The sequence below is a fragment of the Crocodylus siamensis genome, chromosome 3 (genome assembly GCF_052110815.1).
Source record: "Crocodylus siamensis isolate JL-2025a chromosome 3, ASM5211081v1, whole genome shotgun sequence".
NCBI classification, from domain to species: Eukaryota; Metazoa; Chordata; order Crocodylia; family Crocodylidae; genus Crocodylus; species Crocodylus siamensis.
The window spans coordinates 119,432,137-119,560,876 of NC_143397.1; the positions used below are offsets into that span (position 1 = coordinate 119,432,137).

Below are 128,740 nucleotides of genomic sequence, written 5' to 3' on the forward strand. Positions count from 1 at the left end.
GGACAATACAATATACCAGCATTGCAATCCAAAAACTCACTGGTAACAGATATCCATTATCCAATGAATGAGACACAGCATACAGAAAGGGTTCTGGGAGCAGGGGCAGAAGTTCAGGACTCCCCTGATCCCCATATAACACAGAGGCAAGCTTTCTGTCTCTGGCCTGATGAATCTGGAAATCCTTTCTGCTCAGTGATGGAGTGTACCACCACACCCTGGTGATCATGGCACTCTTTCTGGAAGTGGGAGGTAGGTATTTGAACCCCCTCAGGCTAGATAACACCTAGAACTGAGATCTCCCACTTCCTAGGAGAGTGCTCCAACAACTCAAATGTTGTACAAAAAGTGGGCTTTCTCTTCCTGCTCCAGGTATCCCATTTGAAAGAAAAAGTGTGCATTCACTCAATTCTTTCAAAGCATGGCTGTAGCCCCCTCTATTCTGAAGAGAATTATGAGCTCTGTGTACAAATGCCCCCTTCAGCCCTGAGTGGGGTGCCTAAGCTCTAGAAAGGAGTGACATACCCCTTTCTTTGACCCTCTCTTTGGTTTCTTATATTAGTGAGATGTAGGTGGCTCCTTGCTAAGCATGCTGGCCATCTTGGTACCCAAGCTGAGGTGTCTTTATTTTCCCATGGCCTGTATAACACAAAGTCTGGATTCGATGCTAGGGGGTCATGTGCCTCAGAAGAGATTACTAAGTGTGTACTCCATTTTCAGGACAGCCAAATTTTCATGGCTGATTAGTAGACGTGCTGCATAGCCAGAAATGTAATTGAAATCAATGAGGGAATGTGCTTGAGTATGCTGAAAAACCAGTTGCAGGCATTTCAAATTAGGCACCCAGAACTGGCAAACATTTGATCTTAATCTCTGGGCTTACTCTCCTTCTGTGAAATGGTGAAAAATGCCTCTTTCTTCTCGTGGTTTTGAAGCACTCAGATATTGTAGTGCTGAGCATTATGGAAAATCCCATGAAGATAGGAATAATACTTTCTTCAAAGTAGGATTTCAGCGATGCAAAGTAAATAAAGTATAGAGCAGCAGATTGAAAAATGAAAGTTAAATAATGTATTGAATAACCTCTCAAATCTTAAACACAATCCATCTTTTACAGTAAGGGCAAAATTCTATTTCACTTTTCAGTGTCTAAGTTGACTTAGGTGCCTAAGTGTGATTCTCCTTCACCTTCTACAAGTCCTGAAAATCCATTAATTGATCTGCTTCTGTAACACATGACCCCTAAGATTCAGTCAGAGAAAAGCAGTGAGGTGCAGGAGGACTCTGATTAATAGTTTTCAAGGACTTGAGTGGAGTGGGATAAGATCACACTCAGGCAGCTCTTCTACTTAGATGCTTAATAATGAGGGAAGGGTCCTGTGAAAAAAGTAGTGTGGAATTAAGCATTGTATCATATGCAAATACAAAAGGGAGGGGATGAATGTAGCCTATATAGAAAGCCTTAACTTCGGCATTTCTAATTTTAGAGTGCTTGTATTGCAATTTTAGCAATAGTCTTCTACTGCATTTTTGAGGACAGTATAGGCAAATATACATAAGCTTAAAATCTCTGCCTGAGAAGGGGATCCATCAGCAATGTAGACAGGTATGAAATTTTTTCATCTGCCTGTGTAAATGTGCATGTGCATGTGTGTGCACATGTGTGTATACATATATGCATAGAATAGAAGGGACCTTGAAAGATCATCAGATTCAGCCTCTCCTGCTCTGGGCAGGAATACTCCTGGGATCATTTGAGGATCCCAAGGTGTCTGTCCAGTCTCCTCTTGAAGACTTCCAAGGTTAGGGACAGCACCACCTCCTTGAGAAGTCTATTCCAGATTCTGGTCACCCGTACCATAACGAAATTCTTCCTTATGTCCAAACTGAAACCATCCTCTAACAGTTTATGGCCATTACTCCTTGTCCTCTCCTGGGGCACCCTAGCAAAGTTTTTCTCCCAGCTCCCAATATTCACACCTTACATATATATAGACAGCCGCCAAGTCTTCTCTTCCCCAGGCTGAATAGTCCCAGATCCCTTAGTCTTTCCTCATAAGGTTTGTCCTCCTGGCCCTTAATCATTCTCGTGGCCCTTCTTAGGACCCTTTCAAGATTCTCCACATCTTTTTTGAAGTGTGGTGCCCAGAGCTGGACACAGTACTCCAGCTTGGTTCTCACTAGCACCAAGTACAGAGGAAGTATCGCTCCTTTAGACCTGCTTGCGATGCATCTGCTAGTGTGCTTTTAGCTCTGTTGACTGTAGTGCCATACTGGCAGCTCATGTTTACCCTGTGATCAACCATAATGCCGAGGTCCCTTTCAGCCATTGTGCTAGATAGGACATCTTCTCCTAACTTATATTCATGTTGCTGGTTACTTCCCAGGTGATGCACTCTGCATTTATCCTTATTGAACTGCATCCGGTTCCACTCCACCCATCTTTCCAGCTTGTCCAGGCCCATTTGGATCCATATCCTATCCCCTAGCATGACCACTTTTCCCCATAACTTAGTATCATCCAAAAACTTGGCCAGTGTGCTTTCCACATTCTCATCTAAATTGATAAAGATGTCGAACAGCACAGGGTCAAGAACCAAACCCTGCAGGACACCACTGCCCACCTCCCACCAAGATGGTGCAGACCTGTCTATTAACACTCTCTGGGTTTGACCCCTTAGCTAGTTCCCAGCCCACCTAACTATCCCCCAGTTTCTGCCAGCCCACCACCCCCATTTTTTTAAATAAAAACATTAGCCAATTGCCCATCAAGAATGACAGGGGGGTGGGGAGCAAGCAGGAATGGAGCCCTGTGACACCCCCCCCCACACACACACACATCTGGGCCCACTCCCTCCTTTCCTCCTGCTGCTTGGGGTCCAGGCCTGCTCCCCCCTTCCCTACTGCAGCAAAATATACTATATTTTGTATATAATAGAGGTAATAAATGCTTAACCATGATAGGGAATGACTTAGTTTTAGTTCAGTGATCCATAGCTTTCATAGGTTTTTAGGGTTGGAAGGGACCTTGGAAGTTCATTAAGTCTGACCCCCTGCCCCTGGGCAGGAAAGGGTGCTGGGGTCAGATGACCCCAGCCAGGTGGTTGTCCAGTCTCCTCTTAAAAACCTCCAAGGTGGGGGAGAGCACCACCTCCCTTGGAAACCCATTCCAGATTCTGGATCCATTCATTTGTATGCGGCAGAAAGGAGGTCTAGTCTTGAATTACCCTAAGTTAGATTTAATTTGCCTTAAAACAATATAGGTAATTAAACTGCAAGAAAGCTTTACTAGTCACAGCGAGAGACTTGCAATGTATGTCCTTCAGACAAAAATCCCCTAGGATCACACACATCCTCTTTTTACACACAGACACTTAATTAGCTTCTCATATTGCTCTGTATTCTAATTTGGTGGCCTAAAGCAGACCTCTATTAGTACCCATTTGTGGCAAGAATTTAATTTCATAAGGAAGACAACCCCTGCATGTGTGAGTTGTCAATAACTTTAAGGGATGTTTGAGGGAATATTGCTTCTCTTCTACTGGTGCCTGTTCTCCCTCCTCCTAATGTGGTGATGCAGTGAAATTTACTATTCCAGTTATGTGAATCCTTTCATATATCAATGATATCTATTATGCTACAAGTCTACTCGTACATGATAATTTCCAATGTCTCTCACTTATTACTTGACTTCTGGCACTGTCTGCAGACAATTAAGGGATGTATAGAGAAGGAATCCTTTGACACCATCATTCATTACATTCCTGGCACCTAAAGCATGAGTTACCTGTCAGAACATTTGTGCTGCATTTATCCTCCACTATCTCTTTTGTTGTAGGATTAATGTACTCCTACCCTTTCCAGGCAAAAGATTGCTCCTCCTATTACTAAGATAAACCACCCAGACAAAATGTACATCCACATCATGGCAACAGTGTGTCCTGGCGCACATGCATCCATGCTTGACTTGCCTATTTGTGCCAAATAGGGCAGTGCAAAGATTTGGTCACTGATTCGATTTTGAGGGGATTCAGCCCGATTCGGCATCTGAATCTCCTAATCTGAATAGAATCAGGAGACCTATTAATCTCTCTGATTTGAATCAGAAGCCTCAAATTGGATTCGATTTGGAGAGATTTGACAATTCAGCCACAGATACAGCTTTATGTTTTTTCGATGTACCTCGAGGTTGAGGTACGTGGAAAAAAACATATAAACTGTGTCTATGGCCAAATCACTGATTCTCTGAATCAGCACCGAATCTTCAGATTCAGCCAAATTGAATCAGGTCAGTGATCTGAATCAGCAAATCGCTGTCCCCTGAACTGGGCTGAATCCAAATCAAATACTGCGTGCTTTGCACACCCTTAGTACCAAATCCAGAAGCATGTTACTGACACTGCTTTCAAGACCTCAGTCTCTGAGTGCCTGTTGGGGAAAACTGGGAGCAGCCTCTTTAGCATGTTCCTGGATTTGGAGAAGGTGAGCCATAAATGCTCAAGAGCCTCTGTGCCAGGACACACTGTCACTGTGGTGCAGACACAGATCACGCAGACTCCACACAACTACAGTACTCCAGCACCCAGATGCTATTATGCACACCATGACCATCTGCATCTCCTTGTGTGTTCCAAACTCAGCAACATCAGAGACACTGTCCCAAGGTCTTCCTCAGCAGTCAGTCACTCTCAAGCAGGCTGAAAAACAAATTATAGGGAGGGACTAGAGCAATGCATGTCAGAACTTCATTACTGATGCACTTCTGGGCTTGGTGGGGTTGCTGGGCTGACTTCAGGGCAGCTGTGCTGGGACATTCTAGTACCGCAGTATAAGCACATCCTGAACAATCCTTCTTCACCACAGAAGAGCCTGATGTTATGTCAAACTAATTCTTGTATTATGCCATTTTTCTAGCCACTGATTTATTTCCTGCATCTTGTGCTTTCTGCCTTCTCTTGGGTTAGGATGGATCCTATCCTTGCAAAGACCACCTGTTCCTTCCCCTTCAGTTCCCTTTTGAGATCTTTGAAGCTTTTGAACCATGAAGCATCATCTAAATCAGTGGCATAGCTGAGAGGGAGGAAGGGTGACTGGGGCAGTAGCCCCAGGTGTTGCTTTTTTGGAAGGTGGAGGCACAAAAATAAGCCTGATCAGTGTTATCTGATCCTGTCACTGCAATTAGCATGGCAACAGCTGGTGCTGCCCCTGGCACAGAGCTGCCCAGATATGCCTGATCTAAACTCCACATCAGTTGAACCAATTTGTTTTATAACCAGCCTAAGGTAACACATTTTGTAGAAATGTTAGCTATTTCTAAGCATGTGCATATGATTGCAGTCCTAATTTCTCAAAAAAAAACAAAACGCTAAATATTTCAGTAATGTGTCTTTATTTCACTTCATTCTAAATGGCATGCCACAATTGTGTATGTAGCTCCAGTTTATGTAGCTTCAGCTTTTCCCACATGAGAATTTGCTGTGTGAGAAAGAACAACTTTTTAACGATAGGCCTAAATTTCACTGTTTTTCTTAATACATAGTGCAAGCACATTGGACAACAGGTAGATGTCTCTGTGCAGCTTTATGGTAAACTGCATTCCCTCATCTTATCTGCATACCACTTCTTGCCATTGAAATCCACTCAGATGTCAATGGGGACCATTCATGTGAACAGGAATATCTGCCCTTTTATTAAAATGGCTGATGTAATTTAATTTAAAGTAAGTTGGGGGGAAGCATGAATAAACAAAAAAAAACACCCCTTTGCTGCATGACTTTAGTTTTAACAGCTCTTTTGTGATGACACTGGCTTTAATTTGTGGCTCCACCAAAATGGCTATTCTTAGAGCTGAACACAGTTGCCACTGTGAGATGAATAAAATCACTATGAAGTTGAGGAAAACTAACTAAAAGGAGTAAATTACTAACAGTTCCATTTCTCCATGTGCTGAAAAGATTGAAAGATCAGAGCTGAGAAGATAAAGGGAATTTTTTTTAAAGCTCCATTAACACATACAATAGAGAACATGTATAAAGAAAGAGCTACCACGCTATAAATTCACAAAATATTTTATTAGCTCTAACAAGAGTTTCATCTACCCAACCCAACCCAACCCATGGAGGCAGAATTGTAAAGGTGCTTACAAAACCATTCAAATATACATGATTTTGTAATGATCTTGGAAGAACCTACAAGCATATGCCCTCTGGGTATACTTCCCCAAATCATATAAATAAATATGCAAAGATGACATGAGTTTGACGGGACTCAAAAAAGGATTGTGCATTTTATATGGATAACGAGGACATCCATAATCATAACAGTAAAGATAGGAAAATGAAATCAAGAGTTTTGGGGAAAAAACATAAACCTTCATGCTTCAGCACATTAGCACACCTTTAACTGCCAGATATCATAGAAAGACACTTTCCCTATAGCTCACATATTACTGAGCACTATCAAAGACAAAATACAGGGCTAGACAGACTAAACTGCCTGATGGCAATGCATATACTCCTTAAAAGACAGAATCTTATATGGATGCTGATTAAAACCCAAGTTTTCAGTAGGAATGTATATATTGACCTGAGCAGAAAAGGAATTCTTAGAAAAAATCTTATTATAAGCACAAAGACAACCTTTCAGATTAGAATTAAGTTTAAATTTTTCATTTTAGTTATAAAAATTTGTCTTAAATAGTCATTGTCAGTGAAAATGAGAGGTATGAATTTTTAATCTAATTTCATAAAAACTTAAGTTCAACCTACATTGGCAAAGTAATTACTACCAAGTCTGATCTTGCAGGCTCTGTGCACACATATTTTCCTTTTAAAGTTAACAGCTTTGTAGGCAAGAACATCTGCAGGAACACAGCCTGTATCAGTTTCTTACAAAGCCATTTCTAAATATCATTACCTTATTTCTAAATGATGAAAGATGGGTAAACAGTTACTACAAAGCTGTCCTAATGAAGCCCTACCGGGAACTCAAGTACTGTGAACATTTAAAATGCTAACAACAGTCAATGCACATTAATATCAATGTCAAACACATGAATCTTACATGCAACTAGATTCTTATCTGTGCACAAATATCAGGTTCTGATCTGCCTTCAGATATGTATGTGCAACCCCACATCGAACTGCCATGTGAACTCTGCTGCAGTCAGTCACCTCAGGGCATAATTTAGCCTAAATTTTAGTTTTTGGAATTTAAACATGGAGAAGAATTCTCAGCTAATATCTGTTAAATGGCACAACTATAAAAATGTTTTAGTAGAAAAATAAACACTTTCAAGTTATTGGAAGATCACATTAGCGTGATTATTTTAATTTCTTTACTTGCACACAGTAGATTAAAAAAATATATTTTCAATTATGAAAAAGAACATAAGGCATTTTAGAAACACTCATATAGCTGCCCAATAAAGAGAATGGGGGTGGGGGGAGTAGATTGCGGCAGTACAGTACATGCACTGTGCCTAGTGTTTGATGCTTTTAAGCACTTCAGAAAACAGTTTAAAACTTGTAAACGAGTTACATCTTTCTTCATACAAAAATAGCAGTTATATAATTTTTTTCAAAGTTTGCCTAAATGTTGACTCAGTTAACATTTTCCTATTCAGCCAGACAGTGTAGATGACTGTAAAGATGACATCCTACTCTGGATCAATTTCTTTCTTTAAAGAACCATTTCTGGTGTTCTGAATTGGCACATGGTCGTAACAGTGGCGCTGGACTTCCATTGTAAGAGTCAGGCTCAGCCTGTACACACTTTTGGGTTTGTACATGAAACAGAGAACCATCCTGCAAAAAAAAAAAAAAGAAAAGAAAAGAAAAGAAAAGAAAATGATGTACAACAGTCTTAAAATGGCAGCTACAGATATTTAGATATTACCATATTTAAGCTATAACAGAAAGCTTTTATAAAGATGTACTACTTGTATGTATTTCGCATATGCATGTGTGTATCCTCTGCATGCAATCTAAGTCGCTTAAACTGAGAATTTCTAGAACCTTCTCAAAAACTATTTTTTTGGGGCCTGTATTAATGTTGCTTTACAGCAATGGAGTTTGGGGCCCAATTTTATTTAAAAAAAATGCATACTTCAAACTCTTTAATTCCTTTCATGCTGCCTAGACAGAGGACCCCAGAGTATGACTTTTTCCAACGACAAACTTCAGCTTTTTGCTAAAATTACCTAAAAATAAATTTTAAAAGATACCAAAAGTATAATTATTAAGAAAACCTACCCCTCCTTTTCAGGAGAAAAGGTACACACTATTCCTGGTGTGCTCCTTGCCCCAAATATTTGAAGTTAGACTTAAATATTTGAAGTTAGACCTATTCTGCTTAAGAGCACTGCAACCCCCAGGAGAATGCAAGGTCTGGCACGCCTTCACAGCCAGTCAGCAAGGAACGTCCACTGAAACTTTAGACTGGGGCAGGCAAAGCGGGCCGGATTTGGCCCACCAGGCACTTACATCCAGCCTGTGGTGACCCCCCCAGCGAATTGTGCCCTGCCTAGCTCTTCTGCCCCGAGGGTGGGAGCAAGGCACCTACACATGCCTCCAACATATCCTATTATGCCTTGCTCCCCCCTCATGGGCAGAAAGGTCAGCCCCACCAGCACAGGCCAGGGCTGCTGCTGCAGGCTTCCCCAGAGTCCAGCTCCCTCTGAGCAGCAGGCAGAGAAGCCGGAGCACGGAGCGTGGGGCTGGGTACAGCGCGGAGCCCACACCCTGAGCAGCAGCAGCATGGAGCTTTGATGGGCAGGATGTGTATGTGTGTGTGTGGAGGGGGGAGGACACCACACACACACTCCAGCCCATGGCGCACACCCCTGGCAGGCAGTGGGAGCAGCAGCAGCAAGGGAGGGCGCTCTGATTGGCACTGCTGCTTGGCTCTGGCCAGCGCTGCAAGGAGTGCAGCCCCCGCCAGGCTGTTTGTTTCCCCAGGGCTCCCGGCACTCGTGGGTCACACGAAGGAAGCCCCAGGCACTGGAGCTGGCTGGGGCGGGGAAAGCAGCCAGCTCTAGCACCTGGGGCTTTCCTCCAGCGCCCAGCGAGTGCAGGGAGTACCAGGGAAGCAAATGGCCTGGCAGGGCCTGCAGTCTTTGCTGTGATGTGCAGTGTTGCCCAGAGCCAGGCACCAGCACCCCCACCTGCTCCTGTGCCATGGGGGGAGCATGTGGAGGGGTCCCCACACCCCTTCCACCCTACCTCACACCCCATAGACACCCCCCTGCCCCGCAGTGCTGCCTGTCCTAACTGCAGGAGGACAGGGTGTTCAAGAGACACCCACCCACACCCCACAACTGCCACACAACTGCCACACAACCCCCCAACATACCCTATGCTCCCCATATGGCCATACCCCCTCAAACTTCCACATGCACTCACCATACACCCCTCCACCGTAAACACACACACCTGCACCACATATACCCCCACACACCCCACAATATAAAATACTAAAAAAAATTAATTTTGCATTATTATGCAATCACCTCTATATACAGTACACAAACACAAATCATGACAAAAATATTTTTTGTAATAAAATTAAAATATGTTATAGTAGGTGTTTGACTACTAGTGTACAATTTGTTGTTTTCTGGTTCTAAGATGGCAACCCCTCTCCCAAAAGGAGTATTTCGGGGAGAGGGGGAAGGGGAGGGACTTCGGGTGGCAAAGATCAGGGGTGAAGAGTGGGACTTCCAGTCCCAAGACGGTGGGGCACCTGTCAAGGGGGTGGGGCTACCCATGCGGCTCTCAACAGCTCAACCTCATTCACTGACCTGTTGGGGACTGTTGTTCAGTCCACCTGAAATAATTGCCTGCCCCTGATTCGACCTTCTCATTGCATGGATTCTCCAAGAGCCAACTATTTCCAGTTTAAGCCAACCTCCATTGCACAAGCACTGCTTACTAAGAAGTCAAATTCCAAAAAAAAGTATCATGCCCAACGACAAAGAAATCAGACCTCTCCCCAGAATAAGACTCCAAGACCCAGCTGTTCTGAGTTGCTGCCAAACCTCACTTGGCTCCAACAAGGTTGTAAAATACCGGAGTCATCGGTGCTAATGTCTAGTTTCTAAGAACAAAGCAGGTTTTCCTGGAACTTTGTTCCATTTCCACTAGTCGTGGGCTACTTGTTATATATCTATGCATCTCTTCTTCTCTCTCACATCTATTCATGTGCATCTCTGCTGATGCAGGAAAATTCATAATGCTCATGTATTTAGGAAGTCAAGCCTTTTTCCACTGTGACACTATGTTGAATACAGGTTTATTACCTCTTTATTTAACTGAGAACTATTCTGCTCATCCTTTAACTCAAGGGTGATTAACCTGTGCCACAAACGGCACAGGAAGCTGCTGTGATGCATGTGAGCCCCATTCCAGCACCCTAAGGCACCATCTCTATTGGGTATATCTCAGGACAGGGGCAGGGAATCAGTGTAGCACTAGAGGAGGGTCAGGGCTCACTTGTGGTATGCCAGCTAAAAAAGTTGGCTACCACTGCTTTAGCTGCACTCCTAGCTAGTCTCACATGAGTGGGAATGTGCAGAATTCTTCAGAGAAGAGAACTTACACTTAAGTGTAAATGGTTCTTTAAAGGACAGCTTCTGCATATGGGTACTCTCTCTCATTACACAAAGATGTTACACATCTTTAGATGTCCTGGTTGTGAAGAAATAAACTCCCTACTCTAGATCTAAATTCCCATTCACTTTGTGCCCTACCAGCCTGTTTGTGCCAGCCCAATCAGTTTGGAAGACTGAAGGTGCTTTTGATTCACAGAAGTTTAGGGCTGGATGGGACCTCATGAGGTCATCGGGTCCAGCCCCCTTGCTGGGTTCAAATAACCCCAGAAAGGTCCAGCCTCCTTTTGAAGATCTCCAGGTGGGGTGTCTGTGCCACCCCCGCTGGGAGTCTGTTCCAGAGTCTGGTCTCACGAAATTGTGAAGAAGTTTTTCCTTATATCCAGTCTGAAACCTTCTTCTAGGAGTTTATGACCATTGCTCCTGGTTTTCCCCTGGGGTGCTTTGGTGAACAGTTGTTTGCCTAGCCCCTGCTGCTCTCCCTTGTTATATCTGTAAGCTGCCACCAAATCCCCCCGACCTCTTCTCTTTTATAGGCTGAACAGTCCCATATCTGTCAGCCTTTCCTTGTATGGTTTGCTTTCCAGGCCTCTAATGCCACGAGTGGTTTGTGATCATGAGTTCAGCAATGCAGGATCACCCCAAATTACTAGTAAATGCTCTTTCTAAGGTAAATTAGTTCTATCAAAATACATTTTATGCTCTCTTCTTATTGATAAATGTGTACATGATCCAAAAGCATGATTTTGCACCTTCTCCCCCCTGCTCTCCCTCCTCCTCCTGCCCCCACCAAGGAAAGATGCATTGCAACAGACATAAATGTAGTTTTAGGTAAGTGCTATAAAAGACACAGAACTAAGTACTGATTATGAATGGTCAGGACATTTTTAACAAACATTATTTCTCAGAAAAAACTGATTTGTCAACATCAAAACTTTTTGTGGGAAAGATGTCAGAGGTTTAAGTTCAAGCCCCCAGTGCACTGCTTTAAATTATTTATATCAATTAAAACAGTTTCAACAGGAAAGAGAGCAAAAGAATGGCTATTTTGGGTTTTCTTGTGGAAAGCTCAGATAGGTCTCCATTTTGTTCTGACACAGAAAGGAAAATTTCTGAAATCACAAAACAGTTCTTCAGGACAAGCAAAACTGTCTCCTACTCAGCAATAACAATAACACTTTAACACCTCATCATGAACAGCAAAGGATATATTCAAATTTTCATCAATTCTCTAATAATGTACACACAGAGAGATGTAATATTACTGGGCTGCCATTGGTTTAATGAACTCACAGCATTTTCATTTCTTAGGTGTCTAGTTTCTATATGCTAGAATTTAGGCCAACTTTCCTCATTAGAGGTGATCCACCTGAAACTTGGAGATTGAAAAGGGAGAGTGTTTTGCTACCTAGAATATGGAATTTTCCCAGTAATCTCATCTTTAGATGCTGATTGTCTCTTATATCAAAGAGAATGTCATTTAAAAAAAATATAAAAATATTACAGCAAACGATGCAAATTAAAGTGCTCCTGAACAGATCTCCTTGGTAAGGGAAAGAAAGGAAAAATATACTGTTTAACTACAGTTTCCTCTTATAAAAGGTCTGTTCCTGCAAGCCCTGTGTTTGGTATTCCCACTGGTTTAGCTATGAGCTCTCTCAAGCCCCCTCTGTATGCAGATTCTAAGGGGAATTTTTAATGTATATAAGAAATTATGTTTAGCCTCTTAGACCTAAAATTAAGCTGCCGATTGCAAAATGCAAAAATTCTCTGAATTAGAAAATAAGCCACCATGTACAATTTAATGGAAGACAAATATTTGCCATACTACATCATAACATTTGTGTGTGTTTGAGAGTCTCTTTCCTTCATTTTAGTCCTTATTCACTTAGGGCCAGATTCAAAGCGCATTGGAGTCTATGAAAAGTCTCTCACTGACTTCAGTGGCTCTGCACATCCTGAGTTTAAATTAAGCACTGGTTTCAGTAGAAGTCTGCCTTTGACTCCGAAGGGACTTTCCCAGTTGTCCCCAAGCAGGAATGACAGATCAGAATATTAACACAAACATTACTTTGTGTCACAAAAAAGATGAACAGCCAATGCCCAAATGTAAAATACCTAGAAAAATCAACACACAACTCAACAGGAAAATGCAACAATTATGCCCCAACAGTTTGTAAAACTTTGCCTTTAATCTTGTCACATCACGCACAAGCAACAAGCAAACAGAAATGCAACAGCCGATCCCCATTTTGCCCTGGTAGTGACTGTAAGCTCTTCTCTCCTCCATTTTATTTCTTCATTTTTTTGGCTAAAGATGGTCTCTCCACAGGATCTTACCAATCTCTTTGAAAGGAAAATTAGCCAAACATGACCTTCTGCTCCTCCTGGTTTATCTTCCCTCCCTCTATTCCTACACCCTAGTCACAGAACCAAGCTTCTTCCTGTTTGCTGTCTCTAAATATTTTGGTTTTCCCAGTAACCTCTCCCCTGATCTCTCTTGTACTCCCTCTCAGCTCCTCCCTATATCTTTCTTAGTCTGTCTCTATCCTCAGACCAACAAATAAGCATTAGCATCCCCATCTTAAAAAAACCCACACCTCACCTATAATGTCACCTTAAAAGAACTCACTTACCCCTCCAACTACCTTCTCATCTCCCTTCCATCTCTACTCTCTTTAAAAGAGCTATTTAAAATCATTGTTTGGAGTTCCTCCTTCAATTGTCACAGACTCTTTTCAATTTAGCTTCTGCACCTTACACAGAAACTGCTCTCCTCAAAAGTCTCCACTATTTTCTAGCCAAAGCTCAGAATCAGCACCTTGTCCTTATCCCTTCTGACTTTCTAATCTGCCTTTGAACTCCTCTTCTTGAACTCATGTTCTCTCTTCACTAGTGTGCCTCTGTCCTCTCTAGCATCATCTTCTAGCTCTCTCAGGATCCTTCTTATTCCTCTCCAGCTTTCTGTGGCAATTCCACAAGGCTCTGTCCTTGTTCACTTTCTCTTCTTTTTATCTCATCTCTGGATAATCTCATTGACCAGCACAATTTCCACTATCATCACTACCTGGATGGCTCACAGCTCTCTCTCCCCACTCCAGGTCTGCATCCTTCAGTCCAACCCAGAATAACCATCCACTCACTCACTACAGATAAAGCAGATCTCGAAGTTTTTCTTCCAAGGCATTCCTGTTACCCTTCTTCTCCACCACTGTGGACCATAAGTCCATCCTGCCTGTCACTCAGCACCATAACCTAAGTATCATTTTTACTCAGATCTCTTTCTGTGTCCTCACGTCACAGCTGAAAAAGTGTTACTGATTCTTTCTTCACAACATTCCCAAGCCATATCATTCTATATCTGTCCATGCAACTGTAACTTCTGCCCAGGCTCTCACATCATGTCATTTATATTACCTTGCTTTCCCGTCCCTTTGACAAATGCAATTGTGCCTGCTCACATCCATTCAAGACAATGCTACAAAGATAATGTCCAGACCACATCATGCCTTATATGCATCAAACAAAAAATACTGGTCTTGATAATCGTGACCTTGCTGGCCTGCCCGTACCCTCTTATTCAACTCTCATTCACCACTGAGGCTGACACCAACCTCAACAGACCCACAGCATCAGTCTTTGTCACCCACTTGTTAAATCTGTAAATGAGTAACTGTGCTTTATCCTAGGCTGGTCCTCATGTAGAGATCCTCCATAAGCATTCATAAAACTAACTTGTTATTTATTTTTTAAGTCTTTCTTAGAAGTCAAGATTTTTATTGTTGCCAAGGAGAGGAGAGCGCTGTCAGGTAACTGTGCAATTGTTTCACTGTACACTTCCTTATCTGTCTGCTCATATCTATTACTGCTCCACCCCCTTTGATATAAGAAACAATCAGCATCTAAAGATGAGATTACTGGGAAAATTCCATTTTCTAGGTATCAAAACACTTCTTTTAACTTCATTTTAAGTTATTTGAGGCAAGTTCTTTTTGTTCTGTAGTTGTGCTAGGCTATAGGATCACAGTCTTCCTCAATGATATTACATTATCCAGTTGGCTAAACTTTTTGATGAAGCACCCTCCAGTAAAAACTTATTACTACTACTGCATGTTTGTGGGAGGAAGTTGCATCAAAAAAGAATATTAAACAGGAAGGGGCAGATCTGCAGAAAGCCTTGAAATTAGTGACCAGGAATTTAATGCAAGAAAAGCTGGAGAACCAGCATAAAGCTGCAAAGAGAAGTAACAATATGATAAATTCAACAGATTTGCTGAGGATTTTATATGTTGAAACTCAATTAAGTTGTTTTTTTAAATTAAGACTTATGAATGGTACTAGGCAGACTTATTTCACATAATGACAAATCAAATCTTTCTACCCTAAAGTGTTTGGGATATATTCAATATGTGTCCTCTTGGGACCAGCACACTCATGACCTTGAAAGAAATAGATGAAAAAAGCATTAAAAAAATGAAGAATATACATTTAAAAAAGCCAGTATTTTAAATTTTACTTTCTTATCCTATAATAGGATCATGGCCTTTAAGTGCACATTAGCTCTATTACTGAAACTATTAATTTCACTACTATTAGTGAATTACAGTTTGCTTATTTTTCTTAGGGCTTTTCACTGCTATCCAACACTTACAGTCTCAGCACCTTCAACATCAAATCAAATTGATAGCAATAAAGCAATCCCTAGACTTTTTTTCTGTTTCACTTGCACACATTATAGAATATTTTTCTTTATTCCAGTAAAGACACTCAAGAACTCTATCCACCCAGTTGTTTTCTGCTTAATCAGTTTTCACTCATAGAACAGATTCAGGTCACTTAGGCAGTATGGTTTGTGTGATTAATGACTCTTAAATATGTCTTCCAAGACCAAGCGCTACATTTATGCTTGTGCTCCATACCTCTGAACACTTCCCCTGATTAGGTGAAAGTATAAACATGAGTGTCGGGGGAAGTACATTTTATAGAATCTTCACACTCATCAAAATGCTCCTTCCCCAGGCCTGGGGGTGAAAAGTGGGGTTGAGGGCTCCTTTTCAATGGGCTGGGCAACAATACTTTGCCAGAGGTTAAGGTGGCAAAGTACAGGTAATTTTCAATGCAAGCCACATTGTGATGTTGTTTGGGAAGAGGCCATCCGTGATTTTTTGGGGGAAAGGAAGTAGCTATCTGTACTTTAGATAGCCTTTTAAATCTCCATTCCATCCTCTATGGTGAACACCATGACAGCAACCTTGGGATATGGAAAAATGCAGGTAGAATGGGCAGAGATGGGAGCAGTTTGGTAATGGAAGTTCAGGTTTTGCAATATGGGATGCAAAACTGAGATGGAAGGAGTGGCACAGTATGAGGAAGAAGAGGAGACAAGGGGAATGAGAAGGTAGGGATGTGTATGTACAGAGGGAAGATCTATAAAGGCATGAATTTGACAGTCTTTACGAAGTTGCCTTCCCACGCAGTCATCCCCTCCTGGTGGACTATACCAAAGAGCTTGTCACCTTCTGTGGCTGTTTAAACTTTAATTTGTTCCACATCTCAAATTCCTCGCTGCTCCTAGGAGGAAGGGCAGTCACATGCAGGGTGAAGAAAGTTGAATTTTAATTGCTTTAAGAGTTATTGGGCAAGAATACAAGCACCTATGACTATCATCAGACTGAGGTATCAGAAAGAGACTATAACTAAATAATCCAAAAAGGATCATTAGCAACAGGTTAGAGAGGTATCCACAATAATTTCCTTGAGGCTTGAAGAAGGGTGGCTTAAGCCACTGGCAATTCCTTTCAAGGCTAGGAAGACAGATAACAATATTCCCTGTGTGCTGCTACTACATAGCTGTTCAAGGAACAAACAAGGTAATATTTAAAGCCAAGGAACTAAACACATACTAAAAACTAAGCCTTTTTGACATAAAATCTCCCTCCAAATACTGAATTACTTACGGTATGCGCTGACATGAACAAATAGCAAAAGTCAAAACAGGCATGCTTACCTCTTTGAAAACAAATTTCTGGTTTTCAGGAATGTTTTGTGTGTTGTCTTGACACAAGTGCATTGTCAAATAGTCTGTTCCTGACTCAACTGCAGCACAGGTTTCAGGCTGCCGGGTATTATAACGTATTTCATTATGAGATGTGTATTCAAAAAACTGTAAACCCAAGAGAAGAAATAATGGACAACAATTTTACTTGTGAAGTATATAAACCAAAAAGCATTTTATTAGGATAAAGTACATGGTGAAAATAGGTTTCCACCTATCAACATACAAATAAAGTTCACTCAGAGTTGCTGCTGTAGAGAGAAATTCTGATGACAGTTTTTGTTACAGGAGCCTTAACTGTTACCAACTGCCTAATTTTTAAGGAAAAAAAAATCAGTCCTACAGTAGCACTGTCAGCATACAATATGTGTTTCTAGCAGCATGCACAATATGCCAAGTGCTCTATAACCATGCAGGAAAATATGGTTCCTTAAAGTGAAGAACTTAAAATCACTTCAGATTGTAAAAATCATTGCATTTTAATCAAAGTCACACAGACTGTTGCTTTCATTTTAGAATGTATCTACTGAAAAGTGCAAATGTTGAGCCCAATCAAAAACATACATCTAATTCAAATTTATAAAACATGCTTCTCAATATATGAACTTCTAAGATATTGTTCTCAGCAAAGTAGGTAAACTGCTTTTCAATATGTTCAAGCCTTTAGTAAAAGCAGTTTAATGGGTTGGCTTATCATACAATATTCTCCAATGGAGTTTTGAGTGGGTTCTTGAGCATCTCAGATTCTGTGCCAACTAACACTGAAAACAGTGTAATGATAATGACAGGGGTACCAGAAATCTGCCAGGATACTAGACCTTCCCTAGAATTACTGTGATATTTATCATGGATTTTTGCCCAACTCTGGAATTCAGCAAGGAGGACAGAGGAAGTTTAAAGATTTATCTGTATCTATGACGTTTGTAAATCATTTTAGAAAACTAAAATGTATGCTTAAACCATTTTAGATTACATTTGGTAGATAGGGTAAGACAAGAGTTTTACTCACAACAACAGAATAGAAATATTTGTCTACATTAACAGTAGTATAGTTGTTCCAGTGTTAAAAAAACAGGTTGAATGTCAGTTCAGAACAAACAAAGAACTGTTTGTAACAACAGTTTTAAAAAGTAAGAGGGGGACTTTATGGAGGCAAATCTACCTGAAACAGAATTGCAAAGTGGATCCAAAAGTTAACATTTACAACATTTTCTGAAGTAGAAAAGGGCAAGGTATGTCATTCAAAGGTATGGAAAAAGTACTAAACTGAATGCTGAAGGACCAAATGTTCTAGGTACCCATAAGCTTCCAGAAATGCTACTGCACTTTGCAGTTGTTAACTGGAACTGGTTAGAAAATGGCATTTTCATTTTGTGGGAAATTCTAACTTAAAAAAAATCAGGGTGAATCAGAACAAAAGTTTAAAATTTCTGCAGAATGAAAATTCCAAAATAAGTTGATTCCAAATAATAAAATTACGGCATTTTGCTAAAAGGTCAAACAATAAATAAAATTTGTATTATAATGTTATCAAATATTCTAATATGGAAATAGAACTAATACTGTTTCAAAAGATAGTAATTTTTTTGATGCTGCTGAACTAAGGAATTACCAAGTGTCAATTTCTTGTCAAATTAAGGTTTAGATTTTGACAAAAGTAGACATTCCAAATAGAAAAGCGTTCCACACTTGTTGTAAAGATCTGACAACAGGTTAAGGACACTTTTACCATAAATTTAAGATAGCTGCACATTATTTCAATTATATGACTAACAGAGAAACTAAATAGCTGTAATTGTTAATTTATGGTAAGCACATTGCATTCCCGCACAAAAAGACCCAAATTATATTTTCTGTTTTTTCGGGAACATCTTGCTTTGTTAAGAATATCTACCTCACTGAGGCCTGTGCTAACCTTTGTAGCAAAGAAAGGAGCTAGGTTCTATCCATTTCAGAGGAAGCTTGACAGCCAAGGAGAGGGCTGTGCGAGAGATTGTGCATTATAATATACAACACATTAGCATGTAACATAGCATTAGTGGGAGCTACAGTGAAAGACAAACCTTACCTGGTTTTGTCCCATTCCGTGACATGGGTACAATATGATTCTGTGTCCTGTAACTTCACGGTCATTCGGAGGGTTGTAATCAAAACAATGATTTGCCATTCCTCTATTCTTCAGCTAAGTATGACAAAAAAGATTCTTTAAACCATCAGTGTCAAATACAGTAGATACGCCTGTGTTGCTTCATATCCTTCAGCATGCCCAAGGGGGAAGGAAGAAGCATCCTGTCCTGAGCTGGCTTTACTAAATCAGCGGCCAGCAGCAGAGCCCTGACTAACTTTCCTGAACCACAACCTCACTCCTGGCATTGACTTCAGCAGACTGGACTGGGACTAACTTCACTGGGCAGGTCCAGCCCTGACAGACAAGGATAGCAGGCATTTACTTGGATTGCCAGTATCCAGCTGGATTCACAAGTGAGATTTAGCAGGGTGCATCTGAACAAGAATTTGGGCCTACAGCCAACTTAGTCATTAACGCAACCAAGTAAGAGAATTTGCCACATCAGTCATACATTTTTTTCTGAATTTGTTCATTTTGCTATCTGAAAATTAAAATAGGTGTTTATTGCATTCTCTAAGCAAAAAGCACATTCTTCATATTCTTAAAGATTTTCATCTCTCTCAAGAATGGGGAAGAAACCCCTCCATGGGAACCATAATTCAGGTTTCAGTTCTTAAAACCTTCAAGTGGACAAGATTTTAGACTGTAACTCGAAATACTTTTTATAACAAGAACCCTACACCTCATATTGAACCTGGTCCTTCTTAATGTGATGAAACCGGGCATCACAGTTACAATATAAGATTGAACAATATAATATTTACTTGATTCTAAGATGAGGTTGCCCCCTCCCATTTAATGGGGGAAGGCAACTCCCCATCTGAGAACTGAGTACAATTGTGGAGGGAGGCAGGTGGCTGCTGGGGCTTGGGCTCCAGTCTCTACCTGGGTCATGGCCACAGCTGCAGCTGTCCCTCCTCCTCATCCCTCGCCACCCCCCATGCCTGCTGCTCCCCAGCCTGCCCCGCTCTCTCTCCCCTTACTCTTGCTCTGCACTGGCAGGCTCTGGGCATGCTGCAGCCTGAAGCACTGAGCACAGCCCCCGTCCAGCTGTTTAGCAGTGGTGCACAGCTGGCACAGCTGCTTTGGGAGCTGAGCTGTATAGAACAGGGATAGAGCCTGCCAATACAGAGCAAGCAGGGGGAGGAGGGAGCAAAGCCTGGGAGAGCAAGTGGGGAGCACAGCCTACGGGATGAGTGACAGGACATGGAGCAGAGGCAGAGTGGGAAGTAGGGGGCCCACAGCTGCAGGGGGACAGGCAGGGGGCAGGCCCAAGCAGGGGGCAAGATGCTTGACCTCACCACACCACCTGACCCCCCACTGCCTGTCCCCATGCAGCCACAGGGGGTGATGAATTAAAGATTTAATAATCAGATTCTATACATGGAAAATTATAACAAATTTATAAATTTTCTATATATATAGAATCTAACTGGGGGGCATCTTAAATTCAGGTCCATTTTACAACTGAATAATTACAATATTTTTAAAAAACTGACAACAAACCACTAAGATAAATCAATAAAAGCTTGCAATTTTTTAATTATTCAAGATAAAACTGGACTTGGAAATATATACTGAGGCAGGAAGTCATGATCATTTAAGAGTTACAAGTGTTTTGCAAGGTGCTTCTTCAGCCTGACGAAGGGCATTTGTGCCAGAAATGTTGCCAAGAAGAATTTTGAACTATTTGAGTCGGTCTAATAAAAGATATCGGATTTACCCAAAGAACCTTGTCTTGCATAGCTCTAACCATTCAAAAATGTAAATTTACATGAAACTAAACAAGGTCTATAAACCAACAAAAGCTTAATGCCTACATTACGTTCATATTACCATGTCCCATATTTACAAAGAAGCAATGATTTTGTAAGGTGATATTTATTAGACCTACTGTATACATTTGGAATAGAGTATGACAAGCTTTTGAATGCAAGTCATTCTTTTTTGGGTCATAACATTAAAGATATCAAAATCCATTGCGTACAATGGAAAATACTATCATAATATATTTTAAAATATATCCTTCACTCTTCTGTCAGGCTATATGGTACCATGTAAACAAGTTCAGCCTGTTCCATGGTTGAGTTGCCGGAAACTAACCCAGCACCCCCACCTGGGCTAGCCTGGGTGAGGAGGGTTTGTGGACACCCAGCAGAACTAAAAGCAAGACATGTCAAAGGGAGGATGAGCTCACTGTGAGCTAATGGCCATCCATACTGGGAGAGGAGATGGGCCCACCAGGTCACTCTGCCCGAAGAATCACCAATGATGCAAAGCAACTCAAGTAACCTAGGAGAGTTGTTATAGCATCTAAGATGCCCCAATGGTCCCAGAGGCCTCGGTACTGACATGACTTGATCCTTCATTTGCAACAAAATAGTTCTAGCCTCATATATGGCTCAAACTCTTCTCCAGAAATGCTTGTTATCTGTTTTCATAAGTGCATTAACACAGTTAATTAAGTTAAGACAAACCAAACCAAACAAAAAAAAGTGAATTTTTGATTTCTGTTTCCTATTTGATCAGGTGTCACCCTCATGTTATATTTAAGAGAGATCTGCTTGGTGTGAAGGCAGTTACATTGGACTAATTTCAGCCCTTCTATAAATTACTGTAGTTCAATCAAAGATAAAATAGAAAATTCCATTTATAACACTGGGAAAGAACCATACAAAAAACAGGAGAGTAAAGTGAAGCAAGCTTGAAATGCCATGGACATACAAAAAAGAATGAACATTTCTGCACAATGTTCATACCCTACATAAGCAATTATCAAATTAAAGTTATTCGGACTTATAAAAGTTAATCACCCCTCTGAAATAATACACTGTTAATCCTACTTTTAGTCTTGTCTTCAGAACTGATGGCACTATTCATTATCATGTTTAGCATTCAAATTGTGTTGCCAGGAATTGAATCTAAGTGGAAGAGATCACCTTAGTCAGGTACTCGTCCCTGCCATCACTCACTCAGACAGTCTGAGGTCTTCACTTCCATTCCAAGCAAAGCAATCCCTAAGGGCATGTTGATGTGGCCACCTTCACAGACTTGGGACTGACACTGAAAAAAGAGTCACACCCCCTCACTCTTATTGGTGGGCTCTGATACACTCAAGTAAGACAAATGGACTTCCAGGGGTAGTGCTCAAGCTTGTGAATGGGCAGCTGCTCCAGAGCTCTTGATCTGCCTACTTGCTGATCTCTGGTATGCCACAGCAGGAGTGGACAGGGAATATTTTATTGGCAACCATCTCATCATTGAGTGACATTCCCCTAAGAATCCCCTAAGACACTTGATATGTGTAATATCTATTCTGTACACATGCTCTATGAAACATTGCAATGACGGTCTTCCCATCTAAGTTAACACGTGCATTCGAACCCTTCAGCCTGCTAGGTGACACATTATGTTGTGTCTGCGTGAAACTGCAAATTGAAACTTAATAAACTTAATATTTTACAAGGAACTGGATTCATGTTCTAACTTTAAAGAGATGAGTTAACATATTATCCTACCCAGGGTGTATGAGGAAATTCCTTATAATAAACAAGTGTTTATGAACCCGTGAACAACGAGACATGAAATAAAGGCACCCTTCAGAATGTGGGTTCTCTGAACAGCATAATTTTAAATAACCTTTTATCTTAGAAGAGAGGCAAGAATTTCTTATGATGATATCTTTTATTGGACCAATTGTACAGCTGGGATAGAGTTAGACAAGCTTTTGAATACAAGACATTCTTCTTTCATTTTAAAGTAACAATAACACCACTGCTGCATACACACATAAGACTGTATGTACTTGTATGCTATACAATATTAACTGAAAGGGCTGGGCCAGATGGTCCTCAAGATTTCTTCCAACCCTATAATTCTACTCAAACTTCAGTTCAGATTAATATATATCACACTGCGCCTGTTCCTATGATGCATCACAAAACATTCTCTGATGTGTGTGTCCCATGCGCAGGTGCCTCTGCTGTGCAGACATACTTCTAAACGTGTAGAGCCAATATTTCAGTCTGGCTCTAAGTTGGCCTCTTATTTTGTGAATTTAGACATAAACCAATTTCACTTGATATCCCCAATGTAGGCCTTTTAAAGGCTAAAGAACCTGATTCTGGGATACAAAAGGGGACCAAACATCTCAAAGAACTGATCTGTACCTGCATCCTTACATTGCAGACAAAATGAATGATGTGAAAATCTAGTCCTGAGATCATTCATGCGTAAAATTACCAGTGCCCTGTCCAAAACTGGAACAGATGTGAAAAGGGTTGTGAAAACTCCATTTCCTTGCATTAAATTAACATGAGACAAATTTGCTTAGCTCAAGTTCTCTTTGGCTGACAAAAGCAATGTCATAATGTTCACTGAGTTAATATTTTAGGACCAGATCCAACAAGATACCAAGAGCCCCAAATTCTTTTCTTTGATCTGACACTTATTTTTCCCCAAAATATATAAAGTTAAACCATGCAAAACAAACAGTTTAACAGACACCGAGCACAGAATTTTAAGTACTTTTCAACTTACCTTAACATTTTAGTAGAATGCTGCATTAGAAAAATAAAAAGAAAATGTTTGTTCTACTCATGAAGAATTTAGTGCAAACCACAAAAAATACCCATAATCCTATCCATGCAGAATTTCTCACTGTTTCTTTCTCTACATAAACTTTTGTCTCTCTTGCTGCAAATTTGCTAATAACAATTAGTCACCATTCTTTTGAAGGCTGGCACCAGTGATAAACTACAATTGTTGCAATGTCCAGAAATATTCAAGACCATTTCAAACCAGAAGGACAATTAGGGTGGGATTTTCAAAAACTGTTCATCATTGGCTCACTGACACCAATGACATCAGAGTTGGACAATCAACAATTAGTGCTTTTGAAATTTTCCCTTCTAAATAATGACAGGCTTGCCTGGGCTATTATAAATGATTTTGCTGTCACCTTCAGCCATTTGAGATTTGACTTGGGCTGAGCATTTCAAAGCAGACATCTAAGTTTGTCCCTCTGTGCCAGTGGTTTTCACGTGGGCGTCTGCTCGCAAGCTTCAGAAGGTTCACCAGCACACAAGTATCCGGGTGAGCTGCCCGAAGCCCTACAGCCAGGAAGGACTAGCCTATTCCCAGCTGGGGTGTCACGGGGCAGGGTGGGGCAAGGCTCAGGACACACAGCACTGTATGTCCAGCGGGAAGGGGGCACTTGGGGGATTGGCTGTGTATGTGGATTTGTTGGCCCACAGCTGCTGGCAGCGCAGGCTAGGGCCAGGGGTAGGGGGAACGCTTCCTCAAGGCTGTGAGCAGCTTCAAGTTCAAAGCCAGGGCAGGAGAGGAGGGTGCTGCTCCCTAACCAGCATCCTGCTTTGGCCGGAAGCTCCCTGTGCCACTCGCCCCCTCAGGCCAGGCCCCCACCTCTTGCTGGATCCTTGACAGCTGCCTGAGGCCGGCTGGGCTGTCTCTATGCCCGGCCCTGGCCTCAAGATAGAGATGGAAGGAGGCCGCACACAGGGCTCCCGGGGAGGGCACTCACTGTACAGGTCTTGTGGTGCAGCACCGCAAGCCACTGCTCCAGTGCTGTGAGGCCTGGGCCAAGCCCGAGCTTGTCCTTGCGAGCGCTGCCACCGCTGACTTGGGTCCAGCACAGAGCCCAGCCTCTCAGCTGCTCCAGGAGCCAGGTGCTGGTAAGCAGTGGGGCCCTTCACCAGCAGGCAGCTGCTGCCATGAGTCTGGGGCTCGGGGCAGCAGGTACGAAGCCTCTAGTGCCCCTCACCACAATGCCACCTGCTCCAGCTGGACTAGGAGGCAGCCCTGGGATGCTACAAAGCTGCCTGGCTCTCTGGTGCCCAGGACACCAGCAAGCAGCAGGGGAAGAGTGGGGAAACAAAGCCACAGCCCCTGTACCTGCCTGCAGCCCTGCTCTTCTCATCCCAGGGATGTGGTAATTGTAGCTGAGAGCAGCTTTGCCTAGGAGTGGCAGGGATAAGTGGGATTAACACACCCATGTGGCATGAAGCTGTACATGCCTCGGCAGTTTGTGGGTGGCTTAGGGAAACCATTTCACTGCATCAGGTAACCCAGCAGTTGTTGGCCTGCTGCATACCTGTGGCTGCCTTGGGGATGAGGGCTTTAAAAGGAAAACAGTACTAAATATATCCACTTTTCCTCCTAGACTGGGTGTGTTTTTAATCACCGAATCCTCGGCTGTACAGAGAGGCCTGTGTACAGATGAAGAGGTTGGACAAGCAAAGTAAACCTCTGCCTAAGATCTGTTAGGGGAAAGCATGCGTATCTCCCACTGGTTTGTATGCATGTATCAATCTCCACCAGTGTAAGCACAGAATGAACCATTTCAGATGGTCTTAGCTTTGCTAAAGGCTTAGCTTACTTTTTTTGCAACCCTAGTGGACACATGCCAGGTATCACTTTGCATAATTTAGTCCTTTTGGCATCCTTGGTTTTAGCAGCATTGATTTTAATTTTCCTTTTGCACTTTTATTGAAAAGAACAGATGTTGCACACGTGCATGGCTGTATTTGCACAGTGATATTCAGCTTGCAAATTCAAAACACTCAAAAGTTAGGAGACGCCAAAGCTATGTTTGCCAGTACAACGTTAATACACAGCTGTTGTGTGCCTGTGAATTAGGTTGCACTCTGTAACTACACAAATACATACTTTTTTTCCCCAAAGAACACCTAGCCCTTATTAAAGGACTCCTTGTCTCAGTTGATTGTCAGTTTTTGTATCTATATTAGCCTTTTCTTTTTATAATATGCACTGTATGTGTAACTATCAATTTAATCTACGCGGTATGCAGAAAAACAGTTGCTGTGGCACAGGTGGGTCATGGAGTTTTTATAGCAGGCTCTGGGGGGCAGAAGGAAAAGGTTGAGAACCCCTGCTCTATGCAACACTGTACTCCAGGGCCTGCTAGTTGAAGGCTCAGGCACATAAAACAAAATACCATGATGTAAATAATGGTGAGGATTAACCACACAATAGCTACTCCACGGGAACTGTCCATGTGCTGCAGGCAGTGAATGAAAGCTTCCTCACGGGACATGCTCTCGCAGACTCACCGTTAACCACTGGGTGACAGCATGTACATGGGCAACCACCAAGGAACAGCTGATGCACTGTAAATCCCTACTCTTGTTTGCCTGACAGGAATTTGCTTAGGTACCTATACTCAAAGTTTCAAAGCCAAGTGCATAACATCTTGGCATTTCTATTTGTATATTTTTTCTTTCCAGAGAAACTTGCTGTTTCTGAACTTCGGAATACTTGACCAAGTAACATATATAGCATTCCATTTTCCACCTCTTCCTCCTCCAAAAAAAGAAGGAAATCAATTCTATTTTGTATAACTGCAACCTATGCAACAGCAAAGGACTTGAACCATAAAACTCAACTAACTGCAAGCAGGAACATTAACCTTGCTAACATTTCAGTCAATGCACAAGCCTGAGCAGAATTCTGCTTACTCCTCCTACGTCAGCTCTGCAGGGCTAAAGACAAGTAAAAACCCTTTTTTCTCTCTGAAGTAAACAGATATAAATCTGAATATACACAGGTAGCCAATCTATTGGATAAGTGTATGCCACTTTTACATGGGCTCTTCTCAAAAGATGTGACCAACATCCTCACTTACATTACTGTAACTTTGAAACAGCAACATTAAAATAAAGATTAATTGCCCAACAGTGCTGCTTACCTGCAGCTCAAGTCCCTGCAATAAATCACTGGTACCAGCCACACTCTTGGGAAATTCCTGCACTTTTCAACAAGGCCGGGACCCTCTAGAAAGGCAAAAGCCACTGGATGCTCCATCCCAGATTACACAGACATGCAATACTACAGACTTCAGTCCCTTCTGTTTCTTTTAAAACTGATACTAGGTTTTGCAAGCAGTGAGGGAGAGGTGACAGCTATAAAGAAAGTAGAAGAGGGGATGCTCTGCTAATGACTTGACTGGAGTTCTGCATTCTTGAATTGGACAACAGACCTCAAAGTCTAATAACCAATAAAGCTATGTAAAGTAGGGCCTGAGTGCCAAATTGCCACTGTGCAAGTTCCTCTGATAGAGGAACTGTGGTCAGCGTGCACCTTTGGAAGAAGCCTCAGAGCTAATAAAATGTACCTTGGCAGTTTCAAGGACTTGTAATAATTTTTAGTACTGTATTTCTCAACTCATTTAGCTTTGGGCTGGAAGATCATCTCTCCTTAAGGCCAGTCACTACAAACTGCAAGTTATCTGGATAATTTAAAATTATACATGCGTGCCCCCCCACCAACACACACACATTCCTAAGGCATGTACCTTGGATTTTCCTGGCAAGGCACATGGTTTGAAAAAGGGCATCAAGTAACATGTGACCCAATTCAAATTTACAGTGAGAATGATACCTAAACATTGTGGAAGACTGAAAAGAGAACTGGGCATTAGAGGGGTCCCAATGACAACTAGTGGCAATCTGATGGATGCTTTTGCTGCAACCAAAGCAGTCTTTAAGAATACACAACAAAGAACAGAGTCAGTCTAATGACCATAATGGGCTTGTGTCAACGTAACTGGTTTATATGCTAGTGTGAATGTTGGAGGGACTAGTTAAGCCTTGCATTGGATCAAAATACGCTGCAATTTCTAAGCAAGATAGCAAGCAAAGTGGTAAGGACTTTTTTAGATGCAATGATTCCTCTGAGACAATCTAAAGAGAATCTGATATAAATAATATGTTTTTCTGTGCTCTTGTACAGAAACATTTCATTTCATTTGAGATTTTCTGCTCAAAGTCTGTAGACTCTTCAGTATCTCTCAAGAAAAGGCCAGTCAGTGCCTTTGCTCCAAATGAGCATGGCACCCTGAAGTGCAGGGTCTCCAGCAGGGAGCTGAACTTGATAGCACTTTCAAGGCAGGAATTGAAAAGCTGCAGAGATCTTAGGCAGGCCCCAAACCATGCAGCCCTCTGGGAACCATAAGCACAGGGCTACATCCCCCCCTACTGCCCTCTGGAAAGCATGATGGTCTGGGTACTCTACCACCCACTAGTGGCATTGCAGCATCAGTGTGATCCCAAAAAGGTGACCGTTTTATTTGGAATTGGTCCAAGTATACTGCAGATGCTTCTGTCTAGGGACATTTGTAAACTGGTTTCTGGTTTTCTCTCCAGGCTGCAGCTCTGCTCCTCTAGCTGTGCTGCTCTGCCTCTACTTTTCCCAAGTGTTTCCCATAACACCTGCCTCCCCCAGGGGGGAACAGAACCGGAAAACAAGACACAGAGGGTTTGGCAGGGTTTGGGATCCAAAGAACGAGAATCCTAGTTACAGCAGGGAAGCATGGGTAAATCCTGGCTCTGGCAATGGATGTAGGGGTCTCCTAGCTCAGGCAGTGGCAGCAAGTGTGTGTCTCCAGTCTCCCATAGGGCAGGGTCCCCTGGTCCCAGCAGGAGGGACATTCCAGAGGAGGGAGGCAGGAGAGCACACACTGATAGTCTGCCCTGCTCTCTCTCCCCCTGGGGCATGGGGGGGGGGTGTCAGGGCAATGGCATCAGTACGATGCTGAAGGACTCCGTTGTGCTCTGTATGGCATACAAATGCTAGAAGCAAAGCAACACAGTGTTGCATAGAGCAGGCACTTCTAAACAGCACCTCATTCTAACACACACTGTTTTGGATGGCTTCCAAGAGTATGTCCATCTGTCCTGCTTGGCTTTCGAAGAACCGAAAGGCTTCTGAAAGCTTTGTATGTGACATTCGGCCCCACCCTGGGGGAGGCACATCTGACTATGATGTTATAATGGAAAATTTGGAACTGGCAGCTTTGCTAGCCGCACTCCCTGTAAACCATTCAGGAGTGTCAGTAGACTATGAGGCCTGTCCCTTATGGAACCAGAGGTAATGATCACCGCAGTCCAGAGATGTGGTGGTATACCATATACTTCACAGTCTTCTGGACTCCCTCTCATTGCTCTGTATACTCGTAAATCAATCATGTGTGAACAGCTTTCTAGTGGCAAAGCCCTTGCCCCTCTCTAGGCCCATCTCATGTTGTCATGCTCTGTATGATCAACATCAAACTTTGGCAGCTTCGTAATCATCACGAGTGTGGAGATCTCCTTTTTTACTCCATTTAGTGTACTTTCATCCTCCTACCATCATCAGACATGGACATGACAGTAATCATTGCTATGGACACTTTCCTCACTCTTGGCTCCATTACTCCTAACCGCTTTGAAGAACTGCGTGCTGATCATGCTTACAACCCTGAGACCATCTAGTTTTTGATGCCTGTGATATTTTTTGGAAGTGCAGGGGTGTTTCGTGTCAATTTTCCTTTGTTTCCAGTTTCCAAGGTCTTATGTGAAGATTTTCTACTTTGTATTTCTTTGGGAAGATTTTGCTGATGACCAGAAAAATGGAGTAAAATGCAGATTTACCCATTTGCCAGAAGAAAACACAGATTTATCATTTTAGCAGAGAAACCCACAGATAGTGCAAATTTTCACTGAGCACAGGCTTGCAAAGTTCTAGCCTACAGGGGGCTGAGGGGAGTTGGAGGAGGATGGTCAGGCAGGGAGTACCAAGTGCATGTACATGCACATAGCCCCAGGCACCCTGGAGAGTAGCTCCTGCAGGTAAGTGGGAGAGAAGAGATTGAGGCCCTCATAGGGAGGGAGGGAGCTGGGCAGACCTTGGGCTGCTGCCTAGCTGGGCAGTGCATGAGGCCTGGGGCAGAAATGTGTGGCCACAGGGCCCCAACAGGAAGCAGGACAGGGCCACAGGCAGCTCGTCCAGGGGTCAGGCAGGGTGAAGCTGGATCCTCATTGCTGCATGTGCCCCGGACCGCAGGGGGGGCCTGCACCCTCAGGCTCTGTGTGCAGTGCACCCGTTCCAGGTTTGGGCTCCTGCCCTGCTGTCCTCCTCCAAGGCCTCCGCAGCCCAGCAGGTGCAACCTGGTGTTGCACTGAACAGTGTGGCCATGCAGGAAAACTGCTTGCTGCTGCGTGCTCCACACTACCCTGGCGATGCATCCCCTGCATGCGCAGAGGCGGTGGTGCAGGGTTGTGCCCCTTGCTGCAGCCCTGTGCACAGAGGACACATTGACAGGATAGCATGGAGCTTGTAGTGGCAAGCAGCTTTCCTGCATGGCCACACTGTTCCACGCGCAGCCGGGTTGCACCCACTGGCTGCAGAGGCCCTGCGGGAGGGCAGCAGGGCAGGAGCCCGATGCTACAGCAGGCAATGTGCACCTGTTCCTGCCTCACACATAAATATGGAGGAGTGCAGTTCTCCCCTGGCCCCTGGGAGTGTGTGCAGTCGTGGGGAGCCTGCTCCACCCTCACCCGAGCCGGGGGCTGGGGTGGGGGCAGGCTTCGCTCTGCTGCAGCAACCATTGTCTTCTGCTGGAAGCAGGGGGCTGTGGACCTGAGTCCCTAGCCCCATAGCCCCTCTGGCAGGGCTGGAGTGGCAGAGGGCTGTGGAGGCCTTACATTTTACACACAGTTTTCAGGGTTTTTATCAGAGAATTTGCATTTTTTTTTGATCAGGGGAAACCAGGATGCTGCTGATGACTGCATCCTCATGTTCCTCCTCCTAACTCAGCAGAAACTGCTCAGTTTTCTAAAAGAACTGCATTAAGCAGTTTCCTCATATCTCGTGTTCATTTTTGTCATCTAGAATTAGGCCCAGCATCATCAGAAATGCCTTCTTAGGTGATGAAGATATTAGCTTGGTATTAGCCACTCCTGTTAAATGTTTTTGATACATTGCAAAATGAATTATCACTTTTTAGCCATGTTGAACACTCTTTGGTTAGGCTACTGGAAATACAGACTTCATTTGCCTGGAAATATGGAGTTCTATTGCTTTTCAAACTCATACGGATTTCTTCTTTTTGCAGCTTCTTTAACCCTTAAGGCCTACAGCTGTTTTCTCTCCCTGCTTCTGGGCAAGATGGCTGCTTCCCCATATTTTTCTGCCTGCTGTTCCATTTATCAGCAAGCCTTCATCTTAATAGAGATTATTTTTCTCTGCTTGTCCCTCTTCACCTCTTCTCCAGTCTGATGCAGTATAGTACTTTTCTGAGCTTTATCTGTTTTCCCTTCTCATTTTACAGTTCAACCCTACCAGCTCATTCCATTCTGCAGGTTGCAGAAAACATATTTTCTTTCCACCTCCCTCTTCTGTTTATTAATTTTCCTTTGATCTCAGTTCTCTCCAGAGAAAGGCTACAGCAAATTCTGTCACCATATTGTGTTATGATGAAGGAAGGACAAAGTAGTACAGACAATGGCATGAATTTCAACAGAGGCAAAGTGCTTTACTCAGGATAACCCAGAAGTGATAGAGATAATTGGTACTATATTTCCAGATATACCACAATATCTTAACCTCTTAAGTGCCTGCTCACCAAAGCTGAGGTCAAAAGGAAGATAGAAAAAGAGACCAGTTCAAGTCAAAACAAAGGACAAAGCAGAGAAACAATGGTCTCAAGTTGTAGCAAGGGAAGTTGAGGTTAGATATTAGTAAAAAGTCTCTCACCAGGAGGGTAGTAAAACACTGAAACAGGTTAACCAGAGAGGTGGTGGAATCTCCATCCCTGGAGATTTTTAAGACCCAGCTAAACAACGCCTTGGCTGGGATGATCTAGTTGGGAATGGTCCTGTTTTGAGCAAGGGGTTGGACTAAATGGTCCCCTGAGCCTGAGGTCCCTTCCAGCCCTAATTTTCTATGCTTCAATGATTCTGTGACTGATGGGTAAAATTCTCAGAAGTGCCCAACTCCCCTTTTTTTAAATGAGATAGAAAAATCTGAAAATTTTACTCTAAGCCCAAAGGCAAACAGTAAAAAAAAAAAAAAAAAAAAGAAAATACAAAGCACACAGTGAAAGAGAGTTGGGAAAGCTGTTAGTCAATCTTTTAGGCACCAGATGTCCTTCCTCAGGTCAGGGATCTTCTCCTGGGACACCTGACAAATGTGATAACTATGTTGCTATCCTGCCACTTATTTCTTACAATTTTATATCTTTTATGGCCCTAGTATCACAATATCTACTCAAAAATCCTGACCAAAATGAACAGAATTTCTATGATATAGACACTAGCAGAAAAAAATAACACTTTCAAAGTCTGATTCTGTTCTGATTAGTAACGATACCATGGACTTCCACGCTTATTGTGTTTCAAAGATTTTGGTACAATGTGCACTCATATAAGAAGGTATTTTTTTCTGATTTCCATGTCTGCAAACTCAAAATGAACTCCTTAATAGGTCTGCATCAATGAAACCAAATACAGCTCAGGCAAACCTTTTAAAGTCTTGGTCACTTATGGGTTTAACAGTTTAAATAAGGCTTTAGGAACTTAACTGTAGGCAACCAGGTTAATAGATTTTGCGCATACTAGGAAAAACAATAGCAAAAATACTACTGTTGACATTTACTGTGGCCCTAATGTATAACATGGAAGAATTAAATTTTGCTTAGTGATTCTTACATTGAGCTTAACAATGAAGTAAATTTTAGAAAGCCCTCCAATCTCACTTAAAAGATTTCAAGTGATGGAAAATTTGTTTGGCAAACTGTTCTAATGGTTAAATGCCATGAATGTTAAATAGAATTGTTTAACAAGACAACGTTTTCAAGCATATTTCTGTGAACCAAAAAACCACTGCACAGCCATTTCAATTTCCAAGAGTGTGACCAACCATTCACTGAAATCAACAGATGGGATTCTGGCTATACATAGATCAGTTGAATCATTGGGCATAATTTTTGTTTTATCACTTTTCAGGGTATATCTCCACTTAAAATTATATCTTCACATCTTTCCTGCCCAACATGGTGTATTCCATATGCTTACATGACTGAACTTCACTTTTTTACAAGCAGTAGTTGAGGGCTAAACCTGCAGAAATTCCAGCATTCACTCAGTGCTAACTTAGGTACTGGAAGCAGTCTAGCTGCACTAACGCAGTACTCTCTTGGGCTCAGGAACCCTGCAAAAAGATGACCAGATTGCTTCCAATACCCAAGCTAGCTTAGGTCATCTCTGCATAGCTGTGCACTGTGCCATGCAAAATACCTTATGTATAGCTTCTGATCTGGCCAGGGATAATGGAAAATGGGAAATGACACAGTCTGACAAAGATGAATTCCTGAAGTAGATTTAGTTTTAAAATTGTGACTTCCTTCTCTTGACTTCCTCACAGAAACACCCTAGGTGTCTTACTGAGTTGAGGGGAAACAGAAGCATGCCGAGCACCTAAAAGATGCCTGCTCTCGACCATCTGCCGAAGACATACGCTTGCCAGTTTGCTCAGCATTCCCAAGGAGATGTTTTATACTGCTCCCTTCATTCTCAAATAGCAGCAGGTGGCATATATCTTATTCTTATCCCCATTCTCTTTAACAATGTGTTCAGGTTTCTGCTCTCATGGCCCAGTATCCTGAGAGTGCCTGGCAAATATGCAAGTCCCAGGATAGCATTAAAATAGAAGTTCCAATGCATCCATCAGCCCACTACACGAACTCCCTACTTGAGACAGAATTTCTTGTTGTGATCATACAGAAGTCAGGCCAGCTGTGCTCAAAGCTGTGCTTTCAGAGCTGAAAGATTTTCAGAGGGCTTTGAGAGAGTTTTCTGACCATTACACTGGTCATTGGTACAACACCATTGGTTAAATCTTTCATCCTTCATTACTGACAAAGTGGACTGAGGGAGCTAAATGCTATTTCACTTCCTGTATCCAGGGCCCCTGGCAGACATTAAACCAATGGCACGGGTAGCATTGGAGGTATTTTATGCCCCACGCTCCACCAGTTCTGGCAGAGAACAATTTACTTAGCCCCAAGACAGTCCAGGGACCACTCAGCTACACACGCATGGTTTTTAGAAGTCCTGGGGCTCTGGGATCGGGGAGTGTCTCCCCCATTCCAGGGTCCCCATTTGTTGAGATCTCCACAGTGGGGTTCAGCCCCACTTCCCCAACCCTCAATTTTAAAGTGCCTTGGCCTGCTGTCTGGCAGGCAGGAAAGGTTTCTGAGCTTGAGAGTTTCCAGGTTCTCCATGGGGGGGCAGGGAAGCATCACTTACTGCACCCCTCCCTCCCCTCTAGAAAAACCTTGAAACCTGCTCCCAAGCACCCCATGTTCAGCAATGGAACACCTGCCTTGGTCCTGATGCCAGCCCCAGCCCCATGCCCATGCTGACAACAGGCTGGTTGCTTGATTTATGGAACCATAAAAATGAGCTACAAAGATGTTCCACGTATTTTCTGGAATATTGTGTCTGGTTTGCCTCATTTATGGTGCTATAAATCAGCTGACTGTGTAGCACTGTTACTATTTGTGGTGTGATTAACACAATAACTGAACCACAATTGTAATAAGTGTTAAGGGCCTCCACAGCACATCCAAAGCTACTGAACTGCAGTTCGGGGCACTTATAGAACAGTTTAGCATTCTGTTTCAATCTGTGGTGAAACAGAACTCCCTTGTATCAACACAGGCTAAAATTAAAATGGAGGACAGCCCTCCCACTTTTCATCTCAACAGCCTGAATTTCAGAACCACTTCTTCAGAGACCACTCCCAGAAGGGACTTGAATCTGCATTTTTTGCTTTTCCTCAAAGTGCTCTAGCCATCAGGCCATGGGATAGGTCATCCCCACATCCTTCTCAAGCCCTCTTCCTGAAGCTGCTCCATCATACTTTGGATTTAAAATGTATTGGATAAAATAGATAAAAGGCAGTATAGTAGCTTCTGCTCCATTTAAAGTCCAAGACTTGAACCCAGATCCCTGTCCCATCCAGGGCAATGTACAGCTCACTGAGTTACATTTGCTATGGCTTGTTCTACTACATATCTCCTTCTCTTGGCTGCCTAGTGGATCAACTTTAAGAGGGTTGGAGAGGGGCCTACGTGATGCTCCAAGCTTCCTCCATCCAAGGAAGTGACCAACACACAAAGCTATAGAATGAAGTCCGTCAACTTTCTGGCCCTTCGTATCTTTTCCATGTGATGAATTGATAGGACAACTTAAACTTGAGAGATGAAGTATGCCTTCAGTCCTGCTTAGCCCATGTTCTCATGGTTACAGCATTATCCTAGAAACTGGGAGATATGAATTCAAGCCACTTCAGGGTGAGAGGAGCCTAAGGCTTGGGTTTCTGACTTTGAAGACAAGTGGCGTATTCACTGGATTAAAGGCAGGCTCTCCTATTCATCTAACAATAACTAAACGCTTTTTTCTCTGGCCAAAGTCCTAGAGACTTATGCAGATTTATATGGAATTTACATGCTTCTGCTAAATTAGGATTGCACAGCACAAGCAGAGGTGGATAACTATTTAGCCATAATGGATTGCTTCTGAATATGCATGGTAGGCACAGGTGGGTTTAACACTGTAAGTGGGAGTCAGGTCTGGAGAGAGACCAGTATCTGCATTTTAAATATATAATGGGGGACTTAGGATCTGCTCTGTCAAATCCCAAACATAGGCAATCTCAAGGAGGACTCTTATTTCCTGTAACCACGGTTCTGGTCAGTGCAGGCAGTTCATGCTAAATTTGCCCCTGACGGAGGCAGCAGTCGATAACGTTCTCTATAAGGCTCTATGGCTTTAGAATACCATCCTGAACCTGGTCCAAATTTGATGGCCTTCTGCAGGGCTCATCAGTGAAGAGCAAGGGAAGGTGCGGTTATTTCCGAACAGCCAGAATGGTTTTAATTTTATGACTTGGATACGACTAGCAAGGTTACAGATTTACAAAGACTATTAATTTCTTAATTTTCAAATTAAAAACAAAAAGCATAGCACAAAACCCTCATGAATCTTTTTTCTTACCTATACATTTTAAGCAATCTGACAGCTATGTTACCATCACCTTTACACTTTTAAAACATTGTTTTAAGCTGTAAGGCTTTAATTTCTTGGTCTAAATAGCACTTTTTCAGCTTAGTGTCTGAAATTCAGTATCTGCTCAACCTAATTAAATTCTACCAAAATATTCTACCATCATCAAAATAAAAACATGAGACGTACTTCTCTTCCATATTTTACTAACCCAACAGAGAAGACTCCTTCCAAATAATGAAAAATCTCATTGCCTACCATTCCAAAGAAGCCAAGCCTGTCTTCAGGTACATGGAGTTCTGGGTAAATATTCTCTAAGAACCATTTGAAGTCCTTACATTTGAGCTTTTCTCGAAGCACTCTCCTTTCTGTCACATCTCCATATGGCTCCTAAAAGAAAGAAAAAAACCCCCGAAAATAACTACAGTAGATGTTTCAATAGATTAGCTATATAAACTGTAAAAACATTCTTATCATACTGTGGTTGCTTAGGAAAACTCCCACCATCAAGCCCTAGATTTGATTTCATTACTCTTAACATTGGGAGAGAAATTTCAACACAGATCACATTAATTTTTTTTTTAATATAAGAAAATAGTTAAGTATACAGTAAGATATTCACAGCTAAAGCTTTTTGACTGGACATTTGAAAATCTTTTTTAAAAAGTGCATGAATTTAAGAGTGCTAAATTATTCTTAGTACCCACTTACAAAATTGGCTTTAAAGATATCATTAAACTAAAATCTGTTAAAATTTATAATTCTCTGTTAAGGTTCCTTATGAACATTACAGATCTTGCTAATTTGGACATTCACTAATAGAGAGCCAACTCTAAAAAAAGACAACATAAATCTGCCAGAGAGCCACTACTCAAACTTTTGACTGATCGTGTTTCTTCAAATCTATTTGCAAAATCCAATTCTTTCCACAATCCAAGGTTTTAAACACGTGTGCCATGAATCCCTGCTTGCAAACCCTAGCTTTGAGAGATTGCAGCCACCTTTTCCTCATTCCCTTTTAATCAAAGCGAACTTTCTAGCCCTTCTGGCTGTGAAAATAACCTTGAAAACACTAACCAAGAAAAAAGCAAGGCATAGATACCTACTTGAATCTGCAAGTAATATAAAGCTATGGCTAGGAGGTATGAATTCCCACATTCATCTCGAGAAAGGCTGCCTGAAGTCAAGTACTGAAGCCATTAAATCTGGCATCTTTCTGATCTCTCATGGCTTCAATACTTATGGTTTCATGGGTCAAAAGGCCTGCATGTAGCACTTTGTCTCAGGGTGTGAGATTCTCCCCAAATATACTTAGTACCACTTGGGTATGTTGGACTCTGGCATGGTAGCTGTGCATGACAGAGACCACCAAAACCCCTTTCTGAAGTCAGCGCTGGGTATCCGTCTGGTGCTGGGAGACAGCTTGGCAATTCTGAAGGAATATGGAGACAAAAATATCAACCAACTGCCAACAAAGCAACAAACCTTGGAAGAGACCACAACATACAGAGACGCAGATGGCCAAACTTAGAACTAAGATTAGCCAGTGAATAGAAAGGGCAGTGAAGCACTAAGGCAGCTGGAAAGGAGTGTGTTTTCTTCTGGCCAGGGATGCTGCTTTGTACTCCCTCTCCTACCAATTAGAATGCACAGAGCATTCCTTCAACTAACCTCAGTGCATCTATCTATCACACCCAATGTGATTTTGAAACTCTACTCAATTTCCCCAAAGCTCTGAAAGCATCAGAATGGTGGGAAAAATACAGAATAAGGCTGTAAAAGCTGGAAATTTGATAAAATATAAGTGAACTAATATGTGCCTCAGCACCGCACATGAAATGGACAGCAGCTCTTCTTCCATATGAACGTGCATCTAATCACTTGTTTGAATGCACAGAAGTGCTTCATGTGCTTTTTCCATTGCTGGATTTTTCATTAATCAGCACTGGCTTGCCCCGAATGCTTTTCTCTACAGGCAGATTATAATAGCAATTGTCTACCTGTCCTTGTAGACGCTGAGAAAAGCAAACAAATGATGTCAGAAGTTCTGATCCCCTTTCTGATCACTCAGAACTAAGAAACAGACAAACTCCTCTAAAAGCTGAGTAGAACAATGAAGGATGTAAGCAGCAGCAGCAGTAATCTCTCAGTACGGGTATGACAAGTCTTTCAGTAAATAAGGAAGTCACTGGTGAGCCCTTAGATGACAGAGGAGGCCGATTCAAGATGCACATGTTTCACTGCAGACCTGGCAAATAGTCCCAGGAGGAAGAAGTAGATCCTGGTGATGTCAGGTCTCTCTTTTGTCTCTCATCTAACTGCTTCCAAAATGAGGCGAGTTTACATGACATGAACGATGCCTTGCCGTACATCATGGTGCCACTGGGGATGATTCGATGCTTGAGTCCCCCAGGTTTTGAGGTTAATATTGCATTACTTCAGTTAACCTTCAAGGTGTCTTTGAATCTCTTCTTTTGCCCACCTCTAGAGTGGTGGCCAGTGGTGAGTTGGGAGTACAGTACCTGTTCTGGGAACCAGTTGTCAGGCATCCTTATAGCATATCCTGTCTGATAGAGTTGGTGGCGTACAAAAATGGCTTCAATGTTGGTGGTTTTCGCTTGAGCCAGAATACTGGTGTATGTTCTTCTGTCTTTCAAATTGATATGGAGGATCTCCCAAAGACATTACCAACAGTAACAGTCCAGAGCTTCCAGGTGTTTCCAATACATCATCCAAGTTTAACATCCATACAACGGGGTAGGCGTGACAACAGCCTGATGCAGAGTTTAGTTTAAGTCCTGATATCATGATTATCAAAAGACACTATTTTGGAGATGTCAAAAGGCAGCACTGAGAAATTTTATCTTGTGTTGAATATTGTCATTTATGTTTTCTTTTTGGGACAATTTGAAAATATACAATATAAGCTTAGTTGCAATCATTTTCAACATCCAAGCAAGAGATAAATGAGTCTGGGGTAAAAAGAAAAAACAGAAATCTTTCTATAAAACAAAAGTTCTCTTCCACCCTTTTCCTAGGTCTGGTTAAGAAAAAAAGGGAAATTTGGGGAAAAATTCAAAATAAACATCAATATGATTTTATTTTCCAAAGAATGAAGAGCAAAATATTTTTGGAGTATAGTTTACAGTGTTATCCTTGGTGCTGAATTTGAGTCCCTCAAAAAGTTTTCTTGCAACTCCAAAGCATTTCAAACAAAGTGACTATTTAAAAAACCCACCTTCAGTCCTGCTTCTGCATTACAATTCCCATATACCAGATTTCTCATGTAACCCATAGTACATGCACTTTCATCCCCCAATCAATAAAGGACGCTGCCATCTTCACTATAGAACAGGAGAGAGTACAGGGGTCCTCTTTGCTGTGTTGCTGCCTGTTTGCCTATCACTGGTGATTTCAGCGCAGGGGCAGAAGATGCGGGTGTGAAGATGATGGGAGCAGAATGGTTTAAGCAGTTGCAGCCCTGAAGTACCCAGCACAACAGAGTTCTTCCCCCACCCCACTTCTCCCTCAGCTGAAACACCGTGACCATGTTGTAACAACAGGAAATATTTCTACACTGAAGATTGTTTGTTTGACAAAAAAAGACCTGCACTTTGCAAACACTGCCAAATGAAATATGAGTTTCCGAACACTACAAGGATGACCAAGTATGTCTTTGCATCCCCAACAAGCACACATTAAAAATGTCTTTCATGTGTGGAAATGAAGGCCAAGGAGGAAAGCTTTAGGTAAACAGAGGCTCACAGTTGTTATACTTGCAACATTCCTTGATCCTGTAGTTCTGCTTCTGACAGATCAGTATCTGGGAGCATTGTACACTTAAGTTTGCCTCTGCAGTCATCACAAAACCATGGGACACTCAACTATATAAAAAGAAAGACTTCCAGCAATGTCCTCATGTAAAAAACAAGACAATGTCTGAGTATCAAGAAAAAAATTGACTAAGCTCTCATAGGAGTGATGATATGTGGCCCACCATCAGTTGATGAAAATAGTCATGGGCAAGTAGCATTAGACCATTCTATCACTCACCCAGAAGTTATATTTTGAGCATGTTTCTTCTACAGTCAGAATATAAACGCGTGGTACGAACTGTGCAAGGACTAGTCAATGGGACATTTTGGCAGTACTTAAAAATGGGTGAAAATAAAAGAAAAAGTCATACTTCAGAGTATTAGCACTGAAATATGTGAAATGCTAGAGAAGTTTGGAAGCTGAAAGGCATTCACTCTGCTGACAACGCCAGCCATATGAAAGCAACATAAAACATCATAATGGACAAATATTCACATATTACTGCACTTCCCAAGGCCCAAACCTGCTTCTTTATGATTCCATGAAGTTGGACACATTGAAAAAGACGGATAAAAAGAGCAAGGAAACTTCAAATTTATGAAAACTACTCTTAGTGAAGCTGTAGCCATTAAGATGCCACAGGAAGAAAAGCCTGGTAAGAACAAAAGTGAAGATTTCTAACAAAACAAGATGGGTGATATGTGCAGTCAAGCCATTTTAACATATATTAAAACCAAGGCCACTCAGAAACGGACAGCTGAACATCTTAAAGCATTTAAGTCAATGGGACACCTTTTGAGGATACCTTCTGAATTCTCCTGCAGAACTCCCTGGAGACTCTACAGCCCATTGCTTCTGCAATCACTGTATCTAAATTAGGTAAAGCATTCTGATGAAACATTCCTCAATTTAGGGTGAAGTTAAAGTCACTTTTTTTCTGAGAATCAATGTGCATCTCCACTTCCAAATCAAGAAGAAGTTAAAAGTAAGAACTTTATCTGAAGAAAGGAAGAATTCTGCTGTCAATCAATACACACTACAAACTGTTTAGAACAAGGTTCAAAGGTAGCAATGTTAGCAATGACAGTGCTGTTACAACATGTGACTGGATTACTTAACAAGTAATGTGCATTGGATTCTACGTAGGATACATATTTCCAAATACTGGAGAATACAGAACCTCTCCAGGTATTTGTTCCAGAAGTGCACTCTTGGAATCTGCTCAGCCTATTGGTCCTGCAGCGTGTGCGCAGTCTTTATACAACACACTGTAAGTGCTATTATATTTGCTTAGAAATAGGGGCCTACCAAAATCAAGGAGGCAGGTAGCTTATTTCGCAAGCCAATCACAGGGCTGGCCACCACCACGTTCAAGGGCTGATCCCACCGGGGAAGGGGGGGACAGGACAGAGGAACAGCACACCTCTGATTGGCTGAGGGGCCCCAGTGCCACCCCACCGCTGACTGGCCAAGAGGGATTATCCATTGTGTGGCTCCATCCCCCCTCCAGTGTTTGGCTGAGCCGGGCAGGGCTATGCGACAAGCAGCCCTCTCGGATAATCAGCAGTGAGGGGCTCCCCCTGCTATCTTGGCTGCTGCTCTTCCCGCTAGAGGAAGAGCCAGCATTTTATTTTCAGTAAGTTTTTTTCCCCCTTAGATTTCATGGACAATGCCTGATTTTGAAGCTTCTGTGAAATCATGGATTGAGTAGGTCCCTACTTATAAAAGATGGCTAGTTTTGCCTACAAAATTATATTTACTTTCTATATAATTCAGGATTCAAGAGCTTGGTATCTATTGTTTTTAATATAAAGTTTGGCTATAGGTAACTAAATTTACTGTTGACTCTTAATACTACGCTGTTTTGACAATATTATGGTGCATAGAGATAGGGATGTTCATTTTCCAAGGTTTGTGAATTTCTGCTGCATTTACATCAGGTAGCTATTTGCATACTGTTCCTGAGCCCTATGGATCTAACCATCTATTTTGTTTACAAGCCACCATATTAGTGTAGTCATATAGACTATATTACATTTACCTGTTTAGCTTTGACAAGCAAGTAACTACTGCAGATATTTCTAATTTCCCCCAGAACTTTCTTTTTTCCTCCTTTTTGAAAAAAAATGCTATTTTCCCCTGTATGTTTCACATTTTCAGAAATGCTACATCTCTGTTAAGGTAGGCTTCTGTACCACAGCCCCTCAGAACAGCTCCCTAGCCTAGGGAGACCGTTTGTCAATCTGCCAATTGCAGGCAGGGCAAGAAATAGTCTGTCAGGATACAGGAGCCAGGCAGTACATCACATTATTGTGGTAACCCACAATATAACAGCAGCAATTTTAGGAAAATAATAAAAAAAAAAAAAAAACCTCGAACAAAACCCCTCAGTTCAAGCTCTGAACCCTTTAAGTTACAACAATACAAGATCAAAAAAATATCTTGGGTATCAACAACAAAAAGTTTTGTTTACTGGCAGCTAAAGATGCAGCACATTATACAGTCAGCCACCCAGGGCCTTAACATTACTAGAAAGTTTTCCAGCACTCCTTGTTACTGACAGCATGATGTCAAACTCACATTCCAGCAGTTGAAAAGCATTAATTTCCACCTGCAACAGATAAAAAAAAGTCCATACATCCTATTTCAAACTTGTGCTTTAAGACAAAACCTTCATGGTGACCGTTGTAACGCTGAAGAGGAAGAACATAACACGTGTGGATTGTGATGAGGGAGGCAGGCCAGATCCTCCATTCAAAAGAGGCTAAAGCTGAACAAAGCTCTCTTTCTATAATATAATCAGCTAAGAACAAAACAACGAGATTTGGCCAGGATGGTAGCACTAACACCTCTACTGCTACAACTGGAAAAAAGGCCTTAGAGCAGAAGCAGTCATTATACCCATGTTATGTTTTTTTTTTTTGAAAGACTGTACCCTAGCTACACTGTCCAATGAATCTATATTCCCATTAGGAACACTTTATGAGTACAGAAATAGTGGTATATTCTCCTAGTTCTTAGTGTAGGGACACTAGCAAAGGTATACTTTTACCAAAACAGTTTACTCAGCCTGAGCAAACCAGGCAGTTATTGGTTAAAACAGCAGTACGTTTTGCCTAAACAAGGGGCTTCTGCTAGCACAAGGGTGCTAATTAGTTAAGGATTGCACCACTTCACACCCAGATTCACACAGCAATGCTGGCAGCAGTGTGTAATGTAGATGTAACCAATCCGTAAACATAGCTTCAGGTTACTTATTGGCCAAGGCAGAGTGGGGCCTGTTGTTTAATTGCCACTACTGAATCCAGCAACATGAACTGTAAGTCTCCCACTGGAGTACTGACCCAGAGTGGCTACAATGACTGTGAAATCTAATGCAACGCAACACCGAATATGCTGCCTTGACAGGTTCAGCAGGTATGCCTTCTGTCTGCTTCAACCTGTCATGTCCGGTTACCCATAATAGTACAGGTATGGGAGTGTTCTGTGCTTTTGTGAGCCACATACATGACAGATTTTTTTTTTTTAAAGATGCACTACCAAATACTGGCTACTCCTTCTGCAGTCCAATTCAGTAAGTAATATTTAGACAATGTTCTTTGTCAGGCTGAGGAAGCATCTGCAGTTGGTGTGTGCTCTTCCAAACAGTTTACTTTGGAAGAGCACACACCAGCTGCAGATGCTTCCTCAACCTGACTGAGGGTATTTATACCCAAAAGTTTGCAAAGAAGAATTTTTCCAACTATTTCAGTTGGTCTAATAAAAGATATCAGATTTACCCAAAAAAAACTTGTCTGCCTATATCCTTAGACCAACACAGCTACAACCTGTACCTCTGTATTCTACTTCTCAGAATCCTAAAAACATCTATTTTTACTTTATTACAAATTCTCAAAAGTACAGAGATGTCAGAGATTTCACTGCCTATTGCTTAAAGCCTCAGACTGGAAGGTGAAGAGTTGGGCTCTGTTTACAGCCCTGCCATGCTACTTGCAGGGTTTTAACTGGATATAGAGCAGATAGCATGCCTAGAGTTGCAGCTGCCTCACTCTTAAGATGCTAGATCCTTGTTTTCTGCCTGAAGTCTGAATGATTAATTTACCATATCAGGCTAAGGCTATATCTCAGGATAAGTAGTTTGGGAATGTTCCACTGCCAGTATATTTAAGGCCTTACCCATACATATATCCTAGGTGAAGGGCCTTGAACTGGAATTAAAAAAGTAATTTGCTGGATTGTGCCAGTCTACCCAAGCTAGGGGCCATTCCTTGTCATCTCCATCTCTCCTAATAGGTATGTTACCTGCAAATCTTAGTAACTAATAATTTTTATAATTTTCCTTGTTTTAAATAAAAATGATTTTTTTTTAACCGAAAACCAATCCTTGGAGCACCCCATTAGTAACACTTCCCCCATTTTCCAGTTAATTATGTTTTGAGATCTAATTTTTAATCATATAAATCTGGTCCGTATAGGCTTGTAATCTTGTCAAAGATCATTACCAAGGTGCTTAGATAAGATTTATTTTCCACTGAACTATGCTGATTAGCATTAATTGTATTTCTGTCTTGTAATTTTGTATTGATAGAGTCCTGTATTAGTTGGTTCACTATCTTGCTCTGCGTAAATTTCAGGCTCACCATTTCAAATGTGCCTGATTCATACAGCTTACCCTTTTTAAATACTACTACAATTTGGGCTTTCTTGTAGTCTTATAGAATTTTCCCAGTTTTCCAAGTTATAAAAAATTAACTCTGTGTTCATTTTATATCAGGAAAAAGAATAATTTTATTTGGTTAAAAAAAAAAAAAAGACTACTGAAAGAAAGAACGAAGCAACAACACTCTCTAACACATTTCCCTGTTAAAAAAAACAAAAGCTAAAAAACAAGATATTCCGGTTCAATTTTAAAGTGTAGCATATGTCAAACTCACCAAACGCGCATGTGGATTTCGGTGATAATAAAGCTCTTTATATTCATCCATCCACACTTCCGCTGCACGTACACTGTTGGCCAGAGCCTTAGCCCGTGAATAGGGTGCTTGTTTTGGGAAAACATGGCCAACATGAGAACAAGGGTGGATCTCCAGGCTTCCTCCACACTGCCAAATCTAAACAAAGAATTTGTGTTATAGGTAATTTGAATCCTTGCAAGCAACAGATTGTACTAAACTTTACTAAGAATGGCAAAGGAATTTGTAAGCAATAAATATTATAACCCTGGGAGGGAAGCAAGTATGATCCTTATCGTATAGATAAATGAATTAAGTATGTAATGATCAAGTGGCTTTCCCAAAGTGTCAGGACAAATCAATGGGAGGAGCAGGACATAGCTTAGGGGTCAGGAACATAAACCACTTTTACTATAGCACTTGTTTGTAAAGGTAAGATGGTAACAAATGTACATAATTATATGTCCAATGCAGAACTCCACTGGGACTCTCAGTCTTGATTCTTCCTCTCTGGGTTTTAGATACCCCTTGATAGGACTGAATTAAAAGTCAGACACAACAGGGTGGTGGTGCCTTCAGCCGCATCTTAAGAATTCTGTGACTAAACTTTTCCATATGTTTCTTGCCCAATGGTTGTGAAGAAGTTTGCCAGAGTCTGTAAGCAACCTTTAGCAGATGAAGGAGCCCCATCCACTGAAGTAGAAAGGAGGCTGCCTGTCCTAAGAGTGCCCTAACAAGATCAATTGATTTGGCTTATCTGTAAGAGCAACTAATGGATTTCAGGTCTACGTACTACAGCCTATTATCAGAAAACTTCTGAAAAGCCTAAAACATTGTAACCAAAGTCATACCAAATTCTAAACAAAAGCAGGAACTCCATCTATCAAGACTATTGTGGAGAAGTGAGATTTGAGGAAAGCAAAACCCTGCTTCTGAGTTAGGCTGTGAAGACAGAAGAGTTCTGAAATACTCAGGAAGCACTGCAGTGTGCCATCAAGCATTTTCCAGGAAATAATAAAATTCATAGTGGGGTCAGGGTTCAACCAACCAGGCTGACTGGTCTGCGCTCTTGGTCACCAGTCTTGTGACTGACCTTCCTCTAATTTTTCCTTATTTTCTGTCTCTGGTAATTACTATCAAGCCTTCTGAACTGCAAACCATGGTGTTTCCTAGATTTTAACTACATGCGTTAGCTATTCCTTAATTTGATACTGGTTGCACATCAGATGCTGGCTTGTGCCAGTCTCTCTTAGATTTCAGGCACACCTTGGAAAAATGGAGCAATTCTTCTGTTGCAAAGAACTCAGAAAGACCACAACACATCAGAATATTTTTGATGCTATGAATTCCTATTAAAAATCTCTGGGTTAATCTTGTGCATCACATATTTGCACACCTAACTGTGCTATTGTTGCTCAGCATCCCATACCACCCTTACCAGGATCTCACCCAAGGTGTCACAGTACCCTGATCGACAATCAGTGAATTAGAGACTCTAAAGAAAGTCACAACTCTAACATGGAGCTTACTGGAGTCACTCTCACAGGCCCCTATGTCAGAATACAGGAACCTGCTCTCTTTCCCTCTTCTCTTTGTCTGCATTCTGTTGGGGAAGTTGACTTAAAATTGCAACTTTGTCAATAAGCTGAGAAAACTTCTGTTTCTAAAACTGATCTGAGGGAAAGATAAGAAAGCTATGCTGCTGCATTGGAATAAATCAAGGCTGTCAACCTTGATGGTTAAATTGGACTATGTTTAACTAACTCAAAATCTCTTCCAATGAGGCAGTTTTGTTTGCATTAAGTTATGGAGAGCAGAAGGTAGCAAGTACAATGTACTCCGTCCTGTGTATACTATATATGTGTTTCAGTCAACTGCTGAATGCTGTACAAGGGGACCCAGAAGGGTTAAGAATGAAAATCTTCATTCATATGGATGATGGGGTCCTGGTAGGAACTAGAGACAGGGGCCCACCTTTACATACTGGAAGTCCTGAGATCCTCCAAAAATGTATATGAAGATGGGGTACAGGCAACCTGGTCCAGCTTCATCTTATGGAGGGCAGGGCCACGATAATCATATGTGACAGGCTGAGAGAGGGGACAACAGAGGGATTCTGGGTTAATCGTTCGGGGCTCCATTTGGGGATGTTTGCCAGAGATGGCTGGTGAAGAAACAGGAATCATTGGAAATGGGAAAGAAAAGTGTAGCTAAACTGTGGGAGAAGAGGATGTTGAAATGTGAGCAGTGTGGTAGCTCACCATGACTTGAAAAAGAGTCAGCGGTGAGGGGGACTGTGCTCAATGGGCACTACCATATATCTTATTTAGATTAGCTGCATTAGCCTATCTTTATGGTAGGCTTCCATCACCTTTTTTGGTACCAGCAGAGGGTGTTGTAGCTTGCTCTGGCTGATTTAGGAGTGCTGACCTGGTATTATAGTACTCCAGGCTGCTACTTGTTTCCTCCTAGAGAAGCAACTGCTCATTTTGAAGGGTCACACCAAGAAAAAAGAAAACAAATTCTCATCAGCATGTTTGCCCAATATGGGCCACAGATTTTAGTCATGCTCAGTGTTGACTGCATTTAATCAACCTCACAGTTAGTTTCAATTACTGAGCACATGCTGTTTTTATATTTAATGAGGTTTTCTTGTATGCAAATATAAGGTGAGGGGTTTTTTCCTCTGTCTGGAGGAAAAAACCCTTGTCTTATATGCAGGTAAATATATTACTTGTTTTTTATTCCACAGCAGCTGTAGACAAAATTAAAACAAACTAAAACAAAGCAGTATGCTGGGGAGTATAACAATTTCTGTTTCCCAATACAAACTGAGACAGTGAAAGTCCTATAGACTATCTCTATAGAGTTCTCCTTCAGTCATACCCATTAGCTTAGGTGTATATCCTGTCTTAGGCATATAAAAGGTCCAGTCTTCTGTTCATTGCTAAATGGCTGAAAGAGGGGTGGGAGGGAGGGGAGGGGGAGTTAGTGAAGAATACCACTCTCAACTGGCCAATTTCAGAAGGATCCTGAGGACAGTGCATCTACATTCTACGTGGTTGCTCTACATTTTTCACAATGCTTGAAGAGCAGAAAAGAAGTTATGCTTTTTTTTTTTTTTAAAGTGTTATTGGGAAAGGTTCCAACATTCAATACTGGCCAACTTGCGAGTAAAACGGAGAGTGATGCCTAAAAAAATCTACTGTGGAGATACAGTATTTCAGCTCCATTAGGTATCGAGGGTGCTACATAATACATATAAAAGTGACAAATGCTAGTTACTACGTTGAGGCTTTCAGTATAAAAAGCTCCCTGTAAGAACATCCACTCAGAACATTATGTGGAAAAGCACCATCCTGTTACAGGTTGTCATCTTACCAGAAGCACTTCATTTTATTTTTAAATGTATCCTGAATAAGGAGATTCTCTTAAAACATAGGGACTTTGCTGGAAAGTTTATGTGTACAGAGTGAGTAATGTAAAGGAGTAACAACGTCAGTGCCACAGATTTTTCCCAGATCTGGTTACAGAGGCCAACTGGAATTAATGAAGCCCTTTCTGAAGCTCTTTGAATTTGCCTCATCATGCTGCATGGCTCCTGACCTGAAAACAGGAAATACACGGGGATAGGGTGGGCAAATCAATAGTGGCAAGTGCCACCCCCACCAGCAGCTATGCTGCTTCTTGTTCAACAGATTGCTGAACCCAATGAGCACAATGTGCTTGAGAGGCTGCTGCCAGGAACCATGAGCACACTGTATAGTCATGTCATAATGCTCCTATATTGCCTAAAATGTGGGAACCAGTAACATGAAAACTGGGGATTCCCCAGCTGCATCCTCAAACTTATAAGGAACTGTTTTTTAAATTTTGCATTGCTCTGGCATGGTTGGGGGTGGGTAGGGGGGGTGGGGGAAGACAAGCTCTATGCTAGATCAAGGTCCAGCATCTATGGGGAAGAAAGCAATTTTACTGAAATTTCAACAGTGAGAGATTTGACACTGAAAAAGGGTAGGCAGGATCCCATAGGAGGCAGGAAGAAGGGGAAAAAAGGAGCACAGGACAGTTCACTGCTGTTTAAAGAGACAATATTAAGGTCACAGGAACAGGCACAGGAAGGATAGGAAGGGAAGGAAGAGACTGTTTGGCTAAGCTGTGGGCTCTTCAATGATTTAAAAAACTTACAGATGTGTTACACAAAATCTTACCTTCTTTTTTAGTGATATAGTCCTTCTGTGGGGACAAAATCAGGAAGACAAAGACAGAAACTGAAATGCCTTTGTCTGTTGCTAGCTGAAATAAATATAAAGCATTCTATAAATATTTGAGAAGCAAGAGGAAAATTTGAGGAAAGTGAAGGTCCCTTATTGAATGGGGAGCAGAAGCCAATAATGGATGATGCAGCAAAGGCAAAGATGCTTAATGCCTTTTTTATTTCTCTTTTCACAAAAAGGTCAAACTGTCAGCTGACTAGTACAATTAGCATCAAGGAAGGGAAGAGGGTGTGTAGGTATTCAGCCTGGGAGAGAAAGAACAAGTTAGAATTTACTTAGACAAACTAGATGTTTTCAAATCAAGAGAACCAGAGTATGTAAGGAACTGGCTTAAGTAATTACAGGCCACTGGCCTGTATCTTTGAGGCCTCAGGGAAATCATGTTAAACCTCAGAAAACTGGAAAGGGGAAATAGAATGCCATCTTTAAACTTCAAGGCCTGGAAAGATATAGGAGCACATCATCAAGGACACTACTGCCAAACTCCTAGATGATTAGAAGGTGAAAATGAACAGTCAAGAACAGTGGTATAACTATGGTCAAGGCAAGTGGGGCAACTGTCCTGGGCGTTGACTGGTGTTGGGGAAGGAGGGCAGGAAAAAAAAAAAGGCTGCTGGTACAGCCACATCAATATAGCTGTGGCAGCCACCAAAAGTTACTACTGCCACTATGTGTAGCAACCACTGTAGGGTACCCAGTTGCATTGTTATCCCTCTGAACAAGAATTTGTCATGAGCAAAACATGCCTACTAAACCGGATTTCCAATGACAGAGTAACAATCCCTGTGAATCAGGAGTGGGAGGGGAAGAACAGATGTTGTGCATCTTGACTGCAATCAAGCTTGTTTAAATTTAGTTTTAAATACAAGTCAAAAACCAGAAATAACATACATATGAACTGTACATGTAAAGCCATACTCTGTCATAATAAGCAATAAAAGAAAAAAGAAAAAAAAAGAGGAGGGAAGAAGGAGGGATAGAAGAAGAAAAGAGAACTGTGCAATGAGCAACAATCTAGCTGGAAAATATTCCAATAGTTCCTTCCAGACTGAACCAAACTTTTCAAAGCAGTTAAGTCCGCTGAACATAGATGCCAGCTACACCATCTCGTATCAGACTTCAGCCTTTGGAGATGTCCTACTTTTTCAATGCAGTAATAAAATTCGGCATATCACTAATAAAGCCTGCTGTAAAAGTGCAGTCTGGAAGGGATTCTGTTTGAATACCCTGTGGCTGTACCCAAGAACACACACATTTACCAAAGGTATCAGTGTGGTGTTCAAAGCCATGTTAACTCGAGTTATAATTTCTTTCCAAAAATAATTGATAATAGGGCACTACCAATGCATCACATCTACAACATGCATCTCCTGGCAGCATATTTATAAGTAGCCCCGTGTGGATAAGCATGAATTTTTGTTATAGAAGACAAAGTCTAAGTTCAATTGTCAATGTTTGAATATTGTGAATTGCTGATTTCCACTTGGATTCTGTCATTTGGATATGTAAGTTTCCATTCCATGTCAGCCTTAAACAGTTTGTATCAGGTCTGTTATGTGACATTATATATTTATAGAGTGACAGCACAGGATGGGGAAGAGAGTATTTGCTATACTTAGAGCCTCAAGTCCAAACTGATTTTTGAATGCTTAATGCAACCACATACGTTGCCATTCAAATGTTTTTGGAAGGTCAAAATCATCACGCAACTTAGAAAGGATTTAATGTGATTTGCTACTAGATGGAATAAAGCCTTCAATAACTTCTCCCACAACATTCTCATAAATAAACTAAAGATACAATCTAGTTCAGGGGCTATGCTCCAGGGGCTGAATCCAGCCCATGGAGCCGTTTGATTCAGCCTGTGCACATGGAGCATCAGTAGCCAGATTGACCCAGTTTGGGTCAGAGGTAAACAGGCAGTTGGCAGGCACTAGAACTCAGACATCTCCTCCACTTTTCTCAGTGGCTGCATAGAAAAAGCACCCGCCACCGCCACTTTTCCCTGTGGCAGTGTGGGGAGAGTATTTGCCACTGCCACTTTTCCCTGAAGTGGCAGGGGACTTCCCCTGTTGCCAGAAGAATGAGCCTCATCTGAAGACACTCTCACTGTGCTGCTGTGGAGAAAAAAAGTAGCAGCAGGCACTTTGCCTATACCACTGCTGGGAAAAGGTACAGTGGCAGCTGGATACTAGCATTCACACACCTTTGACCTTAACTGGGTCTATTTAGCCTGCAGCCTCAAAAGGCTGAAGACTGCTGGTCTAGCTGAAACACCTATTTGGTGTGGGTGCCTAGTTAGTTGATAATCACTCTCAGAGACATCATCAACCGCTCAATGTTAAGCTGGGAGGAAATATCAAATGGGGTTCTCTAAATTTAATAATTTTGAAGATGGAATCAAGTACACTCTTGGTAAAGCTGAAGCCCAAGCTGTGTGGGGCTGCAGGCACATTAGAGGACAAGATTAGGATTTAAAATGACCTTGATAAATTGGGGGGGAAATAGCCTGAAAAAAAAAGAATCAATTCAACAAGGTCAAGTGCAAAGCCCTGCACGTAAGATGGAACAATTACATGCACAAATACAAACAGGGGAACAGGTGGCTAGGTTGCAGTGTAGTACTGCAGGAAAAGATTTAGGGGTTACAGTGGACCGCAAATGGAATATAGGACAGCATTATAATATTGTTGAAAAAAAGCTAATAGCATGTTAAGTTGTATTAAAAGGAATGCCATACGCCTGTCAGAGGAAGCAATTCTTCCACTGTAACTGACGTTGGTGAGAAGCCTCACCTGGAGTACTATACCAAATTTTGAGCACAATACTTCAAAAAGGATGTGAACAAATTGGGAAGTCTGGAATGGAGCAGCAACAAAAATCATGAAAAGTGTCACAGGGAAAGCTAGAAAAAATGTGACTTAGTCTGGAGAATAGAAAATTGAGGGTGGTGGTATAAGTTATCAAAATACAAAAATAGTTGTTATGTAAAGAATGGTGATCAATTGTTCTGAGTCCATCAGAAACAGGACAAGAGGTAAGGGGCTGAAATCCCCCCAAAAGGGAGATTTTGTTTAGATATCTAGGACTTGCTTAGGTATCTAGAACCTGAGCAGGGGGTTGAATTAAATTACCTCTTGAAGTCCCTTCCAGGCCTATCTTCCTATAATTCTGTGATTACTCATACCATTATGATGCTGAGTGCTGAAGACCAATAGTAGTTTATGTTGTGTACTTTCCAGTACAGCATTCCAAAGATTGGGAAATGGATTTTTGCCTGGAAACATGTGAATGCTCTTGGGTGTCCTGAAATATTATCTTGTGAACAGTTCAAGGGGACTAAGCCTCAAAAAATTATTCGGCAGGAATCACTTCTGAATGTTTTGTTTTGTGGGTTGCTTCTGGTGAGGGCTGCAAGAACCAAAGTGCTAGAATTTTGGTGTGAATTAGTGCCTCTTTTTCTTCTGGGTAGGACTGCCATAGAAAATGGCTATGAACTCTGCTTTCTACTGGCTAAGTGGTCTCTTGGAAGGAAAAAAAGGCATGGTTTAAAAGATTTCCCTGCTGGAACTGGATATCTGGGGCACTGGAATATTGTTGCACCAATGTCCCCCCCATTCTTTTAGGATTTGGGGATTGAGATCACTACTGGGTACAGCAGCGGAAGATTCTAGCTATGTGGTAGATAGGCATTTCCTAAAGCACTCTTACCTTTTAAAAAGAAATTATCCAAATAAGTGTTGCTTCTCTGTACCTTAACTTGGAGATAGAGATAATTTATCTGTGGGGCAATAATTTGGTTCTGGATATTTGCTTTATACTGATGAAAAATTATTTTATTCATTAACTATATCATTGCATGACTAAATGTTAGATACTAACAAAAGTAATGCATTTATTTACTTGTAAAACTGGTTTTCTTAGTCGTTCATACTTTTCAAAATAAAAAAAAATCGAGTATTTAATAACTTATTTTTTGGAATGCAAGTATTTTCTTGAAAGCTTATTGACTTTTGGCTTATTTTTTATTTGTTTTTAGAAAAACAGTACATTCTGTCCAATTTTTATAAAAACAAAAAGTAACTAGATGAATAAACTTATTTCTTATACAACTCTAGGTTTCTATTATTATTTTCCTATAATTTGCTGTTTATTCATCCCAAAATTGCACTGTTACCAGACTAGACTGCACTGAAAATTCTTATCAATCTTATCATCCAATTTCACTCCAAGTTGTTTTGGTATAACTGTTTTAAGTTTATTCTTCCAACTCAGTGAATACAAGTTTTAAAGATACTTTTTTCCATATGGTAAAATATCTATGTCCAATACATTTATCTAAAAGATTCAAAGTCTTTCCGGCATGATTCTGTTTGTCCATTATTAAATTTCTATTTCTAGTAACTTCTACCCATTGGAATGCTCCTGTTTATTCCATTATCTTACTAGATGCATTATTTTTCATCATTAGTGTATTGTCCAATCTATTTCTTTAATAGACAGATAATTGAAAACCTGCTGTATACATGCTGAACTGTGATAAACTGAAATTTAATGAAATGGCCTTTAAAGACTTAATCCCATAAATGTCTACTTTGCTTACTAGTAAATTTCACAGTGAAATTAAGGACTTGGCCCTAAATTCTAAAGAATTAAAAATGTACAGTTAGGAAAAGTAAAAATATCTTCTGTCTTTTTTTTCAGAAATCCTATTTTATTAGACCTGAAAAGCTAAACCAATGTCTCTCTGCAAAAAGACTTCGAATGAAGGAGTACTCTATAATTGCACCTCTTATAATTATTGAAATTCCATGCACAGCTGTAATCTAAGTATCCCTAAAATTGTCCTGCAAAGTTAAGTAGTAGTCATTAAATTCTATTTTTTTTCATTAAGGCCTAATTGTCCAAAATGTTTTCAGTTATCATTTTAAAAGATTACACACATTAAAGCTAAATATTCCCTCACCATGTTTAAGTTAATGGTGAAGTTACATTTTGACCTTCATTAGGGATGCACATAGACAAAGATACAAATGAAAAAAGCCATTAAAATAAAGAATTCAGCAACAACTAAAATGATAACAAATGGTAAACAAGAGGAACTGGACAGCACTCCTTCATGAATCAAATCCAACCTACAAAATAGGGAAGTCCTTTATACACAAAAATAGTTTATGTGGTGTGTATGTGCATATCTGCATACACACTTGTTTTGGCTGGTAAAAGCCCCTAATTAAAAAAAACAGAGGCTTCCCCCCACTCCACCTCAAGAAACAAGTGACAGATTGCTTTTTTTGCCTTTCACACCTTTTTCAGCAAAACTGTCAATCTATATTATAGAATTTTTAAATTGTTTTAAGAGGGATTTTTGTATTATACCCAGGGAAATTTGGGGGGAAATACTATTTTTGGACATTGCTTGCTGACCCCCTTCTCCCATTTTACATAAAATCAATTATGGAATAGTGCTGTGGTGCCACCTTCTGGAAAGCATGGAGGCTAAGAGTTTGGAAACCTTGTCTTTGATTATATAAGCCTTATTCCCTCCAGTGGCAGAAATTTCCAGAGCCAGAGAAAGAAACAGTATATGAGATAAATAATAAGCAAGCAGCAGCATACCATGCACTAGGACAGAGGGTGGAATCTGGGATGGGAGAATGACAAACAGAGCTAACAGCAAGTAATTTTTCCTTGCCAAACACCTTTTCCTCACAGCCTGTGACAGTGGATTAAGGGGCAGGCAGCAAATAAAGTGATCAGTAACCCAGGATGTGGGCATACCCTGCAGTGGCACAAGCAGAACCTATAGACTAGAAGGATAAAATGATAAGGACCAGCAAAGGAGCCAGAGGGTGACAGACCATTGTCCTGCCACATTTGGAAACCACTGCTGTACTGGCTCACGGAGCAGAGATTTCTCTAGACAAACACAACACCCAATAAGCTCAGACCAAGATTTAACTATGTCATGCTACGCTCTGGGAATGCAGACCATATTTCTTGGGACTTGAAGACTTTTAATGTTCAGGGGCAGGCGCTTCTTCAATCAGTATGGCTTGAGCAGGCATGTCTTGACCATGAACAAGCTGCTGAAAACAAGGTTGTTTGCATGAGCAAGGTGAGCATGTGTTCCTCATCTGAAGGGTGGAGTGAAGAATGGGTCCACCAGGACACAGTCCAAGAAACAGGAACTGCTACGTCAGCCACATGGGGAAAATAAGTGGCCAGATGAGTTGCCAGAATTGTTTAATGGCAAGGATAGAGTCCCAAATAGACTATGTCTGGAGCAGCAAGAATTCCTGCAAAAGATTAAGGAGAAGCACAAGAAAGGGTACTACCCCAGCTGAACAGTAGTAAGCCCATAGATCAAAGGAAACAGCCACCCCAGCTGCCTTTACCAGCAGGAGACCCCTGGTTCAGAAGCTTGTGGGGGATACTGAAGGCTACTGCAAGGCAGGTAAAGCTGGGAGTAGAGGTGCAATCTGAAGCATGGTACAACTACTGGCAAGGCAGGTGGGCAGGATGCAAGGACACAGATGCCTCATCAAGGAAACATTCTCCCTGGTTAGGAGAGAGAAGAAAATTATGTTTTGGAAGGAGTCATGTTATCAAACTGAACAACTGGCCATAAATGAGAAGGTGCATTAGTTGGCCACAAGACTGATAACTCTGCCTTACAGTTTCTCCATCCAATCAATACAAAGCAAAACCACATGACTTCTTGCTTCCATGCTTGCCTTTCTCATCCTTGTCCCTTCTTTCTTCCTTAAATGCTTCTGCCCTACAGGAAGAGAAAGCAGAAGTAGACACTTTTTGCTTCCATGGCAAAAGAGGTAGACAAGGAGGAGAGAGGCAACCTACTACAGAATGTTTCATTGGGGTATGGTTTCAGAATTCTGCCTGCCTGCTTCAGCAGATGGCACCATGACACCATTAATCTCTTAATCCATTGGCACAGGGCAAAGGGAAACAATAACAAAGAAAAACCTCACATACAAATACTAGCCAGACACTCCTGATGATGAACAATTAAGCACAATCCTAAATACCCAGTTGTAACTGGCATGCAATTTGAAAACTGGGATACAGCTTAATGCTATTCACCATTTGGCACCTGCAGCAACACCACGAACCATGGAAAAAGGAGAAGACAAGGAGCTTTTTTCACATCAACCACTCCCAGTCCTCCTTGTCTACCAAAGATAAATCCCACTTTATTGTAATCATCTACCTTGGTTGACAGCTTTCAGAGATAGTGGCCAGGCCTGTTCAATAGGGTCATTCACCTCCTGCTCTAAAGCTACTATTCAGTTCTCCAGCCTCCAAAATTGTGCATGCATGTACATCACTGTGGTGCTCTTAAGTGAGTAGAGTTCCACACATATTGATGTGGAGAGCTGCATCACCCATTTCCACCCATTCTTTGGAAGTGGCAGACTGTTAACACCCACAATCTACTCCTAAAGCACAACCAAGTAAAACCTTGAAGGAGTAGTCTGCCCCATTCTTCCAATCAACTGCTGCTGCCTCCTTTTCACTCCATCAACAACTTATAGAAGTAGCAGATGTATATTACTCCAACTGTAAATCTCTTTCCAAGCATGTTCTCTTCATGTCACAAAAGGCAAGTTTCATGGATGGTCATTATACTACCTTTTAACATTTAGCACTGATGTTTTAAATCAAAATAGTTTGCACATTTTTGTTTCCAAAAATGACTGTTTTGTGGCCAAAGATAAATTCTGAAGCATGAGAATAACGCCAACAGACTCATGGAAATTTCTACGCAAACACATTCTCTTTTAAACAGCCGTAAGCTAAATCCAGTTCATTAAGCAGAAGAGATAAAGAAGCAAATGCAAGAAAGTCTGTTTTTCACTCTCAGCCAAAATGCTAATTATGTTACTTACCCTAAATGAGAATTCAAGGTTTTCTCCTCCCCATACTTCCATTCCTGTGTCGTAAGAGCCAAGATAGTCAAAATAGTTCTTGCTGACAGCAAACAATCCACCCGCCATAGTTGGGGACCTACAAAAGGAAAAAGTCAGTTTAACTGGGAGGAACCCTTGTACATAAATCAAATGTATTTTTTTTTTCATTCATTTCCTCAGTCTTTTTCAGTTAACAATGAAGCAGTTCACAATGAATCAGATAAATACTATGTTGCTCAGATATTTAAGGAAAAGAACACCTGACCTGAATTATGAATAGGTGCATCAGAAAAAAGTAAATGTTACACTGAGATACAAGATGTACTTGTACCAAAATGGTCACTTGACATCATATAGTAATTCGTAATAAATAAAGATGTAGGCATCTTGCATTCAACTAAATAAATTATAAGCAGTGAGAATTTTTTTTTGCTCTGCATCTGTATAGCACAATGTGGCCCCGCTTCACTAAGATTTCTGTAAGCTAGAAAGACACTGTCAAAATGAGACCGAACAGAAGGAAGGCAAAGCAGAGGAGAAATGATCCTCCACTGGCAGCCAGCTCTCCCACTGCATGCCAGCACTAGTGTCCCCATAAACTGAAGCTAGTTTACCCATCATGCACTCTTGTCTCTCGCCAGATAGTAACATCCTTGCTTATAATCCACAACCCACTGCAGCCCCAATGTTCTCATCTGGCACCCCAAATCATCTTTCTTATTGTGACAAAAAAATACTAAACACATTTGTAAGCAGAGGATTAAACGACTTGGAGGGCTGTGAACTATTTAGTATTAACTTCTTTAGATTGTGGACCAAAAACACACTGAGAAATTATATAGCACTGTTTTGGTTTTCCTCTGGCGCATCTACACGTTCAGTTAGGTTACTGTGCAGTAACCAGAAATTACTGCGCAGTACAAGTGCATGTCTACATGTGAACTGCCATATTGTGCAGTAACTTTGGTGACTTACACCAACTTGACCATAAATTTTCTACCTGCATGATGGCCAATAAGTTACTGAGCAGTAAGGCATGTGTAGGTGCCTTATTGTGCAGTAACACTGTGTGTGGACTGACTTGGGACTAAAGTGTTACTGCACTGTAATGCTTGCATGTGTAGACACCAGCCTAAAAACTGCTTACTTGGCAGTAAGTTACTGTGCAGTAAATGCGCATGTAGATGTGCCCCTCATCTTGACAAAAATAATGTTCTCTTATCTCTCAGTGGAAAAAAAATCATTAACATCTATGATCCTTTCAGCTATGGCAGCAACAAATGCCCAGGAAAAAAACTGCAAGGAAAACAAACCACCCTGTTTGATACAGACTTTGGATGATGGGTTATAAATAAAGCAAAGGCCGCTTACAGACAAGTTAGCTACTCAGTGATAATTGACTATGTGCACACTCTTACCTGAGGTAAACACCAGGTAGCTTACCCCTTGAAATGTGGGGAAGGAGCATACACACAGGCAATTACTAACAGGTTATATGCTCACTTTTTATTTTACCTTGTAACTTGTTCATGTAACTATACCCTTTGATATATTTCATATAAATAGTGCCATTACTCTATCAGTCACCTCTTTCTAAGGATGACATTTTCATGATACCTGATTGGTGACCACTCATGTAGGTATGTCTCACTGACTTCAATGAGATGTTACAATGGAATAAAGACTCGCTTGTGAAAAGGCTGCAGTTTGGCTCATAGCTTGAGTAAGCATAGCAAAGTCAGACCTGACTATAACTTTCTCTGAATGCTCCAAGAGCCAGGTCTCTAAAATCAAAACATCTACCATTCCAAGGACTTACTGCTTATCCAGACAAAATATATCTGAGCCCAAAGCAGCAAATGCCCCCTAAGCTTTGACACGTCTGCAGCTGTCCCTCTGCAGTCTTAAGAGGATAACACTTGTACTGATTTACAACCTGATCATATTTAGATTTAACATTTTCAAACTGAAATCTGAAATACTGCACAAATTAATTACAAATTCCCAGATGCCCACTCACCCAAGTATACAATCTCATTGCATCTATTAGTATGCACCTAATCACAATCCTGTTCTACATTGCTCAAGACCCTGAAAACTAGTAAATGCAGGAGATGGGCACTTCCTCCTCACTGCTTTTTGTGCCTTGGTCTTAAGTGTCAAATGATGGTGTGCTACAAAAGTAGCCAGAGGATTTGATACCTAACAGGTAGAATACTACCTAGCCCAAAACTATGTTTCAATATCACCCAATTCTTTTTACATTTTAACTGTTGCCTCTTGGCTATTTGACAGATCTGTAGCTTTTGGGTTTAAAATGCCATTTTTTTTCTCTTTAAGAGCCTCACTTTTTCTTCCAAGTATAGTTCTATTATGCCTGAGCACTAAACTTATTTTATTAAGCAAGAAGCGTTTCCTGAGTTGTGTTCACGACAACTTACATGGCAAAAATATCTGCTGATCTTTTCGAAAAGAAAATTTTGTTAAGACCATGACTTGAAACAATATTTAAAAAAAGATGTTTTAAAAAAAGAATCTGTACTTTAATTTCAGTACTAAATGGTACGTGTTCACTTATTCACATTTATTTATTTCAGTTCATTTTCAGCTGAAATCGAACCCATTTATAAAATTTAATATTTACAGTTACAGAAAACATAATCATTTACCTGATGACATCTGTCTTAGACCTTCTTCGTTTCTGCTCCCTCTCTGGTATAAGGTGCCATGTGAAAACCAATCTCCAGTCAAACCCACCAATCTGTGGCTCCCCAGCATTGCCCAAGTATTCAAATGTATTCCAGTCAATAACATCAATAACAGGACATACAACAGCTGACTCCTCTTCGCCAATTCTAAGATATTTTAAAAAAGGAAAATAATGTTATTTTGGATGCTATTAGGAATTTCTATCATAAATTAGAAATCTTATGATTGGAGAAGTGCTTCTTAATACACAACTTTTGCAGTACAAAAAAGAAAAGTTACTGACTGTAGTAACTGTGTTTCCGCACATCCACGTCAGTGTGTATTCTAACTCTGTAAGACTACTTGTACTGGTTGTGACACACTGCGGCAAGGTTATATTTATAGTAAAGACCTCTGGGTCAATGCTGAGGCTACACCACTGGAATAAGAACTCATGTCAGCAGAGCTTTCTGCACATTGGCTGCTCCTTCTTCCTATCCCTTAGTACAGTACCATGTGGAGCTTGGTGGATTCATATGCAAAGGCTTTGCTCTGCTCATCCTTCCAAAAGCTCTTTCTCCACCATCTGCTTTGCTGTTTGGAGAGGATGCTCAGTGCCTGACTTGGGCAACAAAAGTATCTCTCTGCCAGCTGTCAATTCTTAAGGTTGCCTCTGGGCCAAGGGTGCCAGTACCGAATTTTCTCTTAGCAGGATCTTCTCCAGACTAATGCTAGGCCTTACCTGCCTGTTAAACTGGCCAATGGATGACACTGGCTGTCTATTAGAAGGCTTGTGGAGTTTCCTTAGGGACTCAGAACTTTCTAAACTACAGCAGAAGATGGTGCTTTGGTTTGCACTTTGTGCCTTCCACATTCTACTTGAGAAAGACAAGTGTATTCAGCACTGACAATATGAGTCTTCCAGGCAAAACAGGCAGCTGTCAAGAGGCTTAATATAACCATAGGATCAACATGTTTTAAAGCCTGAAGGGTTTCATGCATACCAAGATCAGGGGCCTATGCAGAAGCTGGAAAATAGGGTTCTGAGCACTTGAGATCTGCTCACACAAGTTGGATTAGTTCATGGTTGTCCAATATGGTAGGTCAGAAGCAGTCTATAGTTTGAGCTATGAACTACAAGGGGACTGGACACTAGCCAGATTCCACTCTGCTCCCATGGGAAGAACTCAAGAAGGGTCTTGATTGCACTGTTCCTTATGAGAGCAGGAAGCAGCACACACAAGCCCAAACAGACCCCTCTTACCAAGCCTTTTGTCTAGCACATGAGGTGTGCGCTAGATCCACCATAGGATCCATACTGGCACAAAACATGAAGAACTGAACGTTTCTCCATCCAGAGCAGGAATGTTTTCCTGTGTATTTTAAAAAGACACATGAGCATAGTGACAAAAGAAATAAGATATGCAAACAGTAAAACTTGGCTGGTGGGGTTTTTTTTTAAGTCAGGATTGAACCAGTTGATGCACAATATATCCAATATACAAGTGAGAGACTCAGCTATGTTCCTAATTTGTCCCATCCTCAGATAAAAAAGGTATGAAAAAAGCCTTATTAAGTTTACGTGCACAAGGCTCTCTCTGTAGCTAATTGCCTTCCATACAATTTCAGCAAAGGGGAAAAAAGAAAATCTCAGACTACGTGTCCAAAGTCTTTCCCAAGACTGCCATCTAGTGGCTTACCTAAACTATATAGCAATTACTGTCTAGACCAGTGATTCTCAACCAGGGTGCCTTGAGATCTTTTCAAGGGTGACACAGGGCACCCACAATGTTAGCACTGTTAGAGTTACAAATGTGATTCACAAGATAAATCCAAAGATTTCAAACAGAAATCCATAACTGTGTTCTTGCAACAGAAAAGCTGTTCTATTATTTTTCTACAGTAAAGAGTGAAAAACTAAGAGCTGTCATTTTCCAAGTGGTGCCTTGAGTCTAAGAAGGTTGAAAACCACTGGTCTAAGCCGTCTGCCCATACTTAAAGCTGTTTCTTCAGTATTCTGCTTAAAAGAAGAAAAAAAGAAGCACACAAATTCCTGCTTTCTGTACTTCTTTTCTCTGATGCTTTCCATCTAATCTGGTCAATTAATCTACATCTGGGAATGTCTCCTTGCTAAAAAGGAGGCTTATACCCAGTGGAAAGAAGGGGTCATCACCAGGGAGGGCTATTCTGTAGTTGCTCGGAGATGTAGGGGGGCAGTTAGGAAGGCCAAGGCAGAGATGGAACTGGGACTAGCTTCCCAGATTAAGGACAATAAGAAGTCTTTTTTTAAATACGTAGGGGGTAAAAAGAAGGTCCCGGGTAATGTGGGGCCCTTGCAGGATGACATGGGTAACTTGGTCATCAAACCAGACGGCAAAGCTAACATGTTTAATGATTTCTTTGCCTCCGTCTTCCTAAGTAGGGACCAGAACAGCCACCTCCCTGCTGGGCCCCCCTCGGGCCCCGGGGGAGGCACACCTGGGCCACGGGTTAGCGAGGATTTAGTTAGGGAGCTTCTGGAGGGGTTGGACGTATTCAAGTCAGCCGGCCCAGACGATCTCCACCCTAGAGTTCTAAAGGAACTGGCCGGGGTCATTGCAGGACCCCTGGCACAACTTTATAAGCACTCGTGGTGCTCTGGTGAGGTACCGGAGGACTGGAAGAGGGCCAACGTGGTCCCCATCTTCAAAAAAGGCAGGAAGGAGGACCTGGGAAACTATAGGCCGGTTAGTCTCACCTCGATCCTAGGCAAGCTGCTCGAGAAAATTATGCTGGCACACAACCAGGAGGGGCCAGCAGGAGACTGCATGCTTAGGGGCAACCAACATGGGTTCATCAGTGGCAGGTCCTGTCAGACCAACCTGGTGGCCTTTTACGATCAGATCACCAGATCGTTAGACGCAGGGGTAGCAGTGGATATAATCTTCCTGGACTTCCGGAAGGCTTTTGACACTGTCTCTCACCCTGTTCTCATTAAGAAACTGGGGAGCTGTGGTGTAGACACCCACACAGTCAAATGGGTCGCCAACTGGCTGGAGGGCCGCACCCAGAGGGTGGTAGTAGATGGGTCCTTCTCAACCTGGAAGGACGTGGGCAGTAGGGTCCCCCAGGGCTCGGTCCTCGGGCCCGCACTGTTCAACATCTTCATCAGCGATTTGGACGAGGGGGTAAAAAGCACCCCGTTCAAATTTGCTGATGACACTAAGATGTGGGGGGACGTGGGTACATTGGAAGGATGCAACAGGCTACAATCAGACCTCGACAGGTTACAAGGGTGGGCGGACGAGAATAGGATGGGTTTCAACACAGACAAGTGCAAGGTGATGCATCTGGGGAGGAACAACCGGCACCATATCTACAGGTTGGGGAACTCCCCTCTTATCAGCACGGAGGTGGAAAGGGATCTGGGGGTCATCATTGACACCAAGATGAACATGGGCCGGCAGTGTGGAAAGGCAGTCAGGAAGGCCAACCGCACCTTGGCATGCATCCACAGATGCATCTCGAGCAGGTCCAAGTAGGTGATCCTCCCCCTCTATGCGGCATTGGTCAGGCCGCAGCTGGAGTACTGCGTCCAGTTCTGGGCGCTGCAATTCAGGAGGGATGTGGACAGCATGGAGAGGGTCCAGAGGAGGGCCACTTGTATGATCAGAGGACAGCAGGGCAGGCCCTATGAGGACAGGCTGCGGGACTTGAACCTGTTCAGCCTCCAAAAGAGAAGGCTGAGGGGGGATCTTGTGGCCTGTTATAAACTAGTCAGGGGGGATCAGCAGGCATTGGGGAAGTCACTGTTTCCCCAAGCACCGCCAGGAGTGACCAGGAATAACGGTCACAAGCTGGCAGAGGGTAGATTTAGGTTAGATATCAGGAGGCGCTACTTCACAGTCAGGGCGGCTAGGGTCTGGAACCAGCTTCCAAGAGAAGTGGTGCAGGCTCCTACCCTGGGAGTGTTTAAGAGGAGGTTAGATGAACATCTTGCTGGGGTCATATGACCCCAATATTCTTTTCTGCCATGGCAGGAGGTCGGACTAGATGATCTGCTCAGGTCCCTTCCGACCCTACAAACTATGAAACTATGTCTAGAATTTCCCTTGTACAACTATGCCCGAGGAAAAATGTGTAAGAAGTTAAAAACAATCAGGAAAGGGGTCTTGTGGGCAGATGTAACAACTGAAGCTTTCCACCAAAGGAAAGACATACAGTCCTTATGCTGTTCCCAGCTAGAACATGTCAAAACACGGCCGCTCTTCTAGTGTAGTAGGGGAGACTGCAGCAATCTGCTGCTCTGCTTTACACTCCTCTCTCCCTAGAATCCCTGCTCCCGACAGAGTTGGGATTACAGCCCCCTGTCCAACACTTGTGGCCTCCCAGGAGTTCTTCCTGAAGCTAAGCCCTCCAGGTCCAGTCCCCTCAAACTCTTTGGCTAAGAATGGGAGAAGAAAGATAAGAGTCTCAGTGGAGGCCCACCTGTGCCTCAGGACCCAGAGCAGGACCTGGCAGCTGGCAGGTTGCTTGCCTTGACTCCCCTCCCACCTCTATTTCATAGATTTCATAGACATTAGGGCTGGAAGGGACCTCGGGAGATCATCGAGTCCAGCCCCCTGCCCAAAGGGCAGGAAGTCAGCTGGGGTCATAGGATCCCAGCAAGATAAGCATCCAATTTACTCTTGAAGGTGTTCAATGTAGGTGCTTGAACCACCTCCGCTGGCAGACTGTTCCAGACCTTGGGGGCTCGGACAGGAAAGAAATTCTTCCTTATGTCCAGCCTGAAACGGTCTTGCAGGAGTTTGTGACCGTTCGACCTCGTCATCCCTTGGGGCGCTCTGGTGAACAGACGTTCCCCCAGATCCTGGTGGTCACCCCTGATAAACTTATAGGTGGCCATCAGATCACCCCTGAGCCTACACTTTTCCAGGCTAAAGAGTCCCATGGCTCTCAGCCTGTCATCGTAAGATCTGTTTTCCTGACCTCTGATCATGCGCGTGGCTCTCCTCTGGACTCTCTCAAGCTTCTCCACCTCCTTTTTGAATTGTGGGGCCCAAAACTGGACGCAGTACTCCAGCTGCGGCCTCACCAAGGCCGAGTACAAGGGGAGAATGACGTTCCGGGATTTGCTCGAGAAGCATCTATGGATGCAAGCCAGCGTTTTGGTCGCTTTACTAGCCGCAGCATCGCACTGCAGGCTCATGTTCATCTTGTGGTCAATGACGACCCCCAAGTCTCTTTCTTCTGTAGTGCTAACCAACGTAGCACTGCCGAGCCTATAAGGGTGCTGCAGGTTTTTCCTCCCAAGGTGGAGAACCTTGCATTTTTCGGTGTTAAACACCATCAGGTTCTCATCTGCTCATTTGCTGAGCTTGTCCAGGTCAGCCTGGATCACCTGCCTGTCCTCTGGCGTGGATGCTTTGCCCCAAAGTTTGGTGTCATCGGCGAACTTGGCCAGTCCACTCCTGACTCCAATATCCACATCATTAATGAAGATGTTGAACAGTATGGGTCCCAGGACAGAGCCTTGAGGGATCCCACTGGTCACAGGGCACCACAATGAGTGACTGCCATCAAGCACAACCCCCTGGGTCCGACCACGGAGCCAATTTCCCAGCCAGCAGATCGTGGTGGAGCCAAGGCCACAACTGGCCAGTTTGGCCAAGAGGTGATCATGGGATACCAGATCAAAAGCTTTTTTGAAGTCAAGATATATGACATCAACCTCTTCTCCCTTGTCCAGGTGATAGGTCACCTGGTCATCGAAGGAAATGAGATTGATCAAAGAAGACCTACCCGCAACAAACCCATGCTGGCTATCCCTTAGAATGTTAGCCTGGGCCAGTCCCTCAAGGATGGCCTCCTTAATAAACTTTTCTAGGATCTTCCCCAGGAGAGAAGTCAGGCTAATGGGCCTGTAGTTAGCCGGATCCACTCTCCTCCCTTTCTTGAAGATCGGCACCACATTGGCCTTCTTCCAGTCTTCAGACACTACACCAGAGCGCCAGGAGTTTTCAAAGATCCGTGCCAGGGGCTGGGCTATGATGCTCGCCAGCTCCTTGAGTACCCTGGGGTGCAGATTGTCAGGGCCAGCTGACTTGAAGGTATCCAGCTTCTCAACGTGTTCCTTCACGAGGTCAGCATTTATGGAGGGTAGGGGATCCCCCTCACCCAGATTTCCCTGTCCCATAGCAGGCATGGGCATCCCGTGTGACTGATGAAAGACTGACGCAAAGTACCTATTTAATAGGTTGGCTTTTTCCTGGGCATCAGTTGTCAGTTGCCCCATCTGGTTTAGCAGGGGTCCAACATTGCCCTTGCTTTTCCTCTGGCTCCCCACATATCTGAAAAAGGACTTTTTGTTGTCCTTGATGCCTGAAGCTAGTTAGAGTTCAGTTGCAGCCTTGGCTTTCCTGGTTTGCTTCCTGCAGGACCGGACCAGCGCGGAGTAATCCTCCTTGGAGGTGAATCCCGTCCTCCATCCTTTGTAGGCTTTCCTTTTTAGCCGCAGGAGGTCCGCTAGGTCCCTGGAGAGCCAGGGGGGCTGCTGTGCCTCCTTGCTGCCTTTCCTACGTGTTGGGATAGATTTAGCTTGTGCATTGAGGATCGCTTCCTTGAGAATCAACCACTCTTCTTGAACTCCCATCTCCCTGGGGTCATGGTCCCTGAGGGCCTGACTGACTAGCCTCTTGAGCTTGTCAAAGTCGGCTTTTCTGAAGTCAAGGACTTCTGTGTTGCTGACTGACTTGCCCGCTTTACGGCGGATGGTGAAGGTGATCAGCTCATGGTCGCTGTCACCCAGCTTCCCATCGATCACTAGGTCGCCGATTAGGTCATCCCCTCTAGCCAGTACCAGGTCGAGCAGCGCTTTGCCTCTCGTTGGCCCATAGACTTCTTGAGTCAGGTAGAGGTCATCCACGCAGGAGAGAAAGCTTTGCGACTGCTCGGATTTTGCTGAGTGATCTTCCCAGGAGATGTCCGGGTAATTGAAGTCACCCATGACAACCAAGGTCCTGGAGCAAGCGGCCTCAGTCAGTTCCCGGGCGACCTCCTGGTCAAGCTCAGGACTTTGAGTGGGAGGTCTGTAGTAGACCTAGCCAAAAGGGAAATGCTCCAAAATAGTACTTCATGCAAGGAGTGACTATTTTGACATGTTTAAACCACTTCAGGAACATTTAAAGGGCTTGTGTGTTTGTGTACAGTGGGCCTTTTGAAATATTTCAGAGGCATTTGAAACATTTGTTTTAATTGTTACATGGGTCCATGCCTCCAAAGGACAGTTAAAAAAAGAAAAAAGAAGAAAAAAAGAGAAGAAACATTTACAAGAGGTTGCTGGCTGGCACAGCATCTGAACAAGATCCGGGGGTCATGATACACCGGAAGATGAATATGAACCAACAGTGCGATGAAGTTGCCAGAAGGGCAAATAGAACTGTGGCCTGCATCAGCCAATGTATGGCCAATAGTAGGTGCTCCTCCCTCTGTACTTGACATTGGTGAGGCTTCAACTGGAGTCCTGTGCCCAGTTCTGGGCACCGCACTTCAAGAAAGTTGTGGATAGGCTTGAGAGGGTACAAAGAAAGGCAACCTGTATGGTCAAAGGCATGGAGGGTAGGCCCTATGAGGAGAGACACCAGGAACTGGGCCTATTCAGTCTGAGTAAGAGAAGGCTGAGAGGTGACTTGATAGCCTCCTACATGTACATCAGGGTAAGCATTAAGAACTAGGGGAGCAACTCTTCAGGAAGGCACCTCAAGGGAGGACAAGGACCAATGGGCATAAATTAATAGCAGGTAAATTCAGGCTAGACATAAGAAAAACCTTTTTCTCTGTAAGGGTCACCAGAGTCTGGAACACTTCCAGCAGAGGTGATGCCATCACCCTCCTTGTAGCCATTCAAGATGAGGCTGGACAGGCACCTTGTCAACCTTGTCTGAGCCCAATAACTTCCAGCCCATGGCAGGGGACCAGACTTGATGATCTTACAAGTTCCTTTCCGGTTCTATGATTTTATGATTCTATGAAATTTGGCTAAAGAATTTGAGCCAACATCCCACTGAAATGCATTATAAATGCAGGAATTTACCAAATGAACATTTTTCTGTCAAATTATTAGGGGAGTATTCAGTATACATGTACCTTTCCAACAGAGGCTCAAGCCATCCCTCATGGCATTCACAGTGGCAATCAAGAAATGTCAAAACATCGCCTTTTGCTAGAGAAGCTCCCAGCAGCCGTGCTCGAACCAATCCTTCTCTCTTGTTTGCGCGGATAAGACGTACCTTGCGTAAAGCAGCCACATAGTTTTCCAGTGTCTCCTTTAGATGTTCTGTAACAAAAAGGATGATCACTACAGCATTGTATGCAGCATGTTAGGAAACGCTACCTTTTCATCAGTGTATTACTACTAGTGCTGTGTGCTCTGACCCCAACTACCTCTAAGACCTGGCATGGCCCTCATGCTTTGACAGGTCAGGGAAACAGGTGGTATAAAACTCAGGTGGACAAATTCATGATTTATTAATTTCTCTAACTGGTTTGCTAACTGTTAGAAGCTGCTCAGATTTTAGAGATTTCTTTTCAATATAAACATTGTATATATTTCCTCAATGCTGCTAAACACCATTTCTGAACCCCCTTTATATCCCCTTTATATACAGCAAAAACATAACATCATATGAATATCAAACTGCTGGAGAAATAGCCTGTGCCATCTTTGCAACCACTGCTCCACTGACAAAATGGAGCATGCACAAGCAGAAATGCCTCACCCAGACAGCAGGCCTCCATTTAGGGTACACATACTGAAGTCACTAAAAACTTGTGCTCCTAAATGATGCTTGTCCTTTTAAAAATCATGACCTTAAAAGATTAAACCTGTTTCTGAACGTTTTGTTTTATGTACGAAAAATAATAATTTCACAATACCTTTGTTATAGTATTGAAAGCCTAAGTAGCTTTTCATTCTTACCTTAAAAACAGAACTGATGAAATATTAACTAAGATTTTATATTACTAAAACCTACATTTAAAAAACCTTATAACTTTAGCCCCAGATGCTTCAAACAGTTATGAACAAGCCCAATCTAAGTATAAAGTAGTCTTACTGAAATCAAAGGAAACTATTCAGTTGAGGAAACTATATACCAGTGGAAGCATTTTTAGGGTTAAGGTCTTAAATTTTCAGTGTTTGTGGGACTTTTGCCCATGAATGGTTTGCTTCCAAAAGCAGCTTTTTGAATGGGAAAACAGAGTGCACCGGCATAATGTGGAACACTTACATGTGGAAGTGCACTGGGATAGCCTTAATCAAGAGGCTGGAAGTCCTTTCTAACAGGTCTAATACACCTGCCTAGGTATCCAGGGTTCCTCCTCTAAGTTGTTGTTGAACAAGCTGAAAATGTGATCTACTACCATATCAGAATAATTCACTGAAATCACACACATGCTTTTATTTCAATGTTCCTAAGCAATATGCCTCAATAGCTACCATACCTAGGTACCACCAGGCTACAACATCCAGCAAGAGACATACTGGCCCATATGTTCACGTTTAGAGGGGACTTTGGGGGTTGGAAGTCAAAGGACCTGCTGGTAAATTTCTCTTTTTAAAAGTGGCATAGCTGAAGTCACAATCCATTTCTTATCTGTGTTTTTGTAGAGATAAGGAAAGGACTGAAAAGCAAAAGAGTGATTTCTAGTGGACAGGAGATTATTCTAAAAACAGATTAAGTTTTGAACTGATTTAATAATTTCTAATGCAACTGATAAGTTTTATCCTTAATCGGCACCTTGTTGCTATCACCATCTGTATAGCTCCAGCTCACCTCTCCAGTCCCAGTTCCCACCTTGTGAAGGAGTGAGATGATGAAAAGGGACATCTGAACCTGATGAATCCCCTTCCTATTTCATGTTGTTTGCGTGCTGGGGGAAAGTTAAAAGCAGAGGACAGATTCTCTGCATTTTTACTCATTTCTGGTGCCTAAAGCACCCAGAAATCCTGCTTGTGCTTTGTGGCTCAAAGATTGGGCATGATCAATCACTCTGACTATGAGCCATGCACATGTCCATTCAACATGCGGGAGCATCTCCAAACGTAGAGAAGGGAATGGGAGTCCCCCTTCCATGCTTGTAGGCACACACAGGGAAATCTCTGCAGGTGATTCCCAAGGCATTCCTGCAAGCATGAAGTGGGGCAGAACTCAGAACCATTTACTGAAATACGTATTTCTGTTTTCCCAATACTGATGTTGCATTAATATGGTTAATTTATCTATGTATATGAATTCTAGACAAAAATAAATTCTAGCATGTGTACTATCATATATGGAAAATACCTGATTATGCATTTGGAAACATAGATTGTGTTTCAAAATACATATTTTAATTAAAAAAAGACAGTGATAAATGCTTTTGCTGATGTACTCCAATTCAAAAAATTCACTGAGCAGCACTCAAACCTAGATGTGACAATATAGTAGAACAATATATTCAGAAATAAGCCATGGAAAAATAATAATAATGAAAAAATATAATTTAAATTTATTCACTGGTTTGGATATAAAATGTTATAACTATTTCATAAACCTTCACTGTGGCTTTATGAATTACCTGTGTTTGGAGTTAAGCAGTGGTTAAGAGAAAGAAAAGCAATAATGTAAAAGCAGTATAATACTATCATGATAATGGGGTTTCCACTTTATTTTTTCTTTTTACATACCACTCTTCAAGTGAATTTCACATAATAGTAATACCACCCACCATCTTTTCTAGTACCGTAGCAATATAACCCTTAATTTTAATAACATATTCCATAGAAAAGTAGAAAATGCTTTGAAGTTTTACATACATTCAAGTCAATACCAGTAATTTTAGTAAAAGTTCACAAAAATAGGTGATCTTAGTAGGATCTCTCAAAATCTTGAAAGATTTTTTTAACTGTTACTTATAAATTAATCTAAGGCCAATTAAACTTATTTGACTACTGCACATTCATTTTAACAGTATGCCAATACTGTTTCATTAGTATAATATTTACATGCAGCAGTTATAACTATTCATATCCCTGTGATCAGGCTCATGAGTACAAGGCAACTTCTAATACCTTTTGACTACCCATTTGCCTACCTACTATCTAGTGTAGTTCCTACTACTCTAATACAAATTCTCAACTAAGGTGCTATGGCACCTTGGGGTGTCTTGATATACTTTCAAGGGTGCCACAAGGTGCTACATGACGTTAGCTCTGTTACGTGTAAAGATGGTTCACAAGATAAAACCAGAGATTTCAAACAGGAATCCATAGTGTTAAATACATTCTGACCTGCTGTGATCTTTCCGAGTTCTTTGCAACAGAACAATTGCTGTATTATTTTTCCTCTAGTAAAAACAAACAAACAAAAAACAACAAGTGGAAGCCAAAAGGGGGCATCATCAGAGGGGTGCCCTGACCTGCTCTCATATCCAGTATCTTCCCAGTCCTCAGCTGGTTTTTCCCTCTCTACCTCACTGGACTGTTCAGAAGTACTATTCTTCCCATTTTAAACATTAAAAACAAGACTCAGAGCAGTGGTTTGGCCAAAGGCCATGCAGTGTTTGAAATCTGTCTTGGAGGCAGCATGGGAATTCAGATCTCCAAAGCTCAAAGTTAATGGCAGAACCATTAATTTATCATTCCTCCCAACAAACCAAACAGGCCTCTAAACTTGATAGTTAAAACCAGTGCACCAGACTAAAAACTGACTTCCAGTTAAAATAAAAAATTGACTTCCAATTACATTATGGAATACTTTTAGAATTTTAGTGTGCTGTTACTAAATCAGTATTCTTTCTATTCTTGTAAACATGCTTGCAGGGAAACTCATTTATAGAATAAAATGCCTACCTTTGTCACTGTAATCATCCACAAGAATAACTTCTTCTAGCAGAATATCTGGGGATGTCTCAAGAACACTGTGAACTGTTCGCAGAAGTGTTGACCAAGCCTCATTGTAGAAAGCTATTATAACAGAAGTTCTGGGCAATTTATAATAATCATATTTCTTCTCTTTGCACCTGCAAATACATTTAGAAAAAATATGAACTCTTCTGTACAGTTACAGAAAAGAATTATCTAATTAAGATCATGTACATCACAAGCTATTTTTAAACAAGAAATATTAAAATATAAAACGACAGGGTTATGCAGTGTGCTTAGCAAAGGAGCTATTGTTCAGGAAAGTCCAACTTTCCCCTCCAATTTTTCAACAAGGATTCAACCAACCACAAAAAGACATCCAGACATCCAAAAAATTAGGTAAAGGTGGCTTTGCTTGATAGAAAATTACTTCAAAATAATAATAAAAAAAGAAAACAAAGAAGCTAAATGGTGACTGATGCCTGGAGCACATAACAGTTAAGATGATTTTAAGAAATAATAGCAAGCATAATTTACTACAATTCAATTAAATTATGCCCTGGAGGCTAAATCTGAAGGAGCTAGAGAACAAGTGTAAGTGTAAATGTAAGAGCAAAACAATAAACAGTAGAAAAAGCCAATGTAAGAGAAAATTCAGTGCAATTTTTTTTTTAGGACCATGTGGATATTTTGTGTAGAAATGCTGGAATTTAGGAACAAAGGACTAGAAGGGACCTACTGAGACAAAGTCCAGTCCACTACTGAAGAATGCTCCTCCTCATGCAATACCTTTCACAAGTTTATTAACCACTATCTTTCAACAGTTAACCTTTCTGCCCCCAGTACTCCACCTGAAATAATGTTTTGCAATTTCAAAGTCCTTGGGAACAGGAAGCACACACACAAGTGCCTATATCACTGGCTCTATGGGAGTCTAGCAGGTTCACAATTCTGTAGATTATTTTGAAAAAGTGGGCACCTGGCATCTTAAATTGCTTGCAGTCTCAGATTAAAAGATCCCAATGCAATTCCCATTATAATCCAAAACCACAAGCCCAAAGCTAAAATTACATGAGTCCAACCAGACTAAGATTAACAGGGTCTGTATACATACTGAGATCAGAGAAGATCAATGAAAAACAGTTGACAGCTGAGCAGTTTCTCTCAAAATCCTGAAACTAATGTAAAACTAACCAAAACAAAATCTAAGAATCTCTCTTTGATGTTTCTCCATATACTACCCCCACAAAATTTGTATGCCAACCAAAATGTGTTACCATTATCAGACTTCTTCACAATGACATGGCAGCAACGGTCCTAAGCAATAGTTTGGAAACAGAACCTTTTGCTATTAGAACTGGAGTCAAGCAAAGATGTGTAATTGCACCAACACTCTTTTTCAACCTGTATCACTGATATTTTGCATCTCACTGCTAATAGACTTCCATGTGGAGTCAGCATCCAGTATTGCATGGGAAAACGCTTCTTTAACATCAATTGGTTATACTGTAAATCCAAGGCAATCAAAACTTCCATTACTAATATTCAATATGTTGATGCTTATGTTGATTGTGGCCACTCAATTAAAGAGTTCCAGGTCACTCTTGATTGCTTCTGTAAAGTGCATAAAATGCTTGGACTCACTGTTAACTTCAAGAAAATCAGACCACCCTTTACCACCTACCCTAAAACAACCAAGTTCTCCTCCACATATTACAATTAGAGGACAATCCTTGAAGAATGTTGAAGATTTTCTCTACCTGGGTAGACACTCTTCCCAAAGAATAAATAGACAAGAAGCTGTAACCCAACACCACGAGGATCTACTCCTTCCTTCTATAGCCATTTGATAATCTAGTCAAACATGCAGATCTCAGATCGGCCTCCACATCCTCAGTTATCTATGCTTCCCTGTTTACTGTAAGATTCATCCAAATTTCCAGAGACTGCCGCCAACGCATCCCACAGTGCAGAATTCTTTTTTAATAGCGTAGTCCCTTAAGAGAAATTTATGTTTTAAGTATATGCCCCCAAATTAATGTGTGTAATGTAACCTCTGCAAAATGTCTATATAAAGATAAAAGAAAGTAGAATTATTACCCATTCCTAAAAAATTAAATACTAATTGTAGTCAGCACTAAAGCATAGGAGAAATTAGACAATTTGCAAGAAACTAATCTAACTATACAAGAAATTTAATTACTGAAAAAATCAAAAGATACAAAATAGATACCCATAAAAGAAGTGGAATGTGAGAAGTCACTGAAGATGTATGAAGAACTACCACAGCACTGTGAAGTACAAAATCAGGAGGACAAAAGGAGATCAGAAGTGACAAGGGGCTTGATAAGGACATATGTCAAAATTAAAAGAAAGGCAAAGGAAACTAAGTATGATGCTTAATGGGGAAAGAGAGCTATAAACTGAAGATACAAGAAAGGCTGAGCTGCTCAATGCCTGCTTTGTTTTTTGTTAGCGAAGTCAATGTACAAAAGATGGGGGAGGGTTCACCTTAGACAAATGAAGAAGTCAAAGAATATTTGATTTGTTGAATGCAGTGATTTTCAATCATCTTTCATTTGCAAATGTCTAAAAAAATTTCAAATGGAGGTGCAACCCCCTTTGAATTGTAAGTGTGGCTATCATATACTTATGATTAATCATAGCCATCTTTCGTGGACCCCTTGGACCAGGAGTGGGCAAAATTTGGCCCAGGGGCTGGATGTCACCCGTCAGGCCATTCCATCTGGCCTGCGGGGCCCCTAAAAAATTTAGAAAATTAATATTTATCTGCCCTGGACTGCCTGTCATGTGGCCCCTGATGGCTTGCCAAAACTCAGGAAGCGGCCCTCTGCCCAAAATAATTGCCCACCCCTACCTCAGACACAGTCTGCAGACCCCCAGGTCTGCAGAACACAGGCTGAAGATCACTGGTTGAATGAATTAATCCTGTAGGGCTTCATGCAGTATACCACAGGATATGGAAGGAACCAGCAGATGAAATCTTTGAGCCACTAGCAACCACACAAGAGAGGGCTGGTACAGACATTTTCATGGACTCTTCTGGACAAACGGTTGCCTCCAAATGCAATGGACTAGATTCAGCTCAGCAGGTCCCCTCCAGATTATTTGGGAAATGATGGAAAACTGGTGAGGTCCCAGAAAGCAGGAGGAGAATAAATGTGTTACTCATCTTTACAAAGGAAATCTATGGAATTATTAATTTGTCAGCCTAACTACAATATGTCTGCTATTTGAACAAATTCTGAATTAATCAGTTTGCAATCACCTAGAAGAGTAAAAGATGATTACTGGCAGCTGAAATGGATTTGCTGAAAACAACTCATGCCAAACCAAACTGGTTTCCCTCTCTGACTGGAATACAGTGAACATGGTGAGACAATACACTGACTTCAGTAAGGTTTTCACCACAGTACTACATAACATATTAGTAAGACACCTGGAACAACCATGTGGTTGAAAAACTGCAGGCAACCATCAGTAATTAATGCATCAAGAGCAAACTGGGAAGAGTACTGAGAAAGTCCTGCAGGATCAGTTTTGGGACTAGGCTGGTTCATAATTTTTATTAATGACTTGGATGAAGTAAGAGAGGCATACACCTCAAATCTGCAGACAACACAGAACTGGATGGGACAGCAAACACTTTAGAGCATGGGTGGCAACCTCTGGCCATTCTATCCTGCTTGCGAAGCTGGTACTTCAGTCAGGAGGGCTTTGCCAGCCACTGCCAGGTGGCAAAATGAATCAAGTGGTGCAGCAGCAGCTGGGTCAGAAGGGCCAGTTTGCCTCAGACCAATAATTGGATAATTCTGCCTGCTGCTTCTGCAGCTTTGCCAAGCCATGCTTCAGGGAGCTTAATTAAAATCCAAAATGATCTCAGTGAATTAGAGAACTGGGCAATGAACAATGCAATTGAATTCAGCAAGGGCAAACATTAGGTGCTTCACATAGGGGGGAAAAAAGACACACAAAAATGCCGAGAAGGTATGAGGATCATTGTGTGCATGTGTGCATGTAAATAAAGGTAAACGTTATCTTGGGTTACACTGACAAATGCACTGGATCCAAGACATATGAGGTCATAGTACAACTCTGTTTTGCACTGATTATTCTGCAGTTGCAATACTGGGTCTAATCTGTACACCACATTTTAAGAAATGTGCGACAAATCAGACAAGGTTCAAAGGAAAGGAATGAAAATGGGAGGAGGGGAGAGGGGCAATAAAGATGACAAACGAGAGAAAGCAAGCCATATAAGGAAAGGGTGAAGGCATTAAGACAGGCATGACTTTAAGACAAATTGTCTTTAAAACATTTGCACACAGATTTCTGTAGTACCTTTTCTCTACCAGAAGTGCTTCTAAAATTTACTTGATGAGTAAACTGTAAGTTTAAGAATACCCCAATAATAGTTTTGAAATTAAGGTATCATTTAGCACCCTTTCATATCATCAGAATGGCTGTTCTTAATCAGAAACTGTCTGACATTTTTTATGCCTTTACCTTTACCTTACTACTTGGTAATAAAGAGAAGACATCAAAGTTTAAAGCAGGGGTTGGCAACATTTTTGGGCAGAGTGCCCAGAACACTTACAACCTCCACCTGTAAGATGTTGCCATGCCTGGGGCACACAGTGGGGAAGCCAAGAAAGGTCTGGTCCTTGTTATGGCAGCACAGCCCTGTCCCCTTCCCCATCATCAACCCTGATGCATACATGCCAAGCAAAACACTTTTGTGTGCCATGCTCTGGCACTTGTGCCAGGGGTTGCCTACCCCTGGTTTAAAGGAAGGAGATAAAAAAATGTAGGAAGCATTTATTTTTCTTGCTTTTTCTAAATGCTCTTAAAAAAGCAGATTATGCTCTATGATTAATTGTGGAGGGGTCTTAAATGATATTTCAAAAGTGAAAGCAACAATAAATATATTCCTACTGTATATACCTAACATTTTATAATAGTACACTATGCAGCATAAAGTCAGTTTTGTATGCCAAACTCATTTACACTTTCCATTTCAACTGCATCCCTGGCATAATATAGGAGCACTTCCCACCCATTTTAGGAAACTGACTCCTACCTCTGGAGGCTGAATCTGAGATGGCACAGAAGGGTTGCTGAGACTCATCTGGTCCTCTGACTACTATTCTGTGTTGCTCATCTATGTGGGCACTAATGACACTGCCAACACTCATGATGATATTCAACAATCTTTCCAGTCAAGGGAAAAGGCCCACATAGGAGCAAATGAATCCTGGAGATCAACACATGGTTGCAATGTCAGAGTTATGCAGTGCAGTGCAGCCCAGAGATATGTAAACAGCCAGGGGACCTGTACTAAAATTTAGTAAGGGGAAGGAGGGAGAAAGCAGGATAATCAGTTAGTTACCCAAAATGTTTATATACTAATGAGAGAAGCACAAGAATGAACAGGAAAAATTGAAGGACTTAGTAAAATTGCAGAATGATACTGTAATTGAGATTACAGAGGTGTAGTTGGATAGTTCACATTACTGTCAGTGATGGGTATAACTGGCTCAGGAAGGACAGGCAGGGTGGGGGAAGGAGGTATTGCCCCACATATAAAGGAAATTTGTGCACATTTTGAGAAGCAGTTCAAAGGGAAAGGTAGGCCTGTTGAAAGACTTTGTGTAAACATCGGGGGGAGAACAGCAGGAGGTCATGGTGGGCATCTGCTATAAGCCACCAAACCAGGAGGAAGAGGTGGATGAGCCTTTTTTAAGCAACTAATGAAAATGTCCAAACCGCAGGACCTGGTTCTCACAAGGGAGTTTAATTATGGTGACATCTGCTGGGAGGGAAACACAGCAGTGCACAAGCAATCCTGCAAATCCTTAAGCGTACACAAGGGTAATTTTCTGGTACAGGTGGTAGGAGACCAAGTAGAAGGAAAGCCTTTTTGGACTTGTTGCTGGCAATCAGGGAGGAACTACTTGAGAATGTGAAGACGGAAGGTAACTTGGTGCCAATGGTCTCAAAATGATAGCGTGGAAACAGATGTCACTTTTGTACTGCCATAAAAATGTTTAGGCTGGCACAAAGTGAAACCAAACAGATGTCCATACCTTTTGTCACACCACAAACACTCAAATTTGTGTCCATGGCAGAAGGAAGTAATAGACTGAACCACCTTAGTGATATCCATGTCTATGTGTTAATGGTGGAAGAGCTGGGGCAGTCTGAAACTGCTTGGGCTCCTCAGCCTCCCTGGGACAAGAGCTTCTCCAACTTAAGGGGCCTGGTCCTGCATACCTCAGAAATTCCTGGCAGAGTCAGCCTCCTCAAGCCTTGGGAGTGCCTGTCTCAGCTTCCCCCTTACCTAGATGCGTCTCTTCAGGCATATGTCTGGATAAGTGGGAAACGTTAGGGTATCTGCAGACACATAACCCACACAGTGCACAGGGGACACCCACTGCAGGATATTTCCCTGGGCATCTTTGCAAGTGTGAGGGGGCAGGAGGAATCACCCAGAGGAGTTCCCTGCTCCGTGCCTGCAGACTGTGCTTCGTGCTGTTGCCAAAAATGAGTGCCAAGTTGCCAGCACACAGGCTGTAAACACAGAAAGGGACCCCCTCCCTTTCCATAGGAGATCTGCCCCCCTTCATGCTTGCAGGAATGCCCTGGGAATCACCTGCAGAGTGTGTGCCTACAAGCATGGAAGGGGGACTCCCATTCCCTTGTCTACGTTTGCAGATGCCCATGAGGAAATCCTCTGCAGGGGATGCTCCCACTCCCCAACACAGGTGGTACATCTGCAAGTGAGGATTTCCCCTGCATACAGAGACTCCTTGAGCTGGGACACCAATGTTTACAGTCATCCCTGGAACATGATCAGCAATCATGCATCACTGAAGATGTCTGTTTTGAGCGAGTGAGTGAACAAGTGTGAGAGCACGAATGAGAGAGTGAGAGCAAAGAAGAAGAGCAGCAGAATAAAGGCACTGGACTTCAAAAAAGCAGACTTTAACAAAGTTTCAGGGAACTGGTAAGCAGGATACCCTGAAAGACAAGTCTATGCAGAAATGGAGTCCAGAAGACCTTGCTTTTCTTTAAGGAAGCCATATTAAGGGTGCCGGAACAAGTTCCAGGCAACCCCCACTTCACACTGTTTTGCTTAGCGTTATTTCACTATAATGCTCATTTTAAACTGATACCTGATTTCACTTAGCACTCAGCGAGTTTCATTGTAACACTCGTGATTGCCATCTTGGGTCATTTAAAACAATTGCTGTTGCCATCTTGGGTCATCAAATACTTTTGGTTTTGCTTAATGTTCATTTCACTTAGTACTTAGTTCTTCAGGAACCAATTAAGAGCACTAAGCAGGGGTTGCCTGTATCTTAGTGGGATAGAGAAGGGAAAGCACAGAAGTGGCTTGGCTAGACAGTGATCTCTTCAGTGAACTGGAACTCAAAAAGGAATCCTATAAAAAGGGGCTGGGGCTCAAGCCAAAGCCCCAGCAGCTACCTAGCCCCCTGACACCTTGTACTCAATTCTAAGACAAAGGTTTGACAGCTGAAAATTATGTCTGTGTGATACAGGTGCTTGCTGAAGGCTCTGCGAAGATTAGATGAAGTGTTTTTCTGTATTTGTTTAGATACTAAGCTATATGTTGTTGCTAAGAGCCTAATTAAGTTTAAGATGTAGTAAGGCCTTGTATAAAGTAAGGCCAAGTAAACTTAGCAAAGCCTTGTAGTAAGGCCCTGTGGCGTATCAAAAGAATGCAGTCTAGCATTCAAGCTCCCTGAGAAGCAGTCACAGCAGTGTGGCATAGGCCACACCTACACCCTCAGCTGCAGCAGGGGCAGACCATGGAAAGATCAAGACAAGGGTTCTGCCCTTGCCACCCTCATCTGGACCAGCCTCTGGACCAGATTCCTCTCCTCCGCCACCTTCCAATTACTCCCTTATACCTCCTGCAAGGCCAGCTGCCTCTTTCAGCGGTCCAGAGACCCATCCCTAAGGTCCCCAGTCTGCCCTGCCTAACAGTCCCAACCACTCCAAATATTGTGCACCACACACTGCCATGCTCTCAGGGATGCCCTCCCTACTGCTGCCCTTTTTTGCCACTCCATCAGATCCTGTTAAGGGTGCTGCAGAGTGTGAAAAGGAAAGCACTGTAAGAAATAAATTAGCCTTTAAATGGGGTGCCGCTAAATTCCAAGAAGTTAGGGGGGGCCTTGAGAGCTAGTAACCTGTGCGACTCCAAGCAAACAAAAACAATGTAAAAAATAAACACAACAACAACTACTTTTAAAAGAAGCATGTTTATGCTTGTGCACAGCAAATATAAAACAATCATAACTCTCAAAGCAGTCACAGGGATCCTGTATTTGGGCATGCATAGCCATGCTGCATACCAATACAAACATCAGTGTGCCTGTAAAAATCAATGCCACATGTGTATCAGCCCAGATTACAGTGAACTTTAGGGGTAAGAAACACTGTCTCAGCTGTAGATAGTCTTTCAGGTCTAAGACTTGAAAGACAAAAATCTGGCAGCCATCAGCAATCTGGTTGTAAACCTAAAGTATTTTTCAGAGTCTTTCTGAATGCTGTAAAAAAATCAAAGCAGGAAGTACGCACAGTGTAATGTATATGCTGATAGCACAAATGGCCACAAATGATATATTGTGCACTGAATAATTGTTAAAGCCTTCTCTTCCTGCTGCGTGCACGTGATCCCTTATACCTTGTTTCTATATAACTAGGGACCTACTAAATTCATGATTGCATGATATCCATGTGAAAATGTGAAATCAGGCAGGCCCCACAAAAAAATTCTGGGCTCACTGCTATAACCACCCCCCAAAAACAAGATACAAGCAGAGAAAAGGGCAAGGAGCCCTGCTGTCCTGAACTGAGGGAGCAAATCAGAGGCTAAGCCTGTGACAGGCTCAGTCCAGGAGACAATCTGGGGCCAGCTGGGGAAGTGGGAGGGTTTTGGCACCACCTTTTAAAGCAGCCGCAGGCATGCTGATACAAGCTGCAGCCTGAGGAGGATTCTTCAATATGTCCTCCTCATACCTGAGAAAAGTCCTCCAAGACAATCAAATATGTTTCAGTACTGGACCTCCTGAAACAGTATCCTGCAAGGATCTTGCATGCAGATAGAGGCAGGCTGTTCTATACCAGCTACAATGTTGCTTTGTATCTGTTGAGGAAAACCAGTATAGCTCAACACTTAGAGTCTGAGGCACACATGAAGCAAAAGGCTATTGCAGAGGCTGAAGGTCAGAACAAGAAACAACCAACCATGTCCTCGGTCTTTAAAAGGACCAAAGAAAGCAGCCTGGGAAGGCAAGAGGCCACATTTTCCCTTGTGGAGACTTTTGCAGTGGTGAACATCCCCCCAGAGAAACTTGATCATCCAAAGTTAAAGGACTACCTGAACCAAAATGTGCCAAATCCTGGCAGTTTTCTGTGTGCCAGCAAGTTTTGCCAAGGCTCTCTCTCTGCAGTTATTGCCTTGCATGTACAGTCCATGAAGTTTGCATGGGCAGAGTATGAATCCTTCTCCATTGTGGCTGATGAAGCCACCAACCCTTGAGATAAAATGTACAGCATGTATATATACGGGTATATCTTATGTTATACTTAAGATATACTGATGACATCTTCATCATTTGGACTGAAAACCTGCAATCTCTGATTGAGTTCCATCAGAAATTCAACAATCACCATCCCTCCATCCAACTTTTTCTAGAACACTCCAGCACCAACATCTTTTTAGACATGATGATTAGTAAGTATCCAGAATGCTAAAATACAGATCACGTTATACAAGAAGCCCACAGACAAACATACATATCTGCACAGAACCAGCAATCACCATAAACACACCAAGATAGCTGTGATATACAGCCAAGCCCTCAGATCCCACCGAATTTGCACTGAAGAGAACATCCGTGATTACCACCTCACCGATCTTAAAAAAGATTTCACCCAGCAAGGATCCTCCTCCAGAGAGAGAGATCGCACATTTGAAAGAGCCACCCGGATACCACGGGAAGAACTGCTGCACCACGCAAGAAAACCCCCCATAAATCGCATACCGTTGGTTATGACATATTACCCCTTCCTCGAACCCGTATGGAAAATCCTCAAACAATTGCAACCCATACTAGAAAGAGACCCTATTGTTAAAAAGATCTTCTCAGAGCCACCCATCCTAGCTTTCAAACAAGTACTGAACCTCACTAACCTCATCACCAGAAACAAACTTCCTCAAGCCCAGAACAAATGGATCCGGACCATGTCATGACAAGACATGCAAAACCTGCCAACACATCTCCACCACCCCCACAATTACTACACCCCACATCAGAGCCATCAGCATCCCCAGATCTTACAGCTGCACCTCCAGAAATGTAATATATCTCATCCAATGCACCAAATGCCCTGATGGAAAATATGTAGGAGAGACCAAACAAACAACTGCGCACCAGAGCGAATACACACCGGAAATCTATCCAAGACAGGAATACCCAATTACCTGCAGGGGCACATTTCTCACAAGAAAACCACTCTCTCTTCAGTCTCTCAGTCCTGATCCTCAAAGGAAACTTACAAAACACCTCCCAAAGACAAGCCTATGCACTGCACTTCATCAACCTCCTGGACACTAAAAATCATGGACTAAATATAGACATTGGATTTGTGACACATTATAACCTGCCTGACATCTGACTACCCAAGCATCTCCACTATTCATCCCCCTTCCCCACCCCTGCCCCAGCCTGTCTCTCAACCACTGACTCCTCAATCTACATTTTCACTGACTACCGGTCTTGTATGCGCACCAGCCCAGCCTCTGGCTTCTTTACTTTTCATTCCATCCAGGAAGAGCACACACTAACTGCAGAAACTTCCTTAGCCTGAAGCTTTCTTAATAATTGTTTTTCCAACTATTTAAGTTGGTCTAATAAAAGATATCAAATTCACCCAAAGAACCTTGTCTGCCTATGTCCTTAGACCAAGACGGCTTCAACCTACACCCCTGTCTAAAGGTTAGCTTTCAGTTTCACTAAACTCCTTTTTATAATATCCTTTAAAATAAAGTGCATATAGTTGGTATTAGTTGCAATTCATGTTGCCTTTAGCTTTACTTTAAACTCTAAACCAAATTATCTTATTAAGTGCTTAGATTGCTTAATAATGTGTCAATTAATGGCCATTAAGACAGGGATGGGCAAACTATGGCTCATGGGCCACATCCAGCCTTCTGAGGGATTTTGCCAAGCCCATGGTGGGTCCCTCGGTCCTGCCCAGCCCAGGTACAAGGGGCAGCCCAGACCGTGGTACATGCAACCAGTCCTGCTGCCCCTGGGCATGAAGTGAGGGTGCGGCAGCCAGACTCGCTTCCCAGCAGTGGCAGCTCCTTCTAGCTGCTGCTGCACCCAGCCTGTCCACCCGGCACCCACCACCAGGGGTGGGATCCACATAGGCAGGGAGCACAGCTGGGAGAATGGGATGGGGCTGTGGTTGGGCAAGGAGGTGTGTCCAGAATCTTGGAGTGGTGATAGCGTGGGGCTGAAGCTAAGCGAGGGCTGCAGTCTGCTGCCCACAAGACCCTGTGTCACTTCCATGGGCAGGAGCACGTAGGGAGCAGACTGCATCTCTGCCCTAACCTCATGCTGTCACTGCCCCAAGATCCTGGCCCCAGATGCAGCTCCCTGCCTGCCCGTGGCCCCCTCCCATCCGCCTAGCCCTGCGCCCTGCCCACATGGGTCCCAATCAGTCTCCAAAGAGACTCTGGGATCACAGGGTGGTGAGAACATAGGGCCAGAGCTGCAGTCCATTCCCTGCATGCCCACGCATGCAGAACCGGCACCTGTCACAGGGGCATACGGAAAGCAGATTGCAGCTCTGTTCTGCACACAGGCCAGAAGGGGGCTGCAGCTGTGATCTAGGGGAACAGCATCCATGAACAGGATGGATGGGAGGCACCGGGGGTGGGATCATGGGCCGGTAACAGTGTCCGTGGGCCAGGCCTTTGAATGATTAAAATCAGTTCAGCTATAAAGCATGGTGATGGTATGAAAAAGATACGAAAAAGAACAGAAACTGAAAAAGCATCACCTCTCTCAAAAATACTCTTTACACACTGGAGGTAATACTGTAAAATAAGTAACTAAACAAAAACAACAATACTTTTAATTGATGCATGCCTTCAAACTCTAGATAAGAAATAGTCCTCAACATATTAAAACATGTTCAGGACTCATCTGAACATGCCCAGGCATTTTTGGGTACCTCACAACATACAGTTTTAAAAATCTGATTGAAAAACAATTCTCTATTATGGCTCTGCATGGAGCACTAACTGCAGATAACAGCAGTGGATTCTTGTAACTGTGGTGGAACCACAGTATTACCAGTTATGAATTGAGCTATTATAAACTGAGGAGAGAAGTTACTGTCTAGGAAAAAAATCCATATGTAGTGATAGAAGTTATAATTTAAAGATGCTCTTTAAAAGAAGACTAAGAAAGCTAGAAACCGGGAGATGGTCCCAAGTTAGCTAATAGCTAGTAAGCAAGTTAAAGAAAGACAGATGGCCTGAAGAGGATGCCTACTGCTCCACTCTGAAGTTTGCTTAGTTCTTCTCATGCACTGTATGCCTGTATTTATTGTAGTGTAGTGCTCATTGGATTTAAGTAAAGAAATAAATACAGTGTCAAATACTAGCAGATGCCAAAGTACTACTTAAAAGTGTTTATGAAGTACCTATGCTAAAACTTGCAGTAGTTTCATAAAAGGCAACATGTATCCATTTTGGATGAACTAAGTCTGTGTGTAAAAATAGTAATTTGACTATATGTAAATTACTTTAGGTACGATTATTTCAAAGATAGTGTTCTCAAATTAGCCCCTCACTTCCATGTGTTCAGGGACAGCAGGCTTGTCATTAAGGGAGGGTGGGAGGGAAGAGGCCTTCAAGGGACAAAGTTGTGGGGGGCAGAGGTCAAGGGGGCCACCCAACCCCCCAGATTTATTTTTCCTACTGTAGCAGTGGGAGAGCGGATAAATTCAAAGCAAACCTCCAATAATCAGATTCTTTTTTCCGGGGTGGGGAGTGGGATGTCAGGATTGGAGGAGGTATTATGAAATAACCCACTTACTCTCATCTTGTACACAATAGGTAATCATCCTGAGTCTTGTAATAATTCCTATACAAAGCAGGATTTCCAAAATGTTTTAGAATCATCTTGCCTGGGTCATAGGTGATGTTTAATGATCAACTTCTTGAAATCAACCTAAAATGCACTTATCCTGGTCTATCTACATTTCTGTAGTAAGGGTACTAATGTGATGCTTACCTATAAGCCTATGAAGAGGTTCATCGTGAGTAGTAGCAACAAACTGTGTTGCTGCAATAGAGAGGAATGTAAAACAACTACAGCACAGTGGCTCCCCATTAACTGGTGCTCCATTTTATCCTCACACCAATATGAAAAGTCAGTCTATACGTACTGTCAGTAGAACATAGGACTAGCATACATTCCTGATTCAAAACTACTTCCAATACCATCAACAATGCTTTATATGACAAAATATCACTGACTGCCTTTAATTTTAATTTTTTGGCTACTGGGTCACAGGTGAGACTGTCTTCCACTGTTTTGTCATCACAGTTATTAGTGACAACTGGATGCCTGAATAGCCTACTCGTACATGGCAATATTACCTCTTTCTCTGATGAGATCACAAATGGCACGCGAGATACATGTTAAACAAATGGCAATAATTCACTCCTGATAAATCTGCCTGTAATTGAAATGTTGCTCTAAGAACCTATTCAGGTGTATTCTACAGCTACAAATCTCAAGCTAACACATTACTAGGTAAAGTGACATATAACCTTGCATTTTTTGTCCAATTATTTAATGACTGTTTAAAATGGTCCTAACTACATAAAATATTTTCCCTCTAAAAATATATGCACTTGTACAATAAAACTTCTTTATTTTGGCATACAAGTTTCATACAGAACTGCAAGCAGAAAATTTCCTTGCAATTGAATGAAAACTTTATTCATTTTGTTCTTAATGTTTTCAGTAAGAAAAATATATTGTTTTTCAAAAGGGCAACAAATACTGTTTTGCATCCAAAGTAACCAAAATCTTTTAAAAAAAGTTTTAACTTTATATTTATATATACATGTACATATTTTTTTAATGGCATAATGCACCAAAAACCCACAGGTCCAAACACAATACATCAAGACTCTTTGAGAATGGTAAAAGGATGTAAGAAAAATGAAAAAGGGGTGTGAGGTGGGGAAGAACTCATAAAAAAAAATTTGATGAGGAAAGAGTGTAGAACTAAAACTACTTACAAATCCCACATTTAGGAGGTATATGGCATAGTCTTCTGGCCAGCCACAGATGGAACATTTTTTAGTACTTTCAAATGGATTTTGTAATTTCAATCTTTGCTCCTTATAATAAACACATCCTTGAACAATCACAATTTAGAATGAGGTGCTCTGAATGCAACAGAGGGGAAGACACAAGCTAATCCCTGGAATAAACAGAAAAGTATTACAAATAGAGACAGTTCACTTCATCTCACTTTTTTGGTTAGAGATGTGTGAACAAGAAGAACAAATGTATACAAGATGTAACAGGTCCCCACATGTCAGTTACACTACCTTCTTCTTTTCCTGACCCTCCTGTCCCCTACCCTTTTGTTCATTGTGTCAACAGCTCAAGTCCTGGTATTTCCCCTTACAAAGCGTACAAAACTCTTTGTCGAAGAAATATTAAGCTCAGCTGATTGTTCCTCTTTGCACAGCAATGGAACATCTGACCATGAGAAACCGCTTTCCTGTCCAAAAGAATCCAATGGAATGCCCCCAGATGACTTATTCCTTTCTAGGACAACACACGTGAAGAGCAGTGATGGAGCAACTGCATCCCATCACCACACCACTTACTTAGGGTGCCACAAGGACTTATGCTCTCTCTTGTCCAACATCTACATGGAGGCAACAGGTAAACTAGTAAAGCAAGAATCAACTCAAGGGCAAACAATATGCAGAAGAGACATCTTTGCTTCTTCATGCACAAGTTCATTACAATCACCAACACAGCCCAGTGGCAGCACAGGTTCAGCTTCAACCATACAACCTCTCAAGTCAGAGAACATCCCTTTACAGAATGCAGCCTCCTGTGGCTGACAGTATACATCCATTGTTGTGAATTCAGTCCTTTGTGGTGGGTTTTTCTCAGATTCCTAGCTAAGTTCTCGAATAGCAGGTTCCACATCACACTTTGTACCATACTCTGGATTACTGACCAAGCCTGGAGAATCCTTCCGTCTCTCCCTACCTCCTATCTGGAATACAGCAGAACCTTCTAACCATACACGTGAGAAAATTATCCTCTATCAAACTGTTGCATCTGACATGAGGGAAGCTGCACTGAATCTCCTCTGGACAGGTAAAGGAGAATTAGTCACAGACTTAAAAAAAACCTGGTGGCTTAGATTCAAGCCATCCTGACTCAATCATACTTGCTATGTGCAGAGAATCACGTCCAACATAGTTATATATGCGAGTGTGTGCACATATGCATAGGCACATACATATATTTAAAAAATATCAACTTCATGAGGACAAACACAATGACAATGATGTGCTATATCTTAAGAGAAAGTGCCAAGTTTTCTACTTAAATTCCATTTATGGATTGTTACTACGCATCTGAAAATCCACAATCATGGAAGAAGAAAGGGGGTGGGAGGGAGGATGTACTGGTTTAAAAAACAAAACAAAACAAACAGCCCACAAACTTAGAGGGATAGTAAAGGCACAATAAATAAATAAAAGGGACCATACATAACAAATAGAAGAAAGAGGAAGCTGATAGCAACGCATGTGAAACAGGAGCAAGGAACTCTAGAAAATTAAAAAGGAAAGAAAAAGAGAGAAAAATATACAGCTTGTAGATTTAAAGACAAACAGAATTTCAGTTAGTCATAAAAATACCCTAGTATTTGTATTGGTTCATTCTCAGATGGAAACAGTAGAATTATTGATAATTATAAAGAAAAGGTAGAACTGTTCAATATAATATTTCTGGTCTCTGAGAAAAAGATTACAGGATGCAGTCACTGTACAGGCTTATTTATCATCCTTTTAATCACGCGGGCCCAGCCTACAAAGTTTCTCATTAACCTTCTTCAGGCGGGGAGGCAGTCACTGTACAGAATGATGGTGAAACATTCCCAGTAACTCAGGAATATCTTCAAAACTGGCTTCTAAAATCAGACATTTTTATACTAGAAAACTTGCATCCAAGAGTTTTGAAAATGCTGCCAGAAGAGATCTAGACCTTTTCTAAGTGTTGATTTTCAGTAAGTCTGGGAACTTTCAGAAAGAAAGCCAATGCTGCACTAGGATTTACCAAGGTTAAACAAGGCTGCATGCATAATAGATGTCAGGCTTAGAGGCCATTAATCTGAGACAAAATAATGAAATTGCTGACAGGAGTCTCGATTAATAAAACATGAAGAAGGCAATATAATTAATGCCAATCAATGTTGATTTCGGAATGAGGAATAGATGCTCTACTATTTTCATATTATTACAGGCTTGGTTGATAAAGGCAGTGGATATTATTTAGTACTGCATGATCGCCACTTGAGGACCCAGAACAGAAAAAAGGCATAAAAATGGATTAAGAAGTAGCTAGCTAGCAAGCCTCAAAATGTAACTGTACAACAAAGAAATTAGCATCATGTAGATAAACATGTGGGTATCTGGTGGCATTCTTCACCCTCTTGACCCTATACTATTATTCATGTTTACTGATGGCTTGGTATAAAAAAAAAAAGGCAAAACAACCACCACTCCAGTCAACTGGTAGATCGTTCACAGTACGGACAATATTGAGACATGACCATGAGCAAAGAGTTTATACCAGTAATTCTCAACCAGGCTGCTGCAACACCCAGGGAGTACCATAAGAACTTTTCAAGGATGCAACAGGGAACCAAAAATGTTAGCACGATTAGGTGTGCAAACATGATTTACAAGATAAGCCCAAAGATTTCCACTAGTAATCCACAGTGTTAAAACCATTCTGCTCTACTGTACAGTCTTTCTGAGTTCTTTGCAGCAGAAGAATTGCCATATTATTTTTCTGTGGTCAAATATCAAGTGAAATTAAGAGCTGGCATTTTCCTAGGGGTGCCCAAGTCAAGCAGGTTGAAAACCACTGGTTATATATACAAAGTGACAGGACTATTTATTGTGCTATGGTTCAGTGGGCCTAGTCCCACTAGGAAAACTCTAATCCTCCCTTAATTAGGACACAACAATTGATCTTGTGGGACAGCAAATGTAAAACCAGAGATAGGAGTATACTTCAAGGGGAGCACTGAATAGAGGCCACTCATCCTCAAATTAATCCAAGGAGCCAGTGGTCATTGCCCAGTGAACTCTGCCATGAGATGTGAATGGGTGAGGGGCTGGAAAACAGTCCCATAGTTGCTGGGGGTCCCCCTAACCAGAGCCTCCTTTCTGGTCAGATAGATGATGAGTTTAGCTCAAACCAGGAGGAAATTCACAGAAGTTTAGTCCTGGGACATGCTGGGACCACAGATGGGGAGTGCATAAAGGCAAAGGTTTGAGGAGTACAGACTCACAGGAAAAAAGGCCATAAGCATAACCTAGTCTGATCTCCAGTAGCATGAGAGAAGCCATAGGAGGGGTCTACATTTTGCTTCCATTTGGTGCATCTTTCAGAAAAGCATCCAGTCTTGACTTAAAAATGGCTGCTGATGGTGAATCTACTTCAACCCTTAACCAAATGCACCAATAGTACTCTTCACTCACAAAGTCTGTGCCCTTTTTAAATGATCATTAGAGGTTGCTCACTGGAAGCAACAGAACTGGACTAAGGCAGGTGCAGCAGCATATAGCTAAAAAACAAGCCACGGAGGTGCATTCCTCCTAAGCAGTGATGTGTGTGGATGTTAGATGGGAGCGGGGGGAAGTGCAGGAAAACTAGGTGCGTTTGTTTAACTTATTGCATCAGTCCTCTCCCTCTTTCTGATATGATATGCCCTGCTATGCTAGCTATGCTCTCATAGGTCCTTGTACTAACCTGCAGCACAGTCTGACACTAGGCAAGGTGTGTTTCCTTGAAGGACTCAGGAGTACAGCCCAGACACCCTGATCTCTCCCCATGAAGCACCCTGGAGTAGACCCCTCTCCTCAAACCCTGCGGGTGCTGCAAGGAGAGAGGCCCTGCAACCTGTTCGAATTAAAGCTGGATAGAAACCAGTTCTGGAGTTGTTACACATGTTCAAGTATTAATTCCATTGCTGGTTAGCTCTTTTTTGTAGGTGCACAGCCCTTTTCATAGTGCATTAGCTACTTCTCATGTATGACTGGTCTACAGCTATTGCATGGCTCTCCCCTTAAAGGCAGGATAATTCCTTTGCCCCTGTGGCTGCTCTAACTTTACTGCATGATTTACCTGTTAACTGCATGACCACTGCTTCAGGCATGTGATCAATCTATATTCATTGCATGGTTCCCCCTTAATGATGGGATAATTTCTTTGCACCTGAGGCAGTCTCAATGTCTTGCCCAGCCCACCTGTTAATAACGGAATAATCCCTTTGCATGTGCCAGGCCTACATTTATTGTGCAGTTCACCCATTAACCGCAGGATACCCCTTTTGCATGTGTCCCAGGCCTACATTTACGGCACAGTTCACCCATCAATTGCAAGATAACCCCTCTGCACGTGTGCCAGGTCTACATTGTGAGGTTCACCCATCAACTGCAGGATATACCCTTTGTACACATGATGGGTCTCAATTTATAGTAAGGTTCACCCATTACCTGCAGGATAACCCCTTTGCATGCATGTTGGGTCTAAATTTACTCTGAGATTCATCTGTGGGATAACCCCTTTGCATGAGTGCCAGGCCTACATTTACTGCAAGATTCACCCATCAACTGCAGGATAACCCCTTTGCACGTCATTAACTGCAGGCTAACCCCTCTGCCAGGTCTACACTGATTGCCAGGTTCACCCATCAAGTGCAGGATTATCCCTGTGCGCCGGATCGAAAACTACAGCGCAGTTCATTCATTAAGTGCACGAAAACCCCTCGGCATGTGCGCGGGGTGGCAGAGCAGAACTGATGAGGTGGCCCGTGACCTGCCGGCCCCCCCTGCACCTGCCTCGTGGGAACGCCCCCGGCTGCCTCTCAGCAGGGTGCTGGGCAGTGCAGCCCGCCCCCGCCCGCAGCCCCGCGGACTCACAGCGGGTGCCAGCGCTCGGGCAGGCGGCGGTGCAGCGAGATGCGGTCGCTCACGTAGGTGTTGATCTGGTGCAGCCGGACGCTCTCGTCCTGGAGGCGCTGCTCGGCCGCGCTCAGCTCCAGCCGCACCGGTCGGCCCAGCTCTCCCGGCGCGCCCGGCTCCGCCCGCGGCTTCTCGTACACTGGCTCCAGCCGCGGCAGCAGCCGCCGCGCCTCGCTCGCCGGCTCGGCCCGCGGCCCGCGCGGCCACGCCAGGAAGCCCAGCGCCGCCACCAGCCCCAGCGCCAGCAGCGCCCCGCGCCCGCCTCCCCGCCGGACCCGGCACACGGCGCGGCCGGGCAGCCCCAGCGCCATGCCCCGGCCCGGCCCGGCCCGCCTGCAGTCGCCACGGCGCCAAGCTCCCGCCCCCGCCTCCAGGAAGCCCGCCCGCATCCTGCCGCCGGCCCCGCCCGCCGGCCCCGCTGCCAGCGCGGCGCGGCCCTAGGTGCGGGAGGCGCAAAGGGGCGCCTCGTGCTCCCGCGCGGCTCTTCCTCCAGCCTCCTCCTCACACACACTCGCTCGCAGGTCGGGCCCAGCCATCCGGGCCTGCTCCGGAATGACAGTTTCCTCACAACTGTGAAATAAGCAGAACGGGCTCGTGGGAGAGAGTTTTGCAAAAAAAAAAACAATTTAAAAATGTCTTTCGTTGCAAGCTTTTGGTAGGGTGGCCGTCATAGGGGACAGCCCAGCTGTTGTCCTCTATTGATCCAAAACCGGATGCCGTTGTGAAAAGGAGAGGACATAAAAGCGTTGGGTTTTGGATCAATAGAGGACACAAGGAGCAGAGAACGGGAATGTCCTCTATCTGTGGCGACATGCAGGGGATGCACCCCTGACTGGCTGCGCTCCCCACTTAGGTGATGGGCAGAGGGGAAGGCAGGAGCGCCAGTGCCCCCCTGTGAGTGCCAGCTGGGGAGTGGGAGCACCGTGGCACTCCCAGAAGTGGCCACAACCATTTCCAGAAGTGGCCACAGTGATTGGCTGCAGGAGGACCCCTGGGTCAGCGAGACTGGCTGTGGGGGGTTCATGTGCCCCCCTGACTAAGGTGGCACCAGTCGTCCATGTCCTCTATGATGGCCACCCAAGCTTTCGGGGACAAACACCCTTCATCAGGCATCAGCAAAAAGATTGTAAAAGTTCTTCTGGGTAGAAATGAATGTTTCTATTTCATAGGATCTTAGGGGAAATCGAAGGTCTTTTATCAGACCAGCTAAAAAGAGTTGGCAAAAATTCTTCTTTGCAAGCTTTTGAATATAAACACTTTCATGAACGACTCATGCTTCCTGAGAATGCCGGCAGGTGGCTGTGGTGATGTCAGCGGTGAGGCCAGGCCAAGCTGTGGTGTCAGGGTGGGGGAGGAGTGGCAAGTAGTGACTAACTGCAGATGTTGGGAGCAGCCAATCTCGGGGGGGGGGGGGGCATGTGCCCCACTTCATGTCGCTTATGAACAGCTTTCTTGAGAAGCATATGTTTTAGCCGTGTTGGGCTAAGAAATAGAGATAAACAAATCTCCTGGGTCAGAGGCGATGTCTTTTATTAGACTGACTAAATAGTAGCAAAAAAAGTTTTCTTTATTCTCAAGCTTTTGAGTACAAGCCCCCTTCAGGCTGAGAAAAATTCAAAGATTGCAGAAGTTCTCCTAGGTAGAAAAGAAACTTCATTTTGCATAGGGGAAGTAGAGGGTAGCAGTTTGTTCCCTTGGGTACCTCAGAGTCCTTTTGTGAGAGAGTGGCTCCGTGATGTTCCAGATTAGGCAGACTTCTTCCTTGGAGGTGTCCAATGACAGACAAGGAGGTAAAAATGTCTTCTTCCTTGGTTAGCAATGAAGTTTGCATTTCCAAATGCCTAAATATGATATCTTCCATGCGTCAGGGATGTATGTTATAGCTGTGTTGGTCTCAGAGAATAACAAAGCTCTTGGGTCAGAGGCGATATCTTGTATTACTTATTTATTTTTATTTTTTATTTATTAAGGGTACTTCTCCTCAGTACCGGAAAGCTTGCAAAGATTTTTTCCCAGCTATTTTAGTTGGTCTAATAAAAGGTATCGGATTTAGCCAGAGAACCTTTTCTACCAACCAGGGATAGACAAAGTATGATCCATGGGCCGGATCTGGTCAGCCAAGGAGTCCATTTCCCAGCCACCTCTGCCCACATGGCTTGGGCTAGTCTCCATGGCGACTTCAGCCCACTTACCTGGGAAAGCTCAGGCTGGAGTTGCCATGGAGAGCAGCCTCAGCCATGCTGGCAGTGAGCATGGCAGAGCAGGGCAGGGTGCTGCTCCGGAGCCACTGGGAACCTGGGATAGGGGCAGCTCACTCCGGAGCCAGGGCAGAGCTGAGATCTGTAGCCTGCACACCCTGAGCAGGGGTGGGCAAGCCCTGCAGGGATCATGGCTGTGCTCCAGCTCCAGACCAGGCTGTTACTGCTGGAGGAGCCCGGGCAGAGCCGCGATCCCCTGCTTGCACGTCCCTGCCCGGAGCGTGCAGACTACAGATCTCGGCTCTGCCCTGGCTCTGGAGCAAACTGCCCCCATCCCAAGTTCCCAGCAACTTCGGAGCAACCCCCTGTGCTGCTCTATCACTGTTGCCAGCATGGCAGAGGCTGGTCTCCATGGCAACCCCAGCCTGAGCTTTCCCAGGCATGTGGCTTGGAGTTGCCATGGAGACTGGTCCAAGCCATGCGGGCAGGGGCTGCTGGGAAATAGAGTCCAGCTGCCAGCTGGATCGAGCATTTTTCCCACCCCGCCTTAGACCAACACAGCTACAACCAGCACTCCTCACAGCTCTGTATTTCCTTATACACAGTGTCACCTAGGCCTGAAAACGGAGCCGAGATTAGACTGAGATTATGGGGCAAAATCCTTTTTGGTCCACCCGAAACCTCTCATCTCCACTGCCAGGACCCCCTTCTAAAGAAGTGTGGGCAGGCTGCTGCCTGACCCAAAGTTTGGTTTGGCCCCGTAATCCCAGCCTCATCTCAGTTCTATATTCAGGGCGATGGACTTTGATACCTGATACTGTTTCAAGGTGGTATGAGTAAATATGCGTTTCTGATGAAATTCTAACTCTAGCATGCCTGCTTTGTTACTAACAACCTTTCATTGTGTAAAGATGAGCTTTGAGAAAGGAACACTGAATAAGGAACTGGAAATCGGGAATAATGAACTGGGAATAAGGACCCCACTTCAGCCTTGTTCTAGGTGCTGGAAGCTGAATGACAGGGAGCAGCACTCTGGCTGCAGCGCCGCCTCCCACCCAGCCTGCACAGGCAGCCTTGGGTCAAGCCCCACTGGGTTCTTTGCTGTTCCCACTGCTGACATTGCAAAGCCGCCAGCCCTGGGTGCGCTCAGCCCCTTGGAGGCATATCGTTGAGTGACCAGTTCGTTTAAAAAAAAAAAAAAAAAAAAGGAAGGCAGTTCCCACAGATTTCTAGCCCCTTGGTAGCAGAGCCAAGCTGGCACCCCTCGGCCCTTAGTCTGCCCAGGCAGCTGAAAGTGCAGAAGGCAAGAAACTTGAGGGAGGAGGGGAGATATCATGTGAATTTGGGGAGGGAGGGGGATATGAGGGGATTTCGTAAACATTAGGGCTGGAAGGGACCTCGGAAGATCATCGAGTCTAGCCCCCTGCCCAAAGGGCAGGAAGTCAGCTAGGGTCATAGGATCCCAGCAAGATAAGCATCCAATTTGCTCTTGAAGGTGTTCAATGTAGATGCTTGAACCACCTCCAATGGCAGGCTATTCCAGACCTTGGGGGCTTGGACAGTAAAGAAATTCTTCCTTATGTCAAGCCTGAAATGGTCTCGCAGTAGTTTATAACCATTTGACATCATCCCTTGGGGCGCTCTGGTGAACAAATATTCCCCCAGATCCTGATGGTCACGCCTGATAAACTTATAGGTGGCCATCAGATCACCCCTGAGCCTGTGCTTTTCCAGGCTAAAGAGCCCCATGGCTCTCAGCCTGTCATCGTAAGGTCGGCTTTCCTGACCTCTGATCAGGATCAGGGGTATCAGGGATTGATGCATTTGTGGGGTTTTAAAAAATGTTTAGGGATGGATCAGAGTGGGGGGGGGAGTGTGCAGTGGTCCCATCACACCTCCCTTTGATTCGTTCTCCACCCAAAGTTTAAAACCAAGTGGCAGGCCACACTGTTTCTAGGCAGGCAAGGCCTAGGGCGTGACTTGAATTCCTGGCTATTTTGTCTTTTAATTGTCCTACAAATTCAGCTATTGCATACCCAATAGCCCCATCTGTTATTGGGGGAGGGGGGGAGGAGCTAACTTGCTCTGTGGGCACAAGGCCTGTGTTCCCCATATGTCACATAGGCTTGAATTTATGGCTCATTGTAATCTAACTGCTCTCTTCTAAACTCTTCATCCCACAGGTGTTAACAACCCTCTGTTCTTTTAATGGTTTTGATGTTGCACCAATCAAGCTATTCCTTTGTTCTGCCATGCCGCTATATCTTCCCTGCTCCTAGTTACAAAGATGCAATTTCACAGCCCAGCAGATGAGATTTTTTATAACTCATTCCAATGACGTGATATTTTGTTTTGCCTCAGTCTTAAATTGCATAAACTTCCATTAAAAATGGAATAAACTCTTATTAAAACTTAAGAAGCTTTGCTAATATGCCCCCAGCTTATTAGTAAAGCTTCTGGTTTATTTTGAAGTGGACAAAAATAGGTGTTGTTTTACATGTGATGAGGCACCTCACCTTCTGCACCTCCCTTTTCCAAATTCTAGATCCACACATGGGTGGGATACTCAGATAGATGCTCCGTGGCACAGTCTGACTGAATTCCTTGACCACCCCTTCATCCCTGAACATCCATGTTCTCTATTTTACCACACACAAAATATGTTCACCTGAATCTTCTGTTTTTAGTTATAATAATAGTATTGCCCACAGTGGGACTGCCTGGGGCCCCTCAGTGGCTGAAACCATGTGCTTATTCCAGAATGTTGTTTTTCATTATTTTTTTTCAGTTACTTCTTACAGGTGCAAAAGCTGAAAGTATGATGGAGTATGCCTGGTAGATGTGACCTGTGTGAGAGACTGCCAACATCTTAACTTAAAGCAACATTCCAAGGTGCAAATTGCTGAATATATGACCGGGGCAGATCTGGGGGGGTCACATGCTGTGGTGCAGTTCCCTTTGATTCCTGTTCCACCCAAAGCAGCACCATCTCTAGTCAGGCAGCAATGACAGGGTCAATTGACTTCATGGCTCATTATAATCTACCCCCTTTCTTGTAGATTCTTCATTCCAGCGGTGTTTATGGGTTTATGGGCCCAAGTGGTAGATTTATGACCCACTCTCCTTTTTATGGTCCTAATGTTCTACTAATTAAGCTGTCCCTTCTGCCACAATTCTGCTATTAGCTGCCCCTGGTAATCTAGCTTCTGTTTCACAGGCCTGCAGACTGTTTTTAACTCCAGCTAAAAGCAGTAACTCAGGTGTGCAAATAACTTCTAATGAGCCACTGGATTCACTGCCAATATGCTCAAGAAGTCTAGATTATGTTTTATGAATCTGAACCAGGGATACACATTTTATTCTAATGACCAAAGGGCTAATGAAACAACATATTTTTGATTATTTTTGCCTAGTTGGTTGCAGTTTTTATATGCAATTGACAACAAATGACAGCAAATTAATGCACATTCTAACAAAGTTTTATTTCTTTTTGGTTTCATCTGGAATGGAATAATTGAAACTCTAGGCCCCTAGCATACACGTAAATCATCTAGCTTTTTGTAACTGCAGAAAAATGTGTTATATACAATGAGATATCACAGAATCTGCATCCCGTTTTCAAAATCCTAGATCCACCCATGTACATAACCAATAAATTATTACTTCCAAGGCCCAAATCAGCAGATGGATACTCAGAGAGATGCATCTGCCTGCTGAACTATGTAGCACCAGTCAGCCACTGATGATGATACTGGAGCAGGAATGGAAGGCATTATGACACTGCCCCTTTACACTTGGAGAGTACAAGCATTGTGCTGGGTGATGAGGCCATAGCATATGAGTGGGGATCCTACCCCCATTTCCCTGTGTGCTTAGACTCTGACTCCCCTTAGAGCACTGCCCAAGACACGAACTATAGGTATGTATAGTCTGTGTGTTTTGGGGAAGCAGTGTTCTACAGTTTAAATCTCATATAAATATTTAAAACTTTGAAACACAAACTTTAAAATATTTATTGACATAACATTCATCACTGGTTATTTGTTCAATATATAACACATTTTTCTCCAGTTAAAAAAAGCTAGAGGATTTACATGTATGCTAGGGCCCTAGAGCTTCAGTTATTCCATTTAAGATGAAACAAAAACAAATAAAACTTTGTCAGAATGTGCATTAATGTGCTATGTCATATATTGCATTTAACCAGTGATGTGCATATAAAAACACCTGTATTTTATTGTATGTTTCTTGCTGGGTTCTCCAGGGAGCATGAGTCCATGGGCCTGGACCATGAGGTGCCCTGGGGTCAGGATCTCATTCCCACCACAAGTGTTCATAAGCAAGAAGGTTTCCTCCTCCCAGTTGCTGTGTTGTATTCTAGGCAGCTCAGATACATAACTTATAGACTGCTGAGTGCCTCCAGCACTGGCTTTTCCAACACCCTGCTATCTTCACATGAACAGTGCTTCAGTTTTCTCAAGATTGTAAAACAGTAACTTTCCAAATATGTGGATTGTGAGAGCATCAGGTATGCATATAACGTCACTTAAGATTAGAAGCTGTGAACCAGGAACTGATAAGATGTTAAGATAAGTGATGGAGTTAAAGCATAATTACACAAGAGGACAGAACAGATGCCAAAAAGGGAGATCTAAAGAGATCAGTTTTTTTGTGTAACAATAAAAACAGTAAATCAATTATTGGTCAGAGAGCAGGAGCCTGAGCAAATACTGTAATGATCATCATGGATACAAGGAAGGGAGTCAAGGGAAAGGGGAGGAAGGGGAAGGAGGGGAAAGGAGCCTGGATTACATTTGAGCATGACTAAGGAAATATGGCATCAGAGAATATAGGACAGCAAGGGACACAATCCTGAATAAGGGACAACAGGTGAAGATTATCAGGTGAACATTATCAGGTGTTCAAAGCTGGGAGAAGCAGTCTTCAAGATTTTGAATATCTACCTTATCTCCCCCAGCCACCCTGACTGCAGTTGGAACTAGAAGTCATCCTGTGTGCAACCCTGGTGCTGCTGTGTAAAGACTTTAACTGCATTTTAGAGGAGGGGAATTGAAAGGAGACAGGGGAGACCATTATGCTGGACAGGTCCTCTAGGATGCTGAGGAGGATTCTGGATGGTTTTCAGCTGCTGGACACCCGAACACTGAGGCTAGGAACAGGGAGGGTGTTCAGATGCAACAAGTCAGACATGGTCATGCATAGATTTTATTTTCCTCAGCCCCAGGTGAAGTTGACCCCAGTGTTGTTCTAGGATCAGTTAGCATTGAGGGTGAAAATGAAGATGAGAAACTGAGGCATGTAGGGAAAGGGGTCCTTGAAACTAAATCCCAAGCTGTTGGAGGATGGGACAGTCCTCTAAGAGTATAGTATGAGGGACTCTGATCAACCAGGCCTGGCTGAGCTAAGCACATGGGTTATCACATCTGCCCCTGATCCCTGGGTAATGTGACTGACCCAGTTGTCTGCAACCAGATTGGCTGCTGAAAGCACCACTCACCCCTTTTAAATACACTTGCAGTCTCAGACTGTAGGTATGCCTTGACATAGTCTCAGTCTGTTCACAGCTCTTCCTGGTTCACCTGACTTCTGACCTAACTCTGGCTTTTTCTGACCCTGATCCTGGGTCATCGCTAAAACTTGGTGATGACTCTGCTCTCTCTGGCTTCCTTGGTATCGTAACTCAGCTTGGCTTTCTTAACCCTTATCTTGGATTTTCTCTGGAACTTGACTCTGGCTCTCTGACCCCTGGTTGCTGACCTTGGCTTACGATTCAGACAGTGTCTCTTGGATCTCCTTTCTTGGCTCCTGGGGCAGGGCACCTTTGGTGCCTGCCACTTTAAAGGCCAGAACAGGCAGCAGGGCAGTTGACAGGTGTAGGTGAGCCCTGATAAGATGGTCACATGACTGCAGGAGGGCCCTGGGATTGGAGAAGGGGGCTGAGTAGCTTCCATATTAACCCAGGCCCTCAAGGCTGAGCCAGTAGTGTGCTGCAAGCAATTAGAACACCACTGGGCTGGAGCTGCTGCTTGTGATATTTGGAGGTACTACAGGGAGGAAATAGAGGGGAGGCAGGAGGTTCCTGGTCCTGGGGCATGATGCTGTTAGAAATGGAGTATTGTTAGAAATGCACAGCTTGCATCTTGCACCTGATAAGAAAGAAACACTGCTATGGACTTTTTTCCTTGGCCAGCCTTACCACAGCTCTTCTTATACTAAATTGCAGACTCTCCCCTAGCTTCTCCCTAGCCTTTCTCATGCAGATTACAGAAGCTGGAATTCAACTGACTGTGTCCTTGAAAGGGGCGGGGGGGGGGGGGTTTAAACTCTTGGTGACCTATAATAGTCTCTGAGCATGCTCAATTAGCTGATGCATATTTACCTCTCCGCCCTGCATACTTAAGTAGTTAATTATAATATACATGCAATGGATGTAGTGATGTAACCACATATGTTTGTATGAAACGGAAATGAGCTGTAAGAGTTCCTGTTTCTGCACACGTGCCCAGGAGGAAAAAGATAAATACAGCCTGCAAAAATTCCTTGGTGGATTCAGAGTAATCTGAGTTTTTGACTCTGCTCTAACCCTATTTGCAAATACACCTTTTGTGCTGCTAAATGACTATGTCTGAGATTCTTTGCGAGCCTCCAAGAAACAAACTGCAATCTTTTGCATCAATGCAAAGCTATACCCTATTGGAGGAAGGATGGTATGGTGACTATGCCCATGGTGGGGTGGTCCCTAGGAAATGCCATGCCAGTTGCTTCCCCAGTGAACGGTGAATATGGGGCACCTTATAACCCCAGCCTTCATAACCAGATGGGCAACCAGCAATATGGACAGGAAGTGAGCCATGTACTCCTAGTGAGAGGCACCTGAGCCTGCGGGCATCAGAGGAGCGACAGAGAGGGGTGACAGAGAACCCCAGTGAGAGGGTGAAGGGCCCCAGGGAGACGGTAAAGTAGCCCCAGTGAGGGGGTGTGTAGGGTATAAGAGGTCAGGCCATGCTGAGTAGGGTTGGAATAGGCAGACCTGAAGGGTGGTACTGACGAGGAGTTGTAAGCCCCAGTAAAAGGGCATAAGGCCTTAGGGAAAAGGCATAAGATAGATACCCCAGAAAAAGGACATGAGACCCAGGTATGCATGAGCACACCTGTGAATACTTTTGATTGTCATCTGTGAGGCATGGGACACAGTATAGAGAAGGTCAGAGCTGTGCATGGTGCCTTGGGAATTGGGGCACTAAATGGCCATCTCTTGTATCTTTATAATAGTTTCAAAACACCATGTCATGGCAGGTGAGACAGGATAGATTGCCCTGGACAGGTGGGCAGACTGACATCAGGACTGGCCTAACATAGCCCATGTCACAGCTCCCCTGGAACTTAGCCCCATGCTCTCAGCTCTGCTCACCCAACCTGACCTGACTTGATGCTTTGGTAACCTGTGTCTCTGCTCTGCTGACCTCCTCCTACCACCCACCATTCCCTCCCTGGCCTATCTGCAGACCCAGCTGCCTATGTTCCAGCTGCACCTTCATGTACAGAACCATGTGTAAGAGGTGGAGGTCACTAAAGGAAGAGTACTTCAGCACCATATGGGCTGAGTTAAAAAGGACCTAGGTCAGGCAGGTGTGGTGAAGACAGCTCAAGAAAAGAGATCCAAGATTCCAATGTTTACAGCAGAGGCTCCAGCATCTCCATGCCAGACATACCAGGGACTACCAGTGACAGAGAAAATACATGAGATCAAAGGTGAGCTGGAGACATAGTTCAGAGGAAAAGGGCTGGGGGGTCTTTCTACCTCAAGCATGCTGGGTTGATGGGGGAAGAGGAAGAAACAGGAAGGGGAGAGAGAGAGAGAGACCATGACGGCCCTTGTAGATGGGAAACAGAATAGGCAGGTCTCAGAGGCTGGCATATGGGGGCATCCAAAGACCGCTACCAGGACCTGTATACAGCAAAGGGGGCTGAGCAGGGGGCCTTGAGGGACTGAATGTGCCCCTGGGAGAGGATCAGGGAAAACTGTTACAGCAGTGATCACTGGAGGAACTGGCAGCAACATTGAAAACAGTCAAGAATGGAAAGACCCCAAGGAGTGACCATTTACCCAAGGATTTCTGCATCACCTGTTGTGACCTGGTGGAACCAAACCACCTGAAGGGCTACTGAGAGAAACTAGACAAAGAACACTTAGGGGAGACATGGATATGGGGCTTATTGAGTTCTCAGTAAGTGATCCTGCATGATGTGCAGCCTGCAGGGCATGTGGCCTGTACAGATGTGCCCCACTGGCATGTAGCCCCTGGCTCCTGAGAAGTTAGTCAGCCCTGCTCTACAGCATGTGACGCTTGGCAAAAGAAACTACAGGGTGGTGTCAGAAGCTATACTGAGCATCCTGAAACATACATGCTAGGTGCTGGGACACATGGATAGAGTGGACAAAATTGGAGTGACAGTTGTAAGAGACTAGGCCTAGATCCTGAAGATCACATTTGACTTGGCCCTCTCAGACCAGCTGGCCTGGAAAACAATCCTAGGAAAGACAAGGCAGAAGCTGGGACTGTGGAGCTGATGCAGCCTCTTGTTTGCAGGATGGGTTGCCCTCATTAAAGTGATGCTACTCCTGTGTATATTTTTCTAGGGATCAAAGAGAGAGAGACTGAAGGTGGGGGCTCTACAAGCCCAGGGCAGCAAGGAGCTGGAACCTCCCAGACATCTTTTTTTGTTTTATATTTCCTAAGTATGTTAGTTTTTGTTGTAAGGATGCAATGGAGGGAAAGACAAAAATTGGTGCTCTTTGATAACTACCATGCAGAGGTGTTTTTCAGGCAGCTGGGAGTGTATATAGGAATGGCATTGGGCCATGGACACAGTGGCCTTGCCCTTGTATCAGAAGGTAGACTGCTTTCTAAAACAATATGGATTGGACTCGGTGGCAATGGGGTTACTGATGCACCACAGGAAGATGATGGTGGAGGTGAGGGCCAGGGACCTGTCAGCACTGGTCTGGAGCCTGTCAGGTTTCAGATCCTTGAGGTAGGTGTAGGAGGGTATCGGGAGCAAGGACAGGGAGAGGACACACCGTTTTTTTCTTTTTTTGCGTGTGTGGTTTTTTTTTGTTTGTTTGTTTTTTTTAGAGTGGCTTGTGCCATATTGGATCCTCCTGGTAAAAGCCACCCAGCGCATGCAGTAGCTGTGTAAGATTGCAGTATGCCCAAGCATATTGCCCAAGTGGTGTAAGACTGCAATATGCCTTGCCATGTAGCAAGGATGAGATAAAGGCACAGATGTTTTGGGAGTGCTAGTTTACATAAGGAGAGCTGTTTGCTGAGTCTAATGACAAAAGGTATGCTGTATGGGGTGTTGCCAGAAGGCACAAACAGTAAGGAATATCAGTTCTGGAAGTGTGCAGCAAGGTTCAGAACCAGCCTGTGGAAGATGAGGAACCTGCTGGTGTTTAGGCACAGATTTTTTTTCATGAAGGAGTGTCTGAAGCTGGGTGTCAGCAAGCTGAGATTTTCATTAGATGGGGGACTGCAGAGAGAAAGTGGAGGATGCATTAGCAGTGTGGAAGGAAAATGACTGCTTGCTACATGCTGTTTACAGGTTAATGAGAAAAAGAACATTGTTGTAAATATGTACCCTGTCATGGTTCAAGTGATATAAAAAATGTTTCTGCTGGACATGTGCAAAATTAAACACTATGGCTTTGAGATTGTTAGTGCTGAGGTAAATAATTTAGATTTTTTTTTCCTAATAAAAGAAATAACCCATATACTTCATGCCATGCACTGCTCAAAAGTTTATACCAAACTTTAAGCTAGGGAAGTTTTCTGGCACAGTGTTGGCAGTTGATTGCAGGCATGTGGCAGTATTTACCAGGGACTGGGGGGGGCTTTTGTTTCCTGTGCCATGGGTTCCAAGTTAAGATTCTAGTTATGCCTTGTGCAGAGGTTCAGTTTTATAGCTCCTTTACTTGCCTGTGCTAGTCAAGCATTCAGAGCTAATGGTCCTTTTTTAAAGTTAAATTAAGTTTTTCTTATTGGTGGCTATTATATACTTAAGAGTTCCTGATGGAATCTTCAATACTCCTAAGTCTCATCTGCTGATGTTGCTACCCCATTTGGGGTCGCGACCCCCAATTTGGGAACCACTGAATTAAGGTGTTTTGACAAAAGAACCATGACTAGCATATTAAAAATCAGTTGCAGCAACATGCATTGAAATCGATTTGTCATTGGCTTAGATCCAGTGATGCTCAAAATGCATAGGAGTTGCCATCAAACCCCATGACTAGAGGGTCTACTGAACTCGAGGAAGCGGCCAACTGATATTCACGTGCTGAGTGCATTGGGCCTGGCCAGTCCTGCCCTTCCTCACAGATTGCCATATGGCCCAAAACTTCAGCTTAATGACCTTGATTAAGCCTGGGGAAGCTATTAATCCATGTGCTATTAAGTATAGATTAATGACTTCCCTGGTCTTAATCAGGGTAATTAAGCCACAGTTTCTAGCCATCTGTGGGCTGGTTTGAAAAAAAAAAAATAAACCAAGTCTCCTGACTAGCAAGGAGAAAAGCTGTGGGAAGCCCTACAGTCTTTAAGCACCGGAGGGGAGCCAGCAGGGGAGAGAGGGCAGGGAAGAGAGTGGAGCTGTCTCTACAAGGAGTGGGGTTATGCAAATAAGGGAACGAGGAGGGAGGGAGGCAGAGTGATTTCCAAAGACAGAGATGCAGGGGGATGGAATGGCAGGGAAAAGAGTGGGAGGGTCAGAGTGGAGGTGGGGTTATGCAACTGAAGGATCAGGGCTATGGCAGGAAGGTGGGGCTTTGCAAAATGACAGGGAATGGAATGGCCAAAATGGAGTCATGTAAGAAATCAGGGCATCGTCATGATTTTACAGTGCTGAGAACAGTGGCATAGGAACACGTTCACTGACGAAGCTGCCTAAAAAGACCTGTTAATACAGGGGTGGGCAATTATTTTGGCTGAAGGGCCGCTTAACTAGCTTTAGTGAGCTGTCAAGAGCTACATGGGTAACCCCGACCCCTGACAGTTGCCCCACTGCTTGTTGCCATCTTGAGACTGGAAGTCCTACCCTTAACCCCTAACCTTTGCCACAGGAAGTCCCTCCCTTTGCCCCCTGGAAAAACTCCTTTTGGGGGGTGGGGGTTGCCACTTTAGAACCAGAAAAAAACAAATTGTACACTAAAAGTCATATACTTACTATAACATATTTCAATTTTATTACAAAAATATTTTATGTAGTGTATATAGATTTGTGTAGTGTGTGTATATAGAGGTGCTTACACAGTAACTCAAAAATTAATTCTTAGTCTTGTATATTGTGGGGGTGTGTGGGAATCCCTGTACTCCCCCCATGGTGCTGCAGCAGCAAGTGGGGTACTCAGCGCCCAAAAGGTTGTGCACACTGATGTTTTAGATCGTTTTGGATAAATGATTACATTCTTGATGGCCCAGGAAGCCTTTTCTAATTTAATATTAGCTTGGAAGCCTGGAATGAAGTGCATGTAATGAATAAATGCCTTGCATCAGTACTTTTTTTTCATTCCTATTGATCATAATGCACTCTATAACTATATGTAGTACACACTATTTAAATAGACTAGTGAAGGAAAACAATAAAGGCACCCTGTTGTGAGGATGGAGAACTTATTGGCTAAGAGTATACAAGTGAATCTCTCCAGTAACAGAACTACCTGGAGGTAAAAACGCAAAGGCCTTCCTTAATTTTTTTTTTTTTTTTTTTTCAAGGTACTATCCAAAAGATTCATGGGCAATAAACTGCATGCAAGTCCATTTCTTTTCCTTGCAAAGATGAAGTGTTGGGTTGATTCTTTCAGGAAGTGACATTTGATCCCAGATTGCCTAATAATTGGGCCCTAATTATTGCTATTCTGTTACCAGATTTGCCCATCACTTTGGGGTGTGCTCATTTATTAGGGATATGTTTTGGGGGTCTTTGTAATTCTATCAATGTGCTGCTTGTGTTACTTGTGTTTCTAGATGGAACTGTATCTCTCCCTTCTGCAAGTCCTCAACCCCAATGAAGCTATCTGCAGGACTCCTGTTTCAATGGGGCTGGGTTCTTCCAGCCACCAAATCAGTCCAATACACACACAGATTAACGTGACATGCCTGACCTGGCTGGGTCGATCAGCATAGACAGGCTGACACCCTCGTATGCCAGGAATCAGTTCTTTAAGGTAACAATAAAATGCAGTCAGACACAAGCACACAGATAAACAGAATACCTCTGAATCCAGCTGGGTGTCCTGCTGACACCCTCATGGGCTAGTTCATTAGGGCATGTCTGAGCCAAACTGGATCAATCAGCCTTTACAAGCTGATCTCCTCATGTGTCTCAAACTCAGCATGTCCCAATCTTTTTCCCTATCTGTCCTAGTAGTGGAGCCTCTTGATGAGCAGACCCCACAGTATTTCTGGGCTTCACAGGGATCTTTGGCTTAGGTAAAAGAAGTGTTGCTGGAGAGTAAGTGGGGAAGGAGAAGTAGAGAAGGAAAAATAAACCCAGTAAATACCCGTTTGACTATAAAAGTTATGTATTGCTAAGTATATGAAATGTATAATGGTACTGTCGGGGACGGCCCCAAGGTCACGGTGGGCCGAGGGTTCGGATAGGATCAGGCGGGATTAGCGGCGAGGAGTCTGAGCGGTATGGGACACATGCGGTTTCAAGTAGAATAGATTTTATTTACTTACGCCACTGATTATATGGTAGCGTAGGCAGAAGAGCTTGCTTATTCAGTTACAGTGCACAAACAATGAGAGGGGTCTGTTGGTCCATAGGGTTCTTGAGCCGAGCCCTTGCTTTCTAGCCCGGAGGCTAGGTGCGGCTGCCCAACTCAGTAGTCCCAGGACTGGTCAACAGCTCATAAATGGGAAAACTGTAACGCAATTAAAGTCCAACGTGGACGAGAACAGGTCAATGGCGATGCCGTAGTCAGTGCCAGAAATGGGTAATGATGCCGTGGTCGGTGCAAGTCGGGTCAGTCAGATTGTAGTCCGTGTCAATGCCAGAAATAGGTCCGGTAACAGAGAATTAGTGTGCAGACAACGAGGAATAAGCTGTGGAGACCAGTAGAGCTCTGGGATCCGACCAGGGCTCTGGGCCTAAAGGCTCTCCTGAAAGGCAGTCCCTGCGATAGCAGCCTCTGCTCTCAGGTCGGGTCTGGTCTCCCCCTTGGGCAGAAACTTACAAGCTTTTTATATGGTTTTAGGTGGCCAATCAAGTGATTCTCCTTGTAGAACTTTCTGGTCAGATTATGTCATTCTTCAGGCAGAACTAGGTATGCGCATGGTAACAAGTCAAGTTGTCAATCATGGCTCAGCCATGAGGTAAGCCAGGGGTCACACAGGGGGCACGTGATGGGCATGCTTGTTCGCCCTTTGGGGATTTTCCATTGCTTGTCTGCTCATGTCAATACTTAACTCTGTGTTATCCAGCATACACTTTGAAATTTGGTCCGGACAGGTACTAGTAGTAATATACATGCAAGGGAAAACCAACAAAAATAATTACAATATTACCCTGGTTTCACTGAGCATTTGGGGAAACCTAGCTCAAGCTTAACTAATACAATTCTGGTTCAGAAATCTATGCCTAGAGAGAGAAAGAGAGAGAGCGAGCGAGAGCTGGGATCTCACCATTCCAATGCACTCGAGTTGTTTGCTGACAGGTAAAGTTCTCAGCATGATCCTTGAAGGTTAAACAGATGACGGAAAGAGATGGTTTGTTTCTTCCAGCTTCTCGAGAACAACAGCGAGTGGTGTCAGAGATTTCTCTCTCTTGAAGCACACTGTTTGCTGCTTTTACAGATTTTTATACTCTCAGTTCAGCTTCTTTAAAGCAGTCTTTTAATTGTGTAAACAAATCATCTTTTCTATTGACAAGAGGTTATCTGGTTTGTAACATCTCAAGAAACTGATTAATAACCAGGAAAAACATAAGGTTAAAGAGTAACCAGACACTTAGGACCCAGCTTGAAATTCTTAGCAGATATTCTGGATGAGATACCTCATTGTTTCTTTTCAGATGGCTTGCAGTGTCAGGGTTTTGTATTTTTACTGTTGTGAATAAGCTTCAGTTTAGCATGAGTGTTCATAAATTTCATGGGGAGGACTTCCACCAGTCATCCCAGGAAAAGTGTGACAACATTTGTGGTCAGGGCTCCAATGAGCTGGACGCTGTGATGAACCCTTAACCATTGTTCAGATGTTGCCCATACCTCCTCTGACTTGGTCTTTTGCCTCAGCATTCCCTAACCCAGCGACTGAGTTTTAGTCAATCAAGTTTAAATAGGCCTCCCATAGTCGGACCAGGCAATGTACAGCCCAAGATACCTAGTAAACTTTTCTTCTGCTTTGTTCTGGTTAGATGGGGGGGGGGGGGGGCGGGGGTGAGAAATAGAAAAACTCTAAGTCCAGCAAGTTGGGTGCCAGGCCTTCCTCAGGAAGACAGAACTGACAGGTAACAAGCCTGACAGCAAAGCAGGCTACTCCAGTTCTTATGTGCATGCATCCTTGAGCCCTGTACCTTTCCAGAAATACCCTAGTAGGATAGAAATATCTGGTTTTTCCTATTACTTCTGGTGTCACACAGGTTATGACTGTTAGTATTTCCTACCTGGAGATTTGCTACTATTATCCTTTGGGCTGTTTATCTGAGAATGATATTATCATACATCATTGTTAGTGATCTTCACTGCAGTTATTTTTAATTGGAGCACTTTTTGTAGTAAGGTTTTGGAAATTATACCAGAACCTTATTTAAACCAATGACTCTCAACCAGGGTGCCATGGCACACTGGGGTGCCTTGAGGTCTTTTCAAGGGTGCTGCAGGGTGCCATACAATGCTACCACTGTTACATGTGCAAACACAATTCACAAGATAAACTGGGAGATTTCAAATAAGAATTCAAAGTGTTAAAAATAATCTGACCTGTTGTGATTTTTCTGAGTTCTCTGCAAGAAAAGAATTGCTCTATTATTTTTCTGTAGTCAAGACATGAGTGAAAAAGTAAGAGCTGGCCTTTTCCGAAGGGTGCTTCACGTGAACAGTAGGTGTCTCAGGTCTAAAAGGTTGAGATCTACTGATTTACCAACCTCATACACTCTACACAGTAAGCCTTATATCATTAATGTAATACACACTCATCCAGCACTTTTGTTTCTCTCCTAGCAGGTAGACCACGTGGGAGGTGTGTGAATCTGCTACTGCCCTCAAGCTAAAGGATCTGGTCTTTTACCTCAAACAGCCCCTGCCTTGGATCCAGAGCTTAGTTCGTAGTTCAAATAAACTGGATGAAAAAATGAATAGCTCTAAACCAGATGAACTTTGTCTAGCGTAAGAAAGCCTCACTGGACAAAACAGAGGGATCATAGAATTGTTCAAGTACATTTCCTAGATCTGTAGATTTAATGCTGGAAAGGACTATTAGAATTATCTACTCTGACCATCTACATAACAGGCCATAGAACAAGCCTGTTGTTGGAATAAAAGAGATGGCTTTTTTTATGCTGTTTCAAATCAGTTTCCAACCATTCCTCTGAGTTACGCTCTTAAGTCCTAAATTACCATTTTCATATGTGGCTGTCTGACAGTACACAATTGGCTCCCTCGATTGCAGCTCTGTCATCACCTTCCAGTGCCTTGGGTCCATTCTTCTGCTGCCATCAAATTCAGGGTAATTAATTTAATTTTTGTATAACTTATATTATCTGTACTTCATTAGCAGTCATGGCTGTTTAGCTTAGGGTTAATATGGCCTCATAGTATCTTTTAAAAAATGGAAATAAATTGGATTAAAATTTTAAGTATTTTCTGATCAGCCTCCATTTTTTCAGAGAGAAAAATATTACTCACCTTTTAGATATCACAGAGTCCTTGAACCCAAGATTCACTGCTGTTCGTATCATGTTCACTTATGCAAGGTCTCAGTAGGAAAAGCTATGAAATTATAGTTACCTGTTATCTAAAACTATCATAAGCACCTCTTTCGTAACAAGAACCGAATGCCAGCTACTGCCAAGGAGAGAGAAATAGTGCTTTATTTTCTTGTGGTGCTATGTTTTCAGGTGCCTTTCAGAGACAATAGACCTTTGAGGAATAGCATTATTAATTTTTCTCTCTTGAATCAACACAGAGAGCTTGACTTCAGAGTGACAGCGTTCATTCTGGCTGTGCAGTCATCCAGCATTTGAACTGCAACTTTCAAATACAGAAAGAGGAATTGGGTATTTTTCTGATTACCATTCACTGGATTAATTAAGGGGGTATCCCCTGCCACCTTTGCTCACAAGGATATGGGTTCATTTGCAGCAGTTCTGCACCCCCCTGGTGCTTTGTGGTACTGAGAAGCCTTGACATGTTAGCTATCTGCTCTCTCCATGCTGTTACCCCTCACTCCTAAACCACAGCACCCCTAGCCCTGCTGGTACTCCTGACCCTGCTCCGTGGACTCCAGCTGCTGCACATGGGAGGCGAACACGGTTTGAATTACACTTTGACTCTTGGGGAAGTCCTGCAAAAAAATTGGGCTGCCCATCCCAATGACCTAATAAAATCAGAGACCTCCCCAGGATATGCTTTTCATATCTTACGGGGGGGGCTCTCATCTCATGGGAGGGCTCAGTCCCCTCCCCCAAGGTCCTCTGTAATTTGAACCCTGGAGACAAGAGCTGTGGCTGGAGTAGGGTATGGAATCTGTACTTCTCTGCCCCATGGACAGCGGAGCTGGAGCAAAGCTGAGTGGAGCCTGTGGGGGTAGGGGATGATATGGGCTGCCCACTGCAGAACTCCCAGCCCTGTCGCCCTCCCCCTGGGGGCTTCCACAGCCCAGCAGCCTCTGGTTACAACCCACCCCTGCCCTGGAGGCCAGCATGGGAGTTGGAGTGGGGCAGTGAGACTCTGTGACACTGCAGGGACATCCATGCCATAATGATGACGTGCACCCTCCCTGCCCAGCAGCAGCTGGGGGCATGGCTGGCATGGGGCTCCTGACAGCAGTGGTGGCAGCACTGAGCCTCCCTGCCCCACTCTGCCTTCCCGTGCTGGGTCCCATCCGCTGGGCTGTGGAAACTCCTTGGGGAAAAGAAGCAGGGCTGGGAGCCCCAAGCCTGCTGTTGGCAGCCTGCATTATTCCCTGCCCCATGCACATATCTGGAGGGCGCTTCCCCCCCATTCTGCCAGACTGCAATGGGAAACCCACAATTTTCCACATGGTAGTTCTTGCTGAACTGTTGGGTTGCAGTGAAAGGTGATGTCATCATTCCCACATCACTGATGCTCCTCAAACCTGCAATGGGGTGAGAGGCCAGTGTGGCTTCGACCATGGGCAGAGTGGTGGTGGCATCACACTATGAAGGGCAGAGGAATGGAGCCTTTGGGCAAAGCCTGACGAGTGCTAAGTCCTTGGGGCTCATTGCTTATAGCAGCAAGGAGCTGCTGGACATGGAGGGGCAGCTAATTTGGGTGTTTTCCTCCGCTTCTTGATAAGCTGCATCATGGGTCATTAGGAACTGAACTCGTGGCTCTTCCTTCCTGTGTCTCCTGCTTGGTGTTGATAGTGGGAGCTCCCCAGGCTAGGGAGCAGAGAGCCCAGCAAGAGCTTCATGGTGCAACCACAGAGCAGTCAGGTTACTTTCCTGGTCCTCTGCAGGCCATGTGATGATCTCTTTAGGTCCCTTCCAGCCTTACTTCTCTATGATAATCAGGGATATGGGTTTTCTGTTTGCCAGGGAAAACTAGATTTCTGCCTTTAAAGGAGAAAATTGTGGGAAATCATGGGTTTCCAGATGCAGGCTGGCAGAATGGGGGGAAGCGCCCTCCAGATTTGTGTGTGGGGCAGGGAAGTCAGAACAAAGGACACTACCCCACATGTATGCACACACACGGCAGTCACTAGCATGGGCTCACAGGCACATATACCCCTGTAAGTATACTGCTGTTTTCCACATATACATACATGGCACACACACTGCCCCAGTGCATGGGCAGAGGCCACCAAAAGGATGTCATGGGTTGGGGCAGCAAGTATTACCTTGGGTGCAAGGGGCTGCAGGCCAGGACATGGCCAATTCTTTGGCCTTCCCAGGCCCCATGGGCATGGGCAGGGCGCTGGGTCTCTCTGGCTCGCTGGTCCCTTTCCTTTTGCCTCATGCCTGCTCTGAGAGCTTCCACTGAGGCCCTAGGATGGAAGGAGAGGGGACAGTCACTGAGCCAGCAGTGCCCTCCCCTGGGCACCAAGGATCTGAGGCCCTCGTGGCCCTCAGCCCCATAGGGCATGGAGACTGGTACAAATCCCACCTGGCAGCCCCAGCCTCTGGGTACAACCCACCCCTGCCCTGGAGGCACAGCCAGTGGGGGAACCTACCCACTTCCAGTACGGGCAGCATGGGCAACTCGTTTCGGTGCCTTGGTGGCTCAGGATGGATCTTTGTGGGAGTGAAGATCAGCAGGGTCAGCAGGAAGGGCAGCAAGTGATTGCTGGGGACACAAGCCCGCACCCATGCATGCACATGAAAGGCACCAGCACAGGCTCGCAGGCACATGTAGATGTGTACACACACTGCTGTCCTGCATAAGTTCACACATGGCACGTGCTGGCCCAGCACATAGGCCACCAGAAGGATGTCAGGGGTTGGGGCAGCAAATATTACATGGAGCTCAAGGAGCTGCAGGCCAGGGCATGGCCAGGCCTTCAGTCTTCCCAGGCCATGCTGCTGTGGGCAGGGTGCTGGATCTCTCTGGCCTGCAGGTCTTTTTCTTCTACCCTCAGCCCCCTGCTCTGGGGGCTTCCGCTGATGCCCTGGGATGAAAGAGGGGACAGTCACTGTGCCAGCAGTGCCCTCCCCTGGGAATCAGGGGCTGAACCCCTCAAGCCCCTGGTTCCCATAGGGCAGGGATCCTGGCGGGGGCCACATCTAGCAGTCCCAGCCCCTGACCATGATCCACCCCTACTCTGGGGGTATGGCCGGCCAGGGGAGTTACCACTCCCTGCATGCTCATCCCTGACAGCTCCTGTCTGTGCCTCAGTGATGTGGGGTGGAGCAGGTGTGGGACAGTGGGCAGGAAAGATGGCGGGTCGGTGTGTGGAGCAGTGATTGCCTGCTGGAGATATGGCCCCTATGCCCATGCATACACATGCCAGCCACCAGCATGGGCTCACAGGCACATGTACTCATCTGTATACTCTACTGCACTAAACACACACATTCCACCTGATGGACAACTCTGCACCCCCAGACTCCTCCCCAGGGCACATGTGTGTGCCCATGCTACCAGTCATGATGCACAGGGGGTGCACGGGGGGGGGATGTGAATCCCCTGATAGTGCTGGTACACCCCGTCAGGCCGGCTGTGCTCCCTGTTTAGGTGAGAGGCAGGGGGGCAGGCGGGAGTGCCAGTGCCCCCCTTGTGAGTGCCAGCCGGGGAGTGGGGCCACCAGCAAAAGCAGCCATGCTGCTTATGGAAGTGGCTGCAGGACTTCTGGAAGCACCGTGGTCACTTTTTGGTGAGTGAGATTGCCCACGATCAGCTGCCAGGGGATACCCCCCATATCAGCGCGACTGCCCACCCAGTCACTGACTGGCTCTGCCAGTACCTCACAGCCATGTTAGAAATATTATTAAAAATGCATTATCAATAGCTGTTAGCTCCCATCAATAGTTGTCCTTTGATTAAGTACGGCTGCCAGCCTTCCTTGTCTCCCTAATGAGAGAGGGAAGGGGGGGGGTTGGGAACTGAAGGAAAACTCTAAGAGCTCTCTTTGTTCTGCAAATTTACTATCTCTTTGTTAGAGTAAAGCATATACTCCTTAGCGTTCTCATGTAGATAAGAGTAAATTGCAATTTTTAATGGTCCTGTCCTTGGGGCAGAGAAGGTTTGAACTTTTGGTAACCTAAAATACGTTCTGAGCAGGCGCAATCAGCTAATACATATTAAGCCTATCCGCCCCGCATACTTAAGTAGTTAATTATAATACACATGGGATGCATGATCTGACGTATTCTCATGCATGTTTGTATGAACCGGAAATGAGTTGTAAGAGTTCCTGCTTCTGTACACGTGCCAGAAGAGAGGGGATAAAAGCCTGCTAATGATGGTACTCAGGGGCAGAGGGTTTTGATCTTTTGTCTTCTCCCTCTGACCCTATTTGCAAATATATACCTTTTGTCTCACCAACAATGTGTGCCTAAGAATTTGTTATTCAATGAGCCTCCAAAGAAAACGAACCGAGAGAGAGTTTTTTTTTTTACCTCAATTTGGCGCCCAACGTGGGGCATTCTTTGGATAACTCCGGAGTTCGTCGGCACATCGTCTCTGCCCCCCTGGGGGGTTTGCGCGCCGAGCCTTTCTTTTTGGCTCGCCCTGAGGGGGGGCTTGAGGTGTGAGCCGGAACATCCGGAACACTAAGAGCTCCTATGCAAATTTTGTTTTTTTTTGGAGTCTCCAGGTACACATTTTTGGCTTTGGATCGAGATCTCTGGGGTATCTGAGTGAGTATACGAACTCCCTTTGCCCAATTTGGTTCTGGGTCCGGAGCAGGAGGTGTGCATGTTCTCATGGTAAATCATCTGCTGTAAGGGACTTTTTGGTATTTGGTGTGCCTTGGGTGCACTTTTGTGGGCAAAATGGGTACGGTTAGCTCCCGTGTAGAAAACACGGATACCCCTCTAAGGTGCTTATTACGTCATTTTAATAAATTTGCAAGGCCGGCCGATTACGGAATAAAAATGAAAAAAGATGATTTAATTAAGTTCTGTCAACTCGAGTGGCCAACATTTGGGGTCCACTGGACCCCGAAAGGATCCTTTGTGCTAAAAGAAGTGATAGCTATCCATGAAATTGTTATGCAAAATGGGTATTGGAATCAGTTTCCTTATATTGATTGTTGGTTGTGGGTGGTTCAAAATCAGCCACCTTGGATTAAGAATTACTTAGTAAAGTCTCATGTGATGCTTGTTAAGAAAAAGACTCGGGGGGGGGCGCCTGTACTTCCTGAGTCTAATGAGGGGGGGAATTCTGAATTGGCTGAGTACCGGACCCGTGCTCCGGTTGCCCTGTCGGGTAGCGAAGATGAGTCAGACGCCTCCTCGGCATCCAGTCCTTCTGCACCACCGCCCCCTCCCTTAGAGAGACCACCACCGACGTACCAAGGCATATCTAATGAGTTAGAGCGTGAGCCTCAGCCAAGTGCCTCATCTGAATCAGGAAATAAGGGTTATTATTTGCGCAAGCCTGTAGAGTCACAGCCGGTGCTGAACTGTCCGATGCGAGAGGTTATTGGGGAAGGAGGCACTGCAACTTTTGTCTACACCCCATTTAGCACTTCAGATTTATTTAACTGGAAGAATCAGAGCCCCTCTTTTCGTGAAGACCCTGAAAAGATGAGGGATTTGTTTCGATCCATTGGGCAGACTCATCGACCCACTTGGGCTGATGTCCAGATGATGCTCCAGACCCTCCTAACCCCGGAGGAGAGGAGATTAGTGTTGGGGACAGCAGAGCGTATTGCGGCAGCCAGAGTTGAGTTAGAGGGTGCTGCTGGTCGTACTCTGCGTGATACCTTCCCTGTAGAAGAGCCGAGATGGGATAATCACACTGCCGAAGGCAGAGAGCTGAGTGCACGGTATCTGGGAATTATAGTGGAAGCAATGGGAAAGGCAGTGCCTCGGGTTACCAATCTGTCTAAGTTGTATGAAGTGAGACAGGGAAAAGAGGAGGATCCCTCAGCTTTCCTTGGGAGGCTGTATGAGGCATTTCGCAGGTTTTCGGATCTGGATCCAGAAGCCCCAGATAACCAGCGCATGGTAAATCTTATGTTTATTGGTCAATCTGCTGCTGATATCCGTAAGAAGTTACAGAAAACTGAGGGAGGTGCTGGGAAACCGATTTCAGAGCTGGTGGAAATTGCATATAAGGTGTATGGGAATCGTGAGCAAGTGCAGGAGCGCAAGGAGGATAAAAAGGCTCAGCGACAGATGGCAGCACTAGCAGCTGCTATAACTGGAGGGAACTCTGAAAAGGCTGGGATGCAGAAGGGGAAAGGAGAAAGAGTGGGAGCAGACGTTTGTGCTTATTGCAAAGAGAAAGGACACTGGAAAAGGGAATGCCCGAAGTTGAAGGAGAAGAGAGAGAGGGAACCGAGAGGTCACCTCATGCGGGCAGAAGACAAGGGTGAGGATTCAGAATGAAGGGGACAGGGATCTAAGACCACTACCCTTCGGGTTGGAGCCCGAGAAGATCCCATGGTAACCATTAGGGTTGGTGGCAAAAACTTTGAAGCCTTGGTGGATACTGGGGCTACATTTTCAATGATTCCAGAAAAACCCCCCTGTGCAGGAACTAGTGAACAGCATGTACTTGTAGAAGGGATTGAGGGAGTGCAAACCCGACTCCCTGTTTGTAAACCACTCCTCACCAAAGTGGGAGATCATTTGCTTGAGCACTCCTTTGTGTATTCTCCAAGTTGCCCGGTTGCACTCCTTGGGCGGGACTTACTCACAAAATTGCAAGCTGAGATCTTTTTCAGAGACGATCAGATGGTGGTCCAGCTACCTGTCAAGCAGAGCTCGAACTATCAGATGGCTCTCCTGGAGGACCGACGCCCTGCAGTAAGTCCAGAAGATCACATGACTGGAGTAGACCCCTCAGTATGGGCTGATGGAACCCCTGCGCGAGCTAAGTCCGTCTCCCCGGTAAGGATCGTACTCAAGGATGGGGAGGGGCCTGTTCGGGTAAAGCAGTACCCACTCAGCCGAGCGGCCAGAGCTGGACTCAAGCCGTTAATAGAGAAATACAAGAGGTACGGATGGCTAGTGGAAGGGTCTTCACCCTATAACACCCCCATCCTTGGAGTGCCGAAGGCAGATGGGGTCTCATACAGACTGGTCCAAGACTTACGGGCAGTAAATAAGAAGGTCCTTTCAGACCATCCTGTAGTCCCGAACCCTCACACGATTTTGACACAAGTACCGGGGGAAGCTGAAATATTTTCAGTGCTAGATTTGAAAGATGCTTTCTTCTCTATTCCCCTTCACCGAGACAGTCAAAAATTGTTTGCTTTTGAATGGGAGGATCCAGACACCTTCCATAAAGCCCAACTCATGTGGACAGTTCTCCCACAAGGATTCGTAGCAGCCCCTCATATTTTCGGACTTGCCCTTCAGAAGGACTTGGAGGAGTGGAAGGGATCACACCCCGCAGTGACTCTCCTCCAGTATGTGGATGACCTGCTAGTTGCAAGCCCAAACTTGCAGCTCTGTGAGGAAGCCACCAGGTCACTCCTAAACACTCTGGGAAAAAAAGGATATAAAGTTTCTAGAGAGAAAGCCCAGATATGTCAGCCTGAAGTCACATTTTTGGGATATAAGCTCTCAAAAGGAGTCAGAGCCCTAAGTGCAGATCGCATACAGGCAATCCAAGGTCTAACCCCACCTAAGTCACCCAAGGAGCTACGAGCATTCCTAGGGCTAACTGGGTTCTGTCGACTATGGATACCAGATTATGGTGGGAAGGCTAGACCACTATATGACTCACTAACTAAGGAGAGTCTCACTAAATGGAAATGGAATAAAGAAATGCAGCATGCCTTTGATCTGCTTAAAGCAGCATTAACCCAGCCCCCTGCCCTGGCCATCCCAAACAGTAAAAAGCCATATCGACTGTATGTTCATGAGAATCGAGGGGTTGCATCAGGGGTGCTGACACAGCCATCGGGCCCGACCTGGAGACCCGTGGGATATTACTCAAAGGTTCTAGATCCAGTGGCACTCGGGTGGCCAGCCTGTCTTCGGGCTGTGGCAGCCACAGCAGTGGTTGTTGAAGAAGCCCAGAAGATAGTCATGGGTGCGGATATGGAAATACTCACTCCTCATGGAGTTCCCCAGATCCTAGGGACTGAGGGAGGGAAATTTCTTAACCCCTCCAGACAATCACGGTATGAGATATTTTTGCTCTCTAATCCAGGACTTACTTTCAAACATACTACAGCCTTAAACCCTGCAACCTTGCTGCCGGAGCCAGGAAAACCGATGCATGACTGCCTTGAGGTCCTAAATCAAACCACACAGGTGCGACCTGATCTTGCTGAGGACCCAATTGAGGACCCAGATGTTGAATACTTCGTAGACGGCTCCAGCTCTGTCATCGATGGAAAAAGACGAACAGGATGTGCAGTGGTAACCTTGGATAAGGTAGTATGGAGGGAGTCATTGCCAAGCTCATGGTCGGCACAGGCCGCAGAACTCACTGCGCTCACCCGAGCATTACAGCTGGGGACAGACCAGCGGGTTAATATATACACTGACTCTCGCTATGCTTTTTCTACAGTCCATGCACACGGACTATTGTGGAAAGAAAGGGGTTTTATTACGGCCTCTGGGAATAAAATTGCTAATGGCCCCCAGATTATCAAGCTACTAGAGGCACTCCACCAGCCTAAAGAGGTAGCAGTCATTCATGTGCGGGCCCATGGGAAGGCTGCTGAGGAAAAGCATAAGCTTGGAAATGCAAAGGCTGATTCAGCAGCAAAGGAAGCTGCATTTATTGGGGGAGAAGCGGAGGAGGTATCCAAGCAGGCCATGTCCCATGCCATATGGCCAGACATCCAAGATTTAGTCCCACAGTATTCCCCTGAAGAAGATAAATTTGCACAAAGAGCTTGTGCAGAAAAGAACTCACAGGGGTGGTGGATGGTACCAGGAGGAAAAGTCATGATACCCAGGCCATTGCTTCGGGAGGTGCTGCAACAGCTCCATGCAAGAACCCATATGGGAGGCTTGGCCATGGGTGATCTAGTGATCCGCCAAGCAGTAGCTCCAGGGCTATATGTAGAAGCTCAGCGCATTGCTACCAAGTGCATCACATGCCAGAAAGTAAACCCCCGAAGGAAACCCCCTGTGCCAATGGGAGGTAGACCCTGGGCAGCGTACCCTGGACAGGCATGGCAGATTGATTTTGCCGAGCTCCCACGGTCCGGACATCACGGGTTTTTACTTGTCATGGTAGACCAGCTCTCTGGTTGGGTCGAGGCCTGGCCCACCAGGACTGCCACTGCGGCTACAGTAGTGAAGTATTTGTTGCAGGAGATCATTCCACGGTATTCCCTGCCTGAGTCCATTGAGTCGGACCAAGGACAACACTTCGTGGGAAAAGTGGTTCAAGGAGTCGCGCAAACTCTCAAGGTTACTTGGAAATTACACACACCATGGAGACCACAAAGTTCAGGACAAGTGGAACGTATGAATAGGACTTTAAAGACTTTGCTCACCAAAATCTGTATTGAAACACGTCTTAAGTGGCCTCAAGCATTGCCGCTCGCCCTTACTTGCATTCGAAACACTCCCCGACGGGGCCTTAAATTGACCCCATATGAAATTATGTTTGGCAAGCCGCCTCGAGTCTTACCTCCTGGGATGCGAGAGAATGTAACTTTTGAATTAGGTAATAGTGAGCTTCATATGTACGTTATTGCTTTGCAGTCTGTCTTGTTTTCTCTTCACAGGTATGCAGCCTCCTTTCAGCGCCTGCCTTTAGACGTACCGGTACATGACTTCTCCCCGGGAGACTGGGTCTTGGTGCAGCGGTGGAAAAAGGAACCTCTGACTGAGAGGTGGAGTGGCCCTTTCCAGGTACTTCTAACAACCCACACCGCTGTAAAGATTGCTGGCCATGACCGTTGGATACACCATACCCGTGTGAAACGACATCCACAAGCGTCAGAGGACAACAACTCCCAAGACGAACTCACTCCGGAAGCTGAGTCGTCTTCGGAACAAGAAGCCAGCAAGTGGAGCTGTGAACCTACTGGTGATCTCCAAGTGCGCCTGAGACGGCTTAATCAAAGTTCAGAAAATTAGTCCAGAAAGTAAAAGGGAAAATATGGTGGGAATTATAATGTGCCTTGTTGTTATCTGCATAATGAAAGAAGCAGGATTGCATAGCCTTAGCCACTGGCCTATGCCCCCGCTTTCCCAAATTACTCCCCCAGGGACAAATTTGTATGTTGATATGATGGAGAGAATTGCAAGTACTTTTAATCTTACCAACTGCTGGGCCTGTGGGGGGCTCCGAGAGGCCGGAGAACAGTGGCCTTGGAGGGCTTTTCCTTTGGCCCCAAAATGGTTAGTCAGTGACAAAGCAGATGTTAAGAGTACTGGTCAAGAATGGAATGAGAACCACAGCTGGGATCTTTCCCAAGTGGCCTTGGGAGAGTACTGTATTAGCAGTAATGGTACAGGAAAGAGGTTAGGACATAGTCAGTGTACATGGACATTAAAATGGGCCCGAGTATGCAGCAGGTATGCTGATCAATGGAATTCTGCTGCCGTTAGGCTCCCAATCTCCACACAGATGCAAAATCTCAAAAGGACAAGAATATTACCTTTCGATCCTGACCCTACCAGATGTCAGGCATATGAAAAGACCCGAGGCGAACGATTTACCTACATTTATAAGTGGCAATGGGCACACCTGAATGGCACAGTGGCAAGGTTTAATGCATATTGGAGTGCCTTAAATGACACAAATGAAATAACCAAGTGCGAGTATAGGGATAAAGATGGCGTATGGAAATGTCAGTTTAAACTGAGTAACTATCACACTGGCCCTTTAGGGCATAAAGGCACCAAATACTATCCCCTTCTTTTCCACAGCCGTGACCCCCTAGCCTTGGGAGGGGAACACAGGGCCCTAAAAGGACATTATTGGATTTGTGGAAAGCGTGCCTATATGGTCCTACCACGAGGGTGGACGGGAACCTGCTATATTGGAGTAATTGTACCATCTTTCTTTTTGTTACCATCTGAGGGTGGAAATAAGCTAGGAGTCTCTTTGTATGATGATTGGAACAGGGCCAAGAGAAGTATTGATGTAAGTTTGACACAGGGTGGCTCCCAAAAGTGGAAGGAGGATGAGTGGCCTCCTCAGAGGATTATTGAGTATTATGGACCAGCTACATGGGCTAATGATGGAAGTTGGGGCTACCGGACACCAATATATATGCTGAATAGAATCATCCGGTTGCAGGCAGTCTTGGAAGTAATTACTAACCAGACCGCCACTGCTCTCGAGTTGCTGGCTCGACAAAGTTCTCAGATGAGGGAAGCCATATACCAAAATCGAATGGCTTTAGACTATTTACTCGCAGAGGATGGCGGAGTCTGTGGAAAGTTCAACCTTTCTAATTGTTGCCTCCAAATAGATGATAACGGGAAGGTGGTCTTAGAGATTGCCAAAGAGATTAGGAAAATAGCCCATGTACCAATACAAACGTGGGAAACCACATGGAATAAGGACTGGTGGTTTCAATTATTTGGAGGACCCTGGTGGAAAAAAGTAGGGTTTGTGCTTTTGTGTGCTCTAACTGGTTTGATTTTTATCCCTTGTCTCATTCCTTGTCTTACTAGATTGATAACCACCACAGTAGAAGGAATGCAGGTTGCAGCAGTCCCTCTAAAAGCACAGACTGTAGCAAAAGTCATGGTCCTCAGAAGAATCCCTCGTAATTATCTTGATATGCCCAAATGAAGTAAAGATCAGAAAGCATCTTGAGGGGGGAATATTGTTAGAAATATTATTAAAAATGCATTATCAATAGCTGTTAGCTCCCATCAATAGTTGTCCTTTGATTAAGTACGGCTGCCAGCCTTCCTTGTCTCCCTAATGAGAGAGGGAAGGGGGGGGGTTGGGAACTGAAGGAAAACTCTAAGAGCTCTCTTTGTTCTGCAAATTTACTATCTCTTTGTTAGAGTAAAGCATATACTCCTTAGCGTTCTCATGTAGATAAGAGTAAATTGCAATTTTTAATGGTCCTGTCCTTGGGGCAGAGAAGGTTTGAACTTTTGGTAACCTAAAATACGTTCTGAGCAGGCGCAATCAGCTAATACATATTAAGCCTATCCGCCCCGCATACTTAAGTAGTTAATTATAATACACATGGGATGCATGATCTGACGTATTCTCATGCATGTTTGTATGAACCGGAAATGAGTTGTAAGAGTTCCTGCTTCTGTACACGTGCCAGAAGAGAGGGGATAAAAGCCTGCTAATGATGGTACTCAGGGGCAGAGGGTTTTGATCTTTTGTCTTCTCCCTCTGACCCTATTTGCAAATATATACCTTTTGTCTCACCAACAATGTGTGCCTAAGAATTTGTTATTCAATGAGCCTCCAAAGAAAACGAACCGAGAGAGAGTTTTTTTTTTTACCTCAGCCACTCACTTGGCTCTTGTCTCCGGGCACATCATCTGTCTCCACATCTTCACCTTCTTCATGGCAGCCTGGTGGATACAATCAGAGTGGGGCCTGCACCCAGACAGGTCTCAGGATTGGCCCAGAGTTGCTGGGAGGAGGCTGGGGAACCAGCAGTAGCCGAGGTACTTTCTGGGTCTGCAGCTGGGGGAACTGGCGGAGGAGAAGACATGCTCTGCAGAAGGCTCCCTGGGACTCCCAACAGCCTGCAAGCCACTCCCTGCACCCACAAGGAAACTGTGGGGCCTTCAAACCATGTGCTGACTCTGCATCCAGCTTTTGGAGTTCTCAGCCCCTCCCCAGATGTAGGCATTGGGGGAAAGGGCCAGTCACACTAAGTGTTCCCCAGACAGCAGAGCTGAGTGCAGGGAGCAGGGAAAGAGCACCCCCAACCCACATACAGCCCCCTTACGCCAGCAAGAGACTGAAGTACTCTTTGCTACTCCTACACCATCCTCGTAACTCACTGAAAAATCCCAAGGTGTTGCCAGGTCCTTATTCACACTGGGCAGTCTCTTGGCTGTCCCTCCCTGCCACCTAGGTTGCAGCAGCTAGTCTGAAATGGAGAGAGAGAGAGAGAGATGGAAGTGAGCAGCCAGGCGCTGGGACTGCAAGACTCCAAGGACCCGAGCTCTGGTCCAGGCAACAGTAGGTGCTGGCTCCAATACCAAGATGATGCTTCCCTTTGGAACTAGGGCTGGAGCTGGGACTCACCCCTCAGATCACTCACCCTGCTGCTCTGCTGGGGCCATGTCCTTGGTCTTATCTATCATCTCCTATAATCTATTACCTATTCTATCTACTTGACTCTGCTCTCTCTATCTACTGTATCTACTCCTAGCTACTCTCCTACCTACTGTCTACTCTATTATCTCTGCAATCTCTCTACAACTCTCTACTAGCTACTCTCTATCTCTGATCTCTAATCTATCACCTCTCCTACCTCTAACTCTATCCAAACAACTAGTCCTCTCTACATCTTGGCTGAGACTCTTGAGTTGCGGTGAGACTGGCCAGAGGGCACAGGGGGCTAGGATTTATTCCCTGCCCATCTCTGGTCTCTGTGGTGAAGGAGTGACATAGGACCTACATCACAAAGCAGCCTGTGTCAGGCCCTGTACATGGGAGTTGAGCAGGGATTGTGAGCCAGACCCTGCTCCCCCACCAACAGGCCTCTCACTGCACCTCAGGTGTCCAAGCACGAGCTGATTCTGTCCCATGGTATTAGTGCCATGGGGGTCCTTTCTTGCTCTCCCTGGGCAGGCACTGGCTGAAGGCTCTAATGGGCACAGGGAGCCATAGGCATGGTGTTTCAGGGTCTGCAGCAGGCTGGAGTGCGACCTCATAGGCCTCTGAGATTGGATGTCGAGGCCACAGCCATAGGCCTGGGCCTTTTTTTCTTGCTGTTTCTATAGCTATAGTGTTTCAACCTAGCTGCATGGCTGAACCCTAGTTAGGTGTTCAGGCCTCAGTGCAGTAAAGGGCTGGGCGACTTCTGCTGCCTAGTTCATGCCCAGTGAAGTAGGCCTGACCTCTCCTTTGAAGTTTTCTTTTTCCAGTTTCTGCCCAGCAGAGCTGGGATTGGAACTAAGAATATAGGGGTGTGGCATATGGAAGAAAGCTGCAGTTAACCCCTTAAAGCCACAACATGGGAGTGGGGATTGCCTGGATCACCCAAGGAGCAGTTCAAAGAACTCTCCAGTGAAGCCCCCACTCCAGGCCATTGCTGAAGGGCTAAGGGTGCAAGCCCCTGGAACTGCCTTTTGGTGAGCCCCAAGTCCCAGACTGCCTGGACTTGGCAGCCTCCCTGAGAGGGTGCAATCTAGGAAATATGCTTTGTGGTTGGTAGTGTTTAAATTGTGTTTAGTGCTTCCTTTGTAGAAGCGGGGTTTGTTTGTGTGTGACACCCTAGTAATGTATTCAGTGTTTCCCAGATGGTCTGGGTGGGGGCTTGAGCCAAGATAAAGTCTATCTAGAACCTAAAATTGAACCCGGTCCTTGCTCCTGCTGATTGGTCCCTTGCAGAAGGGTCGCATGTGTTTTATAGATGGGGAAACTGAGGCAGGGGTTGTGGGAAAAACTTGTCCATGGAGTGAATGGCAGAGCCAGGGATGCAGCCTGGGGGCTGCCCCCTATCCTCATGCTCTGAGTAAGTGGTCTTGTATCAGTACCTTGGAGCTAATGGTGGCCCAGGCCTCCCTTTTGTGTGACAGGCTGCATTCACAAGAGCTTGGCACAATCCCTTCTGAGCAGCAGAGGCCAGAACTTGAGCTGCCTGCCATGTTCCTGGCATTCGGGGGCTCCTGCAGGTGACATGGAAGATGGCAGGGGCTCTCCAGCACTTTGGGATCCCCAAGTGGGATGAAGACTCCCCCCCACCCTGCAACCACATCCCCATGCATTGCTCTGTGTTCCCTTGCAGGGTGTCACTGTTTTTGCCAAGTCTCAGCAGCTCTGCAGTGAATATAAAGTTTCCATGAAGAAAAGTCTTCTCTGACAGAAGATCTAAAAGAGGAGGAGGCCATTCTGCTTGATCTGGAGCCAAACCTGGGTGTCTTGCAACAGCTGCAGGAAGTGATGAGGATGGTAGGACCTTGGACACGTGCTGCCCTCCTACGGGGCGGGTAGTAGTGTGGTCGGCCTGCATGGGTGCTACCGCGTGTTTGAAACCATTTGTTTGCCTGGTGGGTTTTGTACATGTGTGAGTGTTGGGTTGGGAGCGTGGTCTGGCTTTATGTGTGGGCTTAGGTATGTATGTGCAGCTATGTCTGGCGGTGTGTGTGTGCTGCTGGTTCTAGGTGCATGCACACATATGTGGTGATGGCAGTGAGTCATGTGGGAGGCAGTGGTGGTGGCCAAAGTGTGCACCCACATCTGCATTGGGGAAAGGTCTGCATGTGTTGTTGTGACAAGGGTGACATGGTGCAGTCAGTATCCCAGGAGGCTGTTCACTGCCCTTCCAAACTCCTTGACTCTCTCCTCCGTTCTGCAGAAGTTCTGGTGTGGCAGGCACAGGACAGAGCGGGGCCAGGGTTTCCATGGAGACCAGCACCAGCAGTGCTGGCAAGGCGAGTGACTGGGCCAGCTACTGTCACCTACCTGCTACTGCAGGGTTCTCTATGGAAACCAGCCATGGTGACGTGGGCAGGAGCTGCTGGGAAATGGAGTCCACTGAAGGCCTGATCCAGCCAGTGTCCTGGACTTTGCCCATCCTGGTCTAGCTCCATCCTCCTTACAACCACCTTTCAGGTATTTAAAGGCTGCTATCAAATCACCCTTCAGTCTGCTCTTCTGCAGACTAAACAAGCCCAGTTCCCTCAGCCTCTACTCACAAGTCATGTGTCCCAGCCCCCAAATCATTTTTCTTACCCTCCGTTGGACTCCCTCCAATTTGTCCACATCCTTTCTATAGTGGGGTCCCAAAACTGGACACAATATTCCAGATTTGGCCTCAGCAGTGTAGAATAGAGGGGAATAATCACTCCCCTAAATATGCTGGCAACGCTTCTACCAATGCAGCTCAGCCAGTTCGTCCCTAGCCTGTAGCAGTGCAAGGGATTTTTTTGTCCTAAGTGCAGGACTTTGCACTTGTCCTTGCTGAGCCTCATGAGGTTCCTTTTGGCCCAATCCTCCAATTTGTCTAGTGATTTTTTCCCTGACCTGTGGAGTTCTCAGCCTGTTGCTAACTTGTCTTTTGTTCTTCCCTTGTCTTGCAGTGGAAGGAGTCAGAAGGACACAACCTACAAGGCTAAGCTGTTTTCGTCCTTAGGATCAAGAGATCCCTCCCTAGAGTTACAGTGTTATCATAACGAAATAATTCAAAATAGAATCTGTTTCAGATCATCACTGGGGACAATACTTGGTACCACATGGCAAGGAGGAAGTAGTTATGGAAAGAGCTGCACCTGGGGAAGGGGAAAATGTCCATTGTTTCATGTCACCAGATGGGGAGGCTTTGAAAATCTTCTTCCCAAAGTACTGGAAGATTATCACGTGCAATGGCATGTGTGCTTGCCAAAGTAGTCCCTGTGGGTATAGTTCTGTAGGATGACCAAAAATCAAAAGTAGTCCCTGTATAGAAGGGAAAGGGGCACCTTGCTTCAATTGTTGACAGACCTAGTAGTGATATTGCAGGGCAACTTGTGGCACCCTTCAGAGGATCTCATGGCACCTCTGCATGCTGTAAATCCTGCTTAAGAATCACTGCACTGAGCCTTGATTTCCCTGCCAGCTCTCCTCCCATTGGTCCATGTTTGCATTTTTTTTTTGCCGTATTTTTCCAGATTTGCATCATTTGTTCCCTCTTACCATAAGCCCCTGCTGGCAACTTTGAGGCATGTGAAAGATATTTTTAGTTTTAGAAAATGAAAAGAACTAATATTTTTTACCAATAAAGAAGAACCAAGAGGCTGGATGTTGGATTTGTTGAAACCCTCCAAAAGTTCCACTTTGGAGGGCTTGTGGCATTGCTGGGGCTGTTAAAGGAAGCAAATACTTTCTTTTCCTTCCAGATGCTCTTTTTCATTGGAAAATGTTTCAAGGAGAAATTCCCAGCTGACAACAAGCAATATGTAAAGGGACTAGCTGAGCTGTCACTCTCCCTCCCATTCACACACATGAATAGAGGAAGGGCCTCACCTGCCTTCCTTACAGAAATAGATACTCCTTCTGTAGCTGGTGGAGCAATGGCAGTTACAAGACAAATCAGCTTCCCCTGGGGTAAGTAGCATTGTGTGACGCTCCTATGCTGTCCTGGCTGGACCTTGCTCCTGGTGGGCCTGGATACAACAGGTTGAATGGATCTTAGGTTGGGCTAACTCTACTTGTTTGCAGTAGCTGCAATTCTGACAGTCTGGAAACTCTTTGGTTCATTGCAGTAAAACAGCCACACTGAGTCCTCAGCCAGAACTATCACTTGCATCATCACATACAGCTTGGTCACTGGGGCTGGGGTTATATAGGTTATGGAACCTATGCAGAGACATCAACACCCTTGTGTGTGACCTGCTGAGCTGGTCGGTCCCTCCATCCTGGTGCCACTGCCAGGGTGAGCAGTCGTGGGGAACAAATGCTGGCCATCTGCATCCAGAGAACACATTCACATCCCATGTAGAAGGAGCTACATTGTCCCTGTTTCCTCCCTGAGTTACTGTGAGGCAGCAGAGATTGCCCCATAGAAAAGGAGCGTGATGCTTGATGGCACAGTAGCTTGGGAGGGGTCACTAGAGTCCTGGACATAGGCAGAGAAGCTGGCAGGATGGGCTTAAGAGGCCACATGGTGGGCTGGCCCCTGCCTCACTGTTACAGGGCAGGAGTTCAGGCTGCCTTTCCTGCAGGTGGCTTATATAATGGCTGTTTCAGCCCTTGCAGCCCATTATATCAATTCTCTTCTAATCCTACAAACCTCTGTCCTGGTCAAACCCTCACAATTCAAACCAGTATCCATGGGGAGCTCTGGAGGGTGCTGAATGGGCCTGGGTCTAATCCCTTGAGCTGCTCCTGGTGGAGTTATGGTGGGTTGTGGTTGCTCCTGCACTGCAACTCCCAGTGACTGAGGCAGGAGGGTCCCATGCAAACTGGGTGCCGAAGCTCAAGCTTGAGGGAACACTGCACTGCTGGAAGACCCCAGGGTAGAGAGAAATAATTTCCTACATCTGCATCATGGGGCTGCCCACATGCCAGCCACTCTATATGCAGGGGCATCATGAGGCACCTGGGCACCTGGGCAGATGCAAAGTATGTGGGTGAGCAGTGCCACTGCTCAGTCGCTGCCCTCTTGCTCAAAACCCAGCCCCAGCCTGTCCCCTCCTATTCTTCAGAGGATCCTTCTCTCTGCCAGGCTCAGCTCGGACCTGCTCAGAGTCAGATGGGAAAGAGAGGGCAACTTGGCAGAGGTGGATATCCCCTGCTCATCCCAAACAGACCCTCAGTCATGCACCCTCTCCTCAAAGGAGACAGAGAGAGTTGGGGGTCATAAGAGACTTGGGGGTCATTTGGAGACTTAGGAGACATGATAGAGACTTGAAGGAGTCATCATGACTGGCCATAAGATGAACATGAGCCACCAATGCGAGGCCACAGCTGGCAAAGCAAATAAAACTTAGGCTTACATCTTTTGATGCATCTCAGGCAAGACCCAAGAAATCATCTCCCCACTGTACTCGGCCTTGATGAGGCTGGACCTAGAGAACTGCATTCAGTTCTGGGCTCCACACTTTAGAAAGGATGTGGAGAAGCTTGAGAGTCCAGAGGAGAGCTGCACACGTGATCAGAGGTCAAGAGAGCAGGCCTTATCAGGAGAGGCTGAGAGACATGGGACACTTCAGCCTGGAGAAGCACAGGCTCAGGGGTGACTTGGTGGCAGCTTATAAGTAGATAAGGGGTGTGCATCAGGATCTGGAGGAACACCTGTTCACCAGGCCACCACCTCCTGCCAGCACTGCCCGCACTGGCTGCCCGTCTGTTCCCTCATAGGCAGAGCTGCAGGCTTCAAGACCTTTCCCCCACCACAGCCTTGAATAATGGCCCACACATCTCCTGACAGGCACCACCCTGCTCTGCAGGCTCCTTCGCACCAGGGCCCGGACTAACTGCTCTTGTTTCCTGTCACAAAGACGGTGCTGCTCTTATGCCACATCCTGCCTCCCAGCTTCTGGCAGCCCTGGCCATCGGCCCGTCTGTGCCCTCGCACACAGCGCCCTGCCCTCACAGACTTTCTGCACAGCCCCGACTCGCTGCCTGGCCAGGCCGGCACGTGCTTGGAGCCCGGCTCTTCCAGAACAATGTCCTGCGGGACAACCATTTTGTTGCCATGCAGGCCCATCCCCACTCTGCTCAGCCCTGCCCCACCATGGCCAGAAATAACTGTCCATCTGCCCCTTCCTGGACAGAGCCAGACCGTTTCCTGCCACAGCCCTGACGAGCTGCCAGAAACGTTCAGCTCTGTGGCACCATGGCCCTGACCCATTGCCCCTCTGTCCTCAAAGGCACTGAACCCTGCTCTTCCAGATCATCCCCCCACCATGGCGCTAACGGACGACCCCTCCATCCCCTCACACACAGCCCTGCTCGCCCAGGCTCATCCCCACCCTGCCGTTCACGGACTGCCCCTTGGGACTTCAACAGACACAGCCCTGCTGTGCAGACCTGGCTCCAGCATGGCCCTGACCAACTGCAGCCTGCCCTGCCTGTCCCCTCACATCTCAATGGCCCCTCAGGCCATGCACACACTGACAGTGAGCCAGAGAGGGGATCTCCCTGTGAGGGCAGAAAGCAGCAGTCACTCAGGACCTCATTGGTTTGTGTATCTGCTGTTGTACTGTCTTGGGAACCCTCGATCCTTTGGGTTATGGTGTACACCCAAGAGATCTATGCAGCCATGACACCAAGACCTTCAGCATGTAAGCCTAGGCAAGAGTATGGAGGAGTGGAGGTTGCCCTAGGCCTTCCAACCCACTTTGACCATCGACACAGTACAAACACCAGCCGGAGTCCAGACGTCCAGTGCCTCGATGGTTGTAGCTTCTCCAGAGAGCAACAGACTGGAGCTGCGGCTGCCTGCCTAACACCTCTGCGAGGACCCGGACTTGGAGCAGCACTGAGCCCTTCTGTGGGGGCTGTAGGGCCCAGGAACCAGGCTTGTCTCCTGTCCCC

At 44.1% G+C, this 128,740-nt stretch overlaps 1 protein-coding gene across 1 annotated transcript; it reads right to left on the reverse strand.

Moving 5' to 3' along the window:
* Positions 1-7,321: 7,321 nt before the first annotated feature.
* Positions 7,322-90,944, reverse strand: GALNT12 (polypeptide N-acetylgalactosaminyltransferase 12). Its single transcript, XM_090039097.1, has 10 exons — positions 90,530-90,944; positions 71,188-71,357; positions 67,443-67,632; positions 59,300-59,485; positions 56,610-56,727; positions 44,405-44,581; positions 35,913-36,044; positions 18,730-18,843; positions 16,614-16,769; positions 7,322-7,805 (listed from the first exon to the last, which is right to left on the reverse strand). The coding sequence occupies exons 1-10, from the start codon at positions 90,880-90,882 to the stop codon at positions 7,668-7,670; spliced, it is 1,734 nt and encodes a 577-aa protein (XP_089895223.1). The 5' UTR covers positions 90,883-90,944; the 3' UTR covers positions 7,322-7,667.
* Between the last annotated feature and the right edge of the window lie 37,796 nt (positions 90,945-128,740).

What these genes read in the sequence shown, in the direction of transcription:
- GALNT12 (XM_090039097.1), bottom strand. Translation starts at nt 90,882, where the DNA reads ATGGCGCTGGGGCTGCCCGGCCGCGCCGTGTGCCGGGTCCGGCGGGGA. An exon ending in CTTGAGCCTCTGTTGGAAAG is followed by an intron (nt 59,486 to 67,442) that starts GTACATGTATAC and finishes AAAATATCTTAG; the next exon opens with AATTGGCGAAGAGGAGTCAG. An exon ending in ACCTTGAATTCTCATTTAGG is followed by an intron (nt 44,582 to 56,609) that starts GTAAGTAACATA and finishes TTCTTTGTTTAG; the next exon opens with ATTTGGCAGTGTGGAGGAAG.